The sequence below is a fragment of the Lycorma delicatula genome, chromosome 7, assembly GCF_047948215.1.
Source record: "Lycorma delicatula isolate Av1 chromosome 7, ASM4794821v1, whole genome shotgun sequence".
Taxonomy (NCBI): Eukaryota; Metazoa; Arthropoda; class Insecta; order Hemiptera; family Fulgoridae; genus Lycorma; species Lycorma delicatula.
The window spans coordinates 45,244,534-45,351,886 of record NC_134461.1 but is presented as its reverse complement, the minus strand read 5'-3'; the positions used below and the strand labels follow the sequence as shown (position 1 = coordinate 45,351,886).

General features: G+C 30.5%; 3 protein-coding genes across 4 annotated transcripts; 2 read left to right on the top strand and 1 right to left on the bottom strand.

Moving 5' to 3' along the window:
• Positions 1-16,243: 16,243 nt before the first annotated feature.
• On the top strand, positions 16,244-19,548 carry LOC142328039 (transmembrane protein 216-like). The gene has a single exon (XM_075371486.1). The coding sequence runs from the start codon at positions 16,436-16,438 to the stop codon at positions 16,844-16,846; it is 411 nt and encodes a 136-aa protein (XP_075227601.1). The 5' UTR covers positions 16,244-16,435; the 3' UTR covers positions 16,847-19,548.
• A 14,451-nt stretch (positions 19,549-33,999) lies between these two features.
• On the bottom strand, positions 34,000-36,870 carry RpS13 (ribosomal protein S13). The gene is made up of 4 exons (XM_075371197.1): positions 36,724-36,870; positions 35,365-35,492; positions 34,894-35,059; positions 34,000-34,186 (listed from the first exon to the last, which is right to left on the bottom strand). The coding sequence occupies exons 1-4, from the start codon at positions 36,744-36,746 to the stop codon at positions 34,048-34,050; spliced, it is 456 nt and encodes a 151-aa protein (XP_075227312.1). The 5' UTR covers positions 36,747-36,870; the 3' UTR covers positions 34,000-34,047.
• Positions 36,871-36,994: 124 nt separating this feature from the next.
• Positions 36,995-103,693, top strand: LOC142327848 (uncharacterized). 2 transcript variants are annotated; one of them, XM_075371194.1, is made up of 15 exons: positions 36,995-37,271; positions 37,742-37,847; positions 42,108-42,316; positions 43,884-44,079; positions 46,589-46,729; positions 52,294-52,468; positions 58,589-59,463; positions 62,747-63,154; positions 65,005-65,406; positions 65,751-65,896; positions 68,608-68,741; positions 88,279-88,550; positions 91,498-91,955; positions 93,964-94,212; positions 101,139-103,693. In XM_075371194.1, the coding sequence occupies exons 2-15, from the start codon at positions 37,763-37,765 to the stop codon at positions 101,268-101,270; spliced, it is 3,882 nt and encodes a 1,293-aa protein (XP_075227309.1). In that variant the 5' UTR covers positions 36,995-37,271; positions 37,742-37,762; the 3' UTR covers positions 101,271-103,693. The 2 variants fall into 2 exon arrangements, with proteins under 2 accessions (XP_075227309.1, XP_075227310.1); XM_075371195.1 differs by lacking the exon at positions 36,995-37,271 and adding an exon at positions 37,349-37,462.
• Positions 103,694-107,353: the final 3,660 nt, after the last annotated feature.

The window sequence follows — 107,353 nt, the reverse complement described above, 5'->3', positions numbered from 1 at the left end:
CTATAAGTCTGTCTCTTCTTTTAACTATATTTTTCCAAATGCTTCTTTCTTCATCTATTTGCTGATTGTTCGGAGATACTCCGATTGTCCAAGTTTCACTTCCATATAAAGCGACACTCCAAACATACACTTTCAAAAATCTTTTCCTGATTTAAATTAATTTTTGATGTAAACAACTTATATTTCTTACTGAAGGCTCGTTTAGCTTGTGCTATTCGGCATTTTATATCGCTCCTGCTTCGTCCATCTTTAGTAATTCTACTTCCCAAATAACAAAATTCTTCTACCTCCATAATCTTTTCTCCTCCTATTTTCACATTCAGTGGTCCATCTTTGTTATTTCTACTACATTTCATTACTTTTGTTTTGTTCTTGTTTATTTTCATGCGATAGTTCTTGCGTAGGACTTCATCTATGCCGTTCATTGTTTCTTCTAAATCCTTTTTATTCTCCGCTAGAATTACTATATCATCAGCAAATCGTAGCATCTTTATCTTTTCACCTTGTACTGTTACTCCAAATCTAAATTGTTCTTTAACATCATTAACTGCTAGTTCCATGTAAAGATTAAAAAGTAAAGGAGATAGGGAACATCCTTGGCGGACTCCCTTTCTTATTACGGCTTCTTTCTTATGTTCTTCAATTATTACTGTTGCTGTTTGGTTCCTGTATATGTTAGCAATTGTTCTTCTATCTCTGTATTTGAACCCAATTTTTTTTAAATGCTGAACATTTTATTCCAGTCTACATTATTGAATGCCTTTTCTAGGTCTATAAACGCCAAGTATGTTGGTTTGTTTTTCTTTAATCTTCCTTCTACTATTAATCTGAGGCCTAAAATTGCTTCCCTTGTCCCTATACTTTTCCTGAAACCAAATTGGTCTTCTCCTAACACTTCTTCCACTCTCCTCTCAATTCTTCTGTATAGAATTCTATTTAAGATTTTTGATGCATGACTAGTTAAACTAATTGTTCTGTATTCTTCACATTTATCTGCCCCTGCTTTCTTTGGTATCATGACTATAACACGTTTTTTGAAGTCTGACGGAAATTCCCCTTTTTCATAAATATTACACACCAGTTTGTATAATCTATCAATCGCTTCCTCACCTGCACTGCGCAGTAATTCTACAGGTGTTCCGTCTATTCCAGGAGCCTTTCTGCCATTTAAATCTTTTAATGCTCTCTTAAATTCAGATCTCAGTATTGTTTCTCCCATTTCATCCTCCTCAACTTCCTCTTCTTCCTCTATAAAACCATTTTCTAATTCATTTTCCCCGTATAACTCTTCAATATATTCCACCCATCTATCGACTTTACCTTTCGTATTATATATAGGTGTACCATCTTTGTTTAACACATTATTAGATTTTAATTTATGTACTCCAAAATTTTCCTTAACTTTCCTGTATGCTCCGTCTATTTTACCAATGTTCATTTCTCTTTCCACTTCTGAACACTTTTCTTTAATCCACTCTTCTTTCACCAATTTGCACTTCCTGTTTATAGCATTTCTTAATTGCCGATAGTACCTTTTACTTTCTTCATCACTAGCATTCTTATATTTTCTACGTTCATCCATCAGCTGCAATATATCGTCTGAAACCCAAGGTTTTCTACCAGTTCTCTTTATTCCGCCTAAGTTTGCTTCTGCTGATTTAATAATTTCCTTTTTAACATTCTCCCATTCTTCTTCTACATTTTCTACCTTATCTTTTTTACTCAGACCTCTTGCGATGTCTTTCTCAAAAATCTTCTTTACCTCCTCTTCCTCAAGCTTCTCTAAATTCCACCGATTCGTCTGACACCTTTTCTTCAGGTTTTTAAACCCCAATCTACATTTCATTATCACCAAATTATGGTCGCTATCAATGTCTGCTCCAGGGTAAGTTTTGCAGTCAACGAGTTGATTTCTAAATCTTTGCTTAACCATGATATAATCTATCTGATGATACCTTGCAGTATCGCCTGGCTTTTTCCAAGTGTATATTCTTCTATTATGATTTTTAAATTGGGTGTTGGCAATTACTAAATTATACTTCGTGCAAAACTCTTTATAAGTCGGTCCCCTCTTTCATTCCTTTTGCCCAGCCCGTATTGACCCACTATATTTCCTTCCTTGCCTTTTCCAATGCTTGCATTCCAATCGCAGACTATTATTAAATTTTCATCTCCTTTTACGTGTTTAATTGCTTCATCAATCTCTTCGTATACACATTCTACCTCATCATCATGTTTCTTCTGTCGAGTTAAAAACATTCTGATATTTCAAAAGATGTTATGAACAAGGTGGGTAACCAGTAGCCTAGAGGAAGTCCTAAAGCCTTTCTGGATGGGGTTGTTCATCTAATGAGATTTACTCAATGGATAAGTAATTCTTTCTTCATTCAGTTAATCTTTTTATACTTTCCTACTTAACCTCTAGGATTACTTTATATATAGTTGATCTATACTGATGGTACAAGAATTACAGTGACATTGTTATTGTGACCTCAACTGCTTGCGGATCTATAGTGGAAACACTGAAAAATCTAATGGCGGAAGTATTTACCTTCACCTTTTGATTCTGTCTGAAATGCAATACTCTAAAATACAACTCAATCTTAAAAAAAATTTGTTACTTTTTCGGTTAATGACTTTTTGTACATTTTCTTTAAATTAATAAGTTAAGTTTAGCTATAAGTTAAGCTAAGAGAAACTTAGAAAATAAAGTATCCTTTATTAATTATGTTTTAAATTTATATCTCTTGTATCATTTTTATAATTTTTTTTAAAATTTTTAATCTACATTAATAATTTTTTTACTACTACAATTATGGTGTTAATATTTCTTTAAAATTTATTTATCTGTTGTAGTAATGTTTGAATCATCCATAAAAAATTTAACTTGTATTAACAATTGCTTGACTGATGATAAAATATGCAAAGATTGTTTGGATAAATGTTGTTTGAAATGTTCAACTAAATGTGGTATAAAAACGAGGTCTGTTAATAGAACTGATGTAAAGCTTTTAATAAGTAAGGAAAAAAAGTCTTTTGCAAACATTATACCTGATGTTAGACACAATGTGTATTCAGAAGCAACTGTTTTATATCCTACTTATAAGCATAATAGTTCTTCAGAGTTAAAAACAAAACATAGAAAGAATTATAAGCAAGCATCTTATTTAAAAAGCCCTAAAGTAAATAATAGCACAAAGTATAAGAATGATAAAAATCAGAACTGTGAAAACTTTAAACTTAAAAAAAGTAAAGGAAATAAAGTAAATTATACTACCGAAAAACAGAAAAAAACAAAAGGAAAAAAGGTGTAAAGAAAATATATTTACATTTTAATAAATAAAATCAATTTTGTAATCATTATTCAAAACAAAGTAGGGTAGGGTAAAAATGCCTTTTTTTATATTTTTTTAAATTTAGTTATTGTTTATTTACTTAGCATGTATTTCCTTATAAGAAAAAATAAAAATTATATAATAATTTTCAGTATTGATTTTTTTCTCAATAGTGTATCTTTTAACACTTTTTAATCCAGCTTATCAATTTTACAAAAATTATTTATTTATGCAAGCTACTTAATTGACTTCCAGTTGAAGTCCACCTAAACAGTTTATAGTTCAGTGGGATATTACCACATTCTACACAATTCTGGAAATCAGCAAGCTTGTTCCTTTTTCTTTGTTTTATTTTGGATGACTTAAATTTGTGGAGTAAAAATATTTTTTGTTTGTTGTCAGAGGAGTTATTGTTCAGTAATGTGCTCCTCACTCCCATCTCGGTAAAAATACTATTCCAAGACACCTGTTGGCCAGAAGGGCTTTTGAACACTCTTGTACCACAAGACAAGAAACCTCCACCAGATGATATCTGGGTAGAGTGATTTTATTTTTGCTGCAGTTCCTCCACGATTAGATCATTCTTTTTATCCTACAGGCATGTAGATAGGATTTATTTCTGGGTGGTGGCTAAGGGGATTGATGATGATAAAATAATGAAAATCATTTTATACTGAAACGGTTTTTTACACTTAATTAAATTTGAAAAATATATAAAACATATGCTTAGATTTAATACTTAAGTCCTAATAAGGTCGCAAATAATCATAATGTTAGTATATATTTTTTTCATAATCCACATTTATACTTCACACTCGCACACTTACACTCCAACAAAAGTTATGAATTATTAGTAATTCATAACTTTTATTGGAAACTTCATCAGGATTAAAAGTAATATCTCTGTGCACTGACAAAGAAATTAACGAACTTAATCTTCCAACCCCCCCCCGACTTACTTGCAATCATTTTAACTCTTCATTGTGGGAACAAGCGTTCATAGTACATGTGGTTACTGTAACAGATTCTAAAACTTACAAGAGATAATCAATATTTGCAAATATTCTTTATTGCAGTGATCCAATACTTCGATCACTTTTAGATTTAATGACTTTCTCCTTGCACCAAATAAGATAATTCGCTTAGAGGACAGATTCAGAATGTTTATTATCACAATAGTGTTAAGATTTTTAGTTTATCCACTTTTCCAGGACTAGCTGAACCTGACAAAAGAACTTCAAAACTTTTTGAAGATTCTTGGAACACTAGCTGCCTATGCATGTGTTTGGAATGCGATTAACAAATGTTGCATTTGTGGCTTGCGGGAAATCCCCAGTAATCAATTACTTTTATTAGTATTGTGTCAGAGTGAGCACATTAATCACACATCGAGTAACGGCGTTACTCTTGCAAGGTCGAGAAATGGCAGATTAAGGTATATAGGAGGGGGATTAATGACTAGGAAGATGATTATGTATAGTTCTGTCTCAAATTTTGTGAAAGTACTTTTGAGATGTTATACATTATGACAATGTAAAATGTTAAAAATGGATTTTTTGGGTCAACTTACTAGATTTAATCCCTGAATGATATAGCCTAATAATTGTTGGGTGATGGTTGCAGCTAACAATTTTAGCCATAGCAACCATGAGGGTGGGTAAGGGGCTATATACCCCCTCCCTGTTGCTACTGTGCCCTATCATTTATTACTTATCCTTTATATCTAACTGATTTTGGTTCTACAGATTTACGATATTAGCAGTATACAGAGGGTGCTAAGACATGTAGAGTCGATACATAAGTGGTGTGCTCTCTTGGATGACAACCTAGAAACTGATTCCTTTAAGATAGATACACAATCTACTGGCAGAAGTACCAGTCAAGTAAAGTAAAACCTTAAATTTCCCTTAAAATAGAAATGGACTGCTCACTAATTTGTACCTATGAAAACTGAACAATGTAAATTGTATATACAATAAAATTAACTATGTTAATTTTTATATACAAATTGACTGTTATGGCATTTATTTTTACCAGTCATATCTCATTCCTGCTCTGTGCCGTTGTCCAGAATCTATTTTTTGAAATGTGTATTTCCTATTGATTTTGGATCTTTAAACAACCAGTGTGCTTTATTCTTTGAGAGTGTAATATGCTATCAGAATACAGTTATACTAAGAAATGATTTACAGCACACTTATATATGAATACTCATATTCATAGATTAAATGTATCTTTATAATTACAAATTATTTTTTTTTTGTCTTGACTGGTTTGATGCAGCTCTCCAAGATTCCCTATCTAGTGCTAGTCGTTTCATTTCAGTATACCCTCTACATCCTACATCCCTAACAATTTGTTTTACATATTCCAAACGTGGCCTGCCTACACAATTTTTTCCTTCTACCTGTCCTTCCAATATTAAAGCGACTATTTCAGGATGCCTTAGTATGGGGCCTATAAGTCTGTCTCTTCTTTTTAATATATTTTTCCAAATGCTTCTTTCTTCATCTATTTGCCGCAGTACCTCTTCATTTGTCACTTTATCCACCCATCTGATTTTTAACATTCTCCTATAGCACCACATTTCAAAAGCTTCTAATCTTTTCTTCTCAGTTACTCCGATTGTCCAAGTTTTACTTCCATATAAAGCGACACTCCAAACATATACTTTCAAAAATGTTTTCCTGACATTTAAATTAATTTTTGATGTAAACAAATTATATTTCTTACTGAAGGCTCGTTTCGCTTGTGCTATTCGGCATTTTATATCGCTCTTGCTTCGTCCATCTTTAGTAATTCTACTTCCCAAATAACAAAATTCTTCTACCTCCATAATCTTTTCTCCTCCTATTTTCATATTCAGTGGTCCATCTTTGTTATTTCTACTACATTTCATTACTTTTGTTTTGTTCTTGTTTATTTTTATGCAATAGTTCTTGCGTAGGACTACATCTATGCCGTTCATTGTTTCTTCTAAATCCTTTTTACTCTCGGCTAGAATTACTATATCATCAGAAAATCGTAGCATCTTTATCTTTTCACCTTGTACTGTTACTCCAAATCTAAATTGTTCTTTAACATCATTAACTGCTAGTTCCATGTAAAGATTAAAAAGTAAAGGAGATAGGGAACATCCTTGGCAGACTCCCTTTCTTATTACGGCTTCTTTCTTATGTTCTTCAATTATTACTGTTGCTGTTTGGTTCCTGTATATGTTAGCAATTGTTCTTCTATCTCTGTATTTGAACCCAATTTTTTTTAAATGCTGAACATTTTATTCCAGTCTACGTTATTGAATGCCTTTTCTAGGTCTATAAACGCCAAGTATGTTGGTTTGTTTTTCTTTAATCTTCCTTCTACTATTAATCTGAGGCCTAAAATTGCTTCCCTTGTCCCTATACTTTTTCTGAAACCAAATTGGTCTTCTCCTAACACTTCTTCCACTCTCCTCTCAATTCTTCTGTATAGAATTCTAGTTAAGATTTTTGATGCATGACTAGTTAAACTAATTGTTCTGTATTCTTCACATTTATCTGCCCTTGCTTTCTTTGGTATCATGACTATAACACTTTTTTTGAAGTCTGACGGAAATTCCCCTTTTTCATAAATATTACAAACCAGTTTGTATAATCTATCAATCGCTTCCTCACCTGCACTGCGCAGAATAATGGTTTTCTATTATCAAATTGTGTAAGTCATTAATGAAATTTGAATTTTTACTTATTAATGGCCGTTAGTGATTTTTGGTCCACCTGAAAAACCAATAAAAAACCCAGGAGTTTAAAAAGACTTTGACTAATGTTATCAGACGAAAATGTATCAAGCGATAAGGAAACAAGAGATATAACTAAAAGGGCCAAGTTATTTAATATCCATTTCCTTGCAGTAAAATGTAACCAAGAAGGTAGATCATTGGCGAAGGTTTCACTATTCGTAATAAACAAGTGTGTTGTAGCAACTTGTGGCTCTCCAAAGTCCATTAGGGGCACCTCTTAGGACTTAGTGGTGCCCCTTGTTAATCGAGGTAGGTAATGATGAACAGATTCAGAAGATCTTAGCCCTTAGATACACAGGGAAGAACAAAGTAATAGTGGAACCATATAATTCTTTAAATTCCAGTAAGAGAGTAATCCTTTTTCAAGACTTAACAGATATTGAACTTCCAGAGATCTCAGAAGAGCTGTCACCACAGTATATTTTACACCAAATTCTCGATGATGAAATGAATTCATCCCTTTAATATCTAGGCACCCAAGGCGGCCTGCTGTTCCTTGGTGCGATAAAGCTTGCATGTGCACTAAGAGATCAGCGTAGAGTCTTACGTAATTTCAATCAAAGACTGACGAATGAATTGCTCTGCGCAGAAGCTAGGTCTGTTTGCGGTTGAGTGTTTTGGGCTGTTACTGCTGTGGTGGTGTGTAGGTCTGCAGAATGAGTTTAATCGAAGTATTTGATCATGGTAGAATCCCGAGTGGCTAGGGTTCCCGCATAGGCATTGTATTGGTTGGAGGTAGGCGCACGTGCCACGGTTATATTGGTAGTGTTTGTGATTCGATTTGGGGCTCCCGCGCTGCCGGAGTATGGTAGCCCGTGCGACCGGGGGCGTGGCTTCGTTCCGCCGGTGGCGGTCCCCGATTGTGACTTGGTAATCCCACGCGAGACTCCATGATGGAACCGGGTGGGAATGCGGGGTTTGTTCCCGGTTCCTGTGCGGACCGGAATGAGGTTACGTTAGGTGACCGTATTTGGGTGTAGGTATGATTTTCTATGTTGTTTAAAACATAATTTTGATTGGTATGAATGTAACACTAATCTAACTTACAACTCGTTCGTTTTCTGAGGTATTCACAATTACAAACGGTGTTGTCAAATTTGGACTAGGCGCGCGGTCCGCGGTCTCGGTTAGTTAATTTGAGGGAATTATGCTACGTTGGATGTGAAGATATCCGTTTGAGGCCTTCGTGAAGGCAAAATTTGATTTGTATTTTACTGATGCAAATGTCTGCTGAGGCATTTACATTGGTGTCATCTCGAGCGAGGCCTGACTGATGACTGAGATGTATCAGTTAGAGGGTCTAAGGACGACCTCCGGTAAAGCCCTCAGGGCTCGGAACGGAGGGGGTGCTGTGGCGACTGGTAACGTCATAAGGTGGGTATCTTCCCCCTACGGGGTTGGGATGTGCTAAACGACACAGTCTAAGGTTGTCCCCAAGAACATTTAGACAAGGTGCTGGGTCCCTTACTGTGGGTTGTGGAGTTTGATTATTTGATGCGGCTGCGGTTGCCCGGCGTCTGTCGCGTTGCTTACGCCGATGACGGGTTGCTGCTGGTCGAAGGACGTTCACGAATGAGTTTTAACTCCGCGTTTCTCGGGCATTGAAACACGGACCCGCCGCGTCACAGCCAAACAGCTCTTCAGCAGCATCATCTTTGAGCTGTGGGTCCATCAAGAGAAAATGGCATTCAGCCCGGATAAACAAAGATGATGCTGCTAACGAGCCGTTTGGCTGTGATGCGGCGTGTCCGAATTTAAACGTCAGGCCGTCGAATTCGATATGTTCAGGTTCAAAAGTACCTCAGGGAGCTCCATGACGAAAATTTTCGTTTTATTGAGTATTTACAGTAGGTTGCAAAGAAGGCCAGTAGTGTCTTCTTTGGTATTCAATGTGTGGGTAATCCGGATTGGGGGTCTGAATTTTAAGACAATGAGTATCCTCTATAAGTGTGTGTGTGTGTGGAGAGGGCAATTATATTGTATGCCGCACCTGTTTGGGCGGATAGGCTAAAATTTTAAACTTATAGGGACATTTTATTGAGGACCCAGCGCCTTTTGTTGTTAACGGTGACAGGTGGTTACCGTATAGTTTCTCGTGAGGCTGCCCTAGTGATTGCTATTGATGTTCTTGCGTCTGAGCTCAGCAACGCTATTTCGCAAAGAAGTTGGGTCAACTAACTTCTGCTAGAACTAGAGATTGAGAATAATGCATAGACTAGGTGGGATGGGACGGCTAATGGGCGTTACACGCATAGTCTTTTCCCTGATGTGAGGAGTCTGCAGGGTGCCTCTTGGGTGTATCTTAAGAAGTATTCAATTTGTTTCAGGCCATGGTGCTTTTAGGGATAGGTTGGCACATTTCGGCCAGGCTGATTTGGGTCTGTGTCCGTGGTGTAGCATATTAGATGATGTCTTTCATGTTTTAAATGTCTGACATCGGTATGATGAAAGACGATTAGAGGTAGTGAGGCAGGATAGGATGGGAAGTTCGAGTTACCCGGGTGGTTAGGATTCGCTTAGACGTTCTCTTGTCGCAGAGAGAGGCGCTCCGTAGTTTTTTTTTGTCCGGTTATTTCGTGATGTTGTTCGTTAGTAGGACTGTGACTAAAAATTTAAATATTTTACTTTTACTCAGTTCTGTTCGTTTGAGTAGTGTGTTTTTGGTTTTGTTTCGTGTTTATTGATAGTACGTTCTTACATCTATGAAAATGTCATTCGAAGCAAATGCCTCGAACGGCATCCTGAAGGAGGTCAAGTTGTTAACTGTGAGATGTTGTTTAGTCTTTGGATTCAGAAAGTGACCTCCGGTAAAGCCCATATGGGCTAGATACGTAGGAGACGGCATGGCGACCGGAATCGTCGCATGGCGGGATTTTCCCTTTCGGGGTCAAAATGTATTAAATGAAAAATCCTGACTGAATTTTTTTACGTCGAATCTATTTCTCGGATATTACCATTATCTGTTGAATGGAAAGGGTTCGAACCGTGTATGGATCGATATATTCACCGCAGCCGATTGGACTGCAGTGCGGCGGAGACCTTGTACCGCGACAGTTGATGTGACAGTTAATGTACCGCAACACTTTTTGAAGATCGTTCTGGGTAATTTGAGTTACATCATCGTACTCTCCTTTGCGACATAATGTTGCAGGTAGAAAATTCCCGTTGGTGACTGGAGACTTGCAAAATTAATTTAACATAACGTTTTCTTATAGTAAGCTAAGGTATCCCTTGAATAATTCAAGGCGTTACACCCCAAAATAATCGTCGTCTAGTGTAGTACCATGAGAGAAACGCCCTAATTGCCCCAGAACAATGCGGTTAGATTGTTTAGGGTATTGTCCCAGGGTAGATTGTCTATTGATCATGGAGTTATCCTGGAAGCTTCTATTCAAAACGCCTTTTTATTTCGCCAACGCCTGGTTCCTGTATTTTTCGATTTGTAAAAGGTGTAAGACACAGCACGGAGGAAAGGAATAACAAATACACTTCATGAATGGTATACAAAGTAATCTCCCCGCATTTATCAGGGGATTTCCTCAGTAGTCGGTCCTTCCAAGTTCGAGTGGGAACGACGTTATCTAAACGTTTCACACTAAAAAATGGAATACCTCAGGAAAGTGTCCTAAGTTTTATTTTGTTTGCCGTAGCCATATAAATAGTATAACAAATTGCATGCGAAAACCCGTTATGTGTTCTTTATTTGTTGATGATTTTTCTATTTAGGTAGCATGTAGAATGTTAGCTACAGGTGAGAAGCTGCTTCTAAATACAATAACTGATTAGAATTGTGTTGTAAATCTACTGGATTCACTTTTTCCTTGGGAAAACCGAAGTGTATTTGCTTTTTCCGGTTGAGGGAACATGTTGACCTTCAACTGTATTTATATGGTGAACCAGTTGAGGCATGCTCGCGGGTTAGATTTCTATGACTGTGGTTAGACCAACGACTAATGTGGGTAATACACTTGAAGGAGCTGAAAGTAAAATGTCTGAAAATAATGACGATTCTATCTAATATCCGTTGGGAAGCCAGTCGTACAACATGTTGCGCTTATACCATTCTGGTCCGTTCCTGCTTAGAAAAGAGCTGCATAGCTTATTTGTTGGTACGGACCACTGCAGATGCTCGATGCAGCTCATCATTCATGCATCTGTCTTGCCACAGTTGCATTTTACTCAAGCCTCCTAAGGTAAGTTTGCTAAGGTTCAAATCCTATTAAAGGCAGATTTGAATACTTTTATACAGATTTGAATACTTGATTGTGGATACCAGTGTTCTTTGGTGGTTGGGTTTCAATTAACCACATTTCTCAGGAAGGGTCAACCTGAGACTGTACAATTACACTACATTCACCTTCATTCATATCATCCTCTGAAGTAATACCTTGCAGTGGTTCTGGAGGCTAAACAGAAAAAGAGAGAAGGCAAAGTCTGCTGGTGGACAGTGGTGTGCCATCTCTTTGGAATAAGTGGAAGCAAATTATGTGCTCTTATGCGGCTCAGATTAAAGTGTAACCAACTCATTTTGTATTTAACCATTGTGTTATTCTCCAACCAGCATGTTAATTGATACCAGAAGCAACCAAGATCTACTGCTCCGCTAAGCATTAGAACTCGGCGCCTTTTCTCAGCTTTAAATATACAATTACTGCCAATCCTAACTGTTGCTCCATGTTATTAACCCCCTTTGCAGCCTTCTCTCATTAATTACTGCCTTGATGTTTGTAAGTATAATAAAAGAACACAAATCTGGTTATTCTGCAAAACAGAGTTTATAATATTATAAATAGCATGAATCCTAATGTTACAGTTTATACAGATGGCTCTAAAAACTTTAATTCTATTGATTATGCTTTTGTGGTAGGCAACAGAACATACAGGTTTGCCTTCACAGCATCCACCATTATTTTTGTTGCGAAGCTGTTTGCAATTACTAAGCCCCTAAGTATAATTAGCCCAACATTTTGACATGTACTTTATTGCTTAGCTTCCATGAGTGTCTTACAAGCAATTAGTGACATGTACTTCAGACACCCTGTTGTTTGAGTGATTCAGTATGTTATTTCACAAATAACTAGATGTAATACAACAATGAGCTTCTGCTGGATCCCCAGCCATATTAGAATTTCAGGTAAGGAGCATGCAGACAGTGCAGCAAAAGAGACTTGTTTTCAGCTACTTTTACCAGCTACATTGCTTCTAATGAGCTTATCTGTTTCCTGAAGAGGTTAGTTCACGAAGAGTGGCAAAGTGAATGGGATGCTACTATTAACAATAAACTTCACCTAATTAAGCACACTGTGTCACCATGGAGCTCCTCCTCATGTAGAAATAACGTCGAGAGGAGGTAATATTATTTGCTGTTTACAAATAGGGCATACTAGGTTCAATTATGGATATCTGATTTCCAATAAATGCACCCCTTTGTGCTCGCTGCAACTGCCAAGTAGCAGTGCACCACATCCTTGTGGATTGTGTTTGTTATATGGGATTGCGTCTCAAGTTTAAACTAGGGGCTAACATGCAAACTATTGTAGAGGATAATGAAATGTTATCTTATGTTTTACAATTTCTTAGGGCTGTCTGTTAATATTCAAATATCTAAATTACTGCCAGTGTGTTTCAACTATTCATGTTATTTGCCGTAAAGCAGATGGTAATTTTATTATTTTAATTGAGATATAAAATGTGATATATCTTCCTGTTTTTATTTCGCTTGCATTTTTTTTAGCGTGCATTACAGGCTTTTTACTCTGAGTTATATTTTTGTGTCGCTGGGTTTTTAGTTTTTATAATCTTTAATTGTCCATTTTTTAACATTTATTTTTTACAAGTAAGTCGTGTCCAGGCGATGATAAAGTGTTTTTGCCCAAAAAAAATCCAAATTGAAGTTTATTTGTCTGTTTTGAAATCAACTTTACCACTTTTTAATTATATAATTCACATAGTGTCATTCCCAAATGTGTACAGAAGTCGATGCAATAACAGTGTTCAATGTATTCTGTCATGCACAAAAAAATTCAACAAGCACACATTATATTATACACAACTCAACTACAAAGAATGACAACTGATGTGCTCCACTATGTTAGAAACATCCTGTGTACACAATATATTAGTGTTGAGCTGTTCCAATCACATGTTTGACTTATGTCAACTAAAAAGGCAGTTTTTAAAATTGAGAAATCAGGTTTTTTTTTTTAATCAATTCATATCAGTAATATTTGGAAGGCTGATTCATAAAAATATATGTTTATAGAAATTATTTCTCAGTATTTATCAAATAACTTTGTTTTTAATGTTGATAGATATATATTTATTTCACAATTTACAGTGGTCTGTATGAAATATTTTGTCTTTCAATGAGAATTAATCAGTAATGAAGAAAATGGATTGGTCAGTTCCGTTGCTTACTGTGATTGGTGTGAATGTGTTGTTTTCTGTTTGATTAAAAGTTTTCATACTTATAATTGATTAAGAATAGTTGGTATTATGATTCATTGGAAGTGTAATTTGATTTTCTTCAACGAATCGGTGTTTGATTACTCTGAAGTGTTTTGTGTTGGAAGCAATGAAAGTTAAGTGAAATCTGTAATACAGTCATATGAATGTGTATTGTCATTGATTAATGTTTATAAGTCTTAGCTGAGGTCAATTATTGTGGCTGGGGCATATTTAATTTTGTTTATGCACAATTATTCACAGTTATAAATTAACAAACTTTAACATATAAAGATTCTTCTAGATACTGATAATAAAGTTTTATCATGAACTTTACTGACATAAACCCTGCAAGAGGAACAGAAAATAGTGCAAAGCAGTCTTGTAAAATACGATGGAGTTTGCTCATCAGTAGTCAATAAATATTTATCAAATATATTAACATACATTTAAATTCTCTGAAACTATCTTGGGACACTTTGAAGTTCCTGCAATTGTGTTCAGTTGTACAGTTTTTTCATGTAGTGTGTGTGTTCTGTGTGCAATCCAGAAAATTCTAGAATTATACAGGTAACATATTTAACATGACCTACATAGTTCCTCTAACATTATGAATTAAGATTTCTCGTCTGTTGTAACCTACCAAAACAAATTTTGATTATGCTCATTTAAAGTGGTTTTATATATTTTGTGCAAAAATTTATTTTATAAGATAAAGTCCTTTGAGAACAGTAAAAACTGACATTAAATCTTACATATTATATGTGGTGTATTTTCTTTTACATCATTTTGTTGATTATTAAGTTTTGTTTTTTAGTTTGTAGCTCATTGAGAAGCTTCCATAGACAATTCTAAGGAATCATACATCAGAATGATATTTCTTAAATCATGCACTTAATATTACAATAGCATAAGTAAAGGAGAATACAAAAAAAATGCTTGCTGTTGCATTTGGGACTGAAAGCCGGGTCAGACTTAAGTGAGTGACATACAAGTACAAATATAATATAAGCAGGGAAGATCTGGCCAGCTTATAAACATAAAACAGCTGAAGGAGAACTCAAGAATATAGTTTCATTGCATTAAATAAGAATAAAGAGAGCAACAAGCTACTTAAGACAATTGGATAGAAGGATGATTTGAACATGTAATCCTAAACAGCTATAGATAGTTTGAAATCTATAGTGAGTGTAATAAAACTGAAATTAGTATTGTGCACTGTTTGTACGGAAATAATATATACATTCGAGCACGTTACAAACCCGGCATCATACTATGGCCTCACCACAAGAGAAAGCACAGTGCGTGTACTGCTTCTCAAAACAATATCGGTCACTATCATAAAAAATAATTATACATTAGTATATCATAGAAATTCTGTCTTTCCAATGAACTCCAAAATTTTCAGTTCATAGTGTTGATAGTCAACTAAATATTTGTAAAGGCACTGTCCATGATATTGCTCTCAAGTGATTGAAACTTTGTACTTATAAACTGTAATAACTCCATGAAATTAAACCTAACAATATACCACAAACAGTTCAAATTGTAACAATCATGTTAGACTTCATTTTGCTGATGAAAACTACTTTCAGTGCATTTTATTTCTGCTGAAAGCAACATTTCATGTTCATGGAGTCATAAACCACCAAAATTATTCAGTATGGAGCTTAGAAAACCCATACTAATTGGTGGAATATGTCCAAAAGTGAAGGTCTGGTGTAGTATTAATCCAATTTTTTGACGAACATAGTGTACTTTGACATGTTGGAGAACTTTGTGTTTTCACAAATTGAAAATACGGAGGGCCTAATCTTTCACAGGATGGAGCCCTTCCACATGATGCATAAGTGATATGGACTGCGAAAGATGGCAGGTTCTAGAAAGCGGATAGGCAGGTATGCTCCCATCGCTTGCCTACTGCGAAGTCCCGATTTGACGTCGATGTTTTCCTTCTTTTTCGGCAACGAAAAAGACACTTATATAAAAAAGTTCAGTTATTTAACCTTCTGAGTTAAAGAATAGCAGCAGCCGTGAAAGCGATTCTTGCCGAATGATTCCACAGTGTCTATGAGGTAGATCATCTCTGACGTCTGAAGGGTTGTAAATGTGTTCATATTGATTTATATTAAGAGGTGAGAAAGACTTTATACTTTCATGTAATAAAATAGATACATTTGTAATTCTAAATGTAATAAATTTAATTTAATTTAAAATACTGTAATTGTTTTTCGGACTCCCGTAGACAGTAAAACAAAACAAGTATCTGACAGTGTGAAACGACACACTGTATGATAATCATCCGCTGAAGTAAATAAAAGTCTATCAAAACTTAGAGATTAGATTTTCGGTTTTATGTCATTGCTGAAGGTTTCTAGTTTTCAAAGTATTCTCAATCAACTGTGAAACTATTCGTGAAATTTGGCTACCCTGCTTTTCAAATGTTACTATGACAACCGCCTTGCACGTAATATGTGCATCTGTCATCGCCCAGTTTTTAATATTTTCTACAAGCGTAATTTCTTGTCTCTGTCTGTTGTAAATTGTGTTTTTTTTTATTAAAATCATTTTTTGACAAGGAAAAATGTGATTTAGTACATTTCAGATTTTGGCATCTCTTTGGACGCTTTACTAAATATCAGACAAGGTTATGTTTTCATTTGTTTACATATATGACGTTCGTAACTTCCTTCCAGCATACGATTTGGGAACCTTTCGACAGCATCAGAAGCGTTTATATACATATTTTTATTGGATATAAATGTGGTACGTAGATATACTTTTTTGTAGGTATCAAATTTTATTCTTGTTTACGTTTCATTTCTTAAAACCTGAGAATTTCTGTTGTCAATGAATTAAGTGTACATAGTAAGACAGCATGAACAATTCGTCGTTATTTTTTGAAATATTGATGTATTTAAATTCATATTTCTTTGGAGGTTTTGCAGTTTGTGAACTATTTTTTATTGTATTTAAGATGGTAAATCTACCTTATCCTAATCGAAATATTGTGTTGGAACTAATGATAACTTTGTTGTTGTGCTATATAGAATATGCACGAATTTTTCTAGGAAGAAAAGGTAATTTTACCGAAAAAGTTGCACCATTAGTAATGTCACTATTTTTAACTGTTCCATCCACTTTGGGGGTAGTTTATTTGATGCTTTGGCAGACTTATGTGCTTCGACCTGAAATAGTTTTATGTTGCATACAATTGTGTATGGTAAGCGTTGAAACAGTCTTGAACCTGATAAATATTGGTACTTTTTATAAATACAGTAATTACTAATATGTTATTTACTTTAATTATTATCAACATTTTTCAAACTAATTTGCAAATATTACAGTTAATTTTTATGTTAAGAAGATTACATTATCTTTTTGTTTGTAAAATATATTTTTTATTTTTGTGTAAACTTTAGAATTAATTTAATTTTATTGTGCCTTAATAAAAACAGTACTATGATAATAAAATAAGTGGTGTCTAGAAAAAGACAATGCAGGCCAAAATGCAATTCTGGGCATATTAAGTTATTATTATTACGAGTGTAAGTTATTGTTGCTTATGAAGTTTATTTTAAGTCTGTGTTAAATTTTTGTGACTTTCTGTTGGAACAAAATGTATTTGTTTTTGTTATGTTGATTCAAGTATTTTTACAATTAAAAAATGTATAGCATCTTATGTGTCTTTTCAGATTAGACTTAAAAAGGAAGTACATATTTAGAGAAGAATATACATTTATCTGAAGTAAACGCTGGTTGTATTTGATAAATTTTTTTTTAACTTATAATATTGTTGTTTATTAATTCCTGATCTTAATTTGAAAAAAAAAATTGTTAACTCTTTTTCTCTAAGAATCTTATTTCACACACTTTGTTATAGGGGTATTCCAACTTTTCCTTAATGCTAAAGCAAAATCTCTGCTTTCCAAAAATTAAGATTTCATTTGTTATCTTAAGTAATGAGAATCAATTGTGCATTTTTATTAACTGCAGATCAACATAGGGCATTAATTTAAATTTTCACTTGGAAAAAAATAAGTTCCATTCTGTAATTATATCTGATAGTTTGGCCATTTCCAAAATTTCCTTTTTTTATTTTATTTCTAATTAGACAAACTTGTGTCACATATACAGAACAATTGTCTCGTAACAAGAAATACAGGTGCACATACACACACACATGCACACAATAAATAATTATGCAGTCCTTTGCAAAAATTAACATTGACATAAAATGAAGAAAATAATTCAAAATCAGGAGATATAATTTTAATATACTGCCCGTATTATATTTATGGATGAGGTATTGCTGATCTTATTGTTTTTAAATTTAGTTAAGAGACAGCATTTTGTATTAAAACATTTATAAGTATTACAATTAACAGTTTTTATAATTAGTTATCTTTATAATTAGTTGATCATAATTAGTTATGATCACTGAGAACAGGTTGAAGATCATTTTGATAAAATTCTGAAATTTTTGTATAACTTATGTTATACAAAATTAATTAATTGTTATTAAAATTAATTATTTGGTCAAAAGATATTATTTTTTTAATTTAGTGTTGATATGATTAAGAGAAGTCTTAGAATAGACCTACTGTGTGACCAGGTTGTAGATCATTGTGATAGAATTCTGGAATTTTTGTATAAAATATGTTATGTTATTTGATCAAAAGACGTTCTTCTTTTTAACTTAGTTCAAGTATAAATAAGAATAGCTTAAGCAGTTTTTTTTTTAGTTTATTTTTTATGTAAAATATTTATAATTATTGGTTGGTGCAATAAATGATAATTTTGAATGAGTAATTTTATCACTTACACCGAGGAGATTTTAAATTATTTTCAGTGAGTAAATCTGTTTAATTATTATTTTGCTGGTTAAATCTAGTTTGAATGATTTTTCATTGAGAATGATAAATGGCAGATTGAAATATGAGTAAAATTTATGTTAATTATAAAGAATTCTTTGCTTTGTACCACATGTGCTAAAGCAAGGAAAAACATTTACCACTTTATTATTATTCATCTCGTATGTTGTTTTAAGCCCGTGTAGAGTGCTGCACCTTACAAAGATTTTAAATTTATGTTTCTTTTATTTTTTATATGTTAAGAGACTGTATATAGTCTTTAGAACTCTACCATGAGTGCCTATGTATGAACGGTAATCCAGTTAATTTTTCAAACTATTGTATAGAAATCATTCTTTCAGTAACTATATGAAAGATAAAATTCTAAACAGAAATATATAGTTTTTAAGAAAGGATTGTTATTTTTTAAGTTTAATTTATTTATTCAAATAATTATTGGATCTATGAAAACAAAATAAAACTTATTATAAAAAATATATAAACTGTTAAATATCACTATCCTATAAAAATACTCACTCTAGAAAAAATTCGTTTTATAATTAAATAACTATTTGTTTGCAAAGTACCAAACACAGTTCAGTTTAAATAAAGATTAACTTTATATGTCAAATGAGTGGTATGATGTAAATTTGAAATCATAAGTATTAAAAAGTATCTGTACTACATTCTGATATAGTTGCCTAAGCTTTACTTATTTTTGTTCATGTATGAATAGAAAAATAATGGTAATCAATTTTTTTTTACTTAAAATAATTAAGATGCTAATTTTTAGTAATTAACAAAAAAAAAATGAAATAGTATAATTAATAGTTTAGTTTTATTTTATGTTACGATAATTTTTTAACAAATGAAAGTATCTTTACAGATAGAGATAGTATTTTTATATCATTTAATTTAGTATTTATTTGTATGCTATAATTATTAAGACTGATATTTTTCGCCTAGTCCAGAGAGTGTTTGCATTTTTATATGACTGGATAATCCAATTTTTTATTAGTAAACATGAAAATTAGAATAAAATACTTTTGTAATTTGATTATGTACTTAATTTTTATATATAGTATTACAGTTTAATACGCAAGGGTTTTATTGAAAAAAGAGGATAAAATAATATTTTAATTATGATACAGTCTTGTTTATTTATATTTACCTTGGAAATTGTTTATTAATTTACTCACTCTTAGTAACCCAATTATTGTTACTACTTTCTAAATTGAAAGATGAGAAATGAAGAATGTATAGTGTAAGATAAAATGCTTAACCAAGATTCAGACTTATAATGTGTTCAGCATTTGTAGTAGTGAGATTTTACCATGTGTAAATGTTTTAGTGGAGTAATGTACCGGATAACTTAGTTTGTCTTCACCAGTATTTATAATATTTTATCGTCTATTGTGCTTTAGTCAACAGTGATAAAACTTTAAATGTAGGTGCTGTGCAGTTAAATTTGTAAACAACAAATACATCAATAACATCAAATAATAAATGAATTATTCTTACATTATTGGTAAACTTTCAGTCATAGACTAGCGCTACTAAATGAGTGGTTGAACCGGTAGAACTAAATAAAATGAAATTGCACATGCGCAGAGCTAAGTGTAAAAGTATGGATAAAAACACTGGTAAAATAAATAACCCTACCATCATGTTTATAGTCACGCAAGCGTACAGTGGTTTTATTTAGTTCCCAGCGTCTCATTCTATGGTGCTGAAGTATGCTTCAATATTGAAGCGGCTATTAATGCAGAATGCAAGAAAATGGTTAGTGATCATGTTTTATTAATTTTTAACATCTTTAGTTTCTGTTCGTTCATCGGTGTGTAAACATACTAGTTCATCAGTTTTAGATTGTGTATTACAAGATTTCAAAACAAGTAGCCTATACTGTTTTTGTAAGTACTGTTTGCTATTTTCAGGCAGCTTTGTATGTAAACTCATTGTGTTTTATTTAACTGTTGTATTTAAGGGTACGAATTAAGTGTAGTGCATTTGTTATTTTGTTTTCCGTATGGTGTTTTTGTTATAGTTGAATTTGAGTCATTTATTCTTACACTAAACTTTAAACATAATTGATAGAGTTTCAACATCCTCTGTAAAAGGAAATCCAGTGAAAATCCCTCTTTACTCAGAAAAAATATCGAAAAGGTAACATCCGAACTGGATGGCTTGTCGATATTTAAGCATAAGGAATGAGATTAATTCCTGCAATTTATCAGTAAAATAAAATGATAAATTGCAGATATCAAACAATTAAAGGAAAAGAAGCAAACCTGTTTGGTTACAGAGCGACAAATTCATAAAAACTGCTGTTAAAGATGCACAGTTTTTCAGAAATAATTAAACGCTTATTCTAAAATAAATGTTATAGCTTGTGAATCAGGATACAGATTTATTTACCTATATTTAAATTACTAAATTTCATAAAATTTTAAAATCAATTTGTTTTTGGTATTTAGAGCAACAAAAGTATTTATTATTACCGAATGGGAGTACTCAAGAAAAATTAAGTATTTTCACAAAACTTGGAAATTTTTTTTTTTTACAGACGAAACCTGGATGAATGAGGGATACGTAATGTAAAAACTTTGGCTCGATAAAAATGTAACCATCTTCTAGGCAAGCATTTCTAGAACGGTTCAATTGCTGTTTAAAATATATTCCTAGTAAAGGAAAACATTAATAATTCTGCACATTGGCAATGTAGGTGGTTTTCTGCAAAATATTTTGTTGGGTTTAATAAAAAAAAATTTGTGATTACCATCAAGAGAAATCACCATTGGTTCAAAAAACTGTGCAGCTTTTACTGGGTAATAGTGTCATGAACAAATAATGAATAGTAGTGAACATATTTTTAATGTGGTGGTTGAAGGTCGATATAGTTTCCTGGTGAAGAGTAAAAATATTGCTTTTGACAAATTTATTTAAATAGTCAGACCCAAATCCCGTTTTAAAAGATTTTTTATAGATGAAATTGCCACATCGTTTTACGATTACCTCCTTACCACTGTGCAATAATCTGATAGAAATGGTCTGAAGCCAGATTAAAAGGTATATAGTGCATAATAACCAAAAATGTAAAACAAGAGACCTGGAAAAATTGCTAGAAGATAGTATAGCGTGAGTATTGACTGACAATTGTCAGTATGAAAAAGAAGAGAATTATTTTGGAAAAAAGATGTTATTTAGGCGGAAGTTGAAAATACGGTTATAAATTTGAATACAGATTCATTGATTCGTCTTAGAATCTTCTCAAGAACCCAATTTGGACGGAATTGCAGAGCTGGATTAAGAACTTAACTTTTACAGGTAATAATAGTAGTATGTTTACTGATTTTATACAGAATACTAAAATTATTCATTTAGAAATTAACTATTTTATATTAATTGAATTATTTTGTTAGTACTGTATTGAAGATTTAATATGAGGTTTAAATTAAAATATAAAACTTTTCAATTATTTTGTACAAGTAGTCAGTCTCATATAATGAGTGTTTTTATAATTTGCACGTGTAACTTTTGAGACAATCTTTTACAATGTAACTCTCTAAGTGAACAGATCACTACTTGGAAACTGTTTCTTTTAATATTTTTGGGAAAATAGATGCACTTGAAGGTATGTTGTGCTTGGATTTAAATTTTTGAATGATTACAGTATTAGTTGTTAACATCTTTAAATCCAACATTCTTCCTTAATGAGTCATAAGTAAAAATTTTGTTTGTTACTGCATTGGCTGCAATTACTGTATGTGACATTCAGATCATTTTCATTCTGATATTTTTCCAACTTTAATTCCTGAAGTTAACTTATCATTGGTTTAAATCAATGATAGTAGGTATCCTAACCAACTATCTAAGTTATTTCCTTTATATTATTAAAGATCATCACTGAGCTTTAAAATTAGCACATACCCATTTAGTCACTTTATATGTGTATTATGACGGATGAGATGAATTTTCTAGTCTACTAGAACCTTCCAGGTGCTACCACTCTAGCCACATACATGGAGCTGTTAAAGAGTATCACCTGCATGTCTTGTTTGCAGTTATTTGATTATTTCAATCAGAATATGATGTATATATTTACAACTTAGATGTTAATTTTAGGCACACATTTACCTATATGAATTCTTGATAATGAATTTTGTATTATATTATTTTTAAAGTAGTATGGTAAAGTAGGTTGCAGGCTGTTATAAACATCTAGTTCCATCTTAATACGAGGGTAAGTCAATTATTATCCACAATTTAGTTATATTTTTGTTTATGTTGGTAGTACTTTCGTGTTGTGTAGATGTTGCATGTGTGGTTTAATTGTTATGTCTGTGCAGGTTTGATGCTGCTAGGTTAGTTCCATTATCGCTGCCCTGCTGTTAACCATGGCTGCTCCACTTTCTGTTTGCACCAAAGAAGAGCACATTCAGTGATCTGTTTTTTATGGTCGGAAGGTGTATCAGGGACTGAAATTCATCAAAGACTTTTGGTACAGTATGGGAACAGTGTGTTGCCGCAACAAAGTGTCTACAAATGGATTGAAAAATTCAAAAATGGTCGCACGAGTATTACACACGACGAAGGAGCTGGACGACTGCGTACCGCCACAAATGAGGGAAACATTGAGCGTGCACGTGTCATGGTTTTCTTAGAAGACGAGTAACATTGATGAAGTGGAACATCGTCTGCAAATTAGTCACGGTTCTGCCAATGAAATCATCCACAACAGACAAGATGGGTCCCAAAACAACTCGCACAGTTTCATAAATAAACGCGCTTTGACATCTGCCAAAAACACTCGGATTGCTATGGTAACAGACGGGACATCTTAGACAGAATCATCACTGGTGACGAAACATGGATCCATCATTACAAACTGGAGAGTATGGAATGGAAACATCCAAATTTGCCCTGCAAAAAAAGTTAAAGACCCAACCATCCACAGGAAAACTGATACTTACGGTTTTTAGGGACTCACAAGGCCCAGTACTGGAACATTATGAGGAAAGGGTCACGGCAATAAACAGTGCGCATTACAATGAGATGCTTACTGCCAAGCTGAAGCCTGCAATTCTAAGCAAACACCGACGACTGCTGTCAAAAGGTTGTTTTTTGTTGAAAAATATGTGCCTAAGAATAATTAGTTTTTAATGGTTTAAAAACTACATGCAGTAAACTAACTATTGCAGATTGTTTTCTCGCTATAAAATATGTTACTTAAATAGATATGGATGACTGATACATTAATCAATTTACAAGTAACATTACAAAAAAAAATCCTGTAGATTTTTTTAATGAAATGGATAAAGAGGTTACATACAAATAAAACAAGTACATATGAATCTAAAATGGAGTATAAGATGGCATCAGAAATGAAAAATGAAAATGAAGGCGGTAAATGGTCGTTCGGCTCCTTCGTCGTGTGTAATACTTGTGCGACAATTTTTTAATTTTTCAATCCATTCGTAGATACTCCGTTGCAGCAACACACTGTTCCCGTACTTTACCAAAAGTCTTTGTTGAATCAGAAAGGTGAATCATAAGCAAAAAAATGAAACTGAAACCTACACTCAAAAAATGGAGTTCATGGATGAACAAATTAGCTGCAGCATTTTCATTATACGTTATTTTTACCATTTTAAGAAAAGATTTTAGGGAAATCTATAATACGAGGGTAAGTCAATAATTATCCGCAATTTAGTTATATTTTTGTTTATGTTGGTAGTACTGTTGTGTTGCATAGATGACGCATGCATGGTTTAATTGTTATGTCTGTGCAGGTTTGATGCTGCTAGGTTAGTTCCATTATCGCTCCCTGCTGTTAACCAAGGCTGCTCCGCTTTCTGTTTGCACCAAAGAAGAGCAACGTTCAGTGATCTGTTTTTTGTGGTCAAAAGAAGTATCAGGGGCCGAAATTCAACAAAGACTTTTGGTAAAGTACGGGAACAGTGTGTTGCTGCAACGGAGTATCTACGAATGGATTGAAAAATTAAAAAATTGTCGCACAAGTATTACACACGACGAAGGAGCCGAACGACCATTTACCGCCACAAATGAGGAAAACATTGAGCGTGCAAGTGACATGGTTTTCTTAGACAGACGAGTAACTATTGATGAAGTGGTGCATCGGCTGCAAATCAGTCACGGTTCTGCCTACAAAATCATCCACAACAGACTTAGGTTTTATAAAGTCTGTGCAAGATGGGACCCAAAACTCACACAGTAGCATAAAAAAACGTGCTTGGAATTCTGCCAAAAACATTTGGATTGCTATGGTAACGAACAGGACATCTTCTTAGACAGGATCATCACTGGTGATGAAACATGGATCCATCATTACGAGCTGGAGAGTAAACGGCAGAGTATGGAATGGAAACATCCAAATTCTCCCTGCAAAAAGAAGTTCAAGACCCAACCATCCGCAGGAAAACTGATGCTTATGGTTTTTTGGGACTCACAAGGCCCAGTACTGAAACATTATGAGGAAAGGGGCAGGACAATAAACAGTCCACAAATAATTTTGTTAATAATTATTAACTGTAATACAGTAACAATCTTTTTGGTAGTTCACCTACTTATTCTAAAAAGATGCAATGGATAGTGATCAGTAAGTTGGCATGTTTTGAAAAGCTGTTTTATCTAACCATGCTTCACAAGCCTTATGAAGATTTTATTTATATGTAAGCATATATAGACTGTCATTTTCTGTTTAACCTTTTTAACACAAGATAGAAGAGGATGGAGCCAACCTGTTTCCTCATTTCAACTAAGCTGCACTTAATCTCCAGAATATTAGGCAAATCAGTCAATCAATATATACTCTCCAGTTAAATAAAAATATGCACTCTTTATTATCACAAACAAAATTCATGCTAATTTTAATAACTTTTCCCTTTCCGTACTATGATTGTGTTTGCTGTTACAACTTTGCATTTGTGTTTTAATCTATATGATGCATATTGCTCTTAAGTTTATGTGTACTCAAAATGATTGTTATGTAGACCTGGTAAATTTAACATTTTCTTGAAAATGTATTGAATTTGCTTATAATAATTTACTTGGTCCCCATATTTTCAACTTGATTTGTATTTGTATAAATCTAAAAATTGTTTTATGCTTGTAATTTTCTGCCTGACCATACCATATTTTATATATTCTAAATTATTGATTTATGGAAATTATATCTACCATTTTTTAATTGCTATATAATAGTTGCATTTTATAATATTATATTATATATAATATTTAAAATACAACTCACTCATTCAGTGGAGTTATCAGTATTTTGAAAAATAAAGCTGATATGAATGGCAAGTGGGTGTGATTTGTTTCCATTTTATGTAAAACAATGCCGCAGGCTATAATAGCCATACTGGATGTATTGTAAACACAGCCATGTTGCATTGCTATTTCATTTTTTTTTTGCAATAGGAAACGATATCACCAGTCTTTTTGTTATCAAAACAGTTAAAACTGTTTCTCTCTCTTTCCTTGGATCATTGAGATGCAAGCCAGTTTTTGAAATGTAGGAAGAGATGGTTGTCGGTAAAAGAAAAAAAATTCACCTTCTTGTGGTTTAAGCAGTAGAAAAAAGCATGTGCAAATGTCATTTTGTAATCTTTTGAGCACTTTACAACATTTTTGGCACCCATCATGAACATTTGAACGGCCTTCCTTAAACTCATGACACCTTTGCCTCGCATGTTTCACATAACTAATGGTGAATTTCAGCAGTATGTTTTGTGTTTAGAAATCTAATCCCGATCAAACTTGACAACTGGTGGTATTTGTTATTACCACAATCTTACAAAGATAAACAACAATGGACTGACCGCAGTGTGTCTGTCAGTCGCATGTCCAACAAACCACTTAAAGTTACTGGTTATGCATGAACCAATCAGTGTTGCCAATTGCTATTTATAATTCATCTACCCTTACTTTTTAGCTGTGCTTTGTATTCAAAAATACAGCTCAAGGGACAACTGAAAAGCTAAATGATATTGAAGGTGTATAATTTTCTTTGGAAATGTTTCTACCCCTCCAAAAGTTAGCAAGTTTTTCACCTGGAAATAACTCAACATAGCAGGAAATATTGATATTAACAATAACCAGGTTGGAGAAATAACTCAATATAACCATTTATATTAACAATAACCCGTAACTCTTGGAAATGTTAATATTAAAAATAACCAGGTCATTTTAAATATTATCCTTATTAACATATTAAATATACAAGCATTATTGCTTATAATTGTAGATATAAATATAATCTAACCAAACTTAACCTACACTTGCTAACCTTAACTTGAAAAATGATAACATAAATGGTTATATCAGATTATTTTAGCCCGATTAATTTATTTTAACCGAGATTGAAATAACTTTAGCTATGTACAGTATAAGTAACACTTGTATTCAAAAAAATTTCTTAATATACAAGATTCACTTAATATGTTCTGTTATTTCTAGCATCCAAAATTTTTTCAGAGGAAGTTTGTCTTAATATAGCTACTTGATAAAATGTTGTATTCATTATAATTTAGTTAAAAAGTATATAGGAATCATTTGTTAGATACCTTCCTGTTGAGTAGTAAATAAATGTCTCTTTTGGTTCATTTCTTGAATCTCAATAACCAATCAAGCAAGCTATATTTATATCTACAATTATAAGCAATAATGCTTATATTTTTTAATATGTTAATAAGGATAATTTTTAAAATGACCTGGTTATTGTTAATATTTCCAAGAGTTACTTTTGAGTAACCTTCCTGTTGATAATAATAAATGTCTTTTTTGGTTCATTTCTTGTATCTCAATAACCAATCAAGCAAGCTAAGGATATCACAAATTCCTCTTCCTTTATGAACTGCGAATTATCTGTACCTGCTTTTGTTATATACAGGTACACAGTAGTATCCTTTTTTTAAAACTACTTTATAGCACTATTTTAAATTTTCTGTACAAATTTACCCATGGCATGAGGAAGCTCATGCAAGGTAAGTAAACCAAACCAAATAACTATTGTGTGAATGGTATCAAAATTCATAAATAACTTTTCAGATTAGCAGTGTTGTGAATGGGAAGGTAAATTCTCATAATTCTATGAGAATGTTTGGTTTCTTATTACCTCTATGACAAGTGTGCTGCCAGAATATGACTACAACCTGGCCAAGGACTAACAGCAAATCCTGATTGGAGATGTCAACACAGTAAAAATATTTTTCAACAAAGTGATTTTGATGCACTGTGTACAAACTAAGAACTAATGATTCTTTTGAAATAGGAAAACAATAGCATGCTGCACTTGCTGAGCAGTATTTACTGAACAACCAAAAAGGCTATTGGTGTGTCTACAGTTGATAATTATTTACAGAAATCACCTTTAAGGACACCAAATTAGCAAGCATAATATAAACTTAAGTAGAAGGTTTTTGTTTTCAAAGTTTGTCATTGCAACTATCAGGTTTTTTACTTTATTTTATATTCCGTCTGCACTATACAGTTACTTGTGTTTTCTGTTTAATTTTATGTTACTTGACTAAAGAACCAGAGGCAGGTGCAACCAGTCACACATACATTATGACGGCAGTGGCTGTCTTGGTTGAGCCAGTGTCATATACCTTCACACCCCTTAAAAAAATCTGAATTAAAAAAACCCAAAAATTGTTTTTAAATACTGAAGAGTATTTGCAAGCCCAGATCTACTGAATATCTCATTTACTATAGTAGGGATTGGGAGAGTTTACTATAATTATACAAATTTTTTTTTATCTTTCTTTTGAAGGTTGAATTTCAAAAATCTAGAAATTGGTTTAGTGATATGAAGATTACTCTCGCCAAAAAACAGATGGATCTCTTTATTTGTTATCGAGAAATTAAAAACAGGGTTAAAAAAATTCAAAAATCCATTTTAACACTTTTAATCTCTGAATTTAAAAATGTAGAAATCAATTTTTAGGTATTCATATTAAGATTATTACACACACCAAAGCTTAAGATACCTTTGTCTCCATTTTAACCCATTAAACTCAGAATTCCTAAGTGGAATTTCTTAAAAAGCACTTAAACCTTAAGGAGAAAGTGTATACAAATTTTCATCAATTTATCTTCGGTAGTTTTTTTGGCCTTGGTCACTCGCATGTTATTTTATACATATGAGGTCCCAGAAGTAAGTATACTGATTTTCCTATGGATGAAGAGGTAATGTAAAATGTTCTTGATGTATAACAGCGTAAATATGTGCAGCCACCTTGGTGGCTGCATATGCTTACTTGTTGCAGTTGTATTGGTTGAGTTAGTTGCGGCATTACTGCTGTTTGCGATGGGAGGAAAATATTGAATGCGCTAACAAATTAGTATGAAACTTAATATGTGCCACAGAAACATCTGATTATAGAGATGCCACTCTATTGAGAACTATGGTTTTTTAAGTGGTATAAGGCTTTCAAAGAGGGCTGTGGAAATGTTGAAGACAACCCTCATTCTGGAAGACCAACCTCATCAACAAACTATGAAAATATGGAAGTGGTGCAAGCTGTGCATAGTGTATAAGAATTTGTACTTCCAGGACAGACAGTTAATAGCACCTTTTTACAAAGATGTCTTGGAAAGACACCATCTTCGAAACAGGTCAGCGAGTCTGAATGGACATTGCACATGATTGAGTGCTGCACTACAATAACACAACAGCTAACACTTTGCTTTCAATTTGAGACTTTCTGGTGAAGAAAAACATTCCTGTACTTCCACAGCCCAGATTGGTGCGATTTCTACCTCTTCCCTAAATTGAAGGGGTCATCTTCTTGGGACGATGGAAAACATAAAAAACACTGTAAAACCGATGAGCTACACACACTTAAGAATAAAACTCCTGGTACTGTTATGAACAGTGTAAGAAACATTGGAACCACTGTGTAACTTCCCAAGGGTCATACTCTGAAGGAGTAACTCATAATTTCAGGTTAAAGTCCAATAGATAATTAAACAAAATACTTAATTTTGGGACAAGCCTTGTGTGTGTATATATACACATCCATCTCTCTCTCTCTCTCTCTATATATATATATATATATATATATATATATATATAATTATATAATATATATAACACCCCCGTTTTGGCTTTGCCCAAGATTATAATGTAGCCAACCTATTTTCTTACAGTAATAAATTGATAGAGAACTTCTGGGTATATATTGTGGAGTTTCGATTTTTGAATATATTGACTTTCCAAATTACCAGTAATGGAAAGTCCAATATATAATTGTCCATGAGAAAAATCAAATACATTGAATGTCTGGCCTTGTGCTTTATTGATCGTTATATTTAAAGTTTTATAGGCAATGATAAGTCTGTTGGGATACAGGGTATGAGTGCAAATTCTCCTGCAACTGGACCTGTTACACAATATGATGTGATTTTGCACAGTTTTGATTTGCAACCTCTCTTGTAATTACATAACCCTGGAAGGTTCTTTATTAATATAATCCAAATTTTAAAGTAACTTTCCTATATTTTATAGCATCATAAAATAAAGCCTCATTCTTCCATAGTCTCTTACAACCTCCTCTATGAATCATGAGACCTTGCCGTTGGTGAGGGGGCTTGATTGCTCAGGGATACAGAGTAGCTGGACCGAAGGTGCAACCATATCGGAGAGGTATCTGTTGAGAGCCAGGCTAAGGAATGATTCCTGAAAGAGGGCAGCAGCTCTTTCAGTAGTTAGGGGCGTGAGTCAGAATGACTTAAATGGCCATATCAACATCACTCAGTCCTCTGAGTACTGCGCAACTGAAAGGAATGGAAAACTACAGATGCTTTTTTTCCAAGAAAATGTGGCTCTCTGCATTTTCATATAGCAATGATGGAGGCGCCTTCCTTGGTAAAAAATTCCGGAGGTAAACTAGTCCCCCGTTCGGATCTCCGGGAGGGGACTACTAAGGAAGGGGTCACCAGTAAATTAAAAAATAACATTCTACGAGTCGGAGCGTGGAAAGTTTAAAAAAGGTAGGTAGGCTAGAAATTTTAAAAAGGGAAATTGATAGGATAAATGTGTATGTAGTAGGAATTAGGTGATGTTCGGTGGGAAGAGGAAGGTGACTTTTGGTTAGGTGATTTTAGAATAATTAACTCAGCTTCAAATAATGGGCAGAATGGGCAGGCAAGAGTAGGTTTCATAATGAACAAGAAGATAGGGAAGAGAGTAGAGTATTTCAAAACGCATAGCGATAGAATCATTGTAATAAGGATAAAATCAAAACCTAAACCGACAACGATTGTTAACGTCTATATGCCTACAATCGCCCATGATGATGATGATGATGAGGTAGAGTGTGTATATGAAGAGATTGATGAAGCAATTAAACACGTAAAAGGAGATGAAAATTTAATAATAGTTGGAGATTGGAACGCAAGCATTGGAAAAGGCAAGGAAGGAAATATAGTGGGTGAATATGGGCTGGGCAAAAGGAATGAAAGAGGGGACCGACTTATAGAGTTTTGCACAAAGTACAATTTAGTAATTGCCAACACCCAATTTAAAAATCATAATAGAAGAATATACACTTGGAAAAAGCCAGGCGATACTGCAAGGTATCAGATAGATTATATCATGGTTAAGCAAAGATTTAGAAATCAACTCGTTAACTGCAAAACTTACCCTGGAGCAGACATTGATAGCGACCATAATTTGGTGATAATGAAATGTAGATTGGGGTTTAAAAACCTGAAGAAAAGGTATCAGATGAATCGGTGGAATTTAGAGAAGCTTGAGGAAGAGGAGGTAAAGAAGATTTTTGAGGAGGACATCGCAAGAGGTCTGAGTAAAAAAGATAAGGTAGAAAATGTAGAAGAAGAATGGGAGAATGTTAAAAAGGAAATTCTTAAATCAGCAGAAGCAAACTTGGGCGGAATAAAGAGAACCGGTAGAAAACCTTGGGTTTCAGACGATGTATTGCAGCTGATGGATGAACGTAGAAAATATAAGAATGCTAGTGATGAAGAAAGTAAAAGGAACTATCGGAAATTAAGAAATGCTATAAACAGGAAGTGCAAATTGGTGAAAGAAGAGTGGATTAAAGAAAAGTGTTCAGAAGTGGAAAGAGAAATGAACATTGGTAAAATAGACGGAGCATACAGGAAAGTTAAGGAAAATTTTGGGGTACATAAATTAAAATCTAATAATGTGTTAAACAAAGATGGTACACCAATATATAATACGAAAGGTAAAGTCGATAGATGGGTGGAATATATTGAAGAGTTATACGGAGGAAATGAATTAGAAAATGGTGTTCTAGAGGAAGAAGAGAAAGTTGAGGAGGATGAAATGGGAGAAACAATACTGAGATCTGAATTTAAGAGAGCATTAAAAGATTTAAATGGCAGAAAGGCTCCTGGAATAGACGGAATACCTGTAGAATTACTGCGCAGTGCAGGTGAGGAAGCGATTGATAGATTATACAAAGTGGTGTGTAATATGTATGAAAAAGGGGAATTTCCGTCAAGACTTCAAAAAAAGTGTTATGTTAAACAATAGAACTATTGAATGAGTTTCATAATTTAATAAAAAAATAATGATCCAGCCCCTTCACTAAATTAAATTGTTTCCAATATTCTCCAAACTATTAATTTTGCTGTAAAAATATTATATAAGAAAAAAAGTATTTATTTCGGTAAAAATGTTTTGAAAATATTTTTATTTAATAAGAGATATCTTGATGTTTTATTGTTGATAATTTATTCATAAGTATTTTATTATAGTTATTCATATGTTTACCTTGATACATACTATGTCACTAAAACGAGTAAAAATAGCTAATTTTTAATTACCATGAGTTTTGTCTCAAATCTCTTTAATCCCAACAATAGAATTATCATACTAAATATATATATATATAAAGGATCAATGGAACATCTAGTTCCTGTAAATACAGAAGACTGTAGAAGTAGGTGACCTAGTGTAAAACAGGTCACAAAATAAATTTATTATAATGTTAAATTTTATAAAATGTCAGTAATAAATATGAATTCAATAGATTGAAACTTACTTTATGAACAATTATTATAAAGAAATAATTAATAATATAATATAATTATTATAAAGTAATACTTGGCGTTTATAGACCTAGAAAAGGCATTCGATAACGTAGACTGAAATAAAATGTTCAGCATTTTAAAAAAATTAGGGTTCAAATACAGAGATAGAAGAAAAATTGCTAACATGTACAGGAACCAAATAGCAACAGTAAGAATTGAAGAACATAAGAAAGAAGCCGTAATAAGAAAGGGAATCCGACAAGGATGTTCCCTATCTCCGTTACTTTTTAATCTTTACATGGAACTAGCAGTTAATGATGTTAAAGAACAATTTAGATTCGGAGTAACAGTACAAGGTGAAAAGATAAAGATGCTACGATTTGCTGATGATATAGTAATTCTAGCCGAGAGTAAAAAGGATTTAGAAGAAACAATGAACGGCATAGATGAAGTCCTACGCAAGAACTATCGCATCAAAATAAACAAGAACAAAACAAAAGTAATGGAATGTAGTAGAAATAACAAAGATGAATGTGAAAATAGGAGGAGAAAAGATTATGGAGGTAGAAGAATTTTGTTATTTGGGAAGTAGAATTACTAAAGATGGACGAAGCAGGAGCGATATAAAATGCCGAATAGCACAAGCTAAACGAGCCTTCATTAAGAAATATAATTTGTTTACATCAAAAATTAATTTAAATGTCAGGAAAAGATTTTTGAAAGCGTATGTTTGGAGTGTCGCTTTATATGGAAGTGAAACTTGGACGATCGGAGTATCTGAGAAGAAAAGATTAGAAGCTTTTGAAATGTGGCGCTATAGGAGAATGTTAAAAATCAGATGGGTGGATAAAGTGACAAATAAAGAGGTATTGCAGCAAATAGATGAAGAAAGAAGCATTTGGAAAAATATAGTTAAAAGAAGAGACCACTTAGCAGAGAGCTATGTAAAAAGTTGTTGCATGAGCACAACATATCCACCTGCCACCTTGTGGAGAGCTAACATACTACATATGGATGCAACGAAGCATTATCTTTTAATGTCTTTTTATTGTTGTTTTTAATGCTTTTTTTGAGATGAAATATATCTATATAATCCTACTTAATTATGCCAAGAAACATAGGTAAATATGTGACTGAAAGGTAGTTTTTTGTTTATACAGGAAAAAATCCTTCCTCTTTATGTAATAGTATAGATTATATAGTGTTCTACAAAGCTTTTTATCATTTAAATCACTGATTGAATGGTTTAATTTACAATTTAAATCACTGTTATGACATTATTAAACATGCATGCAAATAAAACTTTAAATTTCTATTAAGAATTCGAGTGCTTATGTAAATTAATTAATGATTAGAAATGTAAGCAACCCCCAATTTTTCAGCAAATAATAAAATTAATCCTATCAAAATAATTTAAAGCCTAAATTATTTACCAACTTATTGGAATGCTTTCAAGGTAAAACTGGCTGACTTTAGTTCTTTATATTGAATTACGACTAATCAAGAATTTCATTAGAGATAACAGGTTAAGAAAAAGAAAAAATTAATAAAAATGTTTTTTATTAAACCTTCATTAATAATAAATCATATCTTAAGCAACAAGTGCTGAAGCAGTGTTAGATTCATATTTCCAATTAGGTGGAAGTGTACTCTTTGTTTTATAGTATCTGGCAAGTCTATGAATTCTTGATTCTACCAAAATAAGACGGAATTTGGAATCCTTGTCCTTCCTGTAAAAAAATTAACGTACCTAAAATAATTTTTTTTAAACTTTTTAAGAAGATGCCCACAACTGATAAGGCGATCTAATTAGTCAGTTAGTAGTTAAATGGCGCCACTAAACAGGATGTAAAATTATAACTATAATCTAACCAAACTTAAGCTATGCTTGTTAGGAAGCGCAGGTTAAGTTTGATAAGATTATATTTCTAATTTTATTTATTTATTTTGTTATTCAATATAGCCTTTTAGCGGCACCATCTATAAAACTATAGTGACTAACTACAGATTGCCATTGGTTGCGGGCATCTTCTTGAAAATACCAGTTTTTTAGTCTAATAATAACACTACTAACAACTACAAGCAAAATATCTGTATTACTAATATATCAACATGCACAATCACATATTTAAAAGAAAACTACATTTTCATTTTGGAAAATTATTATTTTTAGTTATTCCTTATAGTAATTGAATGACAATGTTGCAAATTTAATTTAATTAAATATGTTTTGTCATCTTTTTTTGGATTTTATAATTAAGTTATAGCTAAAATAACTATAAATGAATTACAACTAAAATAAGTAAAGTAAGAATTTCCTTCATTTTTGGATGTTACAATAATAATTCTATAAAAAATGTAATTTAGCTATTATTCTCCTTTATTATAACATGATTTTTTAACAAAATATTTAAAAGAAGATACAATGTAACCATACCTGTTCCTTTCCAAGTGTTTCCTAATAGCTACAGCCTTTTTAATTAAATAATACAAATCTTCTGGTAAGTCTGGAGCCAAACCCATGGCTTTCATGATCCTCAAAATCTTATTTCCTGTAACAAATCTCACCTGGGCAATACCATGTGAATCCCTGAGGATAACACCTGTAATAAAGCATTAAAAATGCCATTTACAGAAAGACAAAATAACCTACAAAGTCATGTTTTTTAATCAACAAACTTACAACTACTTTTTTACAAATCCTTAAAATACAATTGGTCTAAAATGAATCATTACCATTTTGCAATCTGTGAAGATTACAAATAAGCGAAAATCAAAAGTTGCTGTTTTTAACACCTACAAAACTAAAAAAAACTTAAATAGCACAAAATTGCTATCAATACCAGAAATAACATGATCTAAAACTTATTTCATTCTGCAATATTGCAGAATCTTATTTTAAACTTACCAATCTGTGATGGAGTAAGCCCCTTTTTGGCCAATTTGAAAATCTGTTCCTTCACATCATCTGGTGTTAATTTCAACCAAGTTGGAACACTACGACGGTATGGAAGGGCTGATTGGGATATACCCTTTCTGAAAACAGAAAATTATTCAGAATTACTCTCAATGGATATTTTTTCAAACTACACATATTAAAAGTAATAACTCATAAAATAATAAATTAACAGATATATTATAATGTTAGTTTACAAATGATAAGTTAACAATGGTAAAAAAATTACAGAAATTTATAAAGCTTGAAAAAAACTCATATTAATCAATAACTTGTACAACAGTTAAAACTAAACTTTCCTGTTTGAATAAATACTTCTATCCAATCAAATACCAAACCAATTTATAAGTATTTTTCACACTGGCTTACATAGCAAAAAAAGTATAGAATACTATTATGGAAAGAACTAAAATTACTATTAGAAAAATCTTATCCAAATTATGAAATCTGATTTTCTATGCTGACCCGTGAACAAACTATTTCAAATTAGATTACAGTACTTTGAAGTAAAGTTTCATCATCTACACGATATCTTTTCCTTCAGTATCATTAGAAATGAACAACTTTTCAATTAATAAATTATGAAGTAGTAAATAAACATCTTCAGAGCAGGTGTGGTATACAGATCTGCATATGACTGACCAGCAAATGCATAGCTTACTATCAGCACAGATATTCTACACCACTTACTTGAAACGGATGCTTCTCCATGTCTGAAGTCCAAGAATCACAGCACACTATAAAGAATTAGCCTTGTTTATGAATAAGAGAAATAATACAAAAAAAAAATACTTTTGGGTCGGAGTAGTCAACACACTTTTAAAAAATGCATTATAATATTTACAGACGCTAGATAATACCAGAAAGGTAAATGAGCAGTTAAATTTAATGAAAATTCAGGTTATTACGGTAACAAATACTGCAAAATTAAATGTTTATACATTAAAAAAAAAAAAGGCTAAACTTTTTCCGTAGAACCGAATATAGCATATAACCTTACATCCCCACGTGAATGTGTAAATAAAGCCTGTTAACATGCTTTAAAAATTGGTTTTTAGTTTATTTATTTAAATATTTGTGAGTCAGTCGCGACAACTATTATTAACTAATTTACTCAACTATCATAAGATAAAGTAAAATACAACAGAGAAAAAAATTAGTATAAAACGTAACCAAAATGTTCGCAAAGGCATGGCCAAGTAATTGGTAACAAACTTTTAAGCATAAATGTTTGAAAATGTTAAATTATAAGCAATCAAACATTACTTATAGCAGAATAAAATAAACAAGAAATTTCATAATAATGCATACCCAGGTGCGTGCATACGACCCATTTTGATAAAAATTTGTTACACTTCATACGCAGCTCAGGAAATGAAAGAAACCGACATCTCACATTCGGCAAGTGTACCACACGCAAAGGTGTAAAATGTATTCCTCTAAAGTTAGAGTATAAATAGAAATATGAGTAAATTTTATAATACACTAGATTTGACGAAATATTGAATATTTTTATTTTAAAATAAAACAAAATATATATTCGTTGTTAAAAGAAAGAAAATTACACTTTAGCCTAATTTTTGTAGTCAATATGGCTGTAAGTTATTCACTGTATGTTCTGTAAGCGTACGAATGCTCATTTCGATGATTTTGGTTTTGTTTGTTAAGTAAAAATAAAGATTAAGTATACGTGAATAGCTCTTAAAAACTAAAGGTTCGTTAATATTTGTTGAGATGTTATTGTGTTGGAAAAGACTTAAATTTATTTCGTGCATATGTATCCAGTGACAGTGAATTAAATTTTCCATAGTGACAGAAACTTTTTATTAATTGGTGGTACTCACTATGAGTTACATTTTGTAAGTTGCATTAATCTTTTTTTTTAATTTTAGTGTTATAGTGAGTTCTTTAGTTCTATGAGATTGACGTGTTCGTAGTTAAAATGTTGAATTAAAGCGTTCATCTTGCTTATACGTTGATTTAACAAATATTCCATTGCGTCAAAATAAATTAAGAAATTTTTGCAACTTTTTAGTTTGCTCTTTAATCGGTTAGTGTATTGTACCATTGTAAATGTTTGTATGAATTTTTTTTAAATTTGTTTTTCAGAATTTTCATTCTAAAAAATACCTTGTTAGGAAACAAGTTGCATTAAATGATAATATACCATTTTTGGGTCCATAGTACCATGCTCCGTTTATTTTATTAACTATTTTTTTTTTTTTTATGATAACATGAATTACATACGAGTAGTGGTTATTTATTTTTGTTTTGAGTTTTAGTTTTATTTAATGTACTATGTACAGTTAAATGTTCTCTTTTCTTGCAGGTTGAAAGTAATAGAATTATAATGAAGCGACGTGGAGTTAATAGAAGACAAGTGTTGGACTTGAATAATAAGAAATCAAATTCTCCTAGCAGGCAGAATTGGCAGAGTAAGTATATTTATACAGAGTTTGGGTTATTTGCTGTAAAAGTTGTGATTACAGTTGAATTGTAATGTCAACTTAGTATTTTGGGTTTTGTTTTCCTGCATAATTGATTGAGTTGATATGATTAAAAGAAGATTTTAGAATGCTGTACAAAAAACCAAATTTAGTTGTACATTGTATGTAATTGAGGTAGCTTTATATCTCCAGTTTAATAGTAAAGGATGTAATAAAATATCCTTAGTTTGTGCATATGGCAGCCAGATGTACAGGTGTTGTCAAAATTATGAGCCCATGCTCATATTTTCCATTCTACACATTCCTGTTAGTATGAGGAGCAGACTCGTGAAGTATTTTATTACAGTTTAGATTTGCATTTAGGGAAAGTTTTTAGAATCTTTACAAAAGGATAAAAATTATTTTATATGTTATTTTTATTCATTCATCTTTTGTCATGGATAACAAAATTAAAGTCTCATTAAAATAAATTAAAAATATGTAGGCCAGATCTAGCTGTAGCAGAAAATATTCATTAGATATTATTAGTTAAAAAACTAACTTTGTCATATAACCAACATTTATAAAATGAAATGTTTTTATCAGCAACTTTGAAGCGGTGAAAGAAAATTTTAATATAAAGTGAATATTTTTTTTTTTATTGTAAAATTTTTCTCCTGTAATATTCTCTTGTGCCCAATTAGGTCTCAAAGTAGTTATTCTTAAAACTGATATTAAATCCCATTACTGAACTTATTCCTGTATACTTGTATCAAATAGTTCATACAAAAATCAGCTATAATAGTCTGACTGGATAACTGATAATTAGAGCCTTTGTTACTTTGTGAATTTGTTTTTAAGAAAGTTATTTTGTAATTTGATAATTTTTAATTTTAAAAATAATTATTAATTTAAGCTTGATTATTTTTCATGAATGTGTTATATTTTTTTAAAGGCCATTTGAAAAATGCTTTGCCATTGTCAAATGTTTTTTCAATTTGTGAGAGGGAGATATTTTTTTAAAAATAAGAGAAAATTTAGTTTTCATAGAACTAGGATGTATTGCATCAAATAAGGGATAAAATTCTAAATTTCAATAGGTAATTGTTTACAGTTAGAGACTCTTCTCTGATTTTGATGAAATTTGAAATATTCTTTATTTAGGACCACTGTTCTTTATAGTTGAGATTTTTCGTCAGAAACTCCTTTCACAAGTGTTAACATCCTCATAAGTTATCACAAAAATTTTGTACTTCAGCACTGTATAAGGTATAATTCGTTATTTTCAGATTAAATAATTTGATTAAGTTTGTTAATTAAGTTAAGAATGAGATTAGATTCACTTAAGACTAATTTAGTTAGGTTAGGAGGTTAGGAGGTAAGTGCAAATTAGATTAAGTTAAAGTGCAATATACTTTATTTAGGGAGTAAATAAGTTGGTTTAAGAGAAATTAAGTTAGTTAGTTAGATCAAGTATAAAATACTTGTTAGATTAGTATAAAATACATATTCTCAAACTAATTAATTGTTTATAGTATGTGATCATGGACTTAGTCTATCAATCTGCCAATCTAATATTTAAGGTTAAGATAATGCATAAATAATAATAAATAATGTATTTTATACTTGTGCAGTGTTGAATTTGAAAATTTTGGTGATGGTGCTATGTAATTAATAAGGGATCTTAACTTGGCTGATAAGCATTTCAGATAAAACATTTTGGTAATTGTTAACCTGAATGTCCTTAAACTTAATCTTTTTCAAATTGAAGTATGTTGAAAAATATGTTAAATAATTAATAAAAACACAAAATTCAGAAGAGTGAAATTACCTTAGTATTCTTCCTCAGAATCTGTAATGGCAGTAGCGTTGTTACCTGTTTTGGGCAACTCCATCATATAGTCAGGATATAGTGAAGCAAGGCAACTATAAATGATTAACTCGGGTCTTGTAGTCCCTGTATTTTCTTTTTAAAAAGAACTCTGTGAAATGCCCGTGCAAGTAGTGCTTAGAATTTCTATACTGAGGAACATTTGAATGCTGAATGCACTTCTTGCCACTAATGTTCAATTGTCTGTTTATGAGCTCCTGTATCTGAATGTATAAAATTATATTTAACCTAACCTTTTTTTTCTTTAAACCTCCAGGACCAATTTTAGGTGTAACTTCAGAGGATGAGATGAATGAAAATTTTTGTAGCATGTGAAAATGCCATGCCTGACCGGGATTCAAATTTGGGACTTCTGGATGAAAGGCCAAGACACTACTACTCGCTCCACAGAGGCTGGCAACCTAACGTAACCTATTTGGTTAATTGGCTAACGACCCTCAAGCGCTTTACCAGCTATGATGCCTACACAGATAAAGACTAATTTCCAATGACTACTATATGTTTTTCTGTTTATATGTACTAGTTTGATTGTCCATTATATTCCAATATAAGGGATATTTAAGTTGAAGACATTCAGGTTCACAAAATTACCATAATTTCGATTGTAACAAATAACTTAAGTAATCTAAATAAGGTATATTCCAAATTTCATCGAAATTGGAGGCAAGTTCCTAATTGTAAAGAATTACCTTTTAATACAATATTTCTAATAAATAGCATATCTTCAGCTTTTTGATATATTTTCATGTTGCAACAAACCATTCTATATGTTTTGCACTTCAAGATGTTTTTTTCCTAATATCTACATTGCTAACTGTTCAGCTAGTGAATAATAAGCAACTCTCCCTACATCCCATTGGGATGAGGATAATATGTAACACATATAAATGAGGTGCAGTCTTGTACAGACAGGCCGACCATTCCTGAGACGTATGGTTAATTGAACTGTCAATCAGAAAGAAAATCACTAAAGAAATAAAAATTATAAGGAATAAAGAAATAGAAACAAAAAGTAAAATCATAGTAAAAAATATTTGAATAGATAAGCAAACATTTATGCTCATGAATTACATGCAATCAAGAAGGGAATGTTAAGAACTCACATGAAAATGAAAACTAATAAATTAATTAAATCTTAGACAAAAGTCTGACTGATAATTTGAAATTTTTTTCAATTTTAACGACACCAATTAATATACCAAAAATTCGGTGTATTACTTTAAACCTGTTGCAGTGCCATATATAATATACACATTAAAGTATAATTTGTTACATCATTATGTCCTTTTAATAAATAAAAGTAAATCTTGGAGCATCATCAAATGATATAAAGTATCTACATGTCTACCAAATATATCTCAAATGCAGATGCCAAATGGCAATTTCATCACCATTATTGGCTCACACTGATAACTTCCATGGCAGTACTCTAGCTTTTAGTATGATGCAGCATATTTTTTACATTTGTCTACCAACTTGCTTTTAGCCAATTTTAGACAAAGCATCTAGAGTTAGAAAGAATTTATTTTGGCTAAGCACAAGCCTTCCATTGCAGTTCCACCTCATTCATTGCTGAGAGCCCTATTTTGCTAGAAACTTAGCAGAAACAACCCATATACTGCATCTAGAGTTAGAAAGAATTTATTTTGGCTAAGCACAAGCCTTCCATTGCAGTTCCACCTCATTCATTGCTGAGAGCCCTATTTTGCTAGAAACTTAGCAGAAACAACCCATATACTGCAGTTGTAATGAATGTCGTCAATTTGCATTTGTAAACTGGTTTGCAATTGTATAGTAACTACAAATTCTAGATCTGTATTTCTGCAGTGTTCAGTAAAACTATGTCTCATAGGAAAGATGGGATGAGAAAGAAATAATAATTTTTTTTATGTGAAAGGTATTTCAAAAGTTAGTAAGTTATTATTATTTAATAAAGTAGCAAAGTAATTTATTTATGCTCATTAAAGCAGAAGTTAGTCTGATATCTGCATTCTTATCAACATCTTGCATTAATATTGTAAAATGCAGGAGATATCAGGTAATTTTCTTTTAATCCTCTGGTTAAATAGTTTCTTCTCTTATCAGATTAACATGACTGATTAATGAAATGTTAACTTATGAAAATATTTTTTTTTTTGGAATTACTGATTTATAATTACAAATATATAAAGTTAATACCCACTTACTTCATGCTTTATAAAATTTTAGTATTTTTGAATTTTTGTTTAAATATATTGTGCCCATATAAATTAATTAAATTAACTTAATTAATATGACGGCTTAAGATATACATTATCTAGTTAAATAAGTTTGTTTTAATTGTGATAAACAAGTCTTTGTTGTTGTATGAAACTTTATTTTATTTTTTTATTTTTTAGCTAAATATCAGCAGATATGTATAGATCATAATAGTCAAAATGGTGAAGTAGTAGATGAAAATGCCAGTAATCTTGTTTCAACAGTTTTACCTTCTACAATATCTTCAGAGAGTACTGGAAATTCTTTAAGTGGCTTAATCAGCAATTATTCAGATAGTGACGATGAAAATGCTGGAAATCTTGATTCTAAAGTAGCTGATTTCTTAAAGGTAAAAAATATCTTTCATAGTGCTATCTTATAAACATAGTACATATTATAAATGTATTTAACCAAATGATGGGTTGATACTTTCACGTTTAGCTCTGTGCAGTTTTACTAGGGATGTAAAGTCTGTGTGAGATGGGTTCCAAGACTATCAAAATTAGAAACTCATCTGACAGGAAGTTTGCCAGTGTCCTGAATCAATTCTGAAAAAGTGTACTAATTTTTTTGCATTGAATTGCCACATGTGATTCCATTATTGGATCCTTCACTCCTCCTCAGTCAGAATCTGTGAGGGTGGAGTGCTGTAGGACTGGAAAGTGCCCTGTGAAGGTGAAACTTTATCTTTTCAGTTAGAAAACTCCTTGCAGCAGTCTCTTAGAAATGGAGAAATACATTGCTCATCAATTTTCCCTGTGAATATAGCGTACTGCTGCTAGTTCTTGGAAAAAGTGCAAGGAGAAAGCTGCTTACAGGAAAAAAAGGCATCATCAGCCAATCAGATATGATTCTTGTTTATGACTACACCAGGTCGCATACAGCTTTTAGCACTTGAGGTATGAAATTTACTGGGAAACCTTAGAACATTCACCCGTACAGTACAAATTTATCTCCCTGCGATTTCACTTTGGTTTGGGCTATTGAAGGAGGCAATGGGAGGACATTTATTCCAGAACAAAAACCAAGTATAGGAACTTGTGCACAATTGGCTCATAAGATGTCCTCAAACCTTTTATGAATAAAGGATCCACAAGCTCCCAATTGTTAGAAAAAATGTGTAGAACTTCAGGAAGACTACATAGAAAAGTAATAAATTTCTTTACTATTTTTTCTATATTAATAAATGTTAAAAACTAAAGTCCAATTTATATAAGACTGATACTTGTAAATTTTAAGTAAAAGTAAATGGTTTTTAAATATGTAGTGTCTTGTGGTCAGTATATGTTTGAAAAATGGTTCTTTGCATGCAAACACGCTGATGTGTTTTTACTTTCCTATATTATTTACATGCATTTTTAATTTAGCCTCATTTTCAGGAATAGATAACAGTTTTTAACAAAAGATATATTTCACTTTTAAAAACATGTTATGGCTAATAAGATTTCTCTGTAAGAGAGATAATACCATCCCATTATTTTATTACTGTACATATCCTTTTACATATCACCTTAAGACTAGGGAAGAAACTAGCAATTGACCTTATTTTCATTGACTTACAGTTTAACTGTTATAATCATTAACACCTAGTTTCGTTCTTTTTAAGAAGAATATTCTACCTACTTTGACCAACTCCTACACCTTTTTTATATTTCATTTAATTGGTATTATATAATAAGATGTTGCGTAAGAAAAGTTCCATTTTTGAGTTAATTTTATACCTTATGCTAAATTTTCTCTATTGGAAAACCTATTTTTATTGTACCTATACTGTATGTCTCTATAAACATTATTAATTTGTGTTTTAAGATCTTACGTGTTTGTGTATTTGGCAGACACATAATACACATTTTGATTTTATATTTTAAAATATATTTATTTATTATTGGACAATAATTTTGTTTTATCTGTTTCAGGAGATTCAAGAAATTGTTCCTTTGGATGAAACAAAACAATCACAAAGTGAAACACAAACATTACAAGCAAAAGTAGTAGTTCAACAGCAACCAGTAGTTCAATCAAAACAGCCCCAGCAACTAGATATACGATCAGATCAAATGCAAATATCACAACAGCAGGCTTTAATTGCAGCAACCCCCCAGCCAACTATAGGTGGGCAACAATTATATTAGTTTGTTAATTTTTACACAAAATTTGTAATTAATTAATTTAGTTGATATATATATAATTACTCCCTCTATGAATCATGAGATCTTGCCGTTGGTGCGGGGGCTTGAGTGCTCAGTGATACAGAGTAGCTGGACCGAAGGTGCAACCATATCGGAGAGGTATCTGAGAGCCAGACTAAGGAATGATTCCTGAAAGGGGGCACCTGCTCTTTCAGTAGTTGTTAAGGGTGTAGGTCAGGACAACTTAAACGGTCATATCAACATCACTCGGTCCTCTGAGTGCTGCTCAGCTGAAAGTAATGAAAAATTACAGCTGCTTTTTTTCCAAGAAAATGTAGCTCGCCGCATTTTCATATAGCAATGATGGAGGCGCCTTCCTTGGTAAAATATTCCGGAGGTAAACTAGTTCCTTGGTCGGATCTCTGGGTGAGGACTACTAAGGGAGTCACTAGAAAATTAAAAAATAAAATTCTACGAGTCGGAGCATGGAATATTAGAAGTCTAAAAAAATTGGTAGGTTAGAAAATTTAAAGAGGGAAATGGATAGAATAAATGTAGATGTAGTAGGAATTAGCGAGGTTCGGTGGGAAGAGGAAAACGACTTTTGGTCAGGTGATTTTACAATAATTAACTCAACTTCAAATAATCGGCAGGCAGGAGTAGGTTTTGTAATGAACAAGAAGATATGGAAGAGAGTAGAGTATTTCAAAATGCATATCGATAGAATCATTATAATAAGGATAAAATCAAAACTTAAACCGACAACTATTGTTAACGTCTATATGCCTACAAGCGCCCATGATGATGATGAAGTAGTGTGTATATGAAGAAATTGACAAAGCAATTAAACACATAAAAGGAGATGAAAATTTAATAATAGTTGGAGATTGGAATGCAAGCATTGGAAAAAGCAAGGAAGGAAATATAGTGGTTGAATACGGGCTGGACAAAAGGAATGAAAGAGGGGACCAACTTAAATAGAGTTTGGACACTGTCCTATAGGTGGCTGCTACTCTGATGCAACACCTCCTATGGATGGATTCCAATTTACCCCTGTACTTGGCAAATCTAACAACACCCACCCACAACTCGGCGCCATATGGCCAATGGTGGCTGCATAACTATTTTCGATTTTTGTAATTTTTTGTATATTCATTTTCTCATATTTCAAGAGTTCAAAATCATTTTTTTTTTATTTTTAAAAAATTGTTTGCATGCACCAGGTTAAATTTTACAATGCCTTGCATGCCAATTTTTGCATTTTTTGGCTTTTTCAGTTTTTTCCATTATCTTAGAAATTTGAAACAAAAACTAATATATTTTAGACAGAAATTACTACATGTTATGATGTTATGTACATCATTTTCCTATCTTGTATATTTATTCCCTAAGTTCAACTCTGAATCAGAGAATTTGAATGCAAAAATTTCCATTTTGAGCAAGTGTTTATTTCACGTGAATATCAGTTCTGATATTTATAAGCCACCTTAAGAGTTCTAGAGTAACTGGCTCTCTAGAACTATGTTAATGAACTTTGTTTATGAACTTTGAAGTCTAATGTCCTCTTCCTTTATTTTTTTTTTAATAAAAAATCAAAAGTGCAGGATTTTTAAAAATTACAATTTTTGATGCCTGATATATCAAATGGGGAGGGTAATAAAAAAATTCAAAATTTGTTTGGTTTGAAGCCCCATAGGAGTGAAATAAGAAGTAAAAATTACAGCATTGATATTCAATTGATAAGTAAACTGTTGATAAGCATAATTTCAAGTTATAATATACCAGAAAGATATAAAACTGGAAAGTACCATTTCTTCTAAGAACCAGGTCATGAACTTAAAAATAATTAAAATTACAAGAATTATATTTTTTGTTTAAACAATAGAGTAAGTTTAATTAGATAAAAGTTCTTGTATGTTAAAAAATAAATTTTGGCATAAGTTAACTAATAAATAAAGTATTTGAAAATATTGGTACAAGCGATGAAAATGTAAACTCTAAATAATCTTGACGAATATTTAACTATATTTACTGAATTTACGTATTACAAAAGTTGAATGTAACATACTCTTTGATGTGACCAGTACAATTTATTTTAACATTAGTTGTGAAATTTTCATTGTCCAGTTGCTGTCATCAATTCTAAAGGAGTGAGTTTCGTTAAAATGTTTTTAAGGAAAATGTTCCTTAAAATGTTTGTATGGTAGTGCATACAAACATTTTTTTAAAATTGAAAAAATTGGTTTTGGAACTCTAGAAGTATGAGAAAATAATATAATACAATAATATACAAAAAAATTACAAAAATCTATAATGGGTGTGCATCCATTTAATTTTTGATTGGGTGATTTGTTTCTTATGCCTACACAAAGTAACTTTTTTGGGTTAAAATTATACCTTTTTATTGGAAATTTTTTTCTTTCCATTTTCATGTTGTCTTCTTTTTTAAAATTTATTATTGAAAAAGAACCTATCTGTGTATGTTTTAACAGCATGGCAAGAATGTTATGATGAAAATACTGGTTATACATACTATTGGAACATGCATACAAATGAAGTTACCTGGGAGATACCTATTGAATATCAGCAGTATCGCATTGCATTAGACCAGTGGCAAGCAGCTCAGCAGCATGGTAAGTTTATAAAATGATGTTCATTAATTTTAAAATGTTTAAAGTTTTCTGCTGTATTATCCTGGAAATTACATACACAAAATAAAGTGAAACAGATATAATTTACATATTTATTAAAAATTGTACTTTCATTAAAATAAATATTAAAAGAAAAATATTTCAAATTAATACACATAAAAATTATTATTTATGTTTTTAATTAACTGTGTTTGTTCTGTTCCTAGCTTGAGCCAGCTAGTGCTGCACTCTAGTTTCTATTAGTGCTGGCCTGCGAGTCAGTTTCATACTACCATTTGAGTGACAAATTCCGTCTTGCACGGTCATGTATTTCTTGGTCTAATGTGGCTAAAATTCATTCGAGTGAAGAATCCTGCCCAGCGCGATCATGCATTCTCTTAATCTAATGTGACTTGTTTTGTATAGTATTTAAAGTGTGTCTAATGTGACAGAAATAAATTCAACTATCCTAGAAGAACATGGTTTCATAATTTCATCTGAATATCAATACAGTCCATACTAGCTCTAAAGACTTAACAATGTTATAGTTTTAATGAATTATAGTCACTATCAGGCAGCTATAAGCTACTGTGGTCTGAACTTGAATTAAAATGGTAATTGAGTGGCAGTTGTCGTGTCATTTTATCCATTCATTATATATTTGTTCATCAATTGTAACTGCACCGTCTTTCTTCAGTTTTTTCTACGTGGTTGAATCTCATTTATTATGTTTTGAAATCAGTTTTTTTTAAATTATCTGAATTGAGTTAATAAGTTTCTGGAAAATAAATTAACCTCATGTTTTTTGCTATAAAACACTTTAAATGTTTATTTATTTCATTATTGTTTAATAACTGCTTATTGCACTTCTACTAAGAACTAAAATAATGTAGATATTGCTTTTGAGCTTGTTTTTTTTATCTGTTCAGTTACATGTTATTTGAATGTTTGGTAGTGTGCATCATGGATTTTAAAAAGCCTTTGTATTCTATTATAAACATTTTTTTATATCCAATCTTCTATTTATTAAGATAAGTCATTTTTTTCTTCTTTAAATTAAAATTTAGAAAGACTTTTTTATTTTTATCTTTCTGTTTTAAATTAAAGTTTTTAACTGCCCAGCTTCTCCTGTTACTTACTGTGACAGGGGCTATAGGATTATTTCATGTGAGACATTTCTAGTTATCGTGGGTGTTAAACCAATTGACATCTTTGCATTGGGTGAAGTCGAGTGTCCTCACTGCAGCATATTTGGGAAGATTTTGGTATTTGGCAGGGTAGGTGGGATGAGATGGCAGATGGAGATGGGCAAATGGGTGGTATATGGTCTCTTTCCAGATGTAAGGGCGTTGGGAGTCACCTTATGGATCTCCCCTAACTGGCGTGTGACTCATTTCCTTTCAGGGGATGCCTCATTTCAGGACAGGCTGGCTCAATTTTACTTGACTGACTTGGATCATTAGTATGCTTAGTATCTTGATGAATATCATGTGCTGTTGTATGTTTGGTCAAAATATGAGTTTAGTCATGTGGAGATGATCAGGGAGCGTGAGGGCATTTGTTCGAGTATAGATCTGCTAACTGAAAAGTTAGAAATGAATGGCACATTGTTGAAAGATTTTTAATTTTTTTGCACTCGAAATGATTGCAGAGAGTGTTTAGTGTAGAATAGTAGCCTGGGTCACTAGGGACCTGTTTTGGATGCTTATCTGTCAGAGTAGGCACATTCACCAATTCTGACCGATTGTTTGGTATGTTTAGAAGTTGATTTATAGGTAATTTTGGCTGTTTTGGTACGGTAGGTCAAAATTGTGATGTTGCATGCAATTTTTAAGGCTATGAGATTACTATTTTGCCATATCACAATTAATAAATGTTTATTGTTTATCAGTTTTTTATTCAATTTCGGTAAGTTTGAAAAATATTTTTTGTTATTTGATGGGTTTCAACATCGATGGAAATGTCTTTTGAGGCATTTGCATTGTGCCATCCTGATCTAGGCCATACTGGTGACTGAAATATGCAATAAAGTATTAGGAGTGTAGAAAATGATGTCCTGTAAAGTCCATCAGGGCTAGTAACAAGGGTGGGGGGAGGGGTCACTGGGATCGTCACAAGGGGATGTCATCCTTTAAGGGGGTCAGGATGGTTATTTTTTTCAACCCAAAGTTACTGTCTTTATTCTTTTATCATTAATATTAAAATTACGTGAAACTTTAAAAAATCTCCATTTCATTGATATTACTTATTGAATATATACAATTCAGTAATATTGAAAATTAGTAATTTTATTTGTTAACAGATTGGTTTTCTCACCAAAGGAGAAAGGAAAGTTTTCATTTTTTAAACTGACTTATTATAGCTTTGTTGTTGAGTATTGCTTCATGAAATTAATTAGCAGTATGAGCTGCTCCTGAATTATTTGTTATTGAACCTTAAAACATTTTTAATGATCCTTATAGTGGTTTATGACTTTGCACTCACTGGTACAGACCAGGTCTGTACCAGTAGACCTGTTTGGGTCTTTCTAGATTGTTTATTTATTTTATGCCACAGCTGTTACAGTATCATACAAAAATGAGCGTGTTATTTATTGATAATACCACACTGAATTTTTATATTTCTCAAAGTTTTGATGTAATTGTATAATATAGCAAGATATTGAGACTAGGGGAGGGTTGGGCTTTATTAAACATTTTTATTTAAATATAATTTAGTTTAAAAAAATGTCATAAATATCATTGGAAATAATACAACAAATTTTTTTTACTTTCATAAAGACACATCCTTGTTCCTAAAAATTTCTTCATTTTTATGATTGTTCCAACACATAAAATGTTTCTTTCATTTTGTCCTGAGAAGGACAGTGAGTCTGGTTGTTGGTTTCCAGAGATGTCGGTTTGGCTCAATCAGGGAGTTGTGGCTTCTCCATTGGAATTGGACCGAGCTTCCCCTCAAAGGCAGTTGGGTCCTCCACCACAGCATGGTTGATTTTCTTCTACCAGCATGGCTCAGGTGAACCCACCGGGTTGGTCTAGTGGTTAACGCGTCTTCCCAAATCAGCTGATTTGGAAGTCGAGAGTTACAGCGTTCAAGTCCTAGTAAAGCCAGTTATTTTTACACGGATTTGAACACTAGATCGTGGATACCGGTGTTCTTTGGTGGTTGGGTTTCAATTAACCACACATCTCAGGAATGGTCGAACTGAGAATGTACAAGACTATACTTCATTTACACTCATACATATCATCCTCATTCATCCTCTGAAGAATTATCTAAACGGTAGTTACCGGAGGCTAAACAGGTAAAAGAGAGAGAGAGCATGGCTCAGGTGACTCTTCCTAAGCAATCCTATGGCTGGTTCCTGTTCTTAGGTCCATCAGTAGTCCTGCAGGTCAGGGCACTTGAAGTCCAGCAAGCTGGCAGAGATTTGGCATCTGCCACAGATCCCATGTTGGGCCAGTCAGGGAACTTCTTCCGTCATCATCTTCTTCGTCTGCACTTGGTAGTGGTCTGCGACAGAATGCTCTCGCAGTACTGGGATCCTCCTTATAAAGCTGGTGGTCGGTCAGTGCATGGTGGGGTCCCTGTCACTGTAGTGGAAGGTCATCTGGCTTTTTGTGATAGGTACACTTATGCACTTAGGCTTAGGTAGCCGTTCAGATGTCCCACTGACATCTGAACAGCTAGCGTCACATTCACTGATATAAAGCACAGAATATAGCCACAACTCTTCCTCCCTGTCTAAGCAGGTGCATATGGATTCTGATCTGATGGATCTCTATAGTTCAGTTCTCAGGGCGTGGTATGCAGGTTTGAGCCTGGAAACTTGTTTCTTTTGCAGGTGCCTTTCTAGTTGATTCATAAACTTGTCCTGTGCAATGTGCAGGCCTTCCAGTGGTAGCCTCAATTCCTGCATATTGACCATAGTAAGCAGGATCAGTGTACAGCTTGGTGAACTCTTGGCTGTATATATTAGTTCTTTGTTATTTATGAATGTTTTTTGACAGTAGATCTGGTGTGATATGCAGCCTTCTCCTCTTCTCAATGGGTTGAGACAGTTCCTCTTCTTTCAGTTTCTACCAGACCACTGATCTCTTTAACTATCTTCCAACGAGCAGTTCAAATGAACTGCCCGTTGGCAACTGGCACCGCAACAGTTGCGGTGTTGGCCTGACTTCTTAATGTGAACAGCATTCTCAGCACACTTACTCTAGGTGAGATGTTGGACATCCTTCTTAAGGGCTATTTTCAGTGTCTTCTTCACCACCTTAATGTGATACTTTGTGGGATTTGCCTGTGGGTGGTGTACAGATGTACTCCAGAGCGCAATGTATTGTTGGTGGCACAACTTCTTCTATTTTCAGCTTGTTAGTGTAGTCCCATTATCTTCAGGATAGCCTCCTCCTCCAAATATATAATACTTCCTCCTCCAAATTGTGTTAGTGTCAGTTCAAAGAACAAGCCTTGCCTCTACCCAGCAGGAAATGAGTTCAGTAGCCACCAATAGGAACCTGTTGCCTCAATTCATTTCTGGATGTGGATGCATTAAATCAACTGTAACATGTTTCCAACAAGTTGTAGGTTTCTGAGGTCGCTGAGTGTCTGGTGAAGGGTTTGGCCCTTGTTTGTAGCAGGCAACATGTGTGGCAGCCAATTGTCCAGCACCAAATCTGGGTGGCGTAAGTGCTTTTCCCACCTATTGCTATAAACAGCGATGTTGTCCAGGTACACCAGGTGGGCTGGCAGAGAAGACCAGTGAAAACATTCTGTATTAGATGCTGGAATGTGCTAAGTGAAGTTTTCAAGCCAAACAACATGATTCAGAATTGGTATTAGCTACCATTTGGAACCAAAAAGACTTTAAACCATTTAGCTGATTCCTCCAGTGGTATCTGCAAATTGCCACTTTTAAGGTCAATTTTCAAGAAAAACTGAGCACTTCTTTCTAAAGACTACTATTAAAGATAAAAAAAAGTTTTTATAGTTTCATAGATCCTTAGATCAGTGGCAGTGGTGAATCTACATCTTCAGTGGTTGTTCAGTCACCAGAAGTCTACACAAAGACGTGGTGAAGAGTTCTTAATGATGAACACTGGAGGGTTATAATGACTCTATCACCTTGTGCCCCAGCATCATTTGATTTATAATATTGAAATGTTTATAATAATTTGACATCTGTTTGTTACACTTGTTAAAAAAAAACTTGAAGTTATTTTTTTAGATTCTCCTACTTAATACTTAATTACATTTAGAAAAACATTTTTATACACTTTATATTGCATTTCACTTGAAATCAATCAACGCAAAATAAACAATCTTTTTTAACTTTAATGAAATGAATTTATATAAAAATATGAACAGGTACTGCAACTTATTAATAGAAAGGCCAATGGCTGAACCAATGTTAGAGGGATGGTACTTGTGTGTAGTTAGTGCATTCGCTGTAGGCTCTCACATCTTGACTATAAGCAGAAGTCTTGGCTACTGTTAACAGTACTATGAATAAATCCATTTTTAAATTCTTTAGATATTAGAAATATAGGTCTTATTTTATTTTGTTACAGCACAGTTGTATGGTATGACAAATGCTGTTGTTAATGCAGAACAGCACTCCACAGTTAACATCACATCTAGTGCAGCTGCTGTTAATAAAAATCAGAATTTTAGCGGTAAAAGTGATAAGAAAAAAGGAAGTAAGAGGCATTATCCTAATGACTTTGGAAGTGATTCTGAGGATGAGTAAGTTATTTGTGGTTTTATTATTATTATTATTATTATATTGAATTCTAATTTACACTTGAGCTCCCACGGACAATCTACTCACTCAAAAATTTATGTTTGAAAAATCTTGGCTGATGCAGCATCAGTCCTGTATTTAAAATCTTTATAACTTATTTTCCAGCTAGTAGAGTTTGTTTTATAACAAATGAAAGCTAGAGTACAGGGTTTAGTTTTAATAGAATTTTCTTATTGATTTGAAAAACCATTTTCAAGGTTGCTCAGAGCTATCAAAAAGAAAAGTATTTCTCATGTTAGCAGAAGTCTGCAGTAAATGTCGGTAACTTGTGTTTTAGTTTACTACAGTTAATTATTTCAACAGATTACATATTTTTAAATTTTGTAGCATGCAACATGCATAACAATGTATTTTTATAGTGTATTTTTGTTTAATTTTTAGTAAAATTGAATTAACATATTTATTTTATTTACCTAATAAAATAAAGATATCCAAAAGCCTAAAGATAAGTCTTGCCTAAAGATATCCAAAAGCATGGCCTATATTTAGAGAACCAGTCATAATCTCTTAAACGTAGCCTCAGTCAACAGGAAATATCTTCAATGTTGATTCTGTGTACTCTGAAGGTCAGTGGAATACATATGCACAGGCAAGCCAACTCACAATGCAGTTGTAATCAGTAGTAGTCAATCGAGATATGGATCCCACAAGAAAAGGTTTAATGTAGGCTTTGGTTAGTGAATTTTCAATCAGTTACGCATGTTCAATAGTGTGTACAAACTGAATGGAATATTGATCCTCCTACATCCAAGTTTACTCATCAGTGGGATTCAAGTTTAAGAGTGGCTGGAAGCTTGGTTTCACAAATAGGATATCATCCAAATTTTCAACTAGTGATGAGACTGTGGATCGTGAACGTGATGCATTCACTTCCAGTTCTGGGAAGTCAATTAAGTGGGATAGTTTGAACTACAAATTCCTCTTACACTGTTTATAAGTGGCTCCATTTGCACACATATAAGTTACAACTCTTTCACTACATTAAATCAAAATTATTCCCCCCTACAATATTAGTCTGCTGCGGAGATAATACACCATGTCGAAAACAATCATAATTGTCTTGATATGATGTTATTTAGTGAGGCACTATGAGGCAACCTTTCATATGTGCGGGAAAGTTAACAGACACAATTGTTGAATTTGGGGTCCTGAAGACCACTATACAGTAATTGAAAATGAAAGGGACTACAACTTGTGAGTCAGCTTGACTGTGCATGCATATTTTGCTTACCTTGAGATTATACAGAACAAATTTTGAAGATATTTCCTGTTGATTGAGTGCACATTTAAGAGATTACAACTAGTCTTTGAAATATAGGCCTTTACTTTTGGATACCTTTAGCCCAGACACCTGTATATAAATGTGAAAGTTTGTGATAGTTCTGTCTATTCACAACAGCATCATGCAAGAACAAAAACCAACCATTGCTTTCTAATTTCAGGATACATTCATGTTATCCCAAGGAAGGTTTTAAGCCACAGATTGAGGCCCTAATTCCCTTGGGGGTGAAATTGTGAATTTCTCCTCTTAGATGAAGACTTGAACATTTTTTGATCTTGTTTTATAACATAAAAATAATAACTATGCATTTAATAACAAATTCGATTTTCAGCTCTCTATCTTGGCCCCTTCCCAAGATTTAGGGTATTCTAGGATATTGGTAGGTGGACCAAAAGGGAGTTCATCTATAGCAGGAGCTTCTATGTCAAGAATGAGGGAAATGTTGAAGGAAAGAGAGCTTTTCAGGCTTTAATTGTTATTTATTACAATTATTCTCTTAATTATGAGGATAACGAATACAAACATGGGGGTTCAGGAGCTGGATCCCCATGGCTAGACGGGAAGGGCGAGTGAAGCAAGCCTAATCAGCTAGTTAATAATTTTGTTCCCTGAAAGTTTATAATTGTGCATACTAATAACAGACAGTAAAATTTTAAAAAACAAGGTTTGGAAATCTTTAACACCAAATGGTAAGATTTTTATTATATTTTATTTATGCAAGGGTAAATCAAATATAAATGGAATTTTTGTTCCTGAGCATCTACAGTTGGTAGGACTGGGCCTGCGCTTCTAGTATGCTTGGGTGATGTGATTAGGAGTGAAGAGAGTTTGGCCATTCCACACTCCCAACCAATTCATCAATAATGCTCATGATGTCAGAGCAACAGGTGCCACCCCTCCACTGCACAATGCATAATTATAAAATTTCTTGCCCATGAAGGAGTTCAAACAACGGAAATTTTCCAGAGATTAACTGCACAGTTCAGGGACCAAACATTGTCAAGGACTCGTATGTTTGCCTGGCATAAAAATTTCAAGGAAGGACGAGAACAAATGGAAAATTAGGAACACGATCGCCATCTTCGGACCAGCATTACAGACAAAAATATTCGTGCTGTTTGAGACATTCTTGAAGATGATCAACAGGTGAGAATATCCAAAATTGCAGAACAGGTCAGAATAAGTTATGGGAGCTGTCAAGTGATCATTACAAATAACCTACAGTACAAGAGCGTGGAGGAATTTGTGCGCAATTTGTTTCTGTTGCAACCAGCTTCATTCTACGATGCTGCGATAAAAAAACCTTCCTTCTTGTTGGAAAAAATGTATTTCTAAAGCAGGAAACATGTAGAAAAATAAATTATATTTGCCTTTTTATTTTTCAATAAAAATTTTTTTTAAAAATTGAAATCCCATTTATATTTGATTTACCCTCATATTTTTAATACAAATTTTGCCTTAAAAGATTTTATAGTTCTTCAAAATCATGTGACAGAAGTCTAATAAAAGCACATATCAGTGGCTCCAAAATAAACTAAGATTTACATATACTGTTGTGTAATAATTATGTATATATGCTGTGTAATAATTAAACTTATTTTGAGATTACCAGAAAAATTGCTTCAGTAATATTTGTTAATAAATAGTCTACTCTAAATTACTTATTCAGTGATATATGTTGAATCTATAATATAGTTGTATCCCCCTATATATTTTATTTTTTTAACAATGTTCTAAAATTCTTAAATATTTTCATATATTATGCAAAGCAGAGGTGCAAAAATACTTAATATAGAGAAAGTATATGTATACATATATATATATATATATGTATACTTTTTTGATTTATTAAATACAATCTAACAGTTGGCAGAAATGATATAAGAACAAAGGAAAATATGATATTTTAAATGTTACATCGTTTCAGTACTGGACAGTAGAATTTGCTTATTCATCCATAATAACTTCAAAATAAATTATAAAACAACAGTAACATTTTCAACAAATTCAAAATTCACAAATTATAAAAATAGTTTAATTAATATAACTAGAGATTTAAATACTAACTGAAGATTCATGATACCATGAAAATTGATTCTTGGAATTAATATTGTAAGTTTAACTTAACTATTTACTATTTTGATGGTTTAAATTTTATTTATTATTTACATACTCACTTTAAATAACTGTTAAATTAACAATTATTAGCATATAGCTAAGTTTCATAACTTAAATTAGTTAATACAAATGTTGAAGTTTAAAATTATTGGCTTTTATTTTCCAGGCACTACTGATAATGCCAGTTGATGGAATTGCAAACATCACAAAACATATCAGTTGGTATTTGGGTGCAATTTTCTTTCAATGGCTACTCTCAACTTGTTGAATGTAGCTGGTCTTGTACTTGTCCCCACAAAAAAAAATCTATCAGGTATATCCATTGAGCATAAAGGGATACTCAATGCACCTCATAACCTAATAATTTGTTCACCAGAATTCCATTAAGATCGACCCTCACATTGCAATAGTAATGTGGAGATTCTTCATTCTGCTGGAAGTACTATTCTTCATTCCCAAACACCTATTGAATACATGGTATAATGTATTCTTGTAGCAAGTTGAGGTAAATTTCAAAAACGAAAGGTCCAGTTAATCTAAAGACTGACAAACCATGCCGTACTATAACACCTGGGAAGTTCACATAGTGTCTCACTGAAATGAGGATTATCAGTTGCCCAGTAACTGCAATTATGACAATTAATTGAGCCATTTATTTTAAATATAGTCTCATCACTCCAAACAATCTGGTTTCGAAATTAATTTTTTTTTTGTATACATTTTGCATTGTACCATTTACAAAATTAAATTCTCTGGTCAGGACCATTTAGAGCATGGACAAATATGAAAATAAAACTTCTCCACTTAGCACACTTCAAAATGTGATACATGATTGGTTTTGAAAGTCCTGTCTCGTGAATCTCCTGCATAACAGATTTTCTAGGTCATCGCTCATATGTTTCTGTAACCCCTCTTTATCTTGTGGAGCTAGTGATATCTGTAGTCTTATGTTTCTTGTGAACATTGTGAACAATTCCTTCTGCTTCAAACTTATCCCAATACAATACAAACAATAGTGAGTCTCATTGGGGTACATCTTGTTGAAACTGTCTTCTGAACTCGCTTTGAACCACAGCTATTTTCTCTGTCTTTCAATGAGACTTAAGGATAAATTTCCTTAAGTAGAAAGTAAAGAAAAATTTATTTACTTTTTACACACACACATACATATATATGTTCATTAACAATGTATTCATTACCTTCATTAATAACACTGAAAAACATAATTTTTGTTTCCTAACATGCAATACATGATTTTTTGATGCTGAAAATGAATATGAACTCAGAATCTTTCTATCTTCCACCATTTTTGAAAAATATTTTAATTAAAGGATTTTTTTTTCATTTTTCAACATATAGTTAGCATTATTATAAGCTCCTAAATTGTATTTTGTTAGCTCATCATTTAATGTTTAATTTTGTTAACATAATTTGTAAACTATAAATAAACAATATTAAACAAGGAATTAAATCATATCATAGTCACATATTATTACATCATATCTAATACTGAAGAGTGAGGTTTCATGGACAACATTAATCATGTCTGTGCACATCAAAACATGTAGCTGAAAACACAAGTGTGTAGTATGTACTAAGCACTGGATTTTGGAATGAATTAATTTTGTTCAGTCTTATTGCTAAAGTAAGTTTGTTAACAGTGCAGTGTAGTAATGCCTCAAAATTGTGTAAATGATATGCATGCCTTTTGTTATGTATGTGGTGAGTTTACTGTAAAATCAAATAGAAAAAACATTACACCTTTTAATTAAAAAAGCATATTATTTGTACTTTCAGTGTAATCACAATTTGTAATCGATTTTGATCAATCACCAAATTGTAGTGGAAATTCTAGACCAATTATCTCAGGTAGGCATTTTATAAACTGATAATTGTTATTGTTCCTTGGAACCCTCTTTGTCACAAACATCAATAGTCAGATTAATATTCCAGAAGCAACTGAATAAATGCAGACATTTGTTATTAATCCAATGAAATTGGCTTAATGCTTTAACTTGTACATTTGGGAGTGAACATTCCAAAGAAGATTTTGTAGAAACATTTTTTGTTAAATCATACTGAATACAAGTGATACAAGCTGTGACAGGTACAAAATTAAATACAAGTATTTTGTATGGAATAAATTTTAAAAATTGACTGATGAAAATTTTGCTTATGAAATTATGTTTAGTAACAAAGCTAAATACTCTTCTTTTATGTTGTTCACAACTTTTCTTTATTAACGTATTTAGTTAATATTAACGTATTTGATTTGTTACTGAAAAGTAAATAATAAATTCCAACTGGTAGCGAGGTAAAAATTTTCACATGAGGTGCCAGACAATCCAAATGTTTTTTTAATCAAACTTTTAGAATCATTTGCTGTATCATTACTGCTAAACGGTAACTGTATGTGTCACTTATTTAAAGGAAAACTATGCTTGTCATTGTTGAACTTCTGTAATCTGTTTGAAAGAGTTTTATCAGTTACAGGTTTTGTGGTTTGCATCTATCCTTACTTAGTATCTGTTAGTCTGAGAATTTTATTTTCTGGTGAAAATCTAGTTTGCATAATAGGACTTGTTTATGGTTCTCTTGACAGGGAGGTTTTTTAAAATCTAATTATCTATATTTACATATTTGGATTATTTTGTGTTTTCAGGAAAATTGAAATGATTACATCTTATGGTCCAAATTCTGGTGATGAATCAGAATCTGAAAATGAAGATAGTAATAAGAAAAAGATAACTATTAGATCACCTTCACCACATAAAAAAAAAGTAATGAAAGTTGAAAATAATAAGCATAGAAAACCAAAGAAAACAATTGAAAATGAAAAACCAGTTGTTATGGGACCACAATTACCTAAAAATATTGAAATTGATGAATCTAGTTGTGAAATAGGTCCACAATTACCATCTGATTATTTATTAAAAATTGAAGGAAACTTAAATTCTCCTAATTCACCAGCATTAGTATCTTTAGTTGCATATGGTGCTGATGATTGTAATGATGATGATGATGACGATGACGATGTTAACAATTTAGTGAGATCTGGTGAGAAATATTCATTATTGTCAACAAACTTTGCTGATAATGGTCCTCCAGGTGAAGAACAATTCTCTGTTTCATCACCACCTGTAGTTGTGTCCAATGATACATCAGTTAAACCAAAACCAAAAGATCACAACAAAGATAAAGATAATCACAATAGAACAGAAAATAATGCAGAAGAGATGATAATTATTGATAGGCAGTCAGATATGCAATCTGCTTTAGCATTAAAGAAATTAAAAAAACTAAAACAACGAGCAGAAAATAATACTGGTTTTGATGATTCAACCTCTAGCAGTAGTTCTGCTGAGAGTAATGTTGATGAGAATGAAGATGAAGATGACGAAGAGATTGATGAAAATGTTATCATATCAAGGTTAAGAACACAGGCTAATATATTAAAAGAATTAGGGGGTGAAATACCTGATTCTATTAAAGAACTGATCTCAGAAGATAGACCTTCATCTTTCTCTTTGATTGCAGGTAAAATGTTTTAATATTCATTATAACAAAATTCTTTACTGTATCCATCAACCACTTTGAAGATCTGCCTCTTGATTTTTTCCTTTTACTTCCTATTCTGCATCATTCTTCTTTCCATAGTCAAGTAAAAGATATTGAAATGTGTATATCATATATTTTTAAATTGTTTGAAGTTTAAATTAAAAACTATCACAAATGTAATCATACTACAGTATGATTACATTCTACTACATTAGAACCCCTATAATCTGTGAGCAAAAAGACAATACAGTGAATATGAGAATAGAATGATGTTAGAATAAATACTTTTTAAAGGAAAAAGATATGCTAAAATAATGTGGCATAGCCTACAATATAATACAGTGTTGTAGTAATTTGGTGATAGAACAAAAATAGAATTAAAAAAAAAAAAATGTTTGATACATTATATTTAGAACTAGCAAAGTGTAACAGATTAAGTAATTAAAAGCAGATATATCCAGATGTATATATTTTCAAAACATCTAATTTGGACTATCAGATATGTGAGGACAATGAAAAGAGATGGTTATTACAAATTTAATTGATCATATTTGTTAATTGTTGTTACACATTTTATGCTGGCAATGAAGTTGAGGTAGGTCTAAGACTAGTAAAAAATATAGACACTCTTTTCGAAGAAAAATTGTAATTTTAAAATAAAACTGAGTCAGTCGTAGAAAAGTGATTAAGAAATAAAATAATAAGATTGCACTCAATGTTCTACCACAATTATGAAATGATTTATTAAGTAAGCTTCAAACTCAATAATTAAAGTACAATCCTACCAATACAGGATATAGCAATTAATATTCAGTTGTTTAAATAGTTTGGCATGTTAATAGGCAGATGATTGGATCTATAAAGTTTCTTGTCTTCAGTAACACAGACTGAAAATTAAGTGGGTGATAAATAAACAAGGTTTTTGGTATAAAATGCTATCATTACAATTAAGAAATTGCATGTTGTCCAGTCAGTGCATGTATTCCACTTATGAAGTTTACTGAATGAGAATGCTATCATTGTCAAAAATATGCTACCTTGGTCCAATACCTCTGTTAGATTTAATTATTCTAAAAATTTTATTATAAAATAAATAAAATTTATTTATTTATTTTATTTTATTACAAATAAATAAAAGTCTTTATTTCATTTGTAATATAAATTATTTTTATTTAATCTTTGAACATGTAATTGATATATATAACATTATTGTATTAATTATACATTTCATAATAAACACATTTTGAGTATTTGAAGGATGGAACAAGATTTCCCGACGATAGAACATTAGACAAGTTCATTTAATAAGAGTAATATAAAGAGTAAGAAGAAAATGTGAAAATTTTTATTTTTACAAATAAAAAAGGAGGGAATGAGACGTGAGTCTTAACAGTCATTACAATTAAGAAAATGTATGTAGTCTAGTCAAAGGGAGGGAAAAAAGATCGATTTTTTAAGGAAATGTAGAGTTTAGGAAAGTACACATGGGGTTGTAGATTAGGGTAAGTATAACATGTTTTGTATGACTGCACAAAATTTTCACTGACTGGACAAAATGGTGGCCGTTCAAAGGTGGTGAAAATCGGTTTTTCAACTTTTTAGAAAAAATAAGCAAAAAATAGAGCATGCTTGTATGTCAGTCATGGAGGAAAGAAATGGTTCGCAGCAGTTGTGTGCGAATAAAGCTGAATTCATAACTTCAAATTGGCAGAGTGCGAAAAAATCTCTCTATCCCCACAAAGTTTTGGACGGCTTGAGACAAAATAATAACTATTAACAATACTATCATTATTCAAAAGAATAATAAATATCACATTATCAATTTTTACATATTTTTTCAGATAAAGCTGGCTTTTATGTACTAACCACATTTTTCGTTTTAAATAATAATCATTGTAATATGTTTGACTCATGAATTTCATTACATTATAAAAATAATTTTGTTTTTTTTTAATCTGTCGGTGTGAACACAGAATACTATCTATAAACACTGTTGTGTTTATGTAATATCCAATTATTATTCAATTAATGTACTTGATTGGTTCCAGTTAATTACACTTATTAATTACACTTGGTCCTGTTATATACACTTATAAATTTATATAAATAAATTATATACATTCATAAATTTTGCTTCAAAAAATACATTAAATTAAGGTAAGACTTTTAAAAAAAAATGGTCTCGATCTGTCCAAAATTCGTGGAGATTAAGCGACTTTTTCACACTCCGTCGATTTGAAGTTAATAGCTTTATTCGCGTGTGACTGTGGTGAACTGCTTCCCCCTCCATGACTACCATGCAAGCATGGTCTATTTTTCGCTCATTTTTTTGAAGAAGTTTAAAGATGTTTTACAGGTCTAAAACTTTTTACCATTTGAAAAAAGTACAAGTCCTGAAGAATAGATTGCATATGAAATGGACAGAAAAAGTTTTTAAAAGCCAAAATAAATTACAGTTGCCTAAAGAGTCTTTTTATAAACAAATTATATCTCCAGATTATAATGAATAAACCAATTTTCTTATGTAACCACTCATTAAATTTGGAATTCTAAGAGCTAACTTGTAAAACAATAAAAATAGTAAAAGTTTTTTTTACAATATATATTGGCTTTGTAAAAAACTGCCATTTTTAATGATTTTTCTACATTTTGCAGTAATTAATTAATAAAATTCTGTTTCAGGGCTTAAATTATAGGTACTACAGTTGCCCTCATCTTTTATTCAGAACTTTTTCACCTAGGAATTTTACCTTGGCCTACAAAATTGAAAAACCAATTTTTACACCTTTGAATGGCTACCATTTTGTCTAATTAGCGAAAATTTTGTCCAGTCGTATGTAAACAAGTTGTACTTACCATAATCTACAACCTCATGTGCTTCCCTAAACTCTACCAATTTTTTAGCAAAAAAATCCCTATTGACTGGACTACTGGTAGATAAAACAAAAATTATTTTTATGGAGGGTTAAACAAGAAAATCTGCCCGTTGTAACATGATGCAGTTGCTGTAAATAAATAAATAACAGAATAACTGTTGATTCATTCTGTCCTGGTGCTGCTACACTATTAGAGATTAAACTTACAGTTTCATCAAATTCAAGATGAGATTTGAATGGAAGTATGTAAGAGACATTTCTAGTTTACTTAAGCATTAACATTGACACATTTTCAATTCAATTAGTGTTTAATTATTGTAGTGCTTTTTATGAAGGCAACTATATGTAAGGGTTTTATTAATATTATTGATTTTTTTTATATTTAGGTTACGGTGATGATTCTGATATTGAAGAAGAAGATGGAAGGGAAAAAATTAAAAAAGAAAAAGAAATAATTACATTGGAAGATAAAAAACCAGAGAAAGACAATGATAATGAAAACCAACCAGAAGAACAGCAATCCCAGGAGAAATCGATGGATATATCTTCAGAAGTAAAAAAAATTGTAGATGAAAAAACAGATGAGAATAAGAGTATTAAAAAAAGTAGTAGAGATCTATCTAATGCTGCTGGTAAAGCAGCAGCTAATTTAAAAATTATAAAACTATCTGCTAGAGCTAAAGCTCTTATTAATGCTAGTATTACAACAGCTAAAGCTCGTGCTACTAATTTTGTTAATACAGCTGAAGGTCTTAGACCGGCAGAAACAGTTAAAGAAAAAGAAGAAAAGAAAGGTAATATATTTATTTTATTTATTCATTTTTGAATGTACTTAGCTTATTATAATTGTGCAAGTAGCACTTGGTACATGTCATCTAAAAAACATTTTACCTATAAGGACTATAACTGTGTATTTACCTATATAACTGTGTTTTGAAATTCAAAAGGTGTGCTGGTAAAACAAAGCACTAACTAGGCATACAACTGCCGTTAGATGATGTCAGGGCTGCTTATCGCAACAAGCAATTCCAGTAACTGATTCTCAGTGTTCTCCTTCTCCATGAATATGGACAGCCACATACAGCAGCTCAGACTGTAAACTTGTTAAAATTCATTGGAGACACCTCTTGAACACCTACTGTATAGTCCACTCCAGTCACTGTGTGATTTCCACATATTTATTTGGTTTGCTGAAAGAAGCTTTAGGAGGAGGAGGAGGAGAAAGATTCAAAGATGATATTGTCTAGCATTATGTGCGCAGTTGGTTGTTGGGGCAGCCATCTTGTTTTTTTTTAATGATGGGATCAGGAAGGAAGCTACCTATCTGGTAGAGAAAATGTATTTCTGTTGAAAGGAAACTATACAAAAATAAGGTACAGTTTATGTTTGGATGATCCTCTTATAACAGCCTGTCGATGATTTTTTATTGATGGCAAAAACTAACCTCAACTTCAATTACAGAGTTGTCTTGTATTTGCATTATATTTTTTCTTTTTTACTTTATTATAAAATATAAATGAATTGTTTTAAAAGAAGTAGAATTATATTTATATTACCATGAATTTAATCTAAGTGAAACTGGCATTTCACATCTGGTGAAGATGACATTGACTACCTATGAATTGGGTATTTTTCACAGTTATTACATTTATATAATCCAAGAAATTAACTTAATTAAAAATTAACTAGGTATATAAAATTAACTAGGTATATAATGAAAGCTTGTTAGAAAATATTAATTCAATAAGTAGGCAAGTCAGAACCATGTACCAGCTGATTTGTTTACTTTTTCTAATTAAATTTCTAACATTTTAATCCAGCTGGGTATTTTTCACAGTTATTACATTTATATAATCCAAGAAATTAACTTAATTAAAAATTAACTAGGTATATAAAATTAACTAGGTATATAATGAAAGCTTGTTAGAAAATATTAATTCAATAAGTAGGCAAGTCAGAACCATGTACCAGCTGATTTGTTTACTTTTTCTAATTAAATTTCTAACATTTTAATCCAGCTGCCTATACAGCCAGCTTATCAACCCTTCCACTTTTAAGCTTCGCTTTCCATTCCATTAGTAATCAGTGGTAAGTTAATCCGTTATTGTTTATAACATTTCATTATATCTTTATTGGATTAACTTATTACAAGTAAGATATTTCAGGTAATAATAAATGACAAAAAACCATTAAACTTTTTTCCCTAAACTAGGCAATAAATTACAGACTGTCATCTTGTTGTTTTCTCTCTACCTCTTCTCCTTCATTATCCTTTTAATCTCCATCCCCTCTTAAACAATTATTTCTTTATTTCAGTTGTGTTTTCCCCTTCATTTTCTTGACATGCACAAATCACCATAGTCTTTGCCTATGCAGTCCAATCCACCTGCATTTATGAGAGTTCTACATCCACAAACTACACATGATGTTTATCATTATTTACCTTTCAAGCTCTTTATTACTACCATTGTCTCTTGACTTATTTGTCATGCTTCTAATGAATTTCACTTTTATTCTTGTTGTTAATTTCTTTTTCTTTTTTTTTATAAAAAAAGAATATTATACTAGAAAAATAAAATTATGATGTAATACATAAATCATAATTTTTTTGAAAGATCTTTTTTACTTTTTTTTTTTTTTTTAGAACAATCTGTCACTGATACAGATACATTAACTTCATCCAGTGCTGTTTGTGAATCAAAAGTTATTAGTAAAGAATCAAAAACAAGTAAACCTATAAAAAAATCATCAGTAAAGATTACCGATAAATCTGGTATCGTAGCTACTTTCAGTTCAAATTCCTCTTCAGTTGCAAATGCAAGTGTTTATGCAAATTTTTGGGCCACTGCCCAAACAGGAAATGATAGAAGAGGTTTTGGTTATGGTAGTTCACAAGTAAATGAAGATGATAAATTAGAATCTTCTTCGGTAACCTCTTCATCTTCAGTTAATAGTAAAAAAGGAATGATTCAGTTTGTCAAAGGTGAACCTGAAATTATCACTTCAACTATTTCTGTTAATCAAGAGATCAAGGAAGAGCCTTCTGGTATGTTTTTATTTATGAATTAATTTTGTTATATTTATTATTTATTGTATTAATTACAGATTATTTATCTTCTGTAGATCCTTTTGTTAAAAACAAGGAATTACAAAATTACTTTAATTTTATTATTTAATATATATTTGTCATATGTTTTGAATATTTAAACAAAATAAATTTTTTTGTACATCAACTCTTAATAATGTTAACTGTAATTTTAGCTTTTTAATGTTATCTGCAAGTCATCATGATTTTACTTTATATGAATTAGATTTGCGTATATATTTTCTTATAATTGCGATATAACTAATAATTTAATTTTAAAGTGGGAGTAATATTTGTATTTTTAGATAAATTTAAACCTTCCATGGAAGCTTCAGAAAAGGAAATTGCAGATTTGAAGGATTTAGCTAGTACAATAAAAGAGAAAGTAAAATTTTTGAGCGAAGGAAAGGACCTTGTTTCACCTGTGCAAATTATGGCCATCCAATTGGAGGTAAGTTGTTTGTTGCTAAACTGAAATTTATTTTATTGTAATCATAATTTATTAAAACTTATATCTGGATTTATTTAATTCAATTTACCTGCCCAATGTACACACACACACTATATGTTGAATGTGCTAATGCATTGAGTTATCATTTTTTCTAAAGTCCTTACTGTCTTTGTGACGATACACTTTATATTAAAATCCATTTTTTCATTAATGGTATTTTTTAAGCATATTTATTCCATTTAACAATGTACTGTTAAAGGATTTTTGCATGTTGATGTTCCATATAAATCATTAATTTTTTTTTTATAACTTGTGAGTTATTTTGTTAATCAAACCTGGTTTTATTAAGTTCATTATTAAACTTTTTATTATTATTATTATTTTTATTTTGACAGTTTTGAATATTCTGGAAGAGTTTGATTCGATTCTGAGTAAATTGGAAAATATTCTAGATATTTCACTGACTAAAATGTAAAAATAGAAGTGCCCAATTAAATCTGGAAAAACTGCTTTTTGACATTAATTTGTGAGCTTAAAAATTGTATAATTATATTATTAAAAAAATAATAAATTGCATACAGTGAATGTGACTCAATTACATGTAAATATAATAGAGTCTTCAAAAAGTGACACAACCTTATGGAAGAATGTTTCCTTCATTTGTTGCTGGTTTAATTGAGGAAGAATTGTTACACAGTGCACCAGAGAATATTCATTGTCTCCCAATACATTAGATATACTAGTTATGTGCAGACCCAGAATGCCTTCACAGAAAAGTATGATTTGGATGCACCAAACAAGAGTCTGCATTAAGCGACTGTACGATAAGTTCCAATAGGTAGGAAGTGTGGCAGATGCAGACAAAAGTTGTCGACTGAAAGTGTTTGCACCAGAAAAGTTGATTGACATGCAAGCTGCATATTCTGTTAATCCCAAGGTGTCTGTGCGACTGCTATTTAGCCAGTCTCGTCTCTTGGTAGTGCCCACATGGCAATGTACAAGTGTTTAATGCACACGCGCTGTAAGATGCATCCATACAGAATTCATGTTGTTCACAAGTTGTTACATGCAGACACTGGAAAACTGTAGCTTTTTTGTCAGTAGTTCATGTCATCTTTAATGCCTGATGGGGAAGAACTCTGTGATTGATTTTGGTGTGACACGGCATGGTTCCACCTTGATGAATATGTGAATGCACAGAATTTACACATTGGTGTACAGGAAATCCACATCACCTGCACTGAGTCTCCTTTGCACAAACAAAAAGTTGGTGTTTGGTGTGCAATTTCACTTAGGCAAATCTTCATAACATTCTTTCATAGCACAGTAAACAATGATTACTAAATACAGATGGCAACAATTTGTAAACCTATACCTGCAGATCGGCTAGAGTACGCTTGGTTTCAGCAGGACAATGCTATGGCTCATACAGCCAACAACATTATAACTTTTTTGGATCAGCGTTTTCATGGACAAGTGATTTCCTCTGACCCTCCTGATTTATTCCCTCTTGAGGTTTTCTTGTGAGGATGAGTTTTTGTAAGCAAAAACTCATCCTCACACCATTACCGAATTGCAGAGCAAAATTCCTCAAAAAACGCTACAACATGTAGTTAAGAGCATGCAATGTTGTATTCAGTTATGTGGATTGCATATTGGCGGCCACTTTCAACAACTGTTGTAATTTACTCATTTTCCCATAAGGTTGCATCACTTTTTTAACCCCCATTATTTAAAATTATAGGAATTTTTAAATTAAAATTAAAATAAGAAGAAAAAATTGTTCTTCGCTATGAAATTTGGATTTTTAGAATAAAACTCTGTTTATATAGAAAATTACAGTATATTTACATCTAGTTGAAACTTGTTGGAACAGATTGATCAAATATTTACGGTTTTTTTTTATTATATGTAGGATTGTATCTGAAATAAACATGCAAAATTTATACATGATTACCCCTATAAAAATAACTAAAATGTTATTGTAAACACATATCTGGACGTATTTATTTTACATTTAACCCTAACGGTCTGTATGAAAAAATAAAGTAAGATATTATTTATTCTCTAATTTCAAAATAGAAAGTGGCCATGTTAATTTTTAAATCATTAACATGCAAATAATTTAGTGTAATCTTAAGCATTTTCTTTAGAGTGTATTTTTCAGAATTGAATTCCATGTGTATATTTTGCTTCAAAAGAAATCTTTTAATTAAAATTTTCATTATTAATAGAAATATGACAAATTTGGTGGTACATATGTTCCATCATCAGATGTATCAGAAAATTATTCTGATATTATTTACATACATATAAGATTAATTATCTTATATGTATGTAAATAATGTTTAATTGTGCGGTAAATTTATATTCATTAATCTTAGTGTTAAAATAAATGTAAATGATCTCTTAAGAATAATTATTTTGATGTATCTGTAATGAAACATAAGTTTCACAATACAGTGAACTAATTTAAAATAATTTTTATTTTCTAATACTGTTAGGATACCATAGGTCAGAAATGTTTATCAATATATATTAAAAGAAAGGAAATAAAACAACATATCCTTGTCATAAAACTTAAACCAAATTTTTATTTGTATTTTTTTGTGAAAGATGTATTGATATTGAATTTGGTAAATGTCTGTAGTTATCAGTTAAATAACTCAATATTGTAGGTTCTTAAATTCAGTTTTGTTGTTCTGTTTTAGACACTAATGACTGCATGGGAAGGTGGTTCATTAGCAGTTCAGTACCTGATTAATTGGTTAAAATCAACTGATAGCCAGCTAACATCATTGGAGCAAGCTGCTGCACCAGAACATTGGTCCTGCCATTGGGATAGGTACGCAATACAACAATACAACGCAATCAAAACAAATCCAAAATATAATATATATAACAGTACTGCTACCACTACTACTACTACTACTGTAATTTTTTGTGCCTGTATACCTAATTTGTTTTTTTTTATATATATATATATTTAAAAGTTAATTATTGAAAGTTAGTATATTTTATTATTTCTATCATATATTTAATTAATTAGCATTTATAGACTAATTGTCAACAGTGTTATGGAATGAACAGATAAAAGTGTGCTGTACTATTCATTATTTCAAGTCAGTATGGCAAAACTATATATCGTTATATAGTGGCTGGGATGACAGATCTATTGGACTCAGTTTGATGGACCTGTATGCAGTGGAGCATCTTTACATCTGAAGATTTTCTCATGCTCTTATCTGTCTCCCGTTTAATCTTTGGGTGTTTGAATCATTCATGTGATTGATGTATTTATTTTTAAAGACTGCATCTAGTTAAAGGTAAGACTGTTCAATTTAAATTATATTATCTTGTAATATATATTTATTTTTGTAGTAAAGATAGCTGTACACTTACTACTTCTGAATAAGTTTTATTGTTTAATATCTGTACATAATTTTTTTTTTTTTTTTAAATATTCGATTATTATTATGTGTATACTAAGAGGAATTAAGTGACCTGATGTAAAATAAACAAAACCTGGTTGGGATATAACCAAGGATGTAGAAATCAACAATAAGGGAAATGTTTGCATAGTGAGAAATGGAAAAACAAGACCTCATTCAAAGGATTGTTAAAGTCTTTAACATCAGTGGGTGCCAGTGTGTAACCCTTTGAGAGATTGGGATTTTTCTACAAATTAGAAAGTACAGACATGCTTCTTTTGGGAACAGTCTTATTTATTCAAGGATTGTATGGATTCTGGAAGTATCCATGGTAGTTTGGGATTATCTGCTCTTAGTATACTTATCTTATTCTGATGGCATGAACTGGGAAAAGTTCCTAATATCAAACCCATCTAAACCATGTTTAACTCAGAAATGCCCCATAAATTCACACAAATACTGTCACATATTTCCTAGTCGGTACCATGTATTTTCTTGTTTTTCATCTTCACCAAACGCTAAATCAATTCCACATTCTGAGTATGTGCTTGTGTTTTCAGGTCAAAAATATTCAGCTTTTGTTTAAAGTTAGGTAATTAAATGTTTCATCATCACCCAGCATATTATATTCCCAACACAAATCTTAATTAACAGTGGAACCTGGTCTCGCATATTCTAGCAATGGCAGTAAAATCTCAGAGGAATGGTTCAGTAGAAAGTTGGAAAATTTCCTTTGTCTCTGTACAAATTCAATTAAATATCCACTTGGAGATAACACATCCTTATTTGTTTTCCTTCTGCTAAACAGACTTTCATCAATTTCCACTTTAACCCAGGTCTCCTGATCTCCCTCAAGTTTTCTGACGAGCTGGCATAAATTTCCCAAGGTAACAGCTCCAATCAATGTGATTCAGCATCACTTTCTAACTTACATTTTCTAAAACAATACAGACATACAATTGTGATTCCACCATTAAATGAATTATGCAATCTTCAAAAAAAAACATGGACTATTTGAGTTCAATCAAACACCACGAATATATTTTACACTTATTGCATTACCATAAAATTTTATTTCCATCCTACAGTTCAGATCATCACTATCACCACACTTTCTTTTGTTATGAATAAGCTTTCTCTGTTATAAAAATTCAATAGTAGAGGTATTGAATACCTCACCAAGCACAGTAATCAGTCTATCATAATTAAACACTACCATAGTAATACTAGTTTAACTACTCTGACTAACACGCATACATGAATGAACAGTACTCTAAAAAAATGTGTAAATAAGTGGCAATTCTACTTCCTTGTATGATGTTGTAATTAAATTCTTATCTATTGAATATGAATATTCTTATCCTTTGAATGAATTACACAAAGTAAGCAATAACCACAAGGCATTAAATCAAGTAAACTGACACAATTCCAAGGAGGAGTAGTCTAACTTTCAAAGAACCATATCCAGCTGAACTCTGAACTTTTAGTTAGTACCAGTGACATAAATTTGCATTTTTTTTTTTTTTATAGAATTACTACTCATGTACACTTCTTATGCTAATTATTATAATATTAAAATTCATGTTGTGTTTGAAGTTGTACATGGTAACACTCTTATGGGTTAACAATAAGTAACAAGCACTGTTTCACAGTAAAGGATTGGGTGGATTGTAATATTGGAGCATCAGTAGCCATAAATTATAAGAGGTTCATCATAACCACAATCTTAAACATTGATTCACAAAGTAATTTGGCTTAATCCTTAAATGGTCAGGCTGGGTCTGTGAAACCCAACAATTTACATTCTTATGTAATTTTCAGTAAAAAGTTAGAAGTTTGAATTGTAGCTTCGAATATCTTCCTGTAATATCCTAGTGGCTGTGGTAGTGTTATGATCCGATTTGTTTTGTCAGTCTCCACCCAGTATCTCTGAATTTCGCACAGACATGTCAGACTCTGCCCGATCATTCTCATTACTATTTTTTTGCTGATGTGAATTATTTTTTGTGTTAATTTTTTTTATTGTGTTTATTTTTTCATATTTTAATTTTTTTCTTCTTACTAATAACTTTTAATTTGATTTTATGAACAATTTAAAAAATATAATGGAATGTTGAGGTGGTTTGTATGAGTGAAATTGGTAGAATTTTATATGATGATAAAACTGAACTGGACAGTTCCGATGCAGATCCTAATTTCAAGTTACTTAGTAATCACAATAGCAACAGTGAGTTAAGTGAAGAGAATGAAAGTGAAGAATCACCATCTATAGTCAATGCTGTCAATCCTCAGACTCCTTTACCAGCTGACACCAATCTTATTAGCATTGTAGACTAAGGTTCAGGTATGCCACCATCAAGCTGCTATTTAAGTAGGGACAAGAAAACCAAATGGAGGAAAATATATTTCCCCAAAATACACAAACTAGAAGTCATAATCTAGTGTTCTTACATCTTCATGGCAATGTTCGGAATGCAATGAATGTAAATACACCACAAGAGTCATGGGAATTATTTTTCAAAGAACCTCTAATTGAGTTAGTTGCTGAATCCACAAACATTTTCATAGAATTTGACAAAATTAAAGGAGTGACCCAAACATGGCAAGACCAACTACTAATAGTGAAATAAAGGCTTACTTTACATAGCTGGTACAGTGCATGGTAATAAATTGAACATTTCAAAGTTTTGGGACAAGAGGGAACCGGTGTGGAAATTTTCAGAGAACCTATGTCCTATTACTACACTGAATGGCTATCTCACTCTAAGGACCAATCAGATAACCATGGAGAGTTGGGATTTTCTCAAGAAGTTAGGGAAATCTCTTATAAAGCTATGTTGCCCCACGCAATACAAGCAAATCTGTCACGCAAAACTTGGCTTCTTGCAGCAAGACTTTCTGGGACCAAATAGAAAGAGCAGCTTTTCCAGAGCCAGGAAAAATTGGAAGTTGCTACAGATGAAAAACAGAAAAACTAAATATTATTGTAGAGTTTGAAAGGCATGGCTAAGTCTAGGCCATGCAATTGCATGATCAATGTAGTGAAAAGTAAAAAATATACCAATTGACATTTTGTATATTTTAACATTTTTGCATCTTAACTTGTGCTAAATGAAACTCCTGAATGTTCTTTATCATGTGATTAAGTAATAATAACATTTGAGTTAGTTCGTGTATTTGTATGATTTTTTTAGAAACGCTAACACTTAGAAAAAATGTAAGGAATTTTAAATAATTTTACTGAAAATAATTAAAACTGTAGTCTTGAATTAAAGTAGTTGGTTTGGTATTATAAATAATTTTACTAATGTAGGAGTAAGGGTTTTAATTAATAAATTTATTTGTATATTTACTTTTCCATTTTTCGGGGGGGGGGGGGAGTCCAACAGACCTAGCCCGACCGTTTACTTAACTTTTTCTACCCGACTACGTAAGGGTTAAATTATTTAATTTAAATTAGAAAACTGAATCTTGTGTTGATTTTGGTGTACATCTAAAATTTTACCTATCACTTTTGCAGTTATTAACTGTTACTGGTTACACCACATTTATTGTTGCACTAAAATTTGTATTGATTTGTAGATGTATTTCATCCTGCATTTTTTTTTCACTAATTAGATTTAATTTGAACACCAGCCTTAAAATTGTAACTTACGTGCATTGATAATCAGAATGAGGACTTAATATTAAAAAAAAAAAAAGTGAATTGTAATTTATAACATACCTTTTATTAATAAATTTCTTCAGTTAAGTACCAGCTTTTAAGCCTAGTTATTCCCATTTACAATGGGAATACATTTTTATAGCTTCTGAATGAATCCCAACAATGACTGTAATTGAAACCTCCCAAAACCCCTTTGATTAAAAGTAGAAACACGTCAACTGACCAAGAGGTTAGTGGAAGTTAAAAAATGGCTGTGATATTTAAAATATAATATACTGTTAATGTGTATGAATAGTCTTGTGATATTTTTCAATTTACTGTGATATTTATTAAAATAAGACACACTAGTTTACAGCTATCTTGCTTTAATGTTTATACTGTTTTGTTTTTTTTTTATATAATTTTTTCCATAAAACTAATAATTGTAAAATATTAATTTTTAATCAATTTTGTATTGATTTTTTTCTTCCTTTTTTAATAAATCGGCATAAATTTTTAAAGACTAGTACTCAGATTTATACATTTGTTGATACTTATATATTTTGCTTTGAATTGTGAAAGAAAATCTGTCATCACTTTTATGTGTGCTGGTACAATATATTATCTATTGTTGCAAATTTATTGTAATTGTTTATCTTGGTTATTTTAATTTTCTATGTTTTGTACTTGTACTTAACATTATTCAGGCCCATATTCATTTTTTATTGAATTTATTCCTTATTTTATTTGAAATAAAGAATTATTTAAAAACTATTTTATACAAGTAGCCTTTAAACAAAAATGAGTGGTTTCCTTTGAAAGATCAAAAGAACAGGAAAAAGGATCTATTTGCTAAAAACATTTAAAAAAATAAAAGGGATTTGAATCTAATTGGCTTGCATACCTTACATTATCTTTAATTATCATACATCTTTTTTTTTTTTACATATACATTGGAACACCAATTATCCTTAACAATCTTTGCAAGGCTGAATCTGCATAATCAGAAATCTGAATTATTAGAAAATGAGTAAAGATTTATCATACATACTAGACAAATTATAATGTTTAATGGGTCTCTCACTTAGTAAAGGAAAGACAAAAATATTAAAAAAGATATATATAAGTCTGTTCAGAAAACAACCAAACATTTTTAATTACGTGCCAATGGAGATATTTATTGATGTGCAGTTGTTAGCATTTTTTCTGCATAACCTCCTCTGTAACCACATGTTCTTGGATTGTTGATATCTCATTTAATTTTTATGTTATTGTTATTTGAGTGCAACGTGTTTGTGTTAGTAACGATTTTTGTAATGTACAATTTTTTGATGTTTGAACTTTTGTCTCAATCTCATAGCTGTAAACCCAGCTTTTGTCTCCTGTTATGATCCTTTGCATGAACGTTTGATCATCATTGACTTGTCCAAGAAGTTGCCAACAAACATCCACTTGATGTTCTTTCTGCAGTTCGGTTATCAAACGAGGAACAAACTTTGCTGCTACTCGATGCATGTTCAGTTTTTCAGTCAAAATGTCATGACAGGCTAACCTGTTGAGAGGCTAACCTCTTTTGCAAGTTCTCTGATAGTCAATTGGCGATTTGCATGCACCAGATCGTTGATTTTGTAAATGTAGGTATCAATCATAGCTGAAGTTGAAGACCTTCCTGGTCGAGGATCATTTTCAATCGACTGACAACCACTTTTAAATCATGAAAACCATTTGTTACGTTGCATATGACCCAGAACATCATCTCCGTAAGCTTGTTTCAAAAGTTGAAAAGTTTCTGTGAAAGTTTTCCTGAGTTTCATCCAGAATTTTATGTTATACCGTTGCTCCCAAAAATCGCACATTACAAAAATTGTTACTAACATATTCCACTCAAATAACAATAACACAAAAACTAAATGAGATATCAACAATCCAAGAACATGTGGTGGTTACAGAGGAGGTTAAGCAGAACAATGCTGCTAACCGCACATCACTAAATATCTCCATTGGCGTGTAATTAAAAATGTTCGGTTATTTTCTGAAGAGACCTCATATATTTCAATAGAATTAAAAAGATACTCAGAACATAGTTCAGTGTAAGTAAATGTTACAAAGAATGCTAATAAAAGAATTAATATTTATAAAATGTTATCTGAAATAAATTAAAATTTACAGTTTTATAAAAAAGTTATTCAAAAAATTTTCCAAAGAACATAGTTAAGATAAAGTGAGTTACTGTTAATTATAAAAAATATAATTTCTTAAGAATTACAAAAAAATTACAATATGTTTAATAGAATAAAACTTAAGTGACAGTCAGTCAAAACATACCTTGAAAAAAACTATTTCTTCTTTAAAAAATCTGTAAGCTTTAATGTTGGTCTTTGTTTATAAGCTGCAAGATTATGTAATAATTTAAATTAAGACAACCATTAGTGAGCTTTTTCATGTGGCCTTGGATGCAAATCTCACCTTGTACAGCTGTTAGCTAATCACCTCATACGGCCTCTACATTCTCGTTATCATTGATGATCCATTCATTGACACTCTTGAAGTTCCCAGTTTATATAGCTGATAATGTCTGCTATGAACTTTCTTATGTTTTAAACATTTTCACGGTCCATTTCATCAGTCTCAAGTGAGCATTGTTTTATTTAGTTTTATTCCATACTCCTCTTACCAATGTTACACTTTTGACAGAATTCTATGCGTCAGCTGCAATAACTCAGCAGTCTTTAAAACAACACAATAAAAACATGCTTGACCAATTAATGTGTTTTCCGTCAATCTTTTCAGAAGTTAATTACACATGCTTAAATTTACAAATGTTTTGGCCTGTACAAATTGCAAAAAGTTAAACTATAAAACCTGGTAAAAAACAAAGATAAAAATTACTTCCTTTTGAAGCAAAGTTTTATTTGAGTAAGTAGTATTTTAGATTTTTTAAATAGTTAATTTTTTTTTTAATTACCTAGTGCAGATGTAAACAGTCCAGATAGTAGGACATTTATAAAATCATTGGTGTCCCACTGATTAAAACTCAAAATTACATATTTTATAAATATATAAAATTTTTTATATAAAATTTTGTTTTTTATATATTTAAAAGTATTTAAACATGTAAACATTTGTAATTAATTTTTGGAAAATGATAAATAAGTGTACACAGCCTATGATGATAAAACTATATCCATTTTGAGAAATATTTATTCCAAATTTAAATATTTTCTATGCAACATTTAAACAGTTCTTTCATAAGAAGTAGGACCAGTTATAATATTAGGAAGCTGTTGTGCACTCTTTCTTGATGCTTGTAGCGATGATTTATGATAATTTTGAATGTTTTCAAAATTCTAATATATCCTGCGATATTTCATTTCACTCTGCTTTCTATGGTAATTGTTAAAGATAATGGAAATTTTTTATTTTGAGTGAAGCATATTTCATTAACAAATCATAATTACATTTAAAAAGTTTTACAGCAGGGTATGGATTCTTGGAAGCATTCACTATTATCACAGAAAAAATCTTATGGTGCAGTGTATGAATCAGACCAATTAGATATAGACAAATCTTCTTTAAAATCTAGTCTTTTGTGAACGATTACTGTCAGTATTTAAAAAAAAAATTCCTGTGAAATGTTGCTAGTCAATCTAACATTAAGAAAATATAACATAATCAAAGATTGTTAATAAAGTTGTTCCTCCAGCTGGATGGAGAATATGATTATTTCCATTGTTAGAAACTTCTGTTTGCAGTATATAGACATAATCTTTAAAGCTAAATATTTAGATCTGAAATTTTCATTTTTCTATAACATTGTTTATAATGACATTTAAAATTCAATTCACTTTCTGTTTTCAAAATTACATGCCAAACACAGTGTAGTATAAGATTTCTTCTTATAGGCTTATACAGCTGACAGATACAATTCTCCCAAATTAATATAAGTTATTCACCAAAGTTACATGCGTAAAAATTATTACTGGTTAGACAAGGGAATTTCATATTATTTTAAATAAAGTTATAACATTTTCAAGACAGGGAATTGTAATAGAATAGATTTTATTAACAGACTGTATTGTTATACTGTAGACTGGTCTTCAAGGCATTTGAGTTTGGTTTTTATATTTATTCTATACTGTAAGATATTTTGAAAGATTTAATTTGTACAATAACAGTCTGTCTGTAATGCTCTCTAATATACTTGAATTAGATATTACAGACATTGTAGAATAGTTAAGGTTTTAACCCTTTCTATCTGTAATATGTATCTTAAATCAGTTCTGGATTTTAATGCCCCAAAAAGTTTATTTAATGTACTTAACAATTTTAAAATGGTAAATTCTAAATAATGTTGTTAGGTATGATTTGTACAGATATTATATTGTATCATATTTTAAAAAGTACAAATAAAAAAATACTGAAATAATTTTTTTTGCGGAAAGAAATATGAGAAAATTTATGCCATACTTTTTTTGTGATAATTTAAATTGTAGTTGTGTGTAGATTATTAACTGACAATATGAATTTAAAATTTATCATGTTCTAATTATTTTTTTTTATACAAGACTATAGAAAAATTGTATGTTAAAATAACTAAGTGCTGTTTTTAGAGAATTCTTTTCTATTATTTTTTTTTTTAATGAATATATTTTTAATAAAGAATTTTTTTGAATTGCTAAATTACTGTTTATTAATTTATTTTAAATTGAACCTTCTTAAGTGTGGGAATTCCTTAATGTAAATATAAAAAAGTGTACTGGCAGATGATTTTTAATTTATTTATTTATTTTTTTATTAAAAATGTATAAGTTAAAGAATGTTTTTGAAATTTATTACTTTTAAATTTAATCTTAAAATCCAGAGCAGAAAATATTTTATTTAAATTGCCTTTAATTTTGCTTATTTTTAAGTTTTTGTTTCATATTTTTAGATAGGTGTTTGCTCAGAATAATACTTGCATCATTAAAAAATAGATATATAATATATAAATATTAAAAAAATAAAAAATATTGTTAAAAAATTAACAAATTTTTTTTGTTTGGTCCAATCAAATTTAAATTTGTATTTGTATTTTTCTGGTAGAAAAATTAAATTAATGGTACAGACATAACCCATTAATATTGTAGTAGATCACAGAAATATAGTAGAAAGATACACAAAGAAATTTTTCCATTCAGGAGATTATTTTGTGCTTGAATTTTAAAGGGGTATTTGATTGACTAAAATTATATTTTACAGACTCAGATGGTTACAATAAAACCTCAATTTACTGGACTTTGAGAATTAGGTGTTAGTAAAACTCGTAACATAGGGTTTACTTAAAAGATTTCATTGCAATTAACATAATGCTTTTTGTAAATGAGCCATTGAGAAAATGAGCTGAACTTACTACTTGGGAGATATTTCTATTTTCATTATATTCTATTTCTTTTGACTAAGAACTAATGGCTGTCACACAGTCATTATTAAATAGTCTTATTTGTGGCTGGAGGTCTGCTTTGATTGGTCTTATTTGCTCACTCGCATCCAATTTCAATAAAATGATTATACTATGGTTGGTTATTTTATAGAAAAGGTTCTTATGATAATTATTCTTGAATTCCATGTTAATAGTGATGGTTAATCAGGATTAATTAGCCACAAACTACAGAGACCCTTTTGATCTCTCCATGGCCTATAGTCAGATTGAAATCTACTATAGAGGTAGTGTAAATGAGACTCTTATTTCATAAAGCAGTAAATAAACTTTTTCTTTTTAATATCTGTGATACGTAAGTAACAGAGGTGTGTGTAAGGCATCATTCAGACTTAATTTCCCTGAAAGTAATGATGTTCATTAAATTACCACCCAGTCTGTTTTTATACATAGTGTGAATGTGTCACTTACATCAACTGTATTTTTATTGCCTTTATTGTTTATAAGAACTTCAAACATCCAATCTAGCTGTGCTGTACCATTTCCAAGTATAATACAGCCCATGTTTTGGTTTATGATTGTTTTTGTATTTGCTGTTAGACCATTAGTTGTTATAACAAGCTTTACATGTGCGAGCTGTGTAATTTTTAGATCTGCTAAAACTATTAAATGAAATAATGCAAATAATTTTTTTTTAAATTTATGAAATAAATTTTTTACTGTAACAGCTTTTATTTTTTCCTCTTTGTTTAGTGATTTGCAAAAAATCTCTGTTTGATATGATTAACATATCTCTATAATTTTAATATTTTTATGTTTTTTAATTAGTTTTACTAAAACCACATTCTGATAAAGCAGAGATATCTGCAAATGCAGTAGATGTAAAAAATAATAGTATTTTCTGCTTTAATAGGATGCTATTAATAAGTTAGTATAACTTAATTTTTAAATTTGATTGAATCAATATATAATCAGTCTCCTGTGACATTGAGGTTTTACTGTACTGTATTGTTGAAATAATTTAAATAAATTTTTTAAGTTTATTCAGATTCTGGCACTTTTGTTCTAAATAACTACTTTCACAATTTATATAAACATTTATGACCAAAAGTTTACAACTGTTATAACCAAATTTCCTGGGAAGTAAATTTTTAATCACTCTTACATGTTGAGTACAATGTAAAGTTTTTAAAAATCTTAATTTTTTATTTTACAAATACTTGCTTATTTCAATATTATTAATTCTTGTTAATATATTGAGATCCATGGATAAATTATTTTTATTAATTATTATACATTAAAATCTGTTTTTAATGGAATTTAAATTTAACAGAAACCTGTTTACAATGAATTCTCTTAACTGCTTTGTATTCACTCTGTAAAACACTGTGATTACACAACTAGCAGAAATTTTGTTTTTCCATTTTCTTACTGTCTGTAGTAATATAGTCTAATAATATTTGAATTAGATGTTGTAGAATTAAATTGGATAAAAAAAAATCATTTTTATTTTATTGTGTACAATAAGAGTTTTTTAAAAACTAATCCATTAGATAAGGTTATTAGATTTTTTATTATATGTGTAATATTCATCTAACATTCCTACTTTTGTTTTAAATTGATCTTTGAACATTTCGTTTATTATGTTATACAGATCTTGATAACTACTCTTGAAAGCTTATTAAATCTTTTATTTGTTTTAAAAATTGGAAGAGGTTCTCAATTTGAGCTGTTGTTTATTTAAGCCTTAGTATTTACTAAATAAACAGATTACAAAAGGTGGAAGTTTTTATAAATGAAAGATTACACTGTCTGCAAGATGATTTCAAGATATTTAAAAAAAATTTGGACATGTTTCTGCTTTCCTATTATTTTTTTCAAGCTGCAGTTTTTATTGCTTTTAAATTTCTTGTAAATTCGTTTTCATATGGGCAGTATTTTTATATATTAATCCACATTTTAAATAAAGAAAAGTAAAACTAAAAACAATGTAAAATAAAATGTACTTTTCAGTGTCTCTAAATTAAAATTTGTTGAAGTTACATATTATAAATTATTAATAAGTTGGGGTAGCAGTTAAAAAAATTGCAAAATTTCTACAGTAGTTTTTATAATAGTTTTTGTAGTTCCCTTAAAATAATATATTGTTTTAGTCCTGTAAAATTCTATTGCAGACAGGTTTTATTAAATCGGTAAATATAATAAAAGTTAGTAAGTTAGGCCATGAAAATTATTTTACTAATGACACAAAGTCTTAAATTTGCTATTTTATAAATATTTGAAAAAAATTAGGTTAAACTGCAATAATAATAATAACACAATTATAACGATGCTGATAGCAACAAATATATTCTGATTGTATGAGTAGGGGGTTTTTTTTTACTGCTCTGGATGGTTTTTTATTTATTTACTTTTTGTGGATGTATGTGTGTTTTTGTGTGTATGGGTTTGTTAGCTTGTGTGTGCATGTTTCATTAGTTTAAGATAATTGTATAATTTTTTATGTTATAATTATTATAGATGTATAATTTTTTCGAGATTAATATGCTTTGATCTTTTTCATTAGGTACTTCAAAATGATTCAAGATGGAAAATATGTTATCTTCAATATCTGCTTAACATTTATCTTTACTCGTATTTTTTCGTTTTGGAGTACGGTTTTTATTTTCAGTTATTCTTTGTGCATTTTTCATTTAGTATATATCTTTTTTTTTCTTTTTTTTTAACTAATAAAAATGAGATTTTTCTATATATGAAAAATTATCTATTTTCAAATCTCCTACCACCTGAAAAAAGTTGCGATCAACCATAGATTTTTATTTGTTTGGTCTATCTTTTTATTAAATCATTTAAAATTTAATTTCATAGGAAAAATTGAGTTTAAATATTTTTTCTAAATTGTTTTTATTTTAATGTTATTTGTTACATTTATGAAATAATACATTTTTTTTAACAACTGTTAGATTTATTTATTTTTTGTTAGAGTTATTTATAATTATAAATTAATAAATTTCCCATTTGAAATTATTCTGAATATTATAAATTAATAAATTTCCCATTTGAAATTATTCTGAATATGAACCTTTCCAAACAAAATTCTTAGTTTTTAAACAATTTTCCTATAAACTAAATATAATTTTCAGATGTTTCAGGTGACAAAAATATTTATTATTAAAAATTATGCCTTTTTTTAGATTCTAAGTCCATTTCCATTTCAAAAAATTTAAGATTAGTAGTTGAAATTCTTTTATTAAATATTTTCTCTCAGTTTTAGGGTAATGTGGAAAATTATACTTTTACTCCTCCGTATGGAAGTTCTAGTAATAAAGATCCTATACCACAAAATTAGATTTCCAGTTTTCAGCTTTTTGGCAGTTCATTGTATTTAAACTTCTATCCAAACTACCATCATTTAATGTAAAATTAAGATAAAATAATGTAAAATTCTTTGTGCTCAAGAAATAGGTTAAACATTATCTAACAAAATGTCATTAATTATAAATAAAAAAAAATTAAATCAAAACTCACCATTTATAATCTTGTGTAAGAGTAATCCCTACAGCATTCTATAACCTCCTGTTTGTATTTAGAATATTATTACAGAAATTATGTTGTGTTACAGCATTGATTTTTGTTAGATATGTGTTTTGAATGTTTCTTTGCTGAACACACAAAACAGTGATTACCTTTGTATTATAAGTCATTGATTATTTAACATTTCAGATCAATTATAGTATCATTTGAATAGAGGACTTTTTTATCTAGGTTTTGGAATATTAATTTGTCCAGTGCTATAATGGTAAAACCTTCTTCCTATAAAACTCCTCCATTTGGTTTCAGTTTCAACTACAATACACAGTTCTCATCTAAAATCTCTAGTACTCTATATTAGGTAATATTGTTTGTACAATTACTTCTAAAAAATTTTAATTTTATAACAAAAATTTATGTTGGCTACAGCCTTAAAAAATCTTTATTGATCATTACATTCTTTGAAAGGATTTGCAGCAAAGAAGCATGTTACAGATAAAAACAAAACCATTATACAACAAAGAACTATTTCTTCAACTGACTAGACCATTGTACTCCATATCTAACCAGAGCATTTATTCATATTACATGTATATAAATGTTTAATTACCTCTGACCATGGAAAAGTCTATAGTATTTGTATATTTTTCAATATCATTGTCCTTCACATTTAGCCATACGAAAATTTCTTTTTCAACTAAGTTAATTATTAGAAGTAGAGAGTGAAGATACAAAATGACATTATATTCAAATTTTAAAGACTGAAAAATCTTACTTAATAGCTGATTAATCTTTTCATTGTTATGGTTCCATAGTTCCAAAATTATTCTGTACATATCCAATTGTAATCTGCATCAAATTGTAAAATGTTCAGGATATAGAATTAAATTTTATTTTAAGGATTAAAAATTTAAAGTACCTCCGTTTATAAATTTACCTGTTAGAAACTTCAGATTATTATTGTAGTTTTTTTGTCGTTGAGAACATGGTTGCCAAATTTCAAAATCCTAAAATATTAAGCAATGACCATTCTATAGTAGATATACTGAAATGTTTTTATGTTTATGGTTATTTGTTTGTAATTTTATGTTAACTAAGATTTTTTCTACCTTTTTATTTTTAAATCTTATTCAGTGAAATGTGATAAGATTCCCTTGCACATTTTAAAAGAGATAAAAAACATCTTTTATTGATTTAATAATAGTTTAATCATTCAAAAAGATTTAGTTTATTTTTTGGCAAAAGTATATTGTTCTGCAGTTGTGTAAAAAGGTTGATTTTCATTAACCAGTTGTTTTGGTTGTGCACCAGAATTATAGAAGTTATTTAATTAGAATTTTTTTTATATGACTATAAAAAGCATGTAGTACAATAATATTACTGGCCATCCCCAGAGCTGATAATTTTCATCACACAAGTTGATTTTTCATTAAACTGAGCTGTTTTTAATTTAAAAAGTTAGGCAGAGTCATGTTGTTTTGTTGGACATAAGTTTATTATTTAATGAAAAGAAATGAGAGCTAGAAACACCATGATTATTGGATGTTACGATTTGAGGAGTAACTCATCTACCAAACAAGTGGGTTTTTACAAGAACTAGTTCCAGTTATTTGGAAGTTATTCCAAATCTAGTTCCAGTTATGTCTAAGTGGTTTTATTTATTTTTTGTTTTTCTTTATTATATATTTATATATATTGTACCAAATTATTTTTGGTATTGTTTATAAAAACAAAAATGAATATCACTTACATAGTAGCTATATATACAAAGCCATATGATGTTGATGTTTGTTACAACTTTACTTTGTACGTGCGTGCTTTCAATGTGCTTGAATTAGTGATATCTTCTGGAAGAAAAATGATGATGTCTTTCGATCCAGTCAGATGATAGATGATGACTTCTAAATTCAACAAGTCTGACGAGTTTTTCAACAGAGTTGATCTAAGTTTACTAAAATATTAGTGAAATGTGTTACATGTACAACTGATATGTGCTGATATGGGTTTTTTGTGGTTCTTATTGCTATAGAACAATGTCATCTAAAAAAAATGTCTATCAATTTGCTATATTACAAACCTAACTGTTGCTATGAATTTAAAAAAGAGCTTTTATTGCTTCTTGGCATCAAAAATCTACATTGTAAACTAAATCATTGATAATAGCTTTATCAAATGAAATATTTTGTTGATTGGCCAATAGTAGTACATTTAATGTTCTTTGTACTAATGTCCTTATCTTTCTTACTTCAGCACAAATTGTGACAAAGTTCATAAGGATTCTGAATGATGGATCTGAGAGGCACTTCTGACTTTTGATCCGAGTCCTGACTTTTTAGTTTCCAGCATCCTCAGGATGGAGAACCTAGCAGGGTCATAACTGTGCTTTCAAAACGAATAATGGAGAAGAGAATCAAGGATAGAGAAAGATGGTGGATGAGAAAGGGCAGACTATCATAATGTTAGATGATTTTCTAATATTGTAGCCTTTTAAGGCTAGTTTTTTGTCTAGTTCGTGTATACACTTAGGTAATTAAGAAATAATCCTAGTAAGTTTTATTAGAATCTGTTTCAAGAAAAATCTTATCAGTTGTTTTAAAGCTATTGAACAAAAATGTATTTAAATAAAAATCAAGAAGAATATGTTATAATTGATGTCTTTGCTTACTAGTGATGTTAGTAAGATTTTATGTGCGATCATCATTCAGTAAAGTTTCTTTTGTTTTTTTATTACTTGTTCAATATGTTATTTGCAAGTACGACATAATTTGTTGATATTTAGTTTTAATCTCAGGGTTTGAAAATCAAAGATGAACAATTTTTAGTGTCATAAATTTATTCCTTTTTTAATTTTCGTTACTGAAAATTATACAGTAATTACTTAAATTAAATTGTGTAATTACTTTATTTATATTGAGAGCTACTTAATAATTTACTATTTCCTTCATTTACTCTGAAAAAAATTAAATTTTTAAGTGAAAATTCAAACTTTATTTTAGATAAATACAGAAGTAGTTTTTGGTTTAGTTACAAATTCTACTTTTAAGTATATTTATTTGCCCCATTATCAGTTTTACATGTATCACTATAGATCAGAACATATTCTACAGGTAAAAGGTATTATAAATATTCTAGAATAAATATATAAGCATTAATCTATTACAATTGTTTTTACTGGCTAAGTAAATTACATTACATTTTTATTATATATAATGTGTGACTAACTGTTCTTTAGAAAAAATATTTATTTTTTTTAATGAAACAGATTGGAGTAATGGTGGTTAATCTAGTTTTTTTTTGTATTTGTAGATTAAATAAAATTTATTTTTAACCATTTTTCAGAAAAGCTAGGTTATTATTCACTACTATTTAACATAACTGATTGAGGTAGCTAGTTAATTAAACATGACTTAGGCTATCAATATTTATTCCTACTTAACAAAATATTTTCCATATGCTAATTGACTCGCTAGCTTCAAAAGTATGCCATTTACCACCTTATATAAGATTCATTCTTATTTTAAATATAAGTTTTCACTTTCTCAAAGTTTTCATACAAAGGCGAAAAATGTTAATATTCTAAGAACTACCTCTTCTACCTGTACAATGTACATAATATGCCTTTATCCATAATTTTATATTTCACTCTGTTCTCCACTTTTCGTTATCCAATCCATCCAGTAGTTTGATTTGTTATTTTAAATGACAGTTATTTGATAGTTATGGTAAATAACTAGCTCTAAATCCTGGCAGAACATTTTAACCTGAAGGAAGATTGCATCTAGCTTATTTAAATTTGATAACCTATAAGGACCATTGTTTGAAAGGTTGATATTTTACCTCTGTTTAAATACTTATGATCTGCTTGGATACGTATCTGCTCTGTTGGATAACCCAAGGCTTGTTAAAAATAATGTTATAGCTATATATTTTTCATACATCACTGTAGACAGGTTACTAATTTCTACATTGGCAAGAAATTTATTGTTAAAATTCTGTTATTAAATATTAGCTTCACAAAATCTGATCTACAAGGCCATGTAGGACTGATTTGGGGCTTACAGCCTTGAAGAGGCAATTTAATCTTGAATTTAAGAAGTTATTTCAGGTTTCATATATAAACTTCACTTTATTATTTATAGGTATTTTACTGTAGGTTACTGCCTTTATGAAAATTAATTAATTTTTACTGAACTAGTCAGATGATACAGTCTTTTAATTTTATTAGAAGTATTTATTTTTCTAAAGGACAGTTTTTAATTTAATTTATTTTTATATCATATAATTGGTGACTTCAAACTTAGTGCTGCTTTATATAGTAATTATCTTTTAATTTTTATTTATTGCTCTTTTAGGAAAGTAAAATGTAATGCATCAGATGTTGTTTAATATTCTTTTACATTCTAGAAAAAATGTACTAAGACTAGTTTATTCGAGTTTGAAAATGATTCACTGTGCAAATTTTAGTGTATTCAGAATTTTTTTTTGGAAAAGTATGTTTCTGCAGAAGATTAATAATATTTTTATGAAAGAGAAAATAATTTTTTTTTTTTGCCTGTAATTTGAAATGTTGACTGATTTTTTTAAAACATTCATATTTATTTTTTTATAGAACTCAAATCCATTATTTGGTTTCAATTATTTTTCTTAGACATTTATTAAAATAATTTAAGTTATTCTCTAATATTAAACTATTTTTATTTATTTTTTAATAAATTTCTTTGCAAACTTTTTTTAAGGTTATCAAGGAGGACTAACAGTTACTTCAAGATCTCTGTATTAATTTTTTTTAAATGTTTTTGATATAATATATGAGTTAAACAAAAATTTACCAAGGTTTAAAGGCATAACAGCAGCACCCAGTTTGAGGTTAATCATTATAATTAGTGCATGAAGTAAAGATTTGCCATTGCTTTTTTCCCTTTCTCGATGGATGTTTTTGTATTATAAATGTACAGGTTACATGTAACTTATAATTTATTCTTTAGAAGAATTTAAATTTAAAAAAGTAATTTTTTTACTTTTTCAAATTTATTAAATACAGGTCAGTTTAGATAACATTTTATGTGATTTGAAATTAAACAGTAATGGCATTTTTTTAATGAAATATGGTATAATTTTATTTATATACATAATAACAGCATTGATATTGCAACTTACTTTAACTGAATAATTTGTTAAATATATTTTTGTTAAATTTTAAAATAACATTGTAGAATTTTTACACTTTATATTAATAAAATATTTGCCATTTTAGCTACTTTTAACAAATAAATAAAGTATTAATTACTTAAATAAAAAATTCATTAATATTTCAATGCACTTCAAAAATGTTTAAAGAATTAAATGATTGCATTGTTATTGTTTTATAACTTTTGAATTAAAATTAATTAATATTACTTGGATAATTAGCTTTAATTTTACCAATACTTGACAATTCTGTAATTTATTTTTCTAATTGATGACGCCTAGGAGTTGATCGCTTCAGCTTTATATCTTTTTTATTTATTTATTTAAACAAGAGCTTGTCAGATTTAAAACTTTTACAACAGTTTAATTAAACACTGATTAAACTATATATTTATTTCTACATTAAACCACAGTTTGGCCTACTTACGGTAAAGTCAACAGAATTTACAAGATTATATCAGATTTAGTAGATCACATCTCAGGAACGGTCGACATAAGACTGTTCAAGACTAAACTTTTTACATTCATACATATCATCCCCATTCTCCTCTGTAGTAATACCTTATGGTGGTTATGGAGGCTAAACAGAAAAAAAAGAAAAGATTGCTGCTGTTATCATACTTAGAAATTTAATAAAAATGTAGTAACTAAAAATAAATAAAAATTAATAATTATAGAAAAAGGTTTATATTATAATAATAAACAAACTTTTAATAAAGATTCAAAAATTGTTGCAACCTTATTTTCTGATATATAAAAGAAATATATTTGCAAATAATACATTTTTTTACTCCTGTTTTGTGTTTTATAGTGTTTTAAATTTTTTCATGAATGTTAGATGCAAATATAAAAGCCTGAAGATGAATCGCTTCAAAATTAATATTTGTTAAAAAAAATTACCGAATTGAAAGATTTTGAAAACTTAACAGTAGTATTTTTACTATATCTTTTTATGCTGTTATTATTTCATTGTAGGTTTAATAACTTATAATTTAGTATTATTTTTTTTTAAAATTATTTAATAAAATTTGTTTCAGCTGATGTTGGAAGACCGTTGCTCAATATGAAAAATATTAATTGTTTTATTACATTTTTAAAATTTGTTTTGTTTGTGTATTTATTAATATTTTTATTTACTGTTTATCTGATCTTTTTGTTTTATTCATTGCTTTAGGTTACACAACCGTTATTACTATTGTCATATGGAGAGTGGTGCTATACAATGGGAATATCCACAGTATCCAAATCAAATAGAAAATGCAAATCAAAATGCTGAAGGTGAAGCAATGGAATTATGTACTACGCCACCACATCCTTCCACATCTTCACTGTCATCATCAGTACCATCTACTTCAGTATCGCAGAGTAGCGCTTCAGTAGCAGAACATCTTACACCTCCACCTCCCATTATTTCAGAGACATTAAAAGCAGAAGTTGATTCAGCTGGTAAGTAATTGTTGCATTTGCAAATTATATCCTATTTCTATGTATAAATTTTTTTTAGATGATTAATTCCTATGCAAACAAGAAAATTATTCTACGAGGGTAAGTCAATTATTATCCGCAATGTAGTTATAAATTTTATTGCAATACAAATAGGAAACTTACATGTATATCATTTTTCAACATAGTCTCCTTTCATTTCAACGCACGTGGTCCATGGTTGCACAAGCTTCCTGATGCCCTCATAAAAGAAGGTTTTCGGTTGAGCTGTGAGCCAGAATGCATCGCTTCTTTCAGTGTTTCGTCCGAGGTAAATTGACGGCCTTAATGCTCTTTGAGTGGACTAAACAAGTGGCAGTCAGAAGGGGCAAGATCAGAATTATATGGAGGATGAGCCAGTACTTCAAAGTTGAGTTTCTGGAGCTTTTCAGCAGTGTGGGCAGCAGTATATGGACGGGCATTGTCGTGCAACAACACAACACCTTTTGACAGCAGTCCTCGGCGTTTGCTTAGAATTGCAGGCTTCAGCTTGGCAGTAAGCATCTCATTGTAATGCGCACTGTTTATTGTCCTGCCCCTTTCCTCATAATGTTTCAGTACTGGGCCTTGTGAGTCCCAAAAAACCATAAGCATCAGTTTTCCTGCGGATGGTTGGGTCTTAAACTTCTTTTTGCAGGGAGAATTTGGATGTTTCCATTCCATACTCTGCCGTTTACTCTCTAGTAATGGCAGGATCGTAAATGATGGATCCATGTTTCATCACCAGTGATGATTCTGTCTAAGAAGATGTCCTGTTCGTTACCATAGCAATCCAAATGTTTTTGGCAGATGTCCAAGCACGTTTGTTTATGCTACTGTGTGAGTTGTTTTGGGTCCCATCTTGCACAGACTTTATAAAACCTAAGTCTGTTTTGGATGATTTCGTAGGCAGAACCGTGACTGATTTGCAGCCGATGCGCCACTTCATCAATAGTTACTCGTCTGTCTAAGAAAACCATGTCACTTGGACGCTCAATGTTTTCCTCATTTCTGGCGGTAAATGGTCGTTCGGCTCCTTCATCGTGTGTAATACTTGTGCGACCATTTTTGAATTTTTCAATCCATTCGTAGACACTCCGTTGCGGCAACACATTGTTCCCGTACTTTACCAAAAGTCTTTATTGAATTTCGGCCCCTGATACATCTTTTGACCACAAAAAACGGATCACTGAACGTTGCTCTTCTTTGGTGCAAACAGAAAGCGGAGCAGCCAACTAAATTGCAGATAATAATTGACTTACCCTCGTATTATAGATTTCCCTAAAATCTTTTCTTCTTTTTAATGGTAAAAATAACGTATAATGAAAATGCTGCAGCTAATTTGTTTAGGTGTCCATGAACTCCATTTTTTTAGTATAGGTATCAGTTTCATTTTTCTGCTTATGATTCACCTTTCTGATGCCTTCATTTTCATTTTTCATTTCTGATGCCATTTTATACTCCACTTTAGAATCATATGTTTTACTTTAGGGGTACATTATATGTTGTCTGTTTTAATTAGTACATATATAACATAGTCAATAATTGCAAAACCCTGAATTTTTTTAAACATGAGATGTGCTTTTTAATCTTAACTTGTTTTATTTGTATGTAACCTCTTTATCCGTTTCATTAAAAAAATCTACAGGATTTTTTTTTTTAATGTTACTTGTAAATTGATTAATGTATCAGTCATCCATATCTATTTAAGGAACATATTTTAAAGCGAGAAAACAATCTGCAATAGTTAGTTTACTGCATGTAGTTTTTAAACCATTAAAAACTAATTATTCGTAGGCACATATTTTTCAACAAAAAACTACCATAAAAAGGCAAAATTTTCCTGAAAAAGTTTGAGCCAATTTATTAATTCAAGGTCATTAATTTTTAAATATATGTTTGATATTATAAAATAGTTTCTACATAATATGGCGAACTTTTGTGTAAGTTCCTATTCAAAACAATGACTATTATAAATGAAAAGTCTACTAAGACTATCCTAGACAAACATTCTTATAATAATATTGTTCTCTCAATTATTAATTTATCTCTAACAAAGTTATTATATCTAACTTCTATTTATGCTAAGTTAATATAATTTATCTTGTGTTTTATGGCATTTTTTCTGCCATTTTGGAATCTTACATTTGATTTTCAAAATTGATTTTTATATATTTTAGTAAACCTTTCTTTAGTGCATTAGAATCAGCTTGATAGCTTACACCATTGTTGCACAATGAATATTACAAAATTTTAATTTTGGCAGTCATTTTGAGATGAACCTGATTGCATCCATTCATGTAACTTTGTAATTTGCTAACAATACTTAATCTGAATCCAAAATCTAAATCTGAGACAAAAAGTGTTCACACACATATATATTGAATTCAATAACGAACTGTTTGTTTCTTGACTATTTAAACTAAATGGTACACACTACAACAGCGTAAACCAATCCTCAGTGGTGGCTCATCTTGTACTTAATCAATTTATTTCTGCATCCATTATTACTATTATATATGGTTAGTATAATTTCTTTTATTGTAATAATCTTTACATCTGGTGAACATTAAATAAAATATTTAAAATGTATGCTGAATTTTTCTTCCCTTGTTCTGCTTAAATCTGCTTTTTTTTAGTTAAAAATGAACTTATGTGATTAAATTATTTATATTTTTTATAAATTATAGTATTAATATCTCATAAATTGTAAATATACTGTTAGTATTATATTAATTGCAATGCAAGGTATATTTTAACTTATAATTTCACGGCTTGAAATTAAAAGTTGAATTTTTTAAATTTGTGCATTTATTTATTGTTTTTTAAATATTGTAATGATATTTTTCTTATATTTTTTTTTAGTGTAAAAATTAAAACCATCATTTTAATGTTTAGAAGAATATTTGTTTCATTTTAATCTTTTTTCTAGGTCCAAAATCAGAAGTACCATTTGTTCCATCACCACCGCCGCCTCCAAGAATTAGAGAGAACTCACCTCCACCATTGCCACCATTACCTCCTGAACTTCCTCTACCCCCACCTTCTAGTCCACCGCCTCTGCCACCAGCTCCACCTCCACCTCCATTGCATTTATCTTCTTCACCTAGTGAATTGCCAATTCATCCAATTGTACATGGTGAACCATTGCCACCTGGTGTTGATATACCTGAGAGGTACTACACAGCAAAACCTCCACCTCCTCCACCACCTCCCCCTCCGCCACCTGAATCACCTCCACCACCACCACCACCACCTCCACCATTACATTCTCCACCTCCGCCACCACCATCACAACCTCCACCACCTTTACCACTGGAATCATCAGTATATGTTGCACCTGTTGTTAGTCATTACCAGACACCTGCCATCTATCATCACATTAATACAGTAAGTTTAGTTGAATTAGTTTTAATGATAGTATTAGTTTTAAACAGATATATGTAGGTGTTGTATGTTATGTTTTTGATATTACCTCAAAGAATTCTTTCTGTAGTATTTTAAAATTTTTATTTATGCGCTTTACATTTACTTAAATTTTTATTCACATTAAAAATAAATTTATTTTAATTTAATAAATTAAATATGATTTAAATTTCATGATTGTATTTTTAAAAAAAACTTGTGTGTTGTCCATTTCTTCAGTAAAATTAATCATTCGCTGCCATGGTTGTGTAGATGTGCAAGTAAAACTTTAGTACTGTTTAAAGTGACAATGCCTTTCATATAATAAATGAAGTTCAAAACAAGGAGGTCATTTTTTTCTTGTGTGAAAAAATATGCTAAATATATAAATAGTACCATTAGCATTGTGGCATTCTGTTTTAAACATAAAGAGAGCACTGAACTTTGTTTATTATAATGAAACCACATATAAAGTTATAGAGAATTTCTTGTTTCTCTGTTGTGTTTTAAAAATTATTGAGGATACCAGCTGTCGATTAAAAGGTTTATATGGAAAAAAGTCTAAAAGTACTTTTATTCACCAACTATGGAACTAACAGAATTATGATCTCACTTTAAATTAAAACATATAATAAAATTACTCTTGTTATTAACTAAAAAATACTTTTTAATGTTTGTTTTACAAATTATTCACAGTATGTCTAAAAAGTTCCCAAACTAAATTTCTGTTGTAGATTTCATTGTGAAAGTGCACACAAAACTGGACAAACTCTCCTAACTGGTCAAACCGTGAATTCTAAATTCTATTTGCAAGCAATGAAATTCCTGATGCTTTGCATTTGTCGAATCCGACCCGAGTACCGGGAACTGGGCAGATGGACTCTCTTGCACGACAATGCCCCAGTATACATGGCAACAGTTTTAACACATTATTATGCCATAAATCAAATCACCGTCTTATCCCCCTGCCCTATTCACCTGACTTGGCTTCAGCAGACTGTTTTTTGTTCTGGAAACTAAAGTTGAATATGAAAGACCACTTTTTCAACAATATTCTGACCATCCAAAGAGCTTGCACCGAGTAGTTGAAGGCGATCCCACAAAGTGATTCTAACAGAGTGTTTGACAGACTCTACCGGCACTGCAACAAGCGTATTCTTAGAGCTGTGTAGCAGACTGATATGAGTAAATTTGTTTATCTTTAAATCTGTATTTTTATTTAATTTAGTTCAGGAACTTTTCAGATATACTGTGTATATTAAAAAATAATCAAAAAAATTAAGATTTCTATAGAGAAGTTATTTAATTATGAGTTGGAATAGTTATACAAACTATCTTATTAATTTAATTGTTTTTATTGGTAGTGATTGAATTAAATGTTGGCATTATTTATTTTTATAAAACTTTACACAAGCAAAATTCATTTAAATAAATAAAAAAAAACCTATAATAATGGATGGTCCCTAAAATACTAAAGACTGATATTTGCTTTTATTATAGATAATCAGATTTTAACTTTTTTGAGATGTTGTTAGAAGCTTAATTTTGAATCTTTTCCATTTCCTATTAAAATATTATATAAGATAGTGTTGTGTTGATTATAGAAAGAAGATTTCTTTTTTTTTGTTTTTATATCTTCATGTTTTTCTACATCAGCTCGTAGTTTTAAGGTATTTTGCTTATTGAATTTTTTTCAGTTTGTTGTAAGCTTTCGATCATTTCTCTTACTTGCAAAAATAAACTAATAGATATTTAAGCTGTTATCCAATTCAACAGTTCAGTTTGTATTGATTAAGAATAAGAAGTAGTTGCAAGCAACTTTGGAGAACATACGAGATGAAAGAATTATTAGCTTTATTTGCTTCAGCAAATAACAAAAAAAAGCTTTTAGATACAATTATTTTATTCTATGGATGTACTGAAGTAAAATAATGCTAGTTTAAAAAAATTTTATTTTAATTTACTAATTGATTTTTTTTTTTTTTAATGTTAGGGATCTGCTTTGGTTGAAGCTAATTATAGTCAGCCATATGTACTACCTACTCGACCAGTAGAAGCAAACTTAGCATTAGAATTAGATTCATTCTATTCTGATATTGCTGCCCTTGATCCAACACCATCAGTTCCATCAGAACCACCACCTCCATTACCAGCTGTAACTGGTGTACCAGCTCCTCCTACTCAAACAGAAGAGACTGTAAATAGTGATACATCTGTTCCTGTTACTAAAAAGAAAAAGAAGGTAGTATTCAAATGATATTCTAATATATTAATTCTGACTTCAATGGTTTAGATATATTAACATTGCCTGTCTAAGTTGACTATTATAAAAGTAACACTAAATAAAGTCTTGAGGATAAAGGGTGTTTTACTTATTTTTTATGTTTTCAGTATGAAAAGTAAGACTTATATGGAGAGATGTTGCTAACTAATAAATTGAGAAATTATACAATTATATATTTGAAATCTAGTGCTACTAATGAAGCTGATACGGAAAGCTGTGAGGCTGATACAGTTGATATACCAATAATTAGCCAAGCTAACATCTCCATAAATGCATTTTATCTGGCTAATGAGTTTTTTTTTAGTCTGCTTACCATTAAATGTTTAAAAGTTATAAATATTACACAAATTTTGTATTTATTAACTAATGTGATCACATTAATGTTTATTAGCATAATGTAGGGATATATTAATTTCTTGCTTTGTCTGTCTCATTCCTATGTTTTTATATTATATGATTCAATTAATGTTTTAAGGCACTAATAAGATAGTAAAGTAATAAGGTAGACTAGACTAAGATTTATTTATATTTTTTAGTGGGCTCACTCTGGCAACTTAGCTCTGCAGGTTCCCAGATGGTCTGCATCCATAGTTTCATGGCTGAACAGGTCAGAACTCATATCCAATGTAGGTGCGAGGCAGATTTCTAACGTCCGGTTTCTAATTTAAATGCAGCAACACTGACTGCTCGAAGGAGGCTATAGCCTCCTTATAGGACCATGTGTGAAAAGGCTCGCCCACTTCTTGCATGTCACTGATTCTTTGCGGTTTTTGCCAATCTTATTGACTGCAGAGTTTATTTGCGCTTTGGTTGAGTCAATAAAAGGAGTGCTTGATGGCTAAAACAAAGAGGTTCCCAGCTTTGCCAATTTGTCAGCCATTTCATTTCATATGTTAACATGGCTGTGAACCAATTGGAATTTCAACTGCCAGCCTTGACATCCCAGTTTGTTTAAGGTCTTCCTGCACTCCAAAGTTCTTTTGTAGTCAGTTATAGTGTTACATGACAAGCTCCGGATGGCTGCTTGCAAATCGACAAAGAAAACTGCCTTCTGTGTGGAAAGGATTTCAAATTGGTTGGTGGCTGCTGAATTATAACAATCTCTCTGTCATAATTGCTCTGTAGAGCGCCGACTGCAAGATGCCCCTGGAAGTGGCAGCAGTAGTACATGGCTCCTGTTCCCGGTATTGATAATCCGTCTGTATAAATGTGTAACCATTTCTGTTCTGGATAATCTTCATGAATGGTTTGGAGTGCAGCCTGTTTTAATTCTGCCTCTTATGAGGTGTGTTTTGGCAGTTGATGATATTTTAATGTATATTTGGCTTTCAGAAGGTGGTCAATAGAATCTTGATAGGTTTTACATGATGTTACATCTACAGATGTCAGGTTGTGCTTCTCATATAGGTTCTTTTATGCAGTGAGTGGTGCAATTTAGGTTTTGACGGTTCTTTCATGGTGAACATGAAGAGGCTCCATTTGTATCTTAGTGTCCATAGCTGCCACTGGGGTGGATTTAGCAGCACCAGTTATTATTCTCAGAGCAGTGTTCTGGACTAGGTTCATCTTTTATGCAGTTGTGGAGCTGGCAGTGACTGTCACCTCACTTCTTTATTCCAGGACTGATCTAATGTATGTTTTATACATTGTCATTAACACTTCCTGGTCAGCTCCCCATTTTGCAGCAGTGAGTCCTTTTCACTGCTCTTCCTACGCATTGTTTGACATGTGGTTTCCAGGTGAGTCGTTGGTCCAGGGTAACTCCCAAGTATTTAGAAACATTGCTTTCTTCCGGTGCTTGACCCTTGTACAACAGACTTATTGCTGGTACTTTTGTGGAAAGTGTGAACAGTTGGAATGTAGTTTTTGTGGCATTTACAGTCAGCATTGTGTGTTGCTCACATTTCAAGATTCAGCAATGCCTTATTGAGGCATTCTTCCAATGCATTTACGTTCCTACTAGTAGCCCAGATGAGGAGATCATCTGCATATAGGAGGGCTTCGACTCCTTCTACTTCTCTGATTTTGTCCAAGATGTCATTGATCATAATGTTGAATAGTGTATAACTCAGAACAGCATCCTGTGCCCTTTCTTTTGAATACAGAATTTGGAAGTACTGTGGTTCTGGTACACTCAGATTAATCTTTGGCAAAGAAAAGACTTGATCCATCTGAATAAGTGTTCAGAGATATTACACGGCCAGTTTGTGAATCAGCATGCGTTGCCAAATGGTATCATATGCTGCTTTTAGGTCAACTAAAACTGCTAGTGTAGACATCTTTCTGTGATATCCATCTTTGACTTGTGTGAAGTAAACAGCATGGTTCATAGGGCTTCGATGTCTGTGGAAGCCAGCATGAGCATTATCTATGATTACATGTGTTCTGATAAACTGGTTTAGATGGTTGACAACCTTCTTCTCTGCCACTTTACAACAAGAGCTTGCAGAAAATGGAAAGCTAACAGCACTAAAAATAGTGAATAAAACAACAATTTTGAGAACATTTTAACTTAAAATATGTTTTTGAAATTCATGTGCGTTAATACACATTACATTTAAGGAGTAGTTTGTATTCTGTCAGGTTGCCTACAACTGTTTAGTTATATCATGTAACATAATTTCATTCTTTTTTTTGTATGATTCATTGTGCAATAATTTTGTGTTGAAAGGCTACTTAAAGTAAGTCATAAGATCATAAAATATAATTTAAAATTATAATTATAAAATTTAATTATAATTATAATTTTAAATTATTATCATATAATTTAAAATAAGTTCACATTAAGCTATTGACTACCACATATTTGTTTTGCAAACTTTCTGGCTGGACCAGGTGTTTTATGAAAAATGTTATCCTCTAAATTCACTACGTACTGTATAATACTTATTCACTTAATACTGTACAATAAACAAAAATTAAAAAATCTTATAAATACATGTCAGAAATTTAATTGTGAGTGATAATTCTAGAGCATGGAACTATGCAGCTCACATTTCAGTCATTATATATATATACATGTATGTATATTGTATTTTTTGTAATCAAAAAACAATTTGAACAATCCAAGTACAGAATTACAAAGTAAATGAAATGACACATTTTTCTTTTTTTTGTTCCAATAGCACTTTCGTGGGATCCCGCATCATCAGTTATTTGAAGTATATAAAAGAAGTATATAAAATTAAATATCAAAATATAATTTTTTTTTTTAGAAAAAAATTAAATGATTAATATATTAAAATTACTATCATATATAGAAAACACAAATTCAATTAAATAAAATAACTACATATATTTAAATATGACGTCAATTAAGAATTAAAATTAACTTTAAAAATAAAATAACTAGAAGCTTTATACTATGTAACCTGGCTAGCTAATGTTACATTACTGAGTGGATTTGAAATTATTTATATACATTTTAATTTTTTTATTAAAGAGAAAATGAATTAGGAGACAAGATCAAATAAATGAAAAGCTAATCTTTTATACCACTTGACTTCTCATACTTAGACTGCTAAAATGCATAGCAGTCTTGTGTGTATGGTCCTCATATTATTACTTTCTGTGAATTCAAATTGACTTATAAGTACTGTTTTTCAATTTGAATACAGGTTTCATTGTACATTGTGTTCAGCATCTAAACTTCTTTTTTGTCTATGTACTTCAGAGCTAATATAGTGTTTGTATGGCTGAATTTCACCCATTTGCAATTTTTTATTTAGATTTGGGGTGTATTTTCTTTTCCTGGTTACTATGCCACAAGCATTTTTCTATAACTTATAAAGCATTTTGAATATTGTTGGACTTGTTATCCAGAAAGATGGAATGTCCTTTACCCAAATAATGTATTAGTAATGTTGTCACTACGATCCTGACATACAAACATCTTATTCATGTGATATTTCAGTACCAGAATCAACTTATATAATTGTGGTATAATTAATTAATTGATGTAATTAATTACATCAAGTATGTAATCCATTTTTCTACATCACAAAGAACACTTTGATATCAAATCTGCTTCTTTTCTTGGGATTAAATTATTTGAAGCCTAACCTTCCATTGAACAAAATTAAACTTTTGTCTATATTGAGATTTGTGAAAGGGGATGAATTGTTTTTGATAATGTTAGGGATATGATCATGAATGGTCTTATTTTGTGCATTTTATCTTAAAAAGAAATATTTTTATGTTAATTTACTAATTAATATACTATTTTATTACAGACCTTAACCAGTTTCGTCTGCGGTTTCTGTAGAACTCTCAGGCCAACAACCCTCTATTTCTGAACTTGACTCAGTTTCACCTCCACCATAATTAATTTCCAATTCATCTTCACCAAGACTCGGTTTTGTTAATGACATGTTGCGGCTCAAATATTTTATTAACTAAATTCCAAATATATTCAATTGGGTTAAAATCTGGATGATAAGGTGGAAACTAAGCACTTAATTCCTTTGTTATTTGGTATTTCATTTAATTCATTTTGTGGTTCTGGGCGGTGTAATTTGATTATTTATTTCTAAAAGTTGTTTTTTTGTTAAATAAGGGTTGTATTTAATTTCATTTTTTTTTTAGAGATATTCTTGAATATCTTTCTTCAATGAATTGGATGACAGAGAGTTTTTTTGTTTAGTATGGTAAGGTGCATTATCTGTGACTAAAGTACAATTTGTTGGTAGTCCTGGGATAACTTGCTTTTCAGTATACTTTAAAATATTTTCATTTTCCATCTCTTTATTATAATCTGTTTTACTCTTGGAATTGTACATTAAAAAAGCACCATCTACAAATCCCCACCCACATAAGCCACAATTAAATTGTTCCAGTTACTGCTATTAACAAAAACACCTGGTACATCTTCACTTTGCCAGCACTTTTTACATGTAATGTGCGTGCACCCAAGTTCCATTTAATTATTCGACTGGTCTCTTTTTCTCAGAAGTTGTACTTATGTGTAGTTTTGTTACATCATTACAGATAACTAAAAAAGTGTTGTAACTCAAGATGGATTAATTAAAAAATGGTTGTAAGAAAATGGTATAAATAAAAAAATAGGTATGTTGCCTGTATCCAAAATGGTGACTAGATAAAGTTTGGATTTTGAAAAAAATTACATCTGATATTTTAAGGAGTTGTTATTGCAAATAAATAAATTTATAAAAATCTGATTAAATGGATATTATCAAATAATCTATTTAAAAAAACTATTTATGAAGCATGACATTTGCTTATTTACTTACATTTCATTTTAATAATGTTAAAATTGTCCTCCTGTTGTTTGACAGTGTGCCTGTTGGTTGCAAAATGATAATACTCCATTATTCAATGATTCCGTAATGATATTTTGTGCTGATTCTCAAATTTTATTCTATAAATTATCAATATATCTTGGGACTTATTATTATGATAAGCAACACTTTTTAAGTGGCCCCAACACTTTAAAAGTGTTGTGATAACGTAGAAAGTAATCCAATGGTGACATATCAGGTCATCTCGCTGGTAATTCTATTTGACTGCTGTGGGCAGTCCATCGTCAAGGAAAAAAATGCATTTAAAATTTCACTTACATGAAGATTGAAATGAGGCGGGGCACCATCTCTTTGAAACCAAATTTTTGGAAGTTGGGGGCCAACAAAGTTTGGAATGATATGGTCGAGAAGTAAAGTCTCATATTTTACTACATTTAAATTTCCATCAATAAATGTAGGCCCTTCTAATTGTCCACCAACAATCCCTGCCCATACACTTACTTTGAGTGGATACTGTCTATGTGCCTCAGAATACATTGGATTAATACCAGTCCAGTATTGACAATTAAGGCGATTTACATTGCCATTTTAAAAAAAAGTGGCCTTATCACTGAAAATTATATTGTTTAATAAATTATGATCTGCACAAATATTGTTCATTACAATTTCATACAACTCAAGTCTTCAATCATAGTCATCTTCATTAAGTTCATTAAGCACCAGACAAATTTTGAAGGGTTTGAAATTCTCATTTTTTAATGTTCAAATTACTGAATTTTGGTGGTGCTGCTATTCGAGTGGAGGAATGCGGATTCTCAAATTCTTGCATATTCGCTAATGATTACAGATTTAGGCCTCCTGGTTTTCTCCTATTATTAATGCTCCCTGTTTCTTCAATCACTTGGTGGTTTTTGATGCTGTACCTTTTGAAATAGGGTTAAGATTATTTAATTTTCCATTGAACAATTTACAAACTTTATTATACAACCTAACTATCACCACCAAAGTCCCTCATCATTAAAAGTGTGATCCTTACCTGTTCATGTGACATGTTGATAGCAATATTAGCAGGTCATACAAAAAAATAATTCAGTAAATAATTACAAAAAAGGAGGTAAAAAAGAAGTAATCAAAGACAAAAACAATTTTTTGTGTTAAAAAATAAAATTTTTTAAAATTAAAATTTAACTTTTAAAATAGATTTTAATTTAATTCAGTTTAATTTTTTAAAATTTAATTTCATTATTTGAACTTATTGAATTTAGTCACTTTGAAAATAGAAACGTTATCCTGCCACCATTTTGGGTACAGACATCGTACCAGCTTTTTATTTATACCATTTTTCTTGTCTTAAAGAGAACTCTACAATGATGTATCACAGAAAAGGTGTTACCAATTACCATTTAAAATATTTGAATTACAACACCTGGGCCACCCCTCAAGAAGCGGTTGAAATTCTATTTATTATCAAAAGGTAAAGTAGTTGATTGATACCTTATTCTGAAAGTTACACAATATTCTATCTGGAATAGTTTTAAAGTTGTTGAGCGTTTCTACACTCTTTACTTGCTCTGTGTAAAACTATGGTATTTAAATTTATTTTTATACTCTTCTTTTTTTTTATAGACGAAATTGGCACCTGGATTAAGTTTAAAAATGAAAGGAGTATCATCGCTGGTAGCTAAATGGCAACAAGTGCAAGAAGATGTTCGTAGAGATATGAAAAGTCCTGATTCAGAGAAAATTGCTCATAGATAATAACATAAAATGACTATTGTTTATTTATTTGTAAATATTTATTATTTAATGTAATGTACAAAAGGATAATGAATGCATCAGTTAATGTGATATGATTTTGTAGATTTGTGTATGCATATGTATATATATTTACATATAATGTTAATTTATTGTTCATTTATAGCTAAATTTAAATAATAATTTTTTATGATTAATGTTACTTAAGTAGTATTGCTTTTTCTTTTTTTTTAATTTACATTTCCAGTTATGGTTATTTTAAAGTCCTATTATAAACTAAGTGATCTTTTATTATAAAATATTTAAAGACTAATCATTTTTTAGATATAATAATGCCGAGCAATTTTTTTTTTAATTTTCATTTTATCTTTTTTATTTAGCAGTTATTTTTCAAAAAATATGTATATAGTTTTTCTTTAATTGCATGACTATTTATTATGTTCATTCAAGATTCAATTATTATTATTTATCCAAAATAAAGTAATTGCTATGTTTTATTATCTATTTAAAAATTTATTATTTTTATTTGTTTCTGTTATTGATATTCATTATAAAAAAATGTATGTATCCTTAACCTCTTATTTGTTTTTTTTTTATTTAAGTAACATTCAGTGATTGTTCATTGAAGTTTGTTTCAGTAGTAGACTAAAATATTTTCTATGGAACCATTAAATACCTATTTGTAAATAGGAAATAATCGTCTCATTATTTCTTACACCATGCAGTCAGTAATGTTGTAAAACATACAGTAATGTTGCTGCAAACAGGGTACTGTTTATATGATTTAGTTACCAAATCAGCTGATTTGGAAGTCGAGAGTTCTAGCATTCAAGTCCTAGTAAAGACAGTTACTTTTATACAAATTTAAATTCTAGATCATGGATACCAGTGTTCTTTGGTGGTTGGGTTTCAATTAACCACACATCTCAAGAATGGTCAAACTGAGATTGTACAAGACTACACTTCATACGTATCATCCTCATTCATTTTCTGAAATAATACCTTAATGGTAATTCCCGAAGGCTAAACAGGAAAAAAGTTACATGATAATTATTTTATTGTACATTTAATTGTAAAAATATTTAAAAATGATATTAAATAGCAATGAAAAGATAGTTATTATTTAGAGCAAAGTATATTTCTAGTTAGCTAATATTGTTGTGGCTAAAAATTATCTACTAAATAGTTATATACAGTAAAATTTCTCAGTAACAATACATTTGGGTACAAAGTTTAAATACCATTACAGAGGGAGTTATTGTTGTACAGAATGTTACAATATTGATATAGTTGTTCTCTTTTTTTTTCTATGATATCATTTAGACCTACCTGAATTTGGGATTACTCTGAATTCAACAAAAAATAATTCTGTTTATTTTATAAACGGTCCATTTTTTTATAATTTTTTATTATCTATATAAATAAGATAATCTTCGTTTTGTGTGTGCCCTAATAATTCAAAAACAACTGAAAATGATTTCACTGAAAATTTCATAATTTATTATTATTTGTCCCTAGAATGTTTACATGTTATTAATTCCACATATTTGTTAGCCTGGCATGAGATATTTGTTATATTTTTAACAATAGTGAAGCATTGCCAGGTCCACTAGTTATTAACAAACATGTAAATGTTAATAATCATTTATATGTGGAAAAACATTGTTAATTTATTGTAACTGTAGAATTATAAATAAATTTAAAAAAATTTCTCATCTTTTATGACCACAAATGATCACTTTAGTTCATTACAGAGTCTGCAAAGGTTCACAAGGGATCGTTCAGGCTTTGCAGTCCTCCCAGTACTTTTTCATACATCCAATCTCCATACCCTTTCTAGTGTTGGAAATGTTCATATTGTTACTGTGAAGCGAGTGTTTTTCTCCTTGATTTTTTTTTCATTTAATTTTATCTTGTCTGTGGTGGTGTCTTCTGGTGTAAGGCCAGTTCAGATCCTCTTCTGTTGCTGGAAGAATCTAGGCAAAACCCTTTTGAGTGAGTATGCAAGGCAGTACCGTCCCAAGAGGTACTGTTGAAGCACAGTGAATTTTTAAACCAATTATTTTATAATTTCAGTGAAAATGTGAAGCTGAAAATCAACAGAAATGTGCTAAAGTTATGTTTCCTTTTAGAAAAAATGCAGTAGAAATAGTTGAAATGTTTCAGATAGCCTACAAAAAAACACATTGAAAAAAGTGTTTACAACTGGTTTTCACACTTCAGATAAGGAGGAGTATCAGTGTATAAGATAATCAGTGATCAGGGCATCCTACAAATGTTCAAATCGGCAAATATGAGAATAAAAATTATTATTGTCTAGAATATTGTTATAATGATTTTACAATTCTGCCAGGGATTGAAAATTAAATCATTATTGAGAGATTTATCATTGTATTGAATATACTCGTAGTTTTAGAAAGATTTCACTGTATTATAATTATTTCTTAGTTGATTCTTTTCACAAAATAAAGTTATAAAATGATTTATTACTATTCTTTTTATAATGTTTCAAGTACATATCTTTTATTAACTTTTGTTATTTTTTTAAATATAATGTTAAATTAGTTTAATTTTTAACTGTAATTTTATCTTTATTTGAAAAAAGAAAAAAAGAAGGATCATTATACACATAGCTTTACATTATTGCTATTGTTATTACTGAACGTTATTGAGTATAGTTATAAAATGTAACATTAAGAAACAAATTTCATATCCTATTTAGACTAATAAAATTATCTATTTAAGGTATTGATTACGTAAACAACTATACTTAAAATATATCTATAAAATAAGGCAAATTTATTGGTCTGGTATTAAAAATAAGGCAAATTTATTGGTCTGGTATTAAATTTATAAGGGGATAAAAAAAAATTGTCTATAAAATTTAATAAGTTAATGCTGCCTGAAACGTTTGAAATTATTTAATTAAAAATAATCTGGAAAGCATTTTATACAGACTTATTCTATTATTATTAAAATGGTGATTTACTTTATAAAGTAATACTATTTGATTATCTAGATAAAGTAAAATGTGATTAATTATTTAAAGTAATGAAAGTGTTTTTTTTATATAGATTTGCCCTTACATAACAACTGCACTTTTAGAGGCTTCTATCCTTATTTTGTTTTCTTTTTGATGCTTAAGTTTCTTCAACAACTCTTCCCCGTGTTGGATGTGTCTGCACTAGCTAAGTCTATATTCTTTTATTTTTCTAATAGATTTAATTCATTTACAAAACTTTGATAAATCGTTAAATTTAATAATCTTTAAATGTATTTTATTTTTATTGGAAATTAAATTTTCGCCAAAAACTTCCCTTTCTTTTTCAATAAAATCACCAGTTGGTCAAACAAAAATAAAATGCTAGGGATGTGAGGTTGTAAATTACAATAAATATTTTATAGTCAATAAATATTTTATTTTTTCTTTACTAGAAATACAAATTTCTATTTAAAAGTATAATATTTCAGCTTACAAATCAACATTTTAAGAAAATAAGTTTTTGAGGTATGCTTTAATGTAACCTAATTTTAGATTTTGAAAAATAAGTTTCTTATTTATTTACTTTTTAGTAAGTTTGATTTATCATTTACACAAAATTTAACCATTTAAACTGCTTAATGTATTCTTGAGATGTTAGTTTTTCAAAATAGAAAAACAGAAAGCTAATGTTTCCAGACTTTTGTTTATAAATGTTTTTTCGTACATTGATGTGAGGAACAACATACTATTGAAATATTGGAAAAACTTTTATATATGAACATCTAATTGAATTGGTTATTGATTTTTTATTTACAGTAGATTTTTCATGTGTTTGTTTCTTAATTATAAAAAATTTAAGTTCTGGTAATTTGCATAAGGCAATTCAGTTGTTTGGTGAAGGTTAGTTTTATTATTTCTTACAATTAAAATGTACAGTTAACTGAATATTTTTGAATGTTACAACTAATTTCTAAATGTTTTTATTCAGGTTTATATAAAAAAAGTAATTCTTTTTTTCTTAAATAATCATTTTTATAAAAAATAAATGTATTTCATTCAAATCATAAATAAATGTAATTGTTATGAATTAAAATTCTCATTCTAGTCTAAAAGTTTAATTTGAAAGAGAATTATAATTTTTTTTAACCTCTAACTTAAAAGCATTAACTTTCTTTTTTATGTAAATAACTTAGATATTTGCTGTTCCTATTTTATTAGATTATGTAGTTGTTATTTCTACCATTTGTATAATTAATGTAAGTTAAAATTAAACTTTTAATAGTTTTTACATTTTAACAAATTAAAGAAACAGTAAATGCTATGTGGTCATGAGCATTATGTAAAAATATTCTTTTACCCCTATTATAAACTTGTGCAATGCAAGGTTGTTATAAATACCATTTTATCAGAGTAATTCATTTTAAATTACGAAGACGTAGCTGTAAACCCTGGATTAACTGAAGAGGAATCTTCATCAGTTTGATTTGATGGATTTCTTATTTTCTTTAGATTTGGATGCCATACTATGCTAAAATTAAATGCTAATTATACATATATATAAATACTTTCTTTCTATTTCATTGTGATGTAATTATGTTTTTTTTTTGTGAAATTAAAATTTTTATGCAGATCAATTAGTTACGTAGATATTGCTAGAATAAAGAGTTTAATAATTAGGTTAATTAAAAAAATAATAATAAAATGTTTATCATGTACTTATTACACTCTGTTGTGTTTGTAACATACATTGTTCAAAGTATTTCATGACTTATCTTTGGTTTCGGTTCCAGCTGATTTTCTTTTTCCTTTCAGAATAGATTTGTATTTTTACAGCTTTCCACTTACTTTTAATTTAAGGAAAGTAATTCAATTTCTGATTTGACTGTGCCAAAAATTTAATCTTAATCCTATAATTACATGGTTCAGTTATACTTTTTTGTAAAAGGGGTACATATTTATATGAGAAAATTATTATTTTTTTAAATCAGATGGAAATTGTGATTTTACATAGAATTTTGATACATATACAGGCAAATCCAGGACATAATTGTCTACCAGCTAATCTATTAATGTAGCTGCTGTTAAGATATTACTGACTTACTTATTGAATTGGCTGATCTTGATTGGATTAGGGTTAAAGTAATAGGAAATACAATATTTGTAAGAAAATATTTTTTATAAAATATCAACAAAAAAAAAAAATTGAGGTTGCAATTAACTGTAAAGACTTATACAAAATATATGTGCATATTATCATAATATATCAAGTTAGTAATATTATATATATATATATATATATATAAAATAAAGAATTAAATTTTGTATTTAGACAGTTTTTATATTGCAGTTAACTTACTTATTGTGATATAATTTGATGTAAGTGAATTTAATAAAAATGACCTGTTTTTGTGGTTATGTGCCAGTTTCTTAGTTCCAACAGGTTCCCTCCATTTTTTTTTTTTATTTTGAATGTTATAATCCGTGTCTTCCTTTTACTATTTTTACCTTCTATAATTCCTTTTTAAATTCTGGATGCCTTAACTCTATTTCTTCCATAACTGTGTTTTAAGTTTAACATATACAATTTGTCATTAATAGACTTGTTTTATTTTTTCAAATTTCTCAAGTAAAACAAAAAAAAGAATGTGTTAGACATTCTTAAAAAGATCATCAAAATTAGAGGACTTTTTTTGTAATCATGTAATTTCAGGAAGAATCATTAGCATTTTTGAATATCATAAAATAATTATTGTAGAAACCACCATGCAAAAATTTCACAACTACACCATGGTCACAAGATCCTTTTCCATATTAAGAAACAAGTAGTTGTTTATTTAATATTTTTACATGTAAAAAACTTATTTTAAATTACATCTGTATATATTTCTCCATAGTTTACATTCAGTTTCAGTTCCCAAGTGCATTTAGACATTTCTCTATATCTAAGGATCTAAGTTATAAAAAAATCTCTAACAGCAGTTTTTAGCTTAAAAAGCCTCTTACCATCAGCAGAGCTCCATCTTGCTGTAAAATGTATGGAATTAATTCCATATCAGTCAATTGAAACTGATAAATAAAATATTTTTCAAGCATGTTAAGGTTT

Coding starts and splice junctions, on each gene's coding strand:
- LOC142328039 (XM_075371486.1), top strand. CDS start 16,436: ATGAACAATTCGTCGTTATTTTTTGAAATATTGATGTATTTAAATTCA.
- RpS13 (XM_075371197.1), bottom strand. CDS start 36,746: ATGGGTCGTATGCACGCACCTGG. Junction 35,493..36,723: donor GGTCGTATGCACGCACCTGG/GTATGCATTATT, acceptor TTCTGTTTTCAG/AAAGGGTATATCCCAATCAG. Junction 35,060..35,364: donor GCTTACTCCATCACAGATTG/GTAAGTTTAAAA, acceptor GCTTTATTACAG/GTGTTATCCTCAGGGATTCA.
- LOC142327848 (XM_075371194.1), top strand. CDS start 37,763: ATGAAGCGACGTGGAGTTAATAGAAGACAAGTGTTGGACTTGAATAAT. Junction 52,469..58,588: donor GGAAGTGATTCTGAGGATGA/GTAAGTTATTTG, acceptor TTGTGTTTTCAG/GAAAATTGAAATGATTACAT. Junction 65,897..68,607: donor TTATGGCCATCCAATTGGAG/GTAAGTTGTTTG, acceptor GTTCTGTTTTAG/ACACTAATGACTGCATGGGA.